The following is a 115,385-nucleotide window of genomic DNA, read 5'->3' on the forward strand; positions in this document are numbered from 1 at the left end:
CTAACCCTAGCCCTAACCCTAGCCCTAAGTCGTACCCTAACCCTAATCCTAACCCTAACCCAACCTTAACCCTAAAACTAACCTTAGCCCTTAAAACTAACCTAATAGAAACCCTAACCCTAACTCCTAACCCTAAGCCTAACCTAACCCTAACCCTAGCCGTAACCCTAACCCTAACCCTAGCCCTAACCCTAACCCTAACCCTAACCTTAGCCCTAAACTTAACCCCTAACCCCTAACCGTAACGCTAACCCTAAGCCTAACCCTTAACCCCTAACCCTAACCATAACCCTAAACCCTAACCCTAACCCTAGCCCTAACCCTAGCCCTAAGTCGTACCCTAACCCTAATCCTAACCCTAACCCAACCTTAACCCTAAAACTAACCTTAGCCCTTAAAACTAACCTAATAGAAACCCTAACCCTAACTCCTAACCCTAAGCCTAACCTAACCCTAACCCTAGCCGTAACCCTAACCCTAACCCTAGCCCTAACCCTAACCCTAACCTTAGCCCTAACCCTAACCCCTAACCCCTAACCGTAACGCTAACCCTAAGCCTAACCCCTAACCCCTAACCCTAACCATAACCCTAAACCCTAACCCTAACCCTAGCCCTAAGTCGTACCCTAACCCTAATCCTAACCCTAACCCAACCTTAACCCTAAAACTAACCTTAGCCCTTAAAACTAACCTAATAGAAACCCTAACCCTAACTCCTAACCCTAAGCCTAACCTAACCCTAACCCTAGCCGTAACCCTAACCCTAACCCTAACCTTAGCCCTAACCCTAACCCCTAACCGTAACGCTAACCCTAAGCCTAACCCCTAACCCCTAACCCTAACCATAACCCTAAACCCTAACCCTAACCCTAGCCCTAACCCTAGCCCTAAGTCGTACCCTAACCCTAATCCTAACCCTAACCCAACCTTAACCCTAAAACTAACCTTAGCCCTTAAAACTAACCTAATAGAAACCCTAACCCTAACTCCTAACCCTAAGCCTAACCTAACCCTAACCCTAACACTAGCCCTAACCCTAACCCTAACCTTAGCCCTAACCCTAACCCCTAACCCCTAACCGTAACGCTAACCCTAAGCCTAACCCCTAACCCCTAACCATAACCCTAAACCCTAACCCTAACCCTAGCCCTAACCCTAGCCCTAAGTCGTACCCTAACCCTAATCCTAACCCTAACCCAACCTTAACCCTAAAACTAACCTTAGCCCTTAAAACTAACCTAATAGAAACCCTAACCCTAACTCCTAACTCTAAGCCTAACCCTAACCCTAACCCTAGCCGTAACCCTAACCCTAACCCTAACCTTAGCCCTAACCCTAACCCCTAACCCCTAACCGTAACGCTAACCCTAAGCCTAACCCCTAACCCTAACCATAACCCTAAACCCTAACCCTAACCCTAGCCCTAAACCTAGCCCTAAGTCGTACCCTAACCCTAATCCTAACCCTAACCCAACCTTAACCCTAAAACTAACCTTAGCCCTTAAAACTAACCTAATAGAAACCCTAACCCTAACTCCTAACCCGAAGCCTAACCTAACCCTAACCCTAGCCGTAACCCTAACCCTAGCCCTAACCCTAACCCTAACCTTAGCCCTAACCCTAACCCCTAACCGTAACGCTAACCCTAAGCCTAACCCCTAACCCCTAACCCTAACCATAACCCTAAACCCTAACCCTAACCCTAACCCTAGCCCTAACCCTAGCCCTAAGTCGTACCCTAACCCTAATCCTAACCCTAAACCAACCTTAACCCTAAAACTAACCTTAGCCCTTAAAACTAACCTAATAGAAACCCTAACCCTAACTCCTAACCCTAAGCCTAACCTAACCCTAACCCTAACCCTAGCCGTAACCCTAACCCTAACCCTAGCCCTAACCCTAACCCTAACCTTAGCCCTAACCCTAACCCCTAACCCCTAACCGTAACGCTAACCCTAAGCCTAACCCCTAACCCCTAACCCTAACCATAACCCTAAACCCTAACCCTAACCCTAGCCCTAACCCTAGCCCTAAGTCATACCCTAACCCTAATCCTAACCCTAACCCAACCTTAACCCTAAAACTAACCTTAGCCCTTAAAACTAACCTAATAGAAACCCTAACCCTAACTCCTAACCCTAAGCCTAACCTAACCCTAACCCTAGCCCTAACCCTAACCTTAGCCCTAACCCTAACCCCTAACCGTAACGCTAACCCTAAGCCTAACCCCTAACCCCTAACCCTAACCATAACCCTAAACCCTAACCCTAACCCTAGCCCTAACCCTAGCCCTAAGTCGTACCCTAACCCTAATCCTAACCCTAACCCAACCTTAACCCTAAAACTAACCTTAGCCCTTAAAACTAACCTAATAGAAACCCTAACCCTAACTCCTAACCCTAAGCCTAACCTAACCCTAACCCTAGCCGTAACCCTAACCCTAACCCTAGCCCTAACCCTAACCCTAACCCTAACCTTAGCCCTAACCCTAACCCCTAACCGTAACGCTAACCCTAAGCCTAACCCCTAACCCCTAACCCTAACCATAACCCTAAACCCTAACCCTAACCCTAACCCTAGCCCTAACCCTAGCCCTAAGTCGTACCCTAACCCTAATCCTAACCCTAAACCAACCTTAACCCTAAAACTAACCTTAGCCCTTAAAACTAACCTAATAGAAACCCTAACCCTAACTCCTAACCCTAAGCCTAACCTAACCCTAACCCTAGCCGTAACCCTAACCCTAACCCTAGCCCTAACCCTAACCCTAACCTTAGCCCTAACCCTAACCCCTAACCCCTAACCGTAACGCTAACCCTAAGCCTAACCCCTAACCCCTAACCCTAACCATAACCCTAAACCCTAACCCTAACCCTAGCCCTAACCCTAGCCCTAAGTCGTACCCTAACCCTAATCCTAACCCTAACCCAACCTTAACCCTAAAACTAACCTTAGCCCTTAAAACTAACCTAATAGAAACCCTAACCCTAACTCCTAACCCTAAGCCTAACCTAACCCTAACCCTAGCCGTAACCCTAACCCTAACCCTAGCCCTAACCCTAACCCTAACCTTAGCCCTAACCCTAACCCCTAACCCCTAACCGTAACGCTAACCCTAAGCCTAACCCCTAACCCCTAACCCTAACCATAACCCTAAACCCTAACCCTAACCCTAACCCTAGCCCTAACCCTAGCCCTAAGTCGTACCCTAACCCTAATCCTAACCCTAAACCAACCTTAACCCTAAAACTAACCTTAGCCCTTAAAACTAACCTAATAGAAACCCTAACCCTAACTCCTAACCCTAAGCCTAACCTAACCCTAACCCTAACCCTAGCCGTAACCCTAACCCTAGCCCTAACCCTAACCCTAACCTTAGCCCTAACCCTAACCCCTAACCCCTAACCGTAACGCTAACCCTAAGCCTAACCCCTAACCCCTAACCCTAACGATAACCCTAAACCCTAACCCTAACCCTAGCCCTAACCCTAGCCCTAAGTCGTACCCTAACCCTAATCCTAACCCTAACCCAACCTTAACCCTAAAACTAACCTTAGCCCTTAAAACTAACCTAATAGAAACCCTAACCCTAACTCCTAACCCTAAGCCTAACCTAACCCTAACCCTAGCCGTAACCCTAACCCTAACCCTAGCCCTAACCCTAACCCTAACCTTAGCCCTAACCCTAACCCCTAACCCCTAACCGTAACGCTAACCCTAAGCCTAACCCCTAACCCCTAACCCTAACCATAACCCTAAACCCTAACCCTAACCCTAGCCCTAACCCTAGCCCTAAGTCGTACCCTAAACCTAATCCTAACCCTAACCCAACCTTAACCCTAAAACTAACCTTAGCCCTTAAAACTAACCTAATAGAAACCCTAACCCTAACTCCTAACCCTAAGCCTAACCTAACCCTAACCCTAACCCTAGCCGTAACCCTAACCCTAACCCTAGCCCTAACCCTAACCCTAACCTTAGCCCTAACCCTAACCCCTAACCCCTAACCGTAACGCTAACCCTAAGCCTAACCCCTAACCCCTAACCCTAACCATAACCCTAAACCCTAACCCTAACCCTAGCCCTAACCCTAGCCCTAAGTCGTACCCTAACCCTAATCCTAACCCTAAACCAACCTTAACCCTAAAACTAACCTTAGCCCTTAAAACTAACCTAATAGAAACCCTAACTCCTAACCCTAAGCCTAACCTAACCCTAACCCTAACCCTAGCCGTAACCCTAACCCTAACCCTAGCCCCAACCCTAACCCTAACCTTAGCCCTAACCCTAACCCCTAACCGTAACGCTAACCCTAAGCCTAACCCCTAACCCCTAACCCTAACCATAACCCTAAACCCTAACCCTAACCCTAACCCTAGCCCTAACCCTAGCCCTAAGTCGTACCCTAACCCTAATCCTAACCCTAACCCAACCTTAACCCTAAAACTAACCTTAGCCCTTAAAACTAACCTAATAGAAACCCTAACCCTAACTCCTAACCCTAAGCCTAACCTAACCCTAACCCTAACCCTAGCCGTAACCCTAACCCTAACCCTAGCCCTAACCCTAACCCTAACCTTAGCCCTAACCCTAACCCCTAACCCCTAACCGTAACGCTAACCCTAAGCCTAACCCCTAACCCTAACCATAACCCTAAACCCTAACCCTAACCCTAGCCCTAACCCTAGCCCTAAGTCATACCCTAACCCTAATCCTAACCCTAACCCAACCTTAACCCTAAAACTAACCTTAGCCCTTAAAACTAACCTAATAGAAACCCTAACCCTAACTCCTAACCCTAAGCCTAACCTAACCCTAACCCTAGCCCTAACCCTAACCTTAGCCCTAACCCTAACCCCTAACCGTAACGCTAACCCTAAGCCTAACCCCTAACCCCTAACCCTAACCATAACCCTAAACCCTAACCCTAACCCTAGCCCTAACCCTAGCCCTAAGTCGTACCCTAACCCTAATCCTAACCCTAACCCAACCTTAACCCTAAAACTAACCTTAGCCCTTAAAACTAACCTAATAGAAACCCTAACCCTAACTCCTAACCCTAAGCCTAACCTAACCCTAACCCTAGCCGTAACCCTAACCCTAACCCTAGCCCTAGCCCTAACCCTAACCCTAACCTTAGCCCTAACCCTAACCCCTAACCGTAACGCTAACCCTAAGCCTAACCCCTAACCCCTAACCCTAACCATAACCCTAAACCCTAACCCTAACCCTAACCCTAGCCCTAACCCTAGCCCTAAGTCGTACCCTAACCCTAATCCTAACCCTAAACCAACCTTAACCCTAAAACTAACCTTAGCCCTTAAAACTAACCTAATAGAAACCCTAACCCTAACTCCTAACCCTAAGCCTAACCTAACCCTAACCCTAGCCGTAACCCTAACCCTAACCCTAGCCCTAACCCTAACCCTAACCTTAGCCCTAACCCTAACCCCTAACCCCTAACCGTAACGCTAACCCTAAGCCTAACCCCTAACCCCTAACCCTAACCATAACCCTAAACCCTAACCCTAACCCTAGCCCTAACCCTAGCCCTAAGTCGTACCCTAACCCTAATCCTAACCCTAACCCAACCTTAACCCTAAAACTAACCTTAGCCCTTAAAACTAACCTAATAGAAACCCTAACCCTAACTCCTAACCCTAAGCCTAACCTAACCCTAACCCTAGCCGTAACCCTAACCCTAACCCTAGCCCTAACCCTAACCCTAACCTTAGCCCTAACCCTAACCCCTAACCCCTAACCGTAACGCTAACCCTAAGCCTAACCCCTAACCCCTAACCCTAACCATAACCCTAAACCCTAACCCTAACCCTAACCCTAGCCCTAACCCTAGCCCTAAGTCGTACCCTAACCCTAATCCTAACCCTAAACCAACCTTAACCCTAAAACTAACCTTAGCCCTTAAAACTAACCTAATAGAAACCCTAACCCTAACTCCTAACCCTAAGCCTAACCTAACCCTAACCCTAACCCTAGCCGTAACCCTAACCCTAGCCCTAACCCTAACCCTAACCTTAGCCCTAACCCTAACCCCTAACCCCTAACCGTAACGCTAACCCTAAGCCTAACCCCTAACCCCTAACCCTAACGATAACCCTAAACCCTAACCCTAACCCTAACCCTAGCCCTAACCCTAGCCCTAAGTCGTACCCTAACCCTAATCCTAACCCTAACCCAACCTTAACCCTAAAACTAACCTTAGCCCTTAAAACTAACCTAATAGAAACCCTAACCCTAACTCCTAACCCTAAGCCTAACCTAACCCTAACCCTAGCCGTAACCCTAACCCTAACCCTAGCCCTAACCCTAACCCTAACCTTAGCCCTAACCCTAACCCCTAACCCCTAACCGTAACGCTAACCCTAAGCCTAACCCCTAACCCCTAACCCTAACCATAACCCTAAACCCTAACCCTAACCCTAGCCCTAACCCTAGCCCTAAGTCGTACCCTAAACCTAATCCTAACCCTAACCCAACCTTAACCCTAAAACTAACCTTAGCCCTTAAAACTAACCTAATAGAAACCCTAACCCTAACTCCTAACCCTAAGCCTAACCTAACCCTAACCCTAACCCTAGCCGTAACCCTAACCCTAACCCTAGCCCTAACCCTAACCCTAACCTTAGCCCTAACCCTAACCCCTAACCCCTAACCGTAACGCTAACCCTAAGCCTAACCCCTAACCCCTAACCCTAACCATAACCCTAAACCCTAACCCTAACCCTAACCCTAGCCCTAACCCTAGCCCTAAGTCGTACCCTAACCCTAATCCTAACCCTAAACCAACCTTAACCCTAAAACTAACCTTAGCCCTTAAAACTAACCTAATAGAAACCCTAACTCCTAACCCTAAGCCTAACCTAACCCTAACCCTAACCCTAGCCGTAACCCTAACCCTAACCCTAGCCCCAACCCTAACCCTAACCTTAGCCCTAACCCTAACCCCTAACCGTAACGCTAACCCTAAGCCTAACCCCTAACCCCTAACCCTAACCATAACCCTAAACCCTAACCCTAACCCTAACCCTAGCCCTAACCCTAGCCCTAAGTCGTACCCTAACCCTAATCCTAACCCTAACCCAACCTTAACCCTAAAACTAACCTTAGCCCTTAAAACTAACCTAATAGAAACCCTAACCCTAACTCCTAACCCTAAGCCTAACCTAACCCTAACCCTAACCCTAGCCGTAACCCTAACCCTAACCCTAGCCCTAACCCTAACCTTAGCCCTAACCCTAACCCCTAACCGTAACGCTAACCCTAAGCCTAACCCCTATCCCCTAACCCTAACCATAACCCTAAACCCTAACCCTAACCCTAGCCCTAACCCTAGCCCTAAGTCATACCCTAACCCTAATCCTAACCCTAACCCAACCTTAACCCTAAAACTAACCTTAGCCCTTAAAACTAACCTAATAGAAACCCTAACCCTAACTCCTAACCCTAAGCCTAACCTAACCCTAACCCTAACCCTAGCCGTAACCCTAACCCTAACCCTAGCCCTAACCCTAACCCTAACCTTAGCCCTAACCCTAACCCCTAACCGTAACGCTAACCCTAAGCCTAACCCCTAACCCCTAACCCTAACCATAACCCTAAACCCTAACCCTAACCCTAGCCCTAACCCTAGCCCTAAGTCGTACCCTAACCCTAATCCTAACCCTAACCCAACCTTAACCCTAAAACTAACCTTAGCCCTTAAAACTAACCTAATAGAAACCCTAACCCTAACTCCTAACCCTAAGCCTAACCTAACCCTAACCCTAACCCTAGCCGTAACCCTAACCCTAACCCTAGCCCTAACCCTAACCCTAACCTTAGCCCTAACCCTAACCCCTAACCCCTAACCGTAATGCTAACCCTAAGCCTAACCCCTAACCCCTAACCCTAACCATAACCCTAAACCCTAACCCTAACCCTAGCCCTAACCCTAGCCCTAAGTCGTACCCTAACCCTAATCCTAACCCTAACCCAACCTTAACCCTAAAACTAACCTTAGCCCTTAAAACTAACCTAATAGAAACCCTAACCCTAACTCCTAACCCTAAGCCTAACCTAACCCTAACCCTAACCCTAGCCGTAACCCTAACCCTAACCCTAGCCCTAACCCTAACCCTAACCTTAGCCCTAACCCTAACCCCTAACCCCTAACCGTAACGCTAACCCTAAGCCTAACCCCTAACCCCTAACCCTAACCATAACCCTAAACCCTAACCCTAACCCTAGCCCTAACCCTAGCCCTAAGTCGTACCCTAACCCTAATCCTAACCCTAACCCAACCTTAACCCTAAAACTAACCTTAGCCCTTAAAACTAACCTAATAGAAACCCTAACCCTAACTCCTAACCGTAAGCCTAACCTAACCCTAACCCTAGCCGTAACCCTAACCCTAACCCTAACCTTAGCCCTAACCCTAACCCCTAACCCCTAACCGTAACGCTAACCCTAAGCCTAACCCCTAACCCCTAACCCTAACCATAACCCTAAACCCTAACCCTAACCCTAGCCCTAACCCTAGCCCTAAGTCGTACCCTAACCCTAATCCTAACCCTAACCCAACCTTAACCCTAAAACTAACCTTAGCCCTTAAAACTAACCTAATAGAAACCCTAACCCTAACTCCTAACCCTAAGCCTAACCTAACCCTAACCCTAACCCTAGCCGTAACCCTAACCCTAACCCTAGCCCTAACCCTAACCCTAACCCTAACCTTAGCCCTAACCCTAACCCCTAACCGTAACGCTAACCCTAAGCCTAACCCCTAACCCCTAACCCTAACCATAACCCTAAACCCTAACCCTAACCCTAACCCTAGCCCTAACCCTAGCCCTAAGTCGTACCCTAACCCTAATCCTAACCCTAACCCAACCTTAACCCTAAAACTAACCTTAGCCCTTAAAACTAACCTAATAGAAACCCTAACCCTAACTCCTAACCCTAAGCCTAACCTAACCCTAACCCTAACCCTAGCCGTAACCCTAACCCTAACCCTAGCCCTAACCCTAACCCTAACCTTAGCCCTAACCCTAACCCCTAACCCCTAACCGTAACGCTAACCCTAAGCCTAACCCCTAACCCCTAACCCTAACCATAACCCTAAACCCTAACCCTAACCCTAGCCCTAAGTCGTACCCTAACCCTAATCCTAACCCTAACCCAACCTTAACCCTAAAACTAACCTTAGCCCTTAAAACTAACCTAATAGAAACCCTAACCCTAACTCCTAACCCTAAGCCTAACGTAACCCTAACCCTAGCCGTAACCCTAACCCTAACCCTAACCTTAGCCCTAACCCTAACCCCTAACCGTAACGCTAACCCTAAGCCTAACCCCTAACCCCTAACCCTAACCATAACCCTAAACCCTAACCCTAACCCTAGCCCTAACCCTAGCCCTAAGTCGTACCCTAACCCTAATCCTAACCCTAACCCAACCTTAACCCTAAAACTAACCTTAGCCCTTAAAACTAACCTAATAGAAACCCTAACCCTAACTCCTAACCCTAAGCCTAACCTAACCCTAACCCTAACACTAGCCCTAACCCTAACCCTAACCTTAGCCCTAACCCTAACCCCTAACCCCTAACCGTAACGCTAACCCTAAGCCTAACCCCTAACCCCTAACCATAACCCTAAACCCTAACCCTAACCCTAGCCCTAACCCTAGCCCTAAGTCGTACCCTAACCCTAATCCTAACCCTAACCCAACCTTAACCCTAAAACTAACCTTAGCCCTTAAAACTAACCTAATAGAAACCCTAACCCTAACTCCTAACTCTAAGCCTAACCCTAACCCTAACCCTAGCCGTAACCCTAACCCTAACCCTAACCTTAGCCCTAACCCTAACCCCTAACCCCTAACCGTAACGCTAACCCTAAGCCTAACCCCTAACCCCTAACCCTAACCATAACCCTAAACCCTAACCCTAACCCTAGCCCTAAACCTAGCCCTAAGTCGTACCCTAACCCTAATCCTAACCCTAACCCAACCTTAACCCTAAAACTAACCTTAGCCCTTAAAACTAACCTAATAGAAACCCTAACCCTAACTCCTAACCCGAAGCCTAACCTAACCCTAACCCTAGCCGTAACCCTAACCCTAGCCCTAACCCTAACCCTAACCTTAGCCCTAACCCTAACCCCTAACCGTAACGCTAACCCTAAGCCTAACCCCTAACCCCTAACCCTAACCATAACCCTAAACCCTAACCCTAACCCTAGCCCTAACCCTAATCCTAACCCTAACCCAACCTTAACCCTAAAACTAACCTTAGCCCTTAAAACTAACCTAATAGAAACCCTAACCCTAACTCCTAACCCTAAGCCTAACCTAACCCTAACCCTAGCCGTAACCCTAACCCTAACCCTAGCCCTAACCCTAACCCTAACCTTAGCCCTAACCCTAACCCCTAACCGTAACGCTAACCCTAAGCCTAACCCCTAACCCCTAACCCTAACCATAACCCTAAACCCTAAACCTAACCCTAACCCTAACCCTAGCCCTAACCCTAGCCCTAAGTCGTACCCTAACCCTAATCCTAACCCTAACCCAACCTTAACCCTAAAACTAACCTTAGCCCTTAAAACTAACCTAATAGAAACCCTAACCCTAACTCCTAACCCTAAGCCTAACCTAAACCTAACCCTAGCCGTAACCCTAACCCTAACCCTAACCTTAGCCCTAACCCTAACCCCTAACCGTAACGCTAACCCTAAGCCTAACCCCTAACCCTAACCATAACCCTAAACCCTAACCTTAACCCTAGCCCTAAGTCGTACCCTAACCCTAATTCTAACCCTAACCCAACCTTAACCCTAAAACTAACCTTAGCCCTTAAAACTAACCTAATACAAACCCTAACCCTAACTCCTAACCCTAAGCCTAACCTAACCCTAACCCTAACCCTAGCCGTAACCCTAACCCTAACCCTAACCTTAGCCCTAACCCTAACCCCTAACCCCTAACCGTAACGCTAACCCTAAGCCTAACCCCTAACGCCTAACCCCTAACCCTAACCATAACCCTAAACCCTAACCCTAACACTAACCCTAGCCCTAACCCTAGCCCTAAGTCGTACCCTAACCCTAATCCTAACCCTAACCCAACCTTAACCCTAAAACTAACCTTAGCCCTTAAAACTAACCTAATAGAAACCCTAACCCTAACTCCTAACCCTAAGCCTAACCTAACCCTAACCCTAGCCGTAACCCTAACCCTAACCCTAGCCCTAACCCTAACCCTAACCTTAGCCCTAACCCTAACCCCTAACCGTAACGCTAACCCTAAGCCTAACCCCTAACCCCTAACCCTAACCATAACCCTAAACCCTAACCCTAACCCTAGCCCTAACCCTAGCCCTAAGTCGTACCCTAACCCTAATCCTAACCCTAACCCAACCTTAACCCTAAAACTAACCTTAGCCCTTAAAACTAACCTAATAGAAACCCTAACCCTAACTCCTAACCCTAAGCCTAACCTAACCCTAACCCTAGCCGTAACCCTAACCCTAACCCTAGCCCTAACCCTAACCCTAACCTTAGCCCTAACCCTAACCCCTAACCGTAACGCTAACCCTAAGCCTAATCCCTAACCCCTAACCCTAACCATAACCCTAAACCCTAACCCTAGCCCTAACCCTAATCCTAACCCTAACCCAACCTTAACCCTAAAACTAAACTTAGCCCTTAAAACTAACCTAATAGAAACCCTAACCCTAACTCCTAACCCTAAGCCTAACCTAACCCTAACCCTAGCCGTAACCCTAACCCTAACCCTAGCCCTAACCCTAACCCTAACCTTAGCCCTAACCCTAACCCCTAACCGTAACGCTAACCCTAAGCCTAACCCCTAACCCCTAACCCTAACCATAACCCTAAACCCTAAACCTAACCCTAACCCTAACCCTAGCCCTAACCCTAGCCCTAAGTCGTACCCTAACCCTAATCCTAACCCTAACCCAACCTTAACCGTAAAACTAACCTTAGCCCTTAAAACTAACCTAATAGAAACCCTAACCCTAACTCCTAACCCTAAGCCTAACCTAACCCTAACCCTAGCCGTAACCCTAACCCTAACCCTAACCTTAGCCCTAACCCTAACCCCTAACCGTAACGCTAACCCTAAGCCTAACCCCTAACCCCTAACCCTAACCATAACCCTAAACCCTAACCCTAGCCCTAAGTCGTACCCTAACCCTAATCCTAACCCTAACCCAACCTTAACCCTAAAACTAACCTTAGCCCTTAAAACTAACCTAATAGAAACCCTAACCCTAACTCCTAACCCTAAGCCTAACCTAACCCTAACCCTAGCCGTAACCCTAACCTTAGCCCTAACCCTAACCCATAACCCCTAACCGTAACGCTAACCCTAAGCGTAACCCCTAACGCCTAACCCCTAACCCTAACCATAACCCTAAACCCTAACCCTAACCCTAGCCCTAACCCTAGCCCTAAGTCGTAACCTAACCCTAATCCTAACCCTAACCCAACCTTAACCCTAAAACTAACCTTAGCCCTTAAAACTAACCTAATAGAAACCCTAACCCTAACTCCTAACCCTAAGCCTAACCTAACCCTAACCCTAGCCCTAACCCTAAACCTAACCCTAACCCTAGCCCTAACCCTAACCCTAACCTTAGCCCTAACCCTAACCCCTAACCGTAATGCTAACCCTAAGCCTAACCCCTACCCCTAACCCTAACCATAACCCTAAACCCTAACCCTAACCCTAGCCCTAACCCTAGCCCTAAGTCGTACCCTAACCCTAATCCTAACCCTAACCCAACCTTAACCCTAAAACTAACCTTAGCCCTTAAAACTAACCCAATAGAAACCCTAACCCTAACTCCTAACCCTAAGCCTAACCTAACCCTAACCCTAGCCCTAGCCGTAACCCTAACCCTAACCCTAGCCCTAACCCTAACCCTAACCCTAACCTTAGCCCTAACCCTAACCCCTAACCGTAACGCTAACGCTAAGCCTAACCAATAACCCCTAACCCTAACCATAACCCTAAACCCTAACCCTAACCCTAGCCGTAACCCTAACCCTAACCCTAGCCCTAACCCTAACCCTAACCTTAGCCCTAACCCTAACCCCTAACCGTAACGCTAACCCTAAGCCTAACCCCTAACCCCTAACCCTAACCATAACCCTAAACCCTAACCCTAACCCTAGCCCTAACCCTAGCCCTAAGTCGTACCCTAACCCTAATCCTAACCCTAACCCAACCTTAACCCTAAAACTAACCTTAGCCCTTAAAACTAACCTAATAGAAACCCTAACCCTAACTCCTAACCCTAAGCCTAACCTAACCCTAACCCTAGCCGTAACCCTAACCCTAACCCTAGCCCTAACCCTAACCTTAGCCCTAACCCTAACCCCTAACCGTAACGCTAACCCTAAGCCTAACCCCTAATCCCTAACCCTAACCATAACCCTAAACCCTAGCCCTAACCCTAGCCCTAAGTCGTACCCTAACCCTAATCCTAACCCTAACCCAACCTTAACCCTAAAACTAACCTTAGCCCTTAAAACTAACCTAATAGAAACCCTAACCCTAACTCCTAACCCTAAGCCTAACCTAACCCTAACCCTAAACCTAGCCGTAACCCTAACCCTAACCCTAACCTTAGCCCTAACCCTAACCCCTAACCCCTAACCGTAACACTAACCCTAAGCCTAACCCCTAACCCCTAACCCTAACCATAACCCTAAACCCTAACCCTAACCCTAGCCCTAACCCTAGCCCTAAGTCGTACCCTAACCCTAATCCTAACCCTAACCCAACCTTAACCCTAAAACTAACCTTAGCCCTTAAAACTAACCTAATAGAAACCCTAACCCTAACTCCTAACCCTAAGCCTAACCTAACCCTAACCCTAGCCGTAACCCTAACCCTAACCCTAGCCCTAACCCTAACCCTAACCTTAGCCCTAACCCTAACCCCTAACCTCTAACCGTAATGCTAACCCTAAGCCTAACCCCTAACCCTAACCATAACCCTAAACCCTAACCCTAACCCTAGCCCTAACCCTAGCCCTAAGTCGTACCCTAACCCTAATCCTAACCCTAACCCAACCTTAACCCTAAAACTAACCTTAGCCCTTAAAACTAACCCAATAGAAACCCTAACCCTAACTCCTAACCCTAAGCCTAACCTAACCCTAACCCTAGCCGTAACCCTAACCCTAACCCTAGCCCTAACCCTAACCCTAACCTTAGCCCTAACCCTAACCCCTAACCGTAACGCTAACCCTAAGCCTAACCCCTAACCCCTAACCCTAACCATAACCCTAAACCCTAACCCTAACCCTAACCCTAGCCCTAAGTCGTACCCTAACCCTAATCCTAACCCTAACCCAACCTTAACCCTAAAACTAACCTTAGCCCTTAAAACTAACCTAATAGAAACCCTAACCCTAACTCCTAACCCTAAGCCTAACCTAACCCTAACCGTAACCCTAACCCTAGCCCTAACCCTAACCTTAGCCCTAACCCCTAACCGTAACGCTAACCCTAAGCCTAACCCCTAACCCCTAACCCTAACCATAACCCTAAACCCTAACCCTAACCCTAGCCCTAACCCTAGCCCTAAGTCGTACCCTAACCCTAATCCTAACCCTAACCCAACCTTAACCCTAAAACTAACCTTAGCCCTTAAAACTAACCTAATAGAAACCCTAACCCTAACTCCTAACCCTAAGCCTAACCTAACCCTAACCCTAGCCGTAACCCTAACCCTAACCCTAGCCCTAACCCTAACCTTAGCCCTAACCCTAACCCCTAACCGTAACACTAACCCTAAGCCTAACCCCTAACCCCTAACCCTAACCATAACCCTAAACCCTAACCCTAACCCTAGCCCTAACCCTAGCCCTAAGTCGTACCCTAACCCTAATCCTAACCCTAACCCAACCTTAACCCTAAAACTAACCTTAGCCCTTAAAACTAACCTAATAGAAACCCTAACCCTAACTCCTAACCCTAAGCCTAACCTAACCCTAACCCTAGCCGTAACCCTAACCCTAACCCCTAACCCTAACCATAACCCTAAACCCTAACCCTAACCCTAGCCCTAACCCTAGCCCTAAGTCGTACCCTAACCCTAATCCTAACCCTAACCCAACCTTAACCCTAAAACTAACCTTAGCCCTTAAAACTAACCTAATAGAAACCCTAACCCTAACTCCTAACCCTAAGCCTAACCTAACCCTAACCCTAAACCTAGCCGTAACCCTAACCCTAACCCTAACCTTAGCCCTAACCCTAACCCCTAACCCCTAACCGTAACGCTAACCCTAAGCCTAACCCCTAACCACTAACCCTAACCATAACCCTAAACCCTAACCCTAACCCTAGCCCTAACCCTAGCCCTAAGTCGTACCCTAACCCTAATCCTAACCCTAACCCAACCTTAACCCTAAAACTAACCTTAGCCCTTAAAACTAACCTAATAGAAACCCTAACCCTAACTCCTAACCCTAAGCCTAACCTAACCCTAACCCTAGCCGTAACCCTAACCCTAACCCTAGCCCTAACCCTAACCTTAGCCCTAACCCTAACCCCTAACCTCTAACCGTAATGCTAACCCTAAGCCTAACCCCTAACCCTAACCATAACCCTAAACCCTAACCCTAACCCTAGCCCTAACCCTAGCCCTAAGTCGTACCCTAACCCTAATCCTAACCCTAACCCAACCTTAACCCTAAAACTAACCTTAGCCCTTAAAACTAACCTAATAGAAACCCTAACCCTAACTCCTAACCCTAAGCCTAACCTAACCCTAACCCTAACCGTAACCCTAACCCTAACCCTAGCCCTAACCCTAACCCTAACCTTAGCCCTAACCCTAACCCCTAACCGTAACGCTAACCCTAAGCCTAACCCCTAACCCCTAACCCTAACCATAACCCTAAACCCTAACCCTAACCCTAGCCCTAACCCTAGCCCTAAGTCGTACCCTAACCCTAATCCTAACCCTAACCCAACCTTAACCCTAAAACTAACCTTAGCCCTTAAAACTAACCTAATAGAAACCCTAACCCTAACTCCTAACCCTAACCCTAACCTAACCCTAACCCTAGCCGTAACCCTAACCCTAACCCCTAACCCTAACCATAACCCTAAACCCTAACCCTAACCCTAGCCCTAACCCTAGCCCTAAGTCGTACCCTAACCCTAATCCTAACCCTAACCCAACCTTAACCCTAAAACTAACCTTAGCCCTTAAAACTAACCTAATAGAAACCCTAACCCTAACTCCTAACCCTAAGCCTAACCTAACCCTAACCCTAGCCGTAACCCTAACCCTAGCCCTAACCCTAACCTTAGCCCTAACCCTAACCCCTAACCGTAACGCTAACCCTAAGCCTAACCCCTAATCCCTAACCCTAACCATAACCCTAAACCCTAGCCCTAGCCCTAGCCCTAAGTCGTACCCTAACCCTAATCCTAACCCTAACCCAACCTTAACCCTAAAACTAACCTTAGCCCTTAAAACTAACCTAATAGAAACCCTAACCCTAACTCCTAACCCTAAGCCTAACCTAACCCTAACCCTAAACCTAGCCGTAACCCTAACCCTAACCCTAACCTTAGCCCTAACCCTAACCCCTAACCCCTAACCGTAACGCTAACCCTAAGCCTAACCCCTAACCCCTAACCCTAACCATAACCCTAAACCCTAACCCTAACCCTAGCCCTAACCCTAGCCCTAAGTCGTACCCTAACCCTAATCCTAACCCTAACCCAACCTTAACCCTAAAACTAACCTTAGCCCTTAAAACTAACCTAATAGAAACCCTAACCCTAACTCCTAACCCTAAGCCTAACCTAACCCTAACCCTAACCCTAGCCGTAACCCTAACCCTAACCCTAGCCCTAACCCTAACCCTAACCTTAGCCCTAACCCTAACCCCTAACCTCTAACCGTAACGCTAACCCTAAGCCTAACCCCTAACCCTAACCATAACCCTAAACCCTAACCCTAACCCTAGCCCTAACCCTAGCCCTAAGTCGTACCCTAACCCTAATCCTAACCCTAACCCAACCTTAACCCTAAAACTAACCTTAGCCCTTAAAACTAACCTAATAGAAACCCTAACCCTAACTCCTAACCCTAAGCCTAACCTAACCCTAACCCTAGCCGTAACCCTAACCCTAACCCTAGCCCTAACCCTAACCTTAGCCCTAACCCTAACCCCTAACCCCTAACCGTAACACTAACCCTAAGCCTAACCCCTAACCCCTAACCCTAACCATAACCCTAAACCCTAACCCTAACCCTAACCCTAGCCCTAAGTCGTACCCTAACCCTAATCCTAACCCTAACCCAACCTTAACCCTAAAACTAACCTTAGCCCTTAAAACTAACCTAATAGAAACCCTAACCCTAACTCCTAACCCTAAGCCTAACCTAACCCTAACCCTAGCCGTAACCCTAACCCTAACCCCTAACCCTAACCATAACCCTAAACCCTAACCCTAACCCTAGCCCTAACCCTAGCCCTAAGTCGTACCCTAACCCTAATCCTAACCCTAACCCAACCTTAACCCTAAAACTAACCTTAGCCCTTAAAACTAACCTAATAGAAACCCTAACCCTAACTCCTAACCCTAAGCCTAACCTAACCCTAACCCTAAACCTAGCCGTAACCCTAACCCTAACCCTAACCTTAGCCCTAACCCTAACCCCTAACCGTAACGCTAACCCTAAGTCTAACCCCTAACCACTAACCCTAACCATAACCCTAAACCCTAACCCTAACCCTAGCCCTAACCCTAGCCCTAAGTCGTACCCTAACCCTAATCCTAACCCTAACCCAACCTTAACCCTAAAACTAACCTTAGCCCTTAAAACTAACCTAATAGAAACCCTAACCCTAACTCCTAACCCTAAGCCTAACCTAACCCTAACCCTAGCCGTAACCCTAACCCTAACCCTAGCCCTAACCCTAACCTTAGCCCTAACCCTAACCCCTAACCTCTAACCGTAATGCTAACCCTAAGCCTAACCCCTAACCCTAACCATAACCCTAAACCCTAACCCTAACCCTAGCCCTAACCCTAGCCCTAAGTCGTACCCTAACCCTAATCCTAACCCTAACCCAACCTTAACCCTAAAACTAACCTTAGCCCTTAAAACTAACCTAATAGAAACCCTAACCCTAACTCCTAACCCTAAGCCTAACCTAACCCTAACCCTAACCCTAGCCGTAACCCTAACCCTAACCCTAGCCCTAACCCTAACCTTAGCCCTAACCCTAACCCCTAACCGTAACGCTAACCCTAAGCCTAACCCCTAACCCTAACCCTAAACCCTAACCCTAACCCTAGCCCTAACCCTAGCCCTAAGTCGTACCCTAATACTAATTCTAACCCTAACCCAACCTTAACCCTAAAACTAACCTTAGCCCTTAAAACTAACCTAATAGAAACCCTAACCCTAACTCCTAACCCTAAGCCTAACCTAACCCTAACCCTAGCCGTAACCCTAACCCTAGCCCTAACCCTAACCCCTAACCGTAACGCTAACCCTAAGCCTAACCCCTAACCATAACCCTAAACCCTAACCCTAACCCTAGCCCTAAGTCGTACCCTAACCCTAATCCTAACCCTAACCCAACCTTAACCCTAAAACTAACCTTAGCCCTTAAAACTAACCTAATAGAAACCCTAACCCTAACTCCTAACCCTAAGCCTAACCTAACCCTAACCCTAGCCGTAACCCTAACCCTAGCCCTAACCCTAACCCTAACCTTAGCCCTAACCCTAACCCCTAACCGTAACGCTAACCCTAAGCCTAACCCCTAACCCTAACCATAACCCTAAACCCTAACCCTAACCCTAGCCCTAACCCTAGCCCTAAGTCGTACCCTAACCCTAATCCTAACCCTAACCCAACCTTAACCCTAAAACTAACCTTAGCCCTTAAAACTAACCTAATAGAAACCCTAACCCTAACTCCTAACCCTAAGCCTAACCTAACCCTAACCCTAGCCGTAACCCTAAACCTAACCCTAGCCCTAACCCTAACCTTAGCCCTAACCCTAACCCCTAACCCCTAACCGTAACACTAACCCTAAGCCTAACTCCTAACCCCTAACCCTAACCATAACCCTAAACCCTAACCCTAGCCCTAACCCTAGCCCTAAGTCGTACCCTAACCCTAATCCTAACCCTAACCCAACCTTAACCCTAAAACTAACCTTAGCCCTTAAAACTAACCTAATAGAAACCCTAAGCCTAACTCCTAACCCTAACCCTAACCTAACCCTAACCCTAGCCGTAACCCTAACCCTAGCCCTAACCCTAACCTTAGCCCTAACCCTAACCCCTAACCGTAACGCTAACCCTAAGCCTAACCCCTAACCCCTAACCCTAACCATAACCCTAAACCCTAACCCTAACCCTAGCCCTAACCCTAGCCCTAAGTCGTACCCTAACCCTAATCCTAACCCTAACCCAACCTTAACCCTAAAACTAACCTTAGCCCTTAAAACTAACCTAATAGAAACCCTAACCCTAACTCCTAACCCTAAGCCTAACCTAACCCTAACCCTAGCCGTAACCCTAACCCTAGCCCTAACCCTAACCTTAACCCTAACCCTAACCCCTAACCGTAACGCTAACCCTAAGCCTAACCCCTAACCCTAACCATAACCCTAAACCCTAACCCTAGCCCTAACCCTAGCCCTAAGTCGTACCCTAACCCTAATCCTAACCCTAACCCAACCTTAACCCTAAAACTAACCTTAGCCCTTAAAACTAACCTAATAGAAACCCTAACCCTAACTCCTAACCCGAAGCCTAACCTAACCCTAACCCTAGCCGTAACCCTAACCCTAGCCCTAACCCTAACCTTAGCCCTAACCCTAACCCCTAACCGTAACGCTAACCCTAAGCCTAACCCCTAACCCCTAACCCTAACCATAACCCTAAACCCTAGCCCTAACCCTAGCCCTAAGTCATACCCTAATACTAATTCTAACCCTAACCCAACCTTAACCCTAAAACTAACCTTAGCCCTTAAAACTAACCTAATAGAAACCCTAACCCTAACTCCTAACCCTAACCTAACCCTAACCCTAGCCGTAAACGTAACCCTAACCCTAAACCTAACCCTAGCCCTAAACCTAACCCTAACCTTAGCCCTAACCCCTAAACCCTAACCGTAACGCTAACCCTAAGCCTAACCCCTAACCCCTAACGCCTAACCCTAACCATAACACTAAACTCTAAGACTAACCCTAACCCTAGCCCTAACCCTAGCCCTAAGTCATACCCTAACCCTAACCCTAGCCGTAACCCTAACCCTAACCTTAGCCCTAACCCTAACCACTAACCCCTAACCGTAACACTAACCCTAACTCTAACCCCTAACCCATATCGCCTAACCCTAAGCGTAACCCTAAACCCTAGCCCTAACCCCAGCCCTAAGTCGTACCCTAACCCTAATCCTAACCCTAAACCAACCTTAACCCTAAGACTAACCTTAGCCCTTCAAACTAAACTAATAGAAACCCTAACCCTAACTCCTAACCTAACCCTAACCCAAACCCTAAACCCTAACCCCCCCTAACCCTAACCCCTAACCCTAATGTGACTAATCCTAACCCTAACCCCCTAACTCTAACCCCTAACCCTAACCCCCCTAACCCTAACGGCCCTAACCCTAACCCTAATGGCTCTAACCCTAACCCCTAACCCTAACAGCCGCTCCTCCCTAACCCTAACGGCCGCTCCCCCCTAAACGTAATGGCTAACCCTAACCCCTAACCCTACCACAACCCCTAACCCTAACGACTAACCCCTAACCTAACCCAAAACCATAACCCCAAACCCTAATGACTAACCCCTAACCCTACCACAACCCCTAACCCTAACGACTAACCCCTAAACTAAACCTAAACCATAAACCCATCCCCTAAACCTAATGACTAACCCCTAACACTACCACAACCCCTAACCCCTAACACTACCACAACCCCTAACCCCTAACCCTAATGACTAACCCCTAACCCTACCACAACCCCTAACCCTAATCACTAACCCCTAACCCTAATCCCTAACCCTACCACAAGCCCTAACCCCAAAGACTAACCCCTAAACCTAACCTAACCCTAAACCTAACCCCTAACCCTAACCTAACCCTAAACCATAACCCCTAACCTTAATGACTAACCCTAATGACTAACCCCTAAGCCTACCCCAACCCCTAACCATAAACCATAACCCTAATGACTAAGCCCTAACCTAACCCTAAACCATAACCCCAAACCCAAATGACTAACCCCTAACCCTACCACAACCCCTAACCCTAATAACTAAACCCTAACCCTACCACAACCCCTAACCCTAACACCTAACCCCTAACCCTAAAAACTAAACACTAACACAACCCTAAACCATAACCCCAACCCCTAACCCTAATGACTAACCCCTAACCCTACCACAAGCCCTAAACCTAATAACTAACCCCTAACCTAACCCTAAACCATAAGCCCAACCCCTAACCCTAATGACTAACCCCTAACCCTAATGACTAACCCCTAACCCTACCACAACCCCTGAACCTAACGACTAACCCCAAACCCTAACCCTAAAACCTAACCCCAAACCCTAACCCTAAAACCTAACCCTAAGCCTACCACAACCCCTAACCCTAAGGACTAAGCCCTAACCTAAACCTAACCCCTAACCCCTAAACCTAACCTAACCCTAAACCTAACCCCTAACCCTAACCTAAGCCTAAACCATAACCCCAAACCCTAACCCTAATGACTAACCCCTAACCCTACCCCAACCCCTAACCCTAAACCATAACCCTAATAACTAACCCCTAACCCTAAAGACTAAGCCCTGAGCTAATCCTAAACCATAACCTCTAACCCCTAATGACTAAGCCCTAACCCTACCACAACCCCTAACACTAATAACTAAGCCCTAACCTAACCCTAAACCATAACCCCAAACCCTAACCCATAACCCTAATGACTAAACCCTAACCCTACCACAACCCCTAACCCTAATAACTAACCCCTAACCTAACCATAAACCATAACCTGAATGCCTAACCCTAACCCTAATGACTAACCCTTAACCCTACAACAACCCATAACCCTAATAACTAATCCCTAACCTAACCCTAATGACTAAGGCCTAACCCTACCACAACCCCTAACCCTAATAACTAAACCCTAACCCTAACTGTACCCCAACCCCTAACTAACCCCTAACCCTACCACAATCCCTAACCCTAATGACTAACCCTAACCCTAAACCCTAACCCTAGCCCCAACCCCTAACCCTAACAACTAATCCCTAACCTAATCCTAATAAGCATAATCCTAACTCTAACTATGACTAAGCCTAACTGCTAACCCTAATCCTAACCCCCTAACCCAATAGTAACCCTAACCCAACCCTAACCTAACCCTAATAGTTACACACACAACCCTAACCCTAATGGCTACACACACGCGTGCGCCACCCTAACCCTAATGGCTACACACACACACGCGCACGACCCTAACCCTAATGGCTACACACACGCGCGCGACCCTAACAGCCCTAACCCAATACTAACCCTAACCCAACCCTAACCCTAATAAGCTACACACACGCCACCCTAACCCTAATGGCTACACACACGCATGCACGACCCTAACCCTCATAGCCCTAACCTGCTACCCTAACCCCCTAACCTAACGGCTACGCGCGCACGCGACCCTAACAGCTACACACGTGCGCACGCCCCAACCCTAATGGCTACACATGCGCGCACATGACCCTAACAGCCCTAACCTAATGCTAATAGCTACGCACATGCAACCCTAACGCTAATGGCTACACACACACATGCACGACCCTAACACTAATAGCCCTAACCTGCTACCCTAACCCCTAACCCAATACTAACCCTAACCTAACCCTAATGGCTACACACATGCACGACCCTAACCTGCTGCTCTAACCCCTAACCTAACCCTAATAGCTACACACACACACAACCCTAACGGCTACGCACACGCAACCCTAACCCTAACAGCTACACACACACGACCCTAACCCTAACGGCAACACGCACGCATGACCCTAACAGCTACACGCGCGTGCAACCCTAACCCGCTGCCCTAACCCTAAACCCCCTAACAGTCCTAACCCTCCCTCCCAACCCTAACCCCTACCCCTAATAGCTACACACACAACCCTAACCCTAATGGCCCTGACCCCAACCCCTAACGACCCTAACCCTAATAACTAACCCTAACCCCCCCTCACCCCCAACCCCCTATCCCTAACCTAAACCTAATGGCCACGCAGACACACGGCCCTAACCCCTAAACCTAACCCGCTGCCCTAACCCTAATCACTCCCTAACCCTAATGGCCATGCCCACACAACCCTAACCCGCTACCCTAACCCCTAACCCACTGCCCTAACCTAACCCCTAACCCTAAACCCTAACAACCCTCAACCTAACCTAACCCCCTAACCCTAACAGTGTAACTGACATTAATCCTAATGCTGTGACGAAGCATACCCCTAACCCTAATAGTATGACTAACTCTAACCCTAACCCAACACCCTAACCAGACACACTAACCCTAACCCCCTAACCGGACACCCTAACGCAACACCCTAAACCTAACATGACACACTAACCCAACAACCTAACACTAAACCCTTAACAGTAACCCTAACCTGACAGCCTAACCATAAGCTCACAACCTAACCTGACACCCTAACCCTAACCCGACACCCTAAGCCTAACCCTAACACCTAACCCAACACCCTAAGCCTACCTAACCCTAAACTGACAACCTAACCATAACCCGACACCCTAACCCAACACCCTGAGCCTAACCCTAAAGACTAACCCCTAACACTAACCCCTACCGCTAAGCATAACCCCGAACTCTAATCCCTAACCCTAACACGCTAACCCTAAGCCTAACCCGACACCCAAACCCTAACCATAACATGATGCCCTAAGCCTACCCTAACCTGACACCCAAGCCTAACCTGAAACCCTAACCTGACACTCTAACCCCTAACAAGACACCCTAACCCGACATCGTAACCCTAACCCCTACCTCTAACCCTAACCCTAATCCCTAACCCTAACCCAACACACTAACCCTAACATGACACAGTAACCCTAACCCCCTAACCGGACACCCTAACACTAACCCGACACACTACCCCAACAACCTGATGCTAAACTCTTACCAGTAAGCCTAACCCTAATCCGACACCCTAACCCTATCACCCTAAACCCAAGCTCACAACCTAATCTGACACCCTAACCCTAACGTGACACCATAACCCTATCCCCTAAACTGACAACCTAATCCTAAACCTTTGACCTTGAGTCCATGACCCCTGACCTCCACTTTTACCCTCAGCACTGTGACCTTTGACCCCGGACCCCAGTGACATTTCACCTTGGCCCCGAAGCCAACACCCTAACCTGTCACCCTAACCCCAAACCTAAACACTAACAGCCCTAATCCCAAACCCACATCCAGCCACCAGAGGGCGCTGTCCCACCACTCATACCACACTCTGGTGAGGCCCTGCCCACTGGGTGTAACCCTTATTAAGGTTCCTCTACAGTAGGGTTTCCAGGGAGTAGGGGTAGTGGAGCCTGGGGTTCTGCAATGCTAGGGTTAGGGGTGTTCTGGGTATGGTTAGGGCAGTCTAGGGTTAGGGGTCCCTGGGGTCTAGAGTGCCTGCAAACGCAGGGACCCCTAACTCCAGGGACCCCTAACCCTAGCCCCCCTAACCATAGCCCTGCAGAATCCTAAACACAACCCTACAGATTAGGGGGGCCTAATTGGGGGTTCCCCAGTGGGGTTAGGGTGGGGTTCTATGTCTAAGAGGTCCCCTAACTGTAGAGCACTGGGGGGTGTAATGTGGGGGTACCCCCTCAGTAGGGTTAGGGTGGGGTTCTGGGTCCCAATGCTACCCTAACCCTACCTTGAGCTAACTAAAACTGGAGGGGTGGGGCACATGGCAGCTATTACCCTAATTGATTACTATGGGGAGAGTTCTAGCTTACTCTAATTATTGCATTAGGGGGTGTGTAGAGGTGTGAAAAGTAGGGGGTGGGGGTCAGGGAGGGAGTAGGCAGTGGGGGCAGGGCTCCTAATTAGAGGGTGGGGGTTGGGGAAGGATTACCTACAGGGGGGGGCTGCTAATTAGGGGGCTGGTGCTGGGGCAGGGCCTGCTAATCCCAGGGCAGGTGCTGGGGGGAAGCTCACTAACACCAGGGGTAGGTGGTTGGGGGTGAACTTACCTCAGGAAGTGGTAGGTGGGTGGGGAAGGTGTAGATAATCTATTAAAAAAAAAATTAAGAATATGTAAGTTTGGTGCAGCAGTAGAAATTGGCTTCCTGCCCAGGAGCAAGTGTGTTCTGGTTTGCTTTTTATTAACTCTTTGCTCCCAGGAAGTCTACCAATTTCTACTGCTTTTTTTTAAAAATGTTTACTTTTGAACTTAAAATTAAGTTTAAGCGCAGCAGTACTGCAAAATCTAAACTTAAGCGCTACAGTACTGCAAAATCTGAGGTGAAGCACAGCAGTACTGCAAAGTTGCAGTAGGAAAGGGCTTCTGCCCTGGAAGTAAATTTTTTACCTTTATTTTATAACTCTTTACTCCCAGAGCCTGAGCCACCTGCTACTGCTCTTCTGTTTTAAATTTAAGTGTCACGGTAGCAACTTCCAAGTGTCACGGTAGCAACTTCCAAGTGTCACGGTAGCAACTTCCAAGTGTCACGGTAGCAACTTCCAAGTGTCACGGTAGCAACTTCCAAGTGTCACGGTAGCAACTTCCAAGTGTCACGGTAGCAACTTCCAAGTGTCACGGTAGCAACTTCCAAGTGTCACGGTAGCAACTTCCCAATATCAACTTTCAAGCTTCACAATACAGTTTCACAGAAGCAACGTTCAAGTTTCACGATACCAACTTTCAAGTTTCACAATACAGTTTCACAGAAGCAACGTTCAAGTTTCACGATACCAACTTTCAAGTTTCACAATACAGTTTCACAGAAGCAACGTTCAAGTTTCACGATACCAACTTTACATTTTTACAATACAGTTTCACAATAGCAACTTTACATTTTTACAATACAGTTTCACAATAGCAACTTTACATTTTTACAATACAGTTTCACAATAGCAACTTTACATTTTTACAATACAGTTCTAGAATACATTTGTACAACAGCAACTTCCAAAATTGCAGTACAAAATGGCTTGCAACATAATAGTAAATTTTTTATTTTTTTACTTGATTACACCCAGGGACAATGCCATATCCTACTCCTTTTTATTATTGTTTCACCGGGTATTTAAATACAGAGTTTACAGACCATGTTCTGAGTCTACAGACCATGTTCCAACCTATCAGTCTTTTCCACATTCCTCACTGCCATTATGTCCGTTGCTGCACGCCCAGAAGTTTTCCTCCCCAAGGTTATGTTACCTTCACAATCCCTGTTCTCAAGTAGAAAACGAGTTGCTCTGCTCCTCTTCACAGACTGTCCACTTCCACACCTAGGCACAAAAACAGAAATTGAAAAATATCATTACATCACAAACTACAAAGAGCACCCAAATATTTTACAAACACACCAAGGAAAAATACAGTTACACTCACACACTTCACAACCCTGGCCTACTCCATGCTGGCCATCTAGTCCAACTCCCCCCACCCTTCACCCGCAAAATCCTCAACTATCTTCCAAAGACCATCTGCTGACCAACATAATTCCCTGCGCTAATTGGCAATTACCATGTTCCAGGGGAGCGCCGTTCCCGGGAGCCTAGAAAAAAATCTCCCTGCCTGCCAAAACCCCGGCCCGAGCCTGACCCCCATCCGAACATTGGCAATGAACATCACCTCAAAGAGCAGCCAGGACTGGGGGGGGGGAACCAAAACACACCTGACTGGGGGGAAAAAAAAAATCCCCCAGCTAGGGGGTTTTTTTATTCTATTTTTTTTTTTTCAATTTTAATTCCCTAGAAAACATCTCACCTGTACAACCCGAAAGGAAAAAAACATTAAAATGTCAAAACACATAACCCTACAAGGTTACACACATTCACAACACACTACGCGTTGACATCGCATGCACACCGGCCCTCGCTCTCAACTCATCCATCCAACAGCCTGCCACCCTCAAGGGGCCGTTGCCCTAAGTCTGCAGCACCAGGGGTCTCAAAAATCACCCTGCCTGCCAAAACCCCGGCCTGAGCCGGACCCCCGTCTGAACACTGGCCATGAACATCGCCTCACAAAGCAGCCAGGACTGGGGGGGGAAAAAAAAAAAAAAAAAAAAAAATCCACTGGCTGGGGATTTTTTATTCTATTTGTATTTTATTTTTTCCTAATTGCTAACAAACATCTCTACATCCACCCTGCAACAGACCACTGAAAAGCTAAACCACATAACCCCACAAAGTTACACACATTCACAACACACCACTCATTTAGATCACATGCACACTAGCCCTCACTCTCAACTAACCCATCCCACCGCCAAAGGGTGTCAAGGGGCCATCGCCCCTTACTCACAGCACCCGGGGCCTCAAAAATCACCCTGCCTGCAAAACCCCCAGCCCCAGCCAAACCGCCTTCCAAGCTCCCCACAAACTACCCTTCCATTACAGCAACGCTTCAACACACGCCATCTGCACCATACACAGATTTTCAACCAGATACTTAGCTTTCATAGTGGCACTTGTCACAGTCCAACCTCCGTAGCAGCCACATCGCCTAAAGGCGAGGTTCCTTCAAACACCTCGTGGCCTGTGATCACCTGCAAAACCAACACACAAAACTCTTGAACACGCACTTCACCCTTGGCATAAAAAGAAATCTTCCACAGCTCCAAACACCTGCTTCTCACCGATTCCAAAAACAAAAAACTCAATACCTTAATCATTTCTAGAAGCTTACCACAAAGTGTCCACATAAACAATATTAACACCCACAACTGATTACCGCCTTACTATATTCTACCTCACAATCCACTTGCAATCCACTCCCCTACTGGCATGCAATGACTCAAAAAATCTTTTAACCCTCAATGCTAGCAATCGAGACATATCAACATTTCACCCATAGACTCTTATCGCTGTTCCACCAACCCCTGACTCTACGGCCCCGGGCAGAGCGGCTCCAAGCCAAACACACCTGTGCACAGACCAACACAAGACAGAACAGAACAGTACAGACCAGGTGATTCACACAGAAGACTCTCGGCGAGAAGAATGACTCCCGGGCGGGAGGTGCCGTCCGGCAAGATGACCTACAGGGTCCAAAACGCCGAGGCGAGGAGGCCGTACGGCAGACCCCCGAGGAGTCCAACTTAACGGCCTGTACCAAGATGGTACTGTCAAAACCGAGATGATGGATGCGCCAGAAGCCTGTCATCAAGACCTAGGAACGTCAAGATGCGGGGAAGAACTCCCGGTCCGAGAAAACGGACGGCTAGAGAGCGGAGCTGCCAAAGCGGCCCGAAAGAGCGCTGCAAAAAGAACCGACTGGAATCTGCCGAGACCGATCCGTGCTTTAGAGCTCCGAACGCAAGAAAAGAAGCACCCGATTGGCACCGGGACGATGAGCAAGAGCATTCGAGACCCTAGGGACGGCGCCTAAAGCGCGCGCCGTGCTCCCCCGGCACAAAGCGCGACGAGGACATTGAGATCTGAGGAAGGTCTAAGCCACGGAGGACAGACTACACAAACCGCGCACCACCACACACACAGGCCGGAACCGCCCTGCCCGGCACACGCTGGTCTCGTGCTGAAGAGCAACCCGCTCCCTTCGCCTGCGCAAAGGCGACTGCTTTGAGACGGTCCTCTCTCCTGCGCTAACTTTAAAACCCCTCCTGGCAATTCCCAGCTTCGTCCCTTCCTCCCAGCCGCTCCCCAGCCCGGGTCCCTCAACTTAGCTTTCAGAGGCCCAACAATACGAATCCATCCTCCGCAAAAGTCACGCGGGCCAACTGGGACGATCCGGCAGTCGCCAGGTTCCTCTTCATCATCTGCAGTGAAGACAAAAAAAAACCAACAAAAACAAAACAAAAAAAAAAAAAAACCAAGGCAACAACATCAGAAGGGGCAGCAAGTAACCCATCAGCCAACACCAACTACTTTCCTACTTTCCCACCCCCCCACTTAATCACACACACCACAGCGTTATGCTTACCTGCTCATTCCAGAGTCAGACCCTGCGGCCATCGTCGCTCACGGTACCCGAGACAGCAAGACGCACAAAATTAGCATAGCAGTCGTGAGACTCACCGGGCCCATTCTCCTCTTCCCTAATCCACGGCTCGCCTCGAACACTCATCCAGATCCAAAGGCGGCACGCGCAGCGCCTGCAACGCAAGAGATAAACGCTTAACCAAGCAACCGCGTAATATTTGATATTCAACACCGACTCGGCCCGCAGCCACCTCACCTTCTCAAACTCCTCATTGGCCTGCGGCACGGCTCCTCTGAGGCTGCGTGCGCCACCTGCAAAAACCAAAGCAGAAGACGCGTGCTGAGAGGCCGCCCGAAACCCTCGGCCTGCCCAGACCGATTCCCAACTCCCTCTCCTTTACCTTGGCCGCTCAACTACCCTGCTCTGTCATAGAGAGCTTGCCACGTCAAAGCACGCGTACTACCTGCAAAAAACAAACAAGGGACGCTTCCAACTTTGCCAACAATGCGACACCTCCAAAGGAACGGTTCCCTTAACCCAGTAGTCACGGCTCACCTTGCCCGAGACGCCTCCGGTGCCGATGGCCCGCTTCGCTCCTTGCTTCGCACCTTCCAAATAAAAGAAAAAACAGAACCCCATTAGCTAGTCATAGAGCCACCGGACGCATCTTCCCTCCGACTCCGCTCGCAGACCCACCTCCTTACGGCGCTCCGCTCCCCTCCTCCGTCGCTCTGGGGCACGCATCTTGTCTCTCCGCATCTGAAAAAAAACCCATATTGAACGAGTCAGCCTGGATGCGGAGCAAGAGCCTAACAACTCCAGAGATCTTGATTACATCTAGGAATACCAGTACTCCAGCTACAACCAGCCATTTTTTAAAAAACAAAACACAAAACCAACACAAAAAACAGGGCCAAACTTTAAGCCCATCACGTGCAAGCCTCAACACCTTAGAGGCTCAAATCCACTTCACCACCCCTCAACAGCCTCTGCCACAAGCCTACAATCATTGCCATAAAGAAATCTCAACGTTGCTGTCCACGCAGCCCACCAATGCCTACTCGATCCCAGGTGACTGTACGACCCTTGCCTAAACAATTAAGGCAAATCAACATTTCACCCATAGACTCTTATTGCTGTTCCACCTACCCCGACTCTACGGCCCCAGGCAGAGCGGCTCCAAGCCAAACACACCTGTGCACAGACCAACACAAGACAGAACAGAACAGTACAGACCAGGTGATTCAGAGAGAAGACTCTCGGCGAGAAGAATGACTCCCGGGCGGGAGGTGCCGTCCAGCAAGATGACCTACAGGGTCCAAAACGCCGAGGCGAGGAGGCCGTACGGCAGACCCCCGAGGAGTCCAACGTAACGGCCTGTACCAAGATGGTACTGTCAAAACCGAGATGATGGATGCGCCAGAAGCCTGTCATCAAGACCTAGGAACGTCAAGATGCGGGGAAGAACTCCCAGTCCGAGAAAACGGACGGCTAGAGAGCGGAGCTGCCAAAGCAGCCCAAAAGAACGCCGCAAAAAGAACCGACTGGAATCTGCTGAGACCGATCCGTGCTTTAGAGCTCCAAATGCAAGAAAAGAAGCACCCGATTGGCACTGGGCCGATGAGCAAGAGCATTCGAGACCCTAGGGACGGCGCCTAAAGCGCGTGCCGTGCTCCCCCGGCACAAAGCGCGACGAGGACATTGAGATCTGAGGAAGGTCTAAGCCACGGAGGACAGACTACACAAACCGCGCACCACCACACACACAGGCCGGAACCGCCCTGCCCGGCACATGCTGGTCTCATGCTGAAGAGCAACCCACTCCCTTCGCCTGCGCAAAGGCGACTGCTTTGAGACGGTCCTCTCTCCTGCGCTAACTGTAAAACCCCTCCCTGCAATTCCCAGCTTTGTCCCTTCCTCTCAGCCGCTCCCAGCCCGGGTCCCTCAACTTAGCTTTCAGAGGGCCGAGGGTCCGAATCCATCCTCCACAAAACCACAGGGGCTAACCAGGATGTTCTTCAAGGGGACACATTGATCTTCAACATCTGCAATGAAACAAACAAACAAACAACAAAAAAAACCCACAAATCAGAAAGGGGACTAAGCATCCCGCTGGCCAACGCCAACTACTTCCCCAACTCCCCCCTCCTCACAAGTCCCACCGTGTTCGCTTCCCCACTCATTCCAGTCTCAGGCCCTGCAGCCGTCGTCACTCGTGGTACCTAAGTACCAAGAGACACCAAGTTAGCGCGGCGCTCGCGAGAAGTCATCAGCCCCACGCTCCTTCTCACTAATCCACAGCTCACCTCAAACACTCATCCAATTCAAAGATAGCCCACACAACACCTCCAGAATGGAAGGTAAATGCTTAACCAAGCAGCCCCATAATACTTAGCTATTCAACACCAACCCGGCCGACGACCGCCTCACCTTCTCAGACCCCTCACCGGCATGCAGCTTTGCAGGAGACCTTATAGCAGACTTCACGGTACGTAAAGGGTGCCCATAAGAAACCTGCAGAGGGACTTTTTACAAGGGTGTACAGCAATAGGACAAGACAGTAACGACTTCAGTCCTAAAGAGGGTACATTTAGTTTAGGCATTAGGAAGACGTTTCTCACTGGGGATGGCGAGGCACTGGAACGCGTTGCCCAGAGAACCTGCGGATGCTCCCTCCCTGGAAGCATTCAAGGCCAGGTCAGATGGGACTTTGAGCAACCTGGTCTCACGGAAGGTGTCCCTACCCATTGCGGGGGGGGGAAAGGGGTGGAACTAGAAGATCTTTATGGTGCCTTCCAACCCAAACCATTCTACGATTCTATGACATCCAAATCCACCTGCAAAACTCTTCTGAGAAGGGCTGGTGAACCCTCCTCCCTTTCCCCAGCAGTCCCAAAACTTTAGAAACCCCTTTTCTTCTCCTCAACTGTCAGGAAAGGAACCCCACTGCTTCCTGACACCTCCTGCCTTCGATTCGCACCCTCGATTCGAACCCCCTTCAGTGGCTACTCCTCAGGAGCCGCTCTTCTGAGCCACATCCCAAATTCTGGGGGCACCTCCTAACCTACAGCTTCCCAGACACTCTGAGCTCTGCTACATGCCCACAAAATAAAGTCAAGTCCCAAGGCCTGTAATCTACAAGGGGCCTGCCATAAGCTGCAAAGATTCTAGGGACAACGTGGCATTCTGTGGGCAATGAGGAAAGGCATCCCAAACCCTGAAGGGCACTGTGCCTCATGGCCCTTCTGCTTGCTTCAGAAATACTAAAACTCCATATACAGATGCATACAAGACACTCACCCTGACCCCTGCTAAACAATGTCACCATCGGTCCCGTTAAGAGAGATATCAGCAACTTACACAGCATACAGCAGAACTGGTGAAAAAAAACAGGTTCCTTTTTCAATAAAGCTGGGAATTCCAGGAAAACACAATGCATGAAGAATTTAAAAAAAAAAAACAAACAACAAACAATGCATACTATTAAACCATCTTTCTACCCCTGAACACTCAAAACAAAATTACTGACCTGAAAAAAAGAAAGGAAAAACAAAAAAAAGCTGCATACAAGTGTTACCCACACATGCTGCTGAACCTTGACTGGTCCTGAAGCTCTTACCTCAGGCAGACTCCTCTTCCCAAACAGCTGAGCCAGCTCAAAAGCTGCAAAGGACTCAAGGAAGAGCTGAGCACCAACACCAGAGAAACCCAGGAGCACAATGAGCTCCCTCAGCAGAGGCTGTGGCTCAAATACCCCGACCCTCCACCCACCACCCTTAGCACAATCACCTGGGAAAGGGGAAGGGCAAACCACCAGAAGTTATAAGAGTCAGCTGGAGCAGCAGCAGCACTGTTCTCACCTGCCTTAAATTTACAGCAAATGAGACCCTGAACAGACAAAGTAACCCCTCCAGGAAATGACACTACTTGCTACTGTACTATAGCTACACCTATTGCATCAGCAATAGGACTGGGTAGGGAATTAAACTTAATTTTTCTGGCGTGTAGATAGAAAACAATAGATGCCCTTCTAAACTAGGTAAGAAACTAGCTCATTAAATGCAATGACAATGTTGTTATCAAAATTGATGTGCTTTAGTTTCCTATAAAAAAGCCAAAATGCTCTGGGGTTATGCTTCATTTCTAGCAAGACTGTGCATACCACCTAACTTCTACCAGAACTACTTTATGAATAGCAATAAGAAAAACATTCCTGTGTTATCAACACTGTTTTCAGCACAAAACCAAAATGTAGCCCCATACTAGCTACTGGGAAGAAAATTAACTCAATCCCACCCAAAACCAGCACAACAGGGTATGTGACAGAGACAAAAGAATTAAAACATGGGGACAGCTAATTAAACAAACAGACATAGGAAGAAAATTTAAAAGGTGATGGGCTACATGACAGACAGGAATAACTTAAAGACAGTGAATAGGTTAAAGTAGACATAGAAAGAAAAAGTAAAAAACAACGGGGTACACAATAGTGAGGAAAGAATTAAAAAACAGTGATACACAGCTTGATACAAGTAGACATAGAGGGAAAATTTAAGAAGTGATTGGGTACAGGACAAAAAAAAATTTTAAAATAGCCACAGTGAACTAAAACTGAGAAATATCAAGGAAATTTAAAAGTGACACAGGGGCACAGGACAGAGAGGAAAAAAATAAAAAATAAAGACAGTGAACTGGATAAAAGCAGACATAGAAAGCAAATTTTCAAAGCAACAGGGTACACAACAGACAGGAAATAATTAAAAAATAGCAATAGGTAGCTTCATAAAAGTAGATGTAGCATTGTTGTTTAACCCTGGCTGGCAACTAAGTACCATACAGCTGCTCGCTTACTCCACCACAGTGGGATAGGGGGAGAATCAGGAGGGTAAATGTGAGAAACTCATGGGTTGATATAAAAAGTTTAATAATTAAAAAGACTTTTTTTAAAAAAAATTGTACGAGGAAAAAAAAAACAGCAAATGAAAACAATTGCTCACCACCAACTGACCAATGCCCAGCCAGTCTCAAGCAACTGGGTACAGGACAGAGAGGGAGGAATTAAAATATAGGGTCAGGGAGACAGAGAGGGGAAGACATAGAAATTAAATTTTCAAAGTAATGGGGTACAAGGCAGTGCAGAAAAAAAATAAAAAACAGGGAGAAGCAGCTGGTTAGAGAGGGGCATATTAAAAATTTAAAAGGCAACAGGGTACTGGGCAGAGTTGACAGAAGAATAACAAGTTTTGAGGAGCCATACACATAGGTGGGCAGGCAGAGAGGGAGACAGAGGAAGGGAGGCAAGCAGACATCTAAAGAAGGGAGGCAGAGGTGGGCCAGGATGTAGAGGAGAGGACTTGCGACTCACCACAGCTCCTGGTGCTGGCAGGAGAGCTTCACCGCCCCGATGCTTCTCTCTCTGCCTCTGCCCCTTCCTCCTCCCCAGTGCCGGCTGCCTGACCCTCACCTACTCGGCAGCACGCAGCGGATGCCTCAATGCTCCTCATCCCCATCCACTTGCTTTGATACACGGTGGCTCACGCATGTAGCCAACAAAGGCTAGGGAGAGCTCAGAGGGATCCTTCCTTGCCACAGGGACTGGCCATTCCTTGCCGCAAGCCCCTACCAGCCAGACCCCCCTGCACTCCCTCCTCAGCCAGTTCCCCTGCCCAGGCAGCCCCCTTTACAGCTGGAGCCCCTTCACACAGCAGGGCCAGCCCCATCCTCAGCCTCACTGGCCACACCTGGGGCCATCCCAGACCCAGCTGGAGCCCATCAGGAATAGGGGCCATTGCCAAAGCCCCACAGCACATCATCCCTGCCCCTGCACCTACCCACATCCAGGGAGACAGAGGAGGCAGGAAAAATTTATTCATTAAGATAAGAATTCCTGGCATATAAGAAATCCTGGCAATAAGTTGGCTACAAGGCTCAGTGCCCAAAGGCAGCAGGATGGGGGGATAAAAGGGAAAAAAAAAGCAGGAGGAAGGACAGAGGGACACAGGTGTGCAAGACAGGGAGCCAGGAAATTGGATCCTGGGAACAAGAGAGGGACAAGAAGCAGGAAAACGGTGTAGAGAGAGAAGAGCAGAGAGACTGAGCAGAACAACAGGGATGGAGATGGAGGAATAAATAATAGGAAGCAGGGGAGAGAAGGGGAAGAGACTGGCAGGACAGGAAGATAAACACAGGACAAGGGACAGGGAAGCATTCTCAAGTGATACAGGAGAAGAAACAGCAAGAACTAGAAAAAAGAAACAGGGAGCCAGGTAGAGAGAAAAATTTTTAAAAGCAACAGCATACAAGAAGCATAGGCAAGAACTAACAAACAGGCACAGGGAGATGTAGAAAGAGGAAGATGTAGAAAGAAAATGTAAGAAGTGACAGCGTACAGGACAGAAAAGGAAGAGTTAAGAACTAGAGACAGGGAGATGGATAGAAGGAAACATAGAAAGAAAATTTTGAAAGCAACAGAGTACAAGAATCAAAAAGTAGGTACATGAAGCTGCATAGAGGGAGATGTTAAGAACGAAATTTGAAAAGCAACAGGGTACAAGAAACAGGCGAGAAATTAAACTAAGGTCAGGGAGACAAAGAGAGGGAAAAGTAGCAAGAAAATTTTAAAAGCAACTGGGTTTAAGAAACATGCAAGAATTTAAATAGGGATGGAGAAGCAGGAAGTTTCAAAAGTGATGATATACAAGAAACATAGGCAAGATTTACAAAACAGGGACGGGGAGCCTGATAGAAGGAAACTGTGGTGGGTTGACCTTGCCTGGCTGACAAGTGTCCACCAAGCCACTCTATCATTCCTCCTCCTCAACAAGACAGGAGGGTAGAAAATACAACAAAAAAAACTTGTGGGTCAAGATAAGGACAAAGAGATCACTCACCAATTACTATCACAGGCAAAACAGACTCAACTTGGGGAAAATACTTTGTCAGTCAAAATCAGAGTACAATAATGAGAAATATGAACAAATCTGAAAAACACCTTCCCCCCACCCCTCTCTTTTCTTCCTGGGCTCATCTTCACTCCTGACTTCTCTACCTCCTCCTACCGAGCAGCACAGGGGGAGAGGGAGCGGGGGGTTGCAATCATTCATCACAAGTTGCCTCTGCTGCTCCTTCCTTCTTCGTGTTCTTCTTCTGTTCCAGTGTGGTGTCACTCCCATGGGGCCACAGGGCCTGCCAGAAAACCTGCTCCAGTGTGGGCTCCTCTCCACAGCGTCACAGCCTCCCCTTTGGGTGCATCCGCCTGCTCTGGCGAGGGGTCCCCCATCGGCTGCAAGTGGATATCTGCTCTGCCATGGACCTCTGTGGGCTGCAGGGGGACAGCCTGTGTCACCATGGTCTTCACTGCAGGCTGCAGGGGAATCTGCTTTAGGACCTGGATCACCTCCTCCTTTTCCTTCTTCACCGACTGTGGTGTCTGCAGGACTGACAGCTTCTGCACAGCATTTTTTTAGCCCTTCTTAAATATCACAGAGGTGCTACCAGCATTGCTGGTTGGCTCAGCTTTGACCAGTAGCAGCTCCATCTTGGAGCTGGAACTGGCTGTGCCCAACATGGGGACAAGTCCTGCTGTCTTCTCACAGAACCCACCCCTGCAGCCCCTGCCCACTCCCCTGCCCCAGCTTGCCACACAAACTCACTACAACAGTGATCGGCTACAGGGCAGAGAGGAAGGATTGAAAAATAGGGAAAGGGAGACAGAGAGAGATGGGGCAGGGGGAGGGGGGTAGCAATAGGCTACAGGACTGAGAGGAGAAACTAATAAAAAGGGAGAGGGTACCAGACAGAGAGATGGAGAAAAACAAATACTAGTGATGAGCCATAGGGCAGAAGAAAGAATTAAAAAAGGGGACAGTGAGGTAGATGAGAGAGACTGAGAAATATCAAAAACACTGATGATCTAAAGGGGAGAGAGAGGGAAAATAAAGAATAGGGACAGGGAACCAGACAAAGAAAGAATCATAAAGACAACAATGGGCTATAGGACAGTGAGGGAAGAAGTTAAAACATAGGGACAGGGACCTGGAACAAGAGAATATAAGAAAGTAAAAGTGTATCCAGAATACAGGACAGAGAAAGGAATTTAAACCACAGCTCTCGCTCTTGGAGCTGCCAGAAGACCTTGCCAGTTCAGACGCTTCTTTCTCCTTCTCTCCTCCCTTCCTCTTCTGTAACTCCAGTCGCTTGGCTCTCCTCCGCATAACGGAACACGCGAGCGTCTCGCGGCTCTTACGAGATGAGGCCTCCTAGACACGTAGCCTCGCTCGCTCGCTCACTACGTGGCCGTACCACGCTGCTGGTCATGCATACAGACCCTGGCAGCCTGACCTGCTGCGGACTACGAGGAGGGATCCTCCCACACCCAGAGAGGCAGGCTCTCTCTTGCCTGCAGCGGGAGGCAGCTGCCAGCCAGATGGCCTTCCGTTTCCTCTTCTTTACTTTTCTGTGGCCTCTCCAGCTTCAGCAGCTCCCGTCCACAGCCAGTAAGCGCTCCACCTGTCCCTCTGTGCTCCCGCGCCGCAAGGAGAGGGAGGCCAGGCAGAGACAGCCCACGCGAGCCTGAGGCTGCTGCAGTCAATGGCATCCCCGCGGATGAACGGACAACCGCGCTCACAGCGTGGCCTCTGGGAGAGGGAAAGAGGCAGCAGTGACCGTTATTACTGTAGCTGGACCCTGGCCGGAGCCCCTCCTTCCGCAGGGGCTTCCGCAGACGCCGCTCGTTCCCCACGCCGCTGCTAACGGCACCCACGTTCAGGGAGACTCGAGAACATCGGAGGGCCAGCTTGCTGCCCTCACAACAGGGCTCGGGGGCTGCCTGCGGCTACAGCACAGGCTTCAGGGGAGGGGCTGGAGCTGGGGGCAGCCGCACGGGCCGAGCGGGGCCGGGGGAAGGCACCTGGGGAGCTCCGGCGACTCGGGGAGGCGCCCGCTGGCCGCGCCTGGGGGGTGCCCGCCTCCGTCCCCTCTTCCCTTCTATCGGCTCTCGGGGAACTGCCCGGCGCTGCCCTGGCCCGGCTTGCCTCCGGCAGACCGGGAGCCTGCCGCGGCGGCCGCTTCGCAGCTTCCCGTCCCGCCAGCGCCTGGCGGCCAGCAGGCACCCCCCCGCCCCTACCCCCGCCCCCGCCGGAGGGGATCGCTCGCCTCACCCGCAGTCCCGGCGCTCGCCCGCTGCCGCCGAGACCCGCACCCTGCGCGCCACCACGCTGCTCCCGGACACCGCGCATGCGCCGGAGGGGCCGGAGCCGACGAGCGAACACCGGGCTGCCCCACGCGCAGGACAGCGCATGCGCCCGGGAGGCGCGTCCGCACGGCTGGTCGGGGAGCGGGTGCAGCGAGAAGCCCGCGGAAAACCAGGCAACGCTCCTGCGTCTGACCTGGTCGGACTCCGTGGGCCGCGGCGGCAGCAAGGACTACGCTGCGCCCGAGAGCCACGCTGCCGCCCGGCCGCCGAGTCCGCGAAAACTACAGCTCCCGGCATGCCCCGGGAGGCAGCCCGCCCTGCTGCCTGACCCCGAGGGGAAGCCGCTTCCGTTTCCGCCCACCCCCACGCCGGCGCAGCCGCAGTTCCCGCCGAGCCCCCAGCGCCGCTCCGGGCAGCTCCGGCGCGCTTTCGCCGCCCGGCTCCGGCACGGCACGGCGCAGCACCCCCCGCCCGGCTCCGGCTCCGGGCAGTGGCCGCCGCCGCCGCCGCTCCGTGCGTCCCACACGGACCCCGCCGTCCTCCTCGGGGCTTTCCCCGGAACCCGCCGGCCGGCTGCGCAGCCCCGCCACGGGGCCCGGTGAGCACCCCCCCGCGCATGCACGTGGTCCCAGCTGCCCTGCGCCCCCCCGCCCCCCGCCCCCGCGCGCGCACTTGCTCCCAGCCCCCCTGTGAGCCCCCCCCACGCGCACGTGGTCTTAGCCCCCCTGTGAGCCCCCAGAGCTCCCCCCCGGCCTCTGCACCGGCGGCCCCCACCTCCCCCGGGCCACCCCCGCCTCCGACGTTCGCCGTCCGAGGGGCGCCCGGCCCCACTCACCTTCTCCCGAGGGGCAGCCGCAGCCCGGCCACCGCTCCGCTCCGCTCCTGCCTCGGCTCCCACCGGCCCCGGCCCCTCCCCCGGCAGCCCCCCCTTTCCAGGGAGGGGCGTCCCCATCAGCCTCACTGCCCGCACCTGCGGCTCCTCCAGCCCCGGCCCGCAGCTGGGGGACCGAAACCCGGAACAAAACTCCTCAACACCCATGGGAAGTTAAGCAGCAGGCACTTCCTTGATTGAATGAAAGATGTCAAGAGTCATCTCATTTGGAAGAGGTGTTAACTGGGGTCAAAATACAGATTTTAATACCCATCTTATTTTAGTTCTAAGACTTGGCGATTGCCAGGTATCATCTTTTCCATTTACCCGGGTCCACCAGCGAGGCCACAAGGGAGATTTCTTCCAGAGAGAGGAGAGAGTTATTAAGGCTGAAGTCCACGATTTGCCTTTCTCCTTCATGAAAAGGTGAGTGGATCATATATCATCACTAGTCACCCAAACAGTTAACCCTGAACTTTTCACCTGTCCTTTAATACAGTCAACTCCAAGCTAAATGTTTTCCGTTATTAAGAGGGGACCAAAGATCATGTAAAATATTATTATACTTTCTACAAACACATCCCCATCTGAGAGCTTTAGCTACTAGAGAAAGTCGTTGGAGTTTGGGGTCAGAGGAGCTGCAAGTATAAACCTTCATTCAGCTCTGTTTAGGATGTGTGATTTTTCTCTGGTTGTCTAAACCAGTCTAAATTTCCATAGATGGTCCTGACTCTGGGTGGCTCTAACAAGGATCCTGGAACTCCAGGAAATTCTAAACATCGTTTTATATTTTAAATATGATCCCAAGTTCTTTCCTGCACTTGTCTCTACGGTTTTGGCAACTGACAGCCCCAAGGGCTGCCTGTACAAGTTTCTCCCGAAGGGCGAGTAAATTAATTCTTTTGTCCATGAGGTGGATGGTTTGGTAATGTTATAATTCACAACGCTCTAATTCCTTCTTTCAAATTTAAAAAAAATAATTGCCTTTTAAATCCATCCCATTTAATTTGCTAAAATGATTCTCATTGTTCTGCATCTTTTCTCAAGTTTTGGTTAAATTCAATGTCAGTATTCTCCACGGAACTAGATTTTCATCTGACTTTAGAATCGGAAGGCAGGCTGTTACTGAGGTTCAATTTTGTGTCTTTACAAAACTTTGAATCAGTTACAAAACTAGATTTTTGGTTTTTTAAACCAAGTTACAAAAACAGTTAATATCAAGATTAACACAGCTCAAACAATAATTGTTTCATTTTGTTTATCTCATGTTTGGAACCCCTCAAAAAAAAATACATACACCCTCTAAACACACAAAAAGATTATTGCCCTCGACAATATTCCTAATAGCAACCCCAATATTATAAACTTTACACAGCTGTTTTCCCAAATAGATAATGTGAAACTTACTTATAGATTTTCAGGTTTAAAGGGCCAGTTTCTTTAGACTTCCAATTTCTTGTTGGTGCTTTCTTTATTCTTGAATAATGAAGCCAAGGTTCTTCTCCCAGACCTTTACCGCTATAAGGGTTGTTAAAATGACTCGATACGGTCCTTTCCACTTCTCAGTGATTTTACATACATTCAGTCTCCTGGTCGGAAGGGATGCGCTGCTACGTCCAATTCTAAGGGTCCAGCTGTGGAGACATACTGACAAAGTTCTTGAAAAGAATTGCTTAAAGAAATCATAACACCTTTTAAAAACATATCTCCAAAGGCACTCAAGATACTCAGAACATAGGACTCTTGATATGGTCTTTCATAAAATATTTCATAATGACTTAAATTTTCTTTCTCTTCTGGCTATACTCTGATTCTTAATAGAGCCAAGGGTAATGCTTTAACCCACGTGAGGAGTGAGGTTTCCTGACAAATTTTACTCGACTGTTGCTTAAGGGTATAGTTCATTCCCTCTCTCTCTCTCTCCCCCCCCCCTTGCTTGTGGTCTATATGGGGTGTGATAGTCTCAATCTATAGATAATACTTTGCTCAGCTTGTCTCATAATCTTTGCTATAAAATGAGGGCCATTGTCAGATGACATTCTTACAGGCACCCCACATTTTGGTATTATCTCTTTGAGCAAGACTTTGAGTACTTCCCTTGCTTTGTTGGTGCGACAAGGGAAAGCCTCGGGCCACCCAGTAAAGATATCAACTAAAACTAGGATAGATCCTTCTTTTCAAGGCAATTCTATACAGTCAATTTGCTAATATTCTCCTAAAAAATTTCCTTATTTCATAATCCCAAAGATGATCTTATTACTGATTCGGGGACATTTTTATATATAAATTTCACATCCGCTTCTAATTGTTTAAACAATCTTTGTCGTATTTCACTTTCTGTTCCCCGATATACTTTGTGATGTTCAGCTCGGGCAATTTCTCTTATTATTGTGGGTGGGACTATTATTTGACCTGTCGGTGTTACAGCCTACCCTGTTTCATTTTGTTAGCCTGCAATCTAATAATTAATTCTTCATCTTTTTCGTTATAATTTGGAGTTTCTTTAGGCAATTTTATACTTTTCTCTGGAACTAGTGCTAGGATGCCTTTTTCCGCAGCCTCTTTAGCAGCTTCATCGGCCAGTCGGTTACCTGCGTTCGGACCGGTCTTACGTAACTGATGTGCTTTACAGTGCATTATCGTGACTGCTGTTGGTTTTTGAATGGTTTCTAACAATTTCAGTATTTGTTCTGCGTGCTGAATGGTGGTTCCTTGCGCAGATAACGGTCCTCTTTCTCTCCGTATCGCTCCATGCGCGCGTACTACTCCAAAAGCATACTTTGAGTCTGTCCAAGTGTTGACTCGCTTTCCTTGACTTAGTTCCAGAGCTCGCATAAGAGCTATCAATTCAGCCTTTTGGGCAGATATCGTCGAAGGCAAAGTTGGCAACACAATTACCTCCTCAGTAGTTATTGTCTATCTTGATAAACGTTTTCCTTCACAGATGGAACCGCTTCCGTCGGCATACAGTTCCCAATCTGTTTCTTCTAGCGGCACATCTCAGAGATCCAGTCAGCTGGAGTAAACTCTTTCGATTGTCTGCAAGCAGTCACGTTCCAGTTCTCCTCCTTTATCTTGATCAGTTGTTGAAAACGCAACAGGGTTAACGGTGGTAGTAGTGTTTAGGTAAACATCATCTTGTTCCAGCCACACCACTTGGTATTTCAGCATCCTGCTAGGGGATACCCAATGCCCCCCTCTCTGTTTTAGCACAACAGTTATCATATGGGAAACGTACAGTAATCCTTTGTCCTCTAATCCTTTGTCCTCAGGTGAACTTACGAGCTTCCTGGATCAGTAGCACAGTTGCAGCGACGGCTCCCGGACGACCAGAGCATCCCAGACTCGCATTACCTAATCGCTTCGAGAAGTAGGCCACAGCTCGCCCACTTGGCCCTACATATTGGGCCAGGATACCCAGAGCTATACCTCTTCTTTCACGAGCAAAAAATTCAAGTGTCTTCTTTGTGAGATCTGGCAGGCCTAGGGCTGGCACCCCTCTTACAGCCTGTTTCAGTTCTTGGAAAGTAGCTTTCTCGGCATCGGTCCAATCCATCGTTTGAGGTTTTGAGCTGCTCCTATAAAGGTCGGGCCAGCAAGCCACAATTTATAATCTACAGGTGACACCACTCAACCATTCCCGGAAACGCTCGTCATTAATTTTTTTCGTCTTAGGTTCGGGGAGACGACAAATTGCCTCTTTTCTCTCAGTTCCCAATTGTGTCTGTCCTTTTAGGATTTTAAAACTCATTTACATAAGTTTCTTCTTTCTGGGTTATTTGGGGTTTTTTTCTTTTGACACTCGATATCCACCGATTCCCTAAAAGTTCAAAAAGTTAATAGTTAACTTTGTGCATTGTTCTTCCGTCTCAGCTACAATTAACAGATCATCCATATATTTCGGCAAGATTTCTTGATTATTTTCTTTCTTCCAAATCCCTAATTCTCGTGCCAATTGATTTCCAAAAATGGTAAGACTATTCTTAAAGCCTTGAGGCAAGACTGTCCGCGTATATTGTGTTTTTCTCCCAGTCTCAGGATTTTCCCATTCCAAAGCAAAAACCTCTTGACTACTGGGATCCAAGGGAATACGGAAAAAGGCATCTTTTCGGTCTAACACTGTGAACCATTCTTGTTTCTCCGTTAGGGTTGCTAACAAAGTATAAGGATTTGCTACTACCGGATGAATATCTTGGACTATTTGATTTATTGCTCTGAGGAGGTCTTGAACTAATCTACCATCTTTTTCATTAGCCTTTTAACAGGCAAGATCGGGGTGTTATATCTGGATTCCCATTCTATTAACAATTTGTATCTTAAAAACGTTTCTATTACCATTACTAACCCTTTCCGACTTTCCGGTCTTAGGGGGTATTGTTTAATTCTTACCGGATTCGATCCTGGCTTTAAATCAACTCTCACAGGTTCTGCTTTTTGGATTTACCAGGAACTTCCCAGTCCAGACGATTGGAATTGCAGCATTAGACTTTGACTGGTATAATCTTCTGCTGTCGGTAACCATCCTGTTAACAACAAAGCCACTGCTTCGATACGTTTAGTTTCGTTTCTGGAATTGAAGTTTTAATCTCTCCGTTTTTTAATTTAACTTCTGCCTCTAAGTTCTCAAATAGATCTCTCCTTAACAGGAGTTTAGGAGAATCTGGCACATACAAAAACTGCTGAGTGACCCATTGCTTTCCTAATTTCATTGTTAAAGATTTAAAGAAGGGTCTAGTTTCTTGTTCACTTGTTGCACCGACACCACCAATTTCTTCAAAACTTAACTCTCCCTCTAAGGTATTTAAAACTGAAAAGGTGACTCTAGTGTCAATTCAAATTCAATTTTCTGCTCTCCCGGTTTAGCTGTAACCAGAGGTTCTGCTGGGAGACTCCCCTCTGGTCCCCGTCAGATACGTTCACTTAAGAAGAACAAATCTACCTATGGCACTTTATTCCATTTACTCTCTCTCCTACAAAACAACAGTAATTGCAATATAGTATTGTAACTCAAAGTTCTGTTCGTTTACCATTTTTCCTGCAATTCACCCCAATGTGCCAATAAATGTCCCAACGGTGATGGTTTTGGTAACTTTTCATCAGCGGTTCTATTTCCTGCACTCTTATTCTTAAACAATTTTGCTAATGCCTTTATACTTATATACATTCAAATCCCAAATACCAAACAAATGCAAATGACAATTGTCCCAAATAATACACAAAGTCCAACCCAGCAATAGCTTTCGCTTATGACTTACGGGCAGACGCCTAGGCTTCCACTGCAGACGGGTACCCTCCAAGCCCCAACCCTGCGAAGCTTTCGCCGCGCCTCACGGGCAGGCTTTCCAGACAAATTCCAAAGCAGCAGCGCCTTACCTTTTTTTCCAGGGAACGCTGCGAGGAGCTTTGCGAGTCGAGGGTGACGGTTCTCCCCGAGAATACGTCGGTGCCGGCCGGAGTTCGATCGACACTCGATCTCGTCCAGTCTCACTCGCAAGGTCCCATCTGGGTCGCCAAAACCGTTCCCGAAATCCGGAATAAAACTCCTTAACACCAACCTGAAGTTAAGAAGCGGGCACTTTGTTTATCGCAGCGCTGGGGACACGGGGGATCGCTCCTCCAAAGGCGTGTCCCGCTTAGTATCAAAATCCATCAGTTTTTACAGACTTTTCCTGTCAGGTCATTGTTACCTAAGCTCCTTCCGTAAAAATGCATACTATGCTCATTCTTAAATTTAACCTTTATAATGATCGGTCCTTTGATTATATAACCTTATCAATAGTCTTATTTAAAAACAATCATTGGTCAGTTACACTTAGCTCTGCTGACTGGCATCTTCGATCCTCAAATCGAGATGGGAAGGGTAAGGGGGTTTCCAAGCAGCAAACTGGCATCCCCGACGGTTTCCTTAGTTTCCTGAAACAGAAGGTAGAAGAACCAGTAACTTCCTGGTGAGGTTTCTAGGGTTAGCTCTTTCAAACTTTAACAATATTAAGGTTCCTAGAGTCACGTGTAACACAGTTCCTAAAGTTTCTATGGCTACGTTTCAAACTTAACGATCCTATACGTTATGCTTCACAATTTTACTTCTTAATCAAACCTAACTCTTCTATGTGATTAAATTTTGATTTCTTTACCGGAATATTTGCAACAGCTGGAGCCCAGCAGGAACAGGGGGGACACGGCCCGACCCCCCCAGCGCCTCACCTCCTCCTCCCCTGGGCTCCCTCACGGCCCCTCCACTCGTGCAAAGGGAGAGCAAACGCAGCCCGGAGGGCAAAGGGGACGGGCGGCCAGCGTTTATTCAGTCAGTCGCGTGCCTATCGAGTCCTGCCAGCGAGTCTGCTCCGGGGCTCGGGGTGCCCCCCGGCGCTCCCTCTGCCCCTCGGACACCTCTGATAGCCTATTTCCATACATTCTGTATGGCACGTCTAAATATTGGGATGGTTTTAATATTTTGTACCAGCTGTGGAAGCTGGTTTGCTGCTAGGTGACTGCAAAAGTGAGATTTGGTAAATAATTATTAGAAATCTTATACTAACACTACGATTGAAACAATAGACAAAAGTATAGCCAAGCAATTAACTAGCAGAGGTAGGTACTCCTAAGTTTTGCAGTTCTTTGCTCTTATGACTAGATGTTCCTGTACGCTGGATGAGAACAATGCTGAAACTGACCACGTGTGATTGAACCTGTGTTAAGCTTCAAGGTCAAAGAACAAGGACAAGAATAAAGACTTCGAGGACAGCCAGCAAGAACTTCAAATGGGTCGGTGGTTGCAAAAGCAGCCCTTCGTCTCAAATGGATCCTTCATTGCACGTGATCGGACGTAGGCAGTACTATGATAATTGGTTGCCGTCGTTTTTATGTATATGTATACTAATCTGATTAACATGCAATTAGTTATTCTGTATAACCTGTTTGTGCTAAAGCTGTGGCATGCACGCTAGGTGGAACTATTCCCCGTGCATCCAGCGCTGCAATGAAGAATGCCTGCTTTCTAAAACTCCAAAACGAGTCTTAGGGAGTTTCTTCGACTGGCTTTTCAGTATCAGGGGTACAAGGGAGGAAAGGAAAAAAAAAAAAAAAAAAAGGCAGTGGTGTGGGAAAGAGAGGGGACCAGGGGAGGGGCAGGGAGGGACCAGAACGCGGAAGAGGGGAGACAGGGCCCCAAGGGCCCGGGGCTCACCACAGCTCTTGCCACTGCCAGGAGAATTTGCCAGTTCAGACGCTTCTTTCTGCTCCTCTCCCGCTCCCCTCCTCTTCTGTAACTCCGGCGGCGCGGCCGTCCTCCCCCTAGGAGAACACGCGTCTCATAGGTCTTGCAAGACGAGGCCTCCTAGGCACGGAGCCTCGCTCGCTCGCACACTACGTGGCCGTACCGCACCGTCGGTGCCGCATCCGGACCCTGCGGTGCACCTCGGCGGTCTGACCTGCTGCGGACTACGAAGAGGGATCCTTCCACACGCGGAGAGGCAGGCTCTCTCTTGCCTGCAGCGGGAGGCAGCTGCCGGCCGGCCAGCCTTCCATTTCTTCTTCTCTAACCTTTCTCTGGCCTCTCCAGCTTCAGCCGCAGCAGCTCCTGCCCGCAGCCGGTAAGCGCCCCGCCTGTCCCTTCGTGCTCCCGCGCCACGAGGAGAGGGAGGCCGGGCAGAGACAGCCCGTGCGAGCTTTCCTTGCCGGCGGCGTTTCCTTACCGGGAGGAAGCAACGAGCGCGGCGGCCCCTCCCGCCGGTGCCGCATTGCCGTTACCGTCGGACGGCACGGGCAGGACCGGGGCAGCCCCGCGCACTCGCAGCCTCCGAGCTGCAGTACCGAACATTGGTCGCGGGGTGGCAGCGGCGAGCGCTTGGCACAACGCGCCAGCGCGCATGGGCGGCACCCCAGCTGCAGTACCGAAGTCTGTTCAACAGGTGGCGGAAGAGAGCGCTGGCGAAACGCGCCGCCACCGCGCGTGCGCGGCTCCGCGCTGCTGTACCGCGTTTCGGTTGCTAGGCAACAGCAGGAGGACGGCAAAAGGCGCCACCGCGCATGCGCGGCTCCCGACCGCCAGGGCCGCGTTTTGGTTGCCAGGCAACAGCAGGAGCGCCGTAAACCGCGCCGCCGCGCATGCGCGGTTGCCGAGGCGCCATGTCGTGCTTTCGTTGCCTGGCAACAGCGGGGAGCGCCGTAAAAGGCGCACCGCGCATGCGCCCTTGCCGAGCTGCCGTAACGCGTTTGGGCTGCTAGGCAACAGGAGCAGGCCGTAAACCGCGCCGCCGCGCATGCGCGATAGCCGAGGCGTCGTGTCGCGCTTTGGTTGCCAGGCAACAGGGGCCAGCACCGTAAAAGCCGAACTACGCATGCGCGCTTGCCGAGCAGCCGTAAAGCGTTTTGGTTGCTAGGCAACAGCGTGACTGCCGTAAACCGCGCCGCCGCGCATGCGTGGATGCCGAGGCGCCTTGTCGCGCGTTTGTTGCCAGGCAACAGTGGTCAGTGTCGTAAACGGCGCTCCGCGCATGCGCCTTTGCCGAGCTACCGTAATGCGTTTGGGTTGCTAGGCAACAGGAGGAGCTCGTAAACCGCGCCGTCGCGCATGCGCAGTTACGGAGGCTTCTTGTCGTGCTTCGGTTGCCAGGCAACCATGGTAAGTGTCGTAAAAAGGCGCACCACGCATGCGTCCTTGCCGAGCTGCCGTGAAGCATTTTGGTTGCTAGGCAACAGCGGCAGCGCCGTAAACTGGGCCGCCGCGCATGCGCCGTTGCCGTGGCGCCTTGTCGCGCTTTGGTTGCCAGGCAACAGCGGCCAGCACCGTAAATTTCGAACCACGCATGCGCCCTTGCCGAACTGCCATAACACGTTTTGGTTGCCGAGCAACACGAGGAGCGCCGTAAACCGCGCCGCCGCGCATGCGCGGTTGCGAAGGTGCACTGTCACGCTTTGGTTGCCGGGCAACAGCGGCGAGCGCCGTAAAAGGCGCAGCGCGCATGCGCCCTTGTCGAGATGCCGTAACGCGTTCTGGTTGCCCGGCAACAGCTGGAGCCCACCGACACTCGCCACTGCGCATGCGCCCCCCCCCAACGCCACTTCCCACCTTCGGTCACCGGGCAGCAGCATCCGCATCCCCGTAACGATCCTCTTCGGAGCATCAGCTGGATGAGGGACGACTGACAGCTCAGACCAGGAGAGACCAGACACAGGCGGCAACTACTTACTGGGGGCACAGGGCTTACGTTGCCCTGCCCTTTCCCCACTCGCAGCCCGGGCAGTCATCTTCAGCGCCTCCGCTCCAAAAAGCACCCGAGTGGCTGGAGCGTTTACAGCAGTCAAGTGCAAAGAACAGACCATTCGCGTGGTCGCTTCTGCCCCTGCCCTCCCCACCCCATTATCTAGAGAGGAGAAGCAGCACAGGGAACCTGCAAATGGGGGGGAAGGGGGGGGGGTGTCCCCTGGAGCAAGCCCCAGGGACTGCTGTATCCCTCTGCATGTGGCATCAGGGTTGCGGGACTGACAGAAGCCAGCCAACAGATGCTGGCGAGAGATTTAAAAAAAAAAAATAACGCCTGGTTCCGGTGACAGCCTGAAGGCAGGCCACAAGAGACCCAAAGCTGCTCTGTGCCAGAGGGGCAGCTCTGTCCAGCAGGAAATGCCGCATCCCAGCGCACCAGATGCGAGCAGTCCACCTGCAAGCAAGCGATACCCTGGCGACCCTGGGGCTCAGTTGGGGTGGGTGCACCTTTCCTCACCTCTGTGCCATCAGAACTCTCCCAATCCTGCACGCATGTAAGGCTTCCTGTGCGGGGCTTGTCTCTTATCAAAGAGACGCTGCACGGTGTTACTTACCGCCCCGCCCTCCGGCGTGCAAAGGAATCAGCCGTGAAGCAGGGATAGCAAAGAGGCCTGTCGGGATATTAGTAGTCCTCAGCAGATGACCGTAGAGCCCTCGAGGTTCCATCTTTGCTCCCTACAGGAGCGTGGCTCCGCACTCCTTGCCGCTCCCGCTGGCAAGCGACACAATTGCCCTTTGCTGCCTGCAACACGCAGTACCTGCACGGCCCCAGTACTGCCGTTTACAGAGCGAGAGGCGCTCGCTATAAAGCGGCAATGAAGAACAAGGACGGCCCGTCAAGATGGCAGGACGAACATAGAGAGCCTCCAGCATTAGTCAGGCAGGGCTTGCAACTCACCTCGTGTCATGGTTGAAGGCCAGCCAGCAACAAAGCCCCACGCGACCGCTCACTCGCTCCCCTGCCCCCAGTGGGACGGGGAGACAATCGGAAGGGCGAAAGTGAGAAAACTCGTGGCTTGAAATGAAAACAGTTTAATCATTAAAAAGAAACAACAACAACAACAACTTGTAAGGAAAAGAAGAAAAAAAAATGACAGAGAATGGGGTGCAGGCAGCATGCCAGGGGTCTGGAGCCTGACGGATGATGGGGAGCAGGGGGTGGAATATGGAGGAGGGAAAGGACGCGGGGGGGGGACGGGGGGGATGGGACAGGAGATAGAAGAGCAGGGGATGCGGGGGGAAAAAACAACTTGCGTGGGTTAAAAACTTGAATGGGTGAAGGGGGCGGGCTAGAGCAGCAGGGGGCGTATATGGGGGAGAAACACACGCCAGGGAGAGGGTAGGTGAGGGTACAGAGGTGCATGGGGGGACACGGGTGGGTATCACCTACCCCAGGGAGTCCACCCAGGATGATCCACAGCAGATAAGTCACCTGGGATAACCCGCAACAGAGCATCCACACCAGATAATCCACACTGGGAGGACCCCCAGCAACGCCCCTCAAACTGCTTATGCTTCACCCCCAATCTTCCCCAAACTGGGGAGTTTTTTGCTTTTTAAAAATACTGTTTGGGGTGTGTTTCAGTGCTTTTCCACAACATAAAAAGGGGTGATCTTTCGGTTGTGGGTTTGTGCATGAAAATGGGGTGGGTTTTTTGCTTTCCAGCTGCACCAATCCAGGCAGATTTGGCTTTCCCAGGAGTCCCAAAGTCGTTTGTTTTTTCCCGTTGCAGACCCAGAATCAGGGGGTTTGGGGTTGTCCTGGTTTCGGCTGGAATAAAGTTCATTTTCTTCCGAGTAGCTGGTACAGGGCCGTTTTGGATTTAGGGTGAGAATAACGTTGACAACACCCCGATGCTGTAGTTGTTGCTAAGCAGTGTTTAGACTAAGTCAGGGACCTTCCATCTCCTCATACCGCCCTGCCAGCAGAGGCTGGGGGTGCACAAGAAGAGTCGCTGAGCTAAAGCAGGATTCCAGGTAAACAAGTCAGCTCGAAATACACCACCTCCTTTAAAAGTTAAGAGCGATTGGAACACTTAAAATCAGCATTTAGGCTAATCGATACCATTTTGAACACCTTCTTAGCATACAAGTAAACACTCTTGCCGGTGTTGGAAAACGTCTCCTCCCTTCCTTACAGCACTGCTGCAGGGAGATAACCCTGGGAGACTGCGGGACGAGGTCGTACGCAATCAGAATCTATGCTTACGGATCCACCACGACAGCTACAGCCCTTGCGCTGCTGCTGCTGCTTTGCATCTTGCTTGTTTGGTGAATAAAGCTGAAAGTGAAGTGGAAAACTCCAAAGAGCAAAATGAAAAATAAAGAATAAATCTCAATAATTCACTTTACACTAAAAAGGCGTGCCCATGTTTATATACGTCCAATAAAAATACTTATACTATAAAAGTATTTGATTTTCCTTTTCCATTACCTTAACTTGCACAGCTCTGAATTCATACCATTAAATTATCTCTCTCCAAAGTACACAGTTATAATGGGACTAGGGGGTTTTGTGCGTGTTACAGAACGCGGAGGGACACCTGGCCAGCTGAGCTGCCCAAGAGAGGTGCTACTGAACTGCCAGGGAAACGCGCCATTGAAAGCCAGACAGAAAGAAAGTACTTCAGAGCACTCCGTCAAAACATCAGGAAAAAAAACCCATAACATTCAGTTGCCTCTCTTTTTAAACGTTTAGAAAAATACCTAACTGCTTACATACACCTAACAAATCATATACTACAGCTATTTGGCAGTTGCAGTTTAAACAATGCAAGTCAATTTGTAAAATCCCCAGTGCTGCAATACCTCAGACTACCAAAAAGTACTGGCGGATTCCCTAATGCTTTTGGCAGTACTGAAGCAGGCAGAGCAACACGTTTTCATGTTATCTCGACTGTTACAACTGAGAAACCAAAGACCAGTGATGCCATCAACTTTAGGAAGATGGGCTGTGCTTGGGTCTTTGGAAGGAAATTGACTTTTTTTTTTTTTCTTTTTTTAAAAGAGAGTGAAAAGTCTCGTTACTGATGACTTCTACTGTCAAGTCGATCACCTCTGAAGATCCACTCTGATGGGAAGTTCCTGAAACAAAATTTCTTTGAGAGAGAAAGACTTCCCTTTTGGAAAATCTCTTTCCAACTGAAGTCAAAATTACACACTGTAGGTTAAAGGACAAAATACATTACTGAAGCAGTAACTCATCAAAAACACCTCAGGACTCACTGTCACTAGTTACAAGGCTGCTAATGCTTCCTGGGAAAGCCTGGAAAACACACAGATGTGACGCCCGTTTTGTCCTGTTTTGTCCACGTCTCTTCTTTGACCTTGATTGCTTTTAGTACAGATGCTAATTATCTCCGTAACGTTTTTGAGTACTACTATAAGATATTTAAAAAAAAATCATTGACTGTAAAAGCATAAAGGTTTTATCATGAAAACAAAGTCTGTTTCTTCTGAACAGCTGAACTCTTACGAACAGTTTCTTCCCTCTTTTAGGACAAAATTAGTTTCACAGTATCATTTACTAGCAAGCACACAGCAACAGAAGATTATGCTTTCAGGAAGAGAAAATAAACTGAGGGAAGTAAACTTTGTATAGGTGTAACATGCTCCGGAACAGAACTTATTTTTAGTATTTCTGTTAAAATATTTCATGTAAAAAAAAGTAGAAGGAGAGTTGGCACACTCTCAACGTTAAAGTCCGTATCACAAGTACCTTTGGAAAAATGCAGACACACATCGTAGGCGTACCTTGTACTTGCAGGCCACTACGGAACCTTTCCATCTGTCTCGTACCGTCACGGCAGAAGAAAGGGCAACCACGGCGAAACGGTGCCGGCTGGCATCCAGCTGAGAGAAGAAAAAAAAACATTAGCACAAAGCTGGGTAGGAATCCAAAGCTGCCCTTTTTTTTTTTTGTGAAGGTTTGTGAAGACAGTACAACTGAGCGGAGGAAAAAGTATTTTTGCGTCATCTTCGGTACAGCTGTTGACGCAGGCCACTAGAGCTTTTGCATTTTTCAGACAACCGTGCCTTTTTTTTTTCCTTTCTTTTTTGACTCATCGGCAACTTTACTTTCACTAGAACTCACTTTCCTAGATACACGCAGGTGACAGACATAGAGACCTACCTACATTTTCTCAAGCCTTAGTATAGCCGAGGCTTCATCACCCTATACGTCCCAAGTTGAGTATTTTTGCTAAAGAGCACAGCAACACATCTGTCCTTGTGAACTGCCTCATTGCAAAAAAGGAATCTTTTTTTTTCCAGGCCATTGCTCCAAACGGGCAAGATCTTTTACAACCGCAGTTGTGCCACCAAACCCGCTCAGGGTCCCTCCTAGCTTTTGACCGCCCTGAGATTTAACAGGCACACGCTCCATTCCATCTTCCAACAGCAAAAATACGCTAACGCTCTCGGACCCAGAGCGCAACCCTACGGATGTCCACGCACACAGCCTGCCGTTTTGATGAGGAGCCACACAGCATCCCTGCGAGCACAGCTGCATGCGCCAGATCGGTTTCCCCTACGCCGCGAGTTACCGGTTTCGGTGAACGTAGTTTCTGACGCTTTAAACTGAAAACCGTATCTCGACACTTTGCCACAGCAGAAACGACCCATCGCTAGAACGCTACAAAAACGCAGTAACACCAATTGCAAACCCACAGCAGCAACAGCTCCAGAAATATTTAGACCAGGAACAAGGGAGAAAAATAAAACAGCTTCATCTCATGCACAGGGGAGCGGCAGGCAGAGAAAAGGGTCGGCATTCTGAGCCCTTACAGAAAACGGGCATTCTCCTTCCGTTCCTCAGCCAGTCCGTGAAGGTCTAAATACCGCAACACTACTACGGCAACGTCGAGAGTAGGGAACAGCAGCCCTGCCGCTGGACTTGCCGCTGACCCATGCTATTTACGTAGCAGGACGTGTAAGCAGAGGGACGCGTTTTGCCACACGCAGCCCTGAACTTCCTGAAAATTTACGTTTACCAAAAAAGCCATTTGGAACATATTGCCAAACAACATTCGGCAAGAAAGCTTTGATGCGTTTGACACACGCAAGTTTTTGGTCACTTGCTATTTGCTTCCTGTTGCTGCTGCTGTTCTTCCTTCAGAAATTCTACTCGTAGCCCAGTTATTCACTACTGGTTCAAGCACTTGCCTTCCTGGTATTACCAGCACATTCACAGAGGCAAGTAACTTAATTGCTCTTCTACAGTTATCCAAACGACAATTACAGCCATGAACGAGAAGGAGAGGTCAGGCAGCAGAAGAGCTCTGCAGGCTGGCACCAGTCAATATTGCACTCTCTAAAAACAAACAACAACAAAACCGTGACCCTGTAGCCTTCTTTTTTTTTTTCTTCTTCTTCTTTCAGAGCTCATCCCTGCCTCAGCATTTTGTCTTGTCAGAGCACGAAGCGCAGGTGATCCGTACCCTGACGACTTCTGCGTGTGATGAATGCCTGTTCAGAAATAGTCCAGATCTGCAAGACTGGTGTCATTTCTATGGTTTTAATCATCATAACTCACATTTTATTTACTCACGCATTTGTGAGGAAACTAATTAACTCTTAGACACTGCCTCTCCTTTTTTTGGGGGGTGGGGGTGGAAATGTGTTAGAGACTGAAAAACATTATGGTTCAGAGCTCCCAAACACGAGGGAGTCGTGGAGAAATCAATGAAAGCAAAGACCAACAGCAGCAACATCAACTGAAAGTTGGCTTTAATTCCGATCACGTACTTAAGCGACTCTCCAAGTCTATGCCTCGGTCCTAGGAATGACTAGTCCCTTTTTGGAAGGACAAACTTTTTCACTTAAAAGTCCTAGACTGAAGACTCCGCTGAATGGAATGGGGATTGTGCCACGGGACAACATGTCGTCAACACTCTTAATGGGGAAGGAAAAAAAAAACAAACCCAAATAAAAATCAAGTTTAAGTACCAGTTCCCATCATGTTTCACTCATTACATTTCTGCTGGCATCTAGGTGCTCAAAAATGAACTACAGGGACACCACATATTCCTAAAAATTCAGTTATACATAAAAAAATAAAAGGCTATTTCCAACTTGCCCATAAAAATCAGTATGAACAGAGAGAAGAGAAACACTCGACCCTGAAGAAGCTAACAGGCAGCTCTGAATTTACCAGCCAGGAAATTTCATTCTTTCCCCTGAAACAAAAACACATCAAGGGACCAGTTCGGGAACAGGGCGCGATCTGTTAACAGCAATTTTTCCATCGTCTTTTCTGCACTAGCAGCAAATTTGCCTTCCCTGTGGGTTTAACATGGAGCATCTGTAGTGCCCTCGAACTCGCAAGTGTTCCTCTCCGCTCCCCCAGCCCGATATGTGCGATTACCTGAGCATCAAGCGGAATTAACCACGCAGGATTTTCTTCGTGTGACGCGGAAGGTGACACTGGGAGAAGAGGAGACAAAGAAATGAACCTGCTTGTCACACCCAGCCAACTGTGAAAAGACAGGGGAGGATTCTGCCGGAAGGGCTCTGCACCCCAGGAGCTCCCACCGGCCGGTTTCTCTCCCCTTTGCCCGGTACCGAGGGGACGACGACACCTCGCCCGTGCCCCCTCGCAGGGGGGTGTGCCCCAGGACAGCCGGGGGACCCCCACCTCGCTTCTGCCCGTGGGAATGGACCGGGAGAGACCCTCCACGCAGAGAGAGGAGCGTGGCGTGGATTGCATGCCCAAGGGAAGAGGCCGGGCTCCCCGCTGGCAGAAGGACAACTCGCCTCCCTGCTGCTCGGAGCTGCTTGCTGCAGACAGCCCTGCCTCCGCCCGGCCACTCTTTGGCCGTTGTCGTGGTTTAACGCCAGCCAGCAACTAAGCACCACGCAGCCGTTCACTCACTCACCCCCCATCCAGTGGGATGGGGGAGAAAAACAGGAAAAAAAGTAAAACTCGTGGGTTGAGATAAGAACGGTTTAATAGAACAGAAAAGAAGAAGCTAATAATGATCATGATAACACTAATAAAATGACAACAGTAGTAATAAAAGGATTGAAATGTACAAATGATGCGCAGGGCAATTGCTCACCACCCGCCGACCAACACCCAGCCAGTCCCCGAGCGGCAATTCCCTGCCCCCCCCTTCCCAGTTCCTAAACTAGATGGGACGTCACATGGTATGGAATACACCGTTGGCCAGTTTGGGTCAAGTGCCCTGGCTGGGCATGAGAAGCTGAAAAATCCTTGACTATAGTCTAAACACTACTGAGCAACAACTGAAAACATCAGTGTTATCAACATTCTTCACATACTGAACTCAAAACGTAGCACTGTACCAGCTACTAGGAAAACAGTTAACTCTATCCCAGCTGAAACCAGGACAGCCATGCTGGGAGCGCAGTCCGGCCGACGGACGCCCCAGCGAAAAGACGCTCCAGCTAATCACGCCTCCTGCTCGTTACAGCTGCAGGTACTTTTGCCTCTGGCTAATGCACGCTCCAGACAGCGGACACCCCGCCTCGTTCCAGCTCCCGCTTGCTACAGTTCTGGCTCCTTGAAGCCCCAGCTCCGCACTGAAGCTCCGGCTGATTTCAGCTGCTTCTCCTTACAAGCTCCAGCTACGTGCAACGGTCTGGGCTTTCCATAAGGTTGTATATCAACTGCTGTCAAAACTGGAGCATTAGGATTAAACATCAGAGTTACACGCCAAGTAAATATCCGTTAGTTTGGGCGATTAATTACTTAACAACTATTCTGAGCGGCGCAGAAAGAAGAGCTGGACTCAAAGAGGGCACGTGGGGTCTGAAAAGCGCCTTTACCCCCCACAGACCATCGCAGATGTTGAGTTCGGCCTGCTGCGTGCCGGCCTCCCGAACTTTGGCATCCGACACAACCAGACCCCCATCTCCGGGGAGGGTCCACGCACCCTGCTGTGTGGATTGTCTGTCTCATAGTTCACAAACAAGTTTCACCATGTCCAGTGCACACAGGCGACTCGTGGGGGGGTTACAAAAGTGACCCAGCCTTCGGTTGCCTTGAGGCCCTGTCTATCTGCAGAGACGACTCACAGGGAGCTGTGTAGACAGCTTAGCCCTGGGTTGTCTGATAAACCCTGAAGTAAACAGGGCAGTGGCTGCACCATTCAAAGAACCAAAACCTGAACTGAGCTTTGAAATCCCTTAACAAATAGTATGCCCGGAGTCTCAATCCAACCACTATTCAATTGCTGAGGAAGCAAGGTAAAAAAAACCCCAAAACCTGGAGGGTTTCAGCTTCAGTTTCAAATGACAACCTTGTGTATTCAGACAATCACAGACCAACAAAGGAAAGATAAGGGGAAATGCCACTCAGATATACATAATCCATTTAGGCATATATCATAATCCACTCAGACATAGTCATACACACCATTCCACAAGTCAGGGGATAAAAACTCTAAGATTCAGGTTGGAAATGGGGGAGTCACTTCTCCAACTATATAGTTGGCTTGTGAAGGAAACCTCCCCCTCCTTGATAAGGACACCAGTCAAGGTAACTTCCCTGGGACTGAAAGCCCTTACCTGGTGGGGTAAGTGAATATTGTTTATGCTTTAAGTTTCTAAACACATGTATGCTTGTGGTTGTCTGTGAATCGTTTGGTGGTTGTAATAATGTACTACGTGACTTAAAAAAAAAATTGCAATAGTGCTTTCCTCCATTGTATATGTAGAACCCGCAATAGTGGTGTGTTAAGTCTGTAAGTGAAGTTCAAATAAATCATTTGCTTGAACCTTACAGTTAAGTCCTTTTCGGTCACAGCTGCCCGCCCCCTGCTTTCCCCCACAGCCCTCAACACCCTCCCACCGACCTGCCTCTCACCCACCTGCAAAACCAACCAAGCCTGCTTCTGCTTTTGGCCCCCACACCAGCTCACTCGGGGCCCATTTGGGAGCCAAAAAACCCGGCCGCTGAGCCTGTTCTCAAGGCCCAAACACGCAGGGCCGGACCTCTGTTTCTGGGCCCAAAGCTGCGCAGCTCGGTCTGTTTCCGAGCCCCCAAATCAGCCACGTGAGCCTGTTGTCAAGCCCCAGGAACAGAAAACTTGTTCTCCATTTCTGACCCTGCAGTGCCCACGGGCGACGCCGAGCGTAGCCACCCCACAGCCCTGCACCCCCGGGGCCCCACACGTAGTTTTGGGGAGTGCTCGGGACCTGCGGAGGGCCCGGCCCCACGCCTCTGCGGGGCAGCCCCAGCACAGGCAGGGCGTTGCTTCACGATTGCCGTTTCAGGCTTTATTTCCCCGCCACCAGCGGCACGGCCAGGCCCCCACCCCAGCCCCCCCAGCCGAAGCACCCCCGCGGGTAGCCGGGCCCAGCCACCCGGAAAACAAGAAAACCAAAGAGGGAACAAGACAGAGACCGTGGGGAAAGGCAAGGAGAAGGACACAGAAACAGAGAGAGCGCGGGAGGGATAGGGAGCAGGACAGAGAGATGGAGCAAGAAAGGAAAAAAGGACGGGAGGCAGAACCAAGGGAAAGAGAGACAAGGATGGGGAACAGGACAAAGGGACGGAAAAGAAAAAAAAAAATCAGCGACGGGCTGCAGGACAGAGATGATGGGATTAAATAGACACAGGGAGCATGACAGAAGGACAGAGAGAGACAAAAGGGACAAAGAGCAGGCCAGCATCGGAGGGGAAAAAACCAACTGCGATGGGTAGTGGGAGAGAGATATGGAAAAAGAAAAAAAATACTGAGAAACAGAAAAAAGAAAGAACAGATAGCTAGCTGGACAGGGGGACGCAGTTAGAAAGGATGGGAGAGGGAACGGGGCAGAGAAAGACAGACAGAAAAGGTAGCGAAAGAAAGCAAGGCAGAGGGACAGCAAGGCAGGGCGAGGGGGAAGGGACAGGGGTCTGGACAGAGATGGAGAAATAAGCAGCAGCGACAGAGGAGACAGAAAGAGGGACAGGGAACATGGCAGAGAAGGAAAAATCAGGACAGCGGCAGGACGGAGATCAAAAACTGGGACGGTCCTCAGGACAGAGAGGAATACGAATACGAGCAGGGAGCGGGACAAAGGGATACAGCGAGAAACAACGGGACAGGAAGCAAGACAGCGCGACAGACAAGAACAATGACAACAAGAGAGAGAGAGACACTGACAGAGACAGAGATCGTGAGAAGCACAGGGGGTTGGGAAATTTAGAAAGAGAGGTATCAGGAGCCCTGCAGAGAGAGGGAGGGTGAACAAAAAAGGGGCAGGAAGCAGCACAAAGGGTCACAGAGAGTAAGAGATGAACAGGAAGGAGGACGGGGACAGTGAGATCGAGAATGACAAAAATAAACAGCCACAGTGAGCAAGACAAAGGGATAAAGAGAAAGTAGGAAGAAGAGACAGGAAGGCAGGGACACAGAACGGCATGTACAGGAGCAACAAGGAAAAGATGCCAGGGAACAGGCCAGAGAAACTGGGAGGGGGGAAGAGACGGATGCAGATCAGGACAAGGAGATGGAAAAGGAAAAAACAGCGACTGGCTGCAGGACAAAGATGGGGATGGGGGGGGAGAGGGAGAGGGAGCAGGACAAGAACGCAGAGAGAAAAAGAAAGGGGGGCAGTTGAACAAGAGAGAGAAAGGGGGAGAGGAAGAGGGAGCAGGACAGGAGAATAGACAGAAGAGGAGGGGTACAAGGGAAGCAAAAAACAAAAAAAAACCAAAAAAAACCAAGCATCACAGCAGCATGGGAAAGACAGGGGGTCAGGAGAGGGGGAGGGAGGGACTGGGACACACGAGAGGAGCGACAGGGCCCCGAGGGCCCAGGAGGACTCACCACAGCTCTCGCTCTTGGAGCTGCCAGAAGACCTTGCCAGCTCAGACGCTACTTTCTCCTTCTCTCCTCCCTTCCTCTTCTGTAACTCCAGTCACCTGGCCGTCCTCCACATAACGGAACACGTGAGTGTCTCACAGCTCTTACAAGATGAGGCCTCCTAGACACATAGCCTCGCTCATTCACTCACTATGTGGCTGTACCACGCTGCTGGTCATGCATACAGACGCTGGCGGTCTGACCTGCTGTGGTTTACAAGGAGGGATCCTTCCACACTCGGAGAGGCAGGCTCTCTCTTGCCTGCAGCGGGAGGAAGCTGCCAGCTGGATGGCCTTCTGTTTCTTCTTAACATTCTTTAGCCTCTCCAGCTTCAGCAGCTCCTGTCCACAGCCAGTAAGCGCTCCACCTGTCCCTCTGTGCTCCCACGCCGCAAGGAGAGGGAGGCCAGGCAGAGACAGCCCACGCGAGCCTGAGGCTGCTGCAGTCAACGGCATCCCCGGGGATGAACGGACAACCGCGCTCACAGCGTGGCCTCTGGGAGAGGGAAAGAGGCAGCAGTGACCGTTATTACTGTAGCTGGACCCTGGCCGGAGCCCCTCCTTCCGCAGGGGCTTCCGCAGACGCCGCTCGTTCCCCGCGCCGCTGCTAACGGCACCCACGTTCAGGGAGACTCGAGAACATCGGAGGGCCAGCTTGCTGCCCTCACGACAGGGCTCGGGGGCTGCCTGCGGCTACAGCACAGGCTTCAGGGGAGGGGCTGGAGCTGGGGGCAGCCGCACGGGCCGAGCGGGGCCGGGGGAAGGCACCGGGGGAGCTCCGGCGACTCGGGGAGGCGCCCGCTGGCCGCGCCTGGGGGGTGCCCGCCTCCGTCCCCTCTTCCCTTCTATCGGCTCTCGGGGAACTGCCCGGCGCTGCCCTGGCCCGGCTCGCCTCCGGCGGACCGGGAGCCTGCCGCGGCGGCCGCTTCGCAGCTTCCCGTCCCGCCAGCGCCCGGCGGCCAGCGGGCAGGAGGCACCCCCCGCCCCCGCTCCCGCTCCCGCTCCCGCCGGAGGGGATCGCTCGCCTCACCCGCGCTCCGGGCGCTCGCCCGCTGCCGCCGAGACCCGCGCTCTGCGCGCCGCCACACGCTGCTCCCGGACACCGCGCATGCGCCGGAGGGGCCGGAGCCGGCGCGCGAACGCCGCGCTGCAGTACCGCATTTTGACAGCCAGGTGGCAGCGGCGAGGGCGGCGCTGCTGCGCACCTGCACGGTGCTGTCGCTGCAGTACCGCATTTTGGCAGTCGTTACTGGAGCAGCAGATACAGAAAATGAAAATACAGCGATGGGGAGCAGGACAGTGGAACAGAAAGAGAAAAATAAAACAAGGGAAAAGGTCTGAGGAGCAGAGGAAGAAAGGTACAGGGAAGAGAACAGTGAGATGGAGAAACCAATAAAAAAGGGAGGAGGAGCCCTGCAGGGACATGGCAGAAGAAAAACAGGGTCAGGGGGCAGGACAGAGGGAGAGAGAGAAAATGATAAGTGGGGACCAGAACAGACAGATCGAGAGAGATTCTGAATGAGAGGGATAAAGAAGGAAGGAGATAGAAAAAAGGAGATAGGAAGAAGCCGGGGGGGGGGGGGGGAAGAGAGAAAGCTCAGGACAAAGAGATGGAGAAAGAAAAAACGGTGATCATAGAATCATAGAATAGTTTGGGTTGGACCTGACCTTGAATTTTTCCAGGGCTGGGGCTTCTACAACCTCTCTGGGCAACCTGTTCCAGTGTTTCACCACCCTCATCATAAAACATTTCTTCCTTATATCTTGTCTGAATCTACTCTCTTTTAGTTTAAAACCATCACCCCTTGTCCTATTGCAATGGGCCCTATTAAAGTCTATCCCCATCATTCTCTTAAGCCCCCTTTAAGTATTGAAAGGCCACAATAAGGTCTCCCCAGATCCTTCTGCACTCCAGGCTGAACAACCCCAAGTCTCTCAGCCTTTCCTCACAGGAAAGGTGTTCCTTCCCTCTGATCATTTTCGTGGCCCTGCTTCTGGACCCACTTCAACATGTTCATGTCTTTCCTATACTGAGGACTCCAGAGCTGAACACAGTAGTCCAGGTGGGGCCTCATGAAAGTAGAGTAGAGGGGCAGAATCACCTCCCTTGACCTGTTGGCCACATTTCTTTTTATGCATCCCAGGATATGGTTGGCTTTCTGGGCTGCAAGCACACTTTGCCAGCTCATGTCCAGCTTTTCATCTGCCAGTACCCCCAAGTCCTTCTCCACAGGGCAGCTCTCAATCCCTTCATCCCTCAGCCTGTATTGATACTGGGGGTTGCACTGACCCAGGTGCAGGAATTTGCACTTGGCCCTGTTGAACTTCATGGAGTTCACATGAGCCCACATCTTGAGCTTGTCCAGGTCCGTCTGAATGGCATTCTGTCCCTCAGGCATGTCAACCGCACCACTCAGCTTGGTGTCATCTGCAAACTTGCTGAGGGAGCACTCAATCCCACTGTCTATGTCACTGATGAAGATGCTAAACAGTACTGGTCCCAATGAGGACCCCTGAGGGACACCACTCGTCACTGAACATTCGAAAGGCGGCAGCAGGGAGCACTGTCATACTATTGCGCATGCGCAGCACTTGAGGTGCAGTACAGCATTTTAGTTGCTGGTCGGCAGCAGCGAGTGCGTGTTGCCTATTACAGGCGTAGCGACCTGGTTCAGGAACCGCGCATGCGTGGGGCCCTGGCTGCAGTACCACATTTTGGTCGGCGGGCGGCAGCAGTCAGCAAGGCCGAGCGTGCCACTGCGCATGCTCGGAGCCTGAGCTGTAGTATTGGCTTTTGGTCGCCTGGCGACAGCAGTGAGAGCGGAGTAGCGCTATCGCTCAGTACCCTGCCTGCAGTACTGTAATTTGGCCGCCGAGCGGCAGCAGAGAGCCGCCTTTGACAGGTATCATTGGGGACTGAGGGCCTGAACAGAGGCATCCTAGATGGCTCAGAGGACAAAAACAGTGCTCTGGGGCACAAAGATGGCCTCAGGAGCGATTCTCAGGGAATAACAGGGGACTAAGGGGCGTTACAGAGTTAGCAGAGGACTGCAGGGCACAAAGAAACTCCAAGGAGGCATTGCAATGGGAGAAGAGGGGTCCAGAGGGCACAGGAGAGACAAGGCTCAGGGATGCCATGAGAGCCTCAGGAGGGAATCTGAGCAGACTACAACTGTCCTCAGAGGATGAGGGCCTGAACAGAGGCATCTCAGATGGCATAGAGGAAAAAAGTGTTCTTTGGGCACAAAGATTGCAGTAGGTGAGGTTCTGAGGGAACAAGATGGGTCCAAAGTGTGCTAGAGAGCAAAAGTGTCCCGATGGGAACCTGCATGGCCTCAGGATACATCATGACAGGGAGCAGAGGGATCCTGGGGGAGCCACAGTTACAAAAGGCAGCTTGGGGACATGGTGAGGAACGTGGGAGGGGATCAGAGTAGAGTACAAATGTCCTCTGGGGACCAGGGACCAAACAGAGGCATCTGAGATGGTACAGAGGGGGAAAAGAAAAGAAAAAAAAAAAGGTGCTCTGGGGCACAAGAAAGGCTTAAGGAAGCAACTTAATGGGAGCAGAATGATCCCTAGGGGAGGGCAGGGAGATGAAAGAGGGATTAGGGTTCTCCGAGGCCTTGCAGGGGCATGGGGGGCACCCACTGCCCACTCTCCTGGGCCTTGCAGGGGCAAGAGGGATAGGTAGCCAGATAAAGACATAGGGCGCTCATGAGAAGGATGGGCAAGAGAAAGGAGGACCAAGAGTAGGACACAAAGAGTGATGCAGAGCAGCAGAGAGAGACAAAGACTAGAAGAGGAACAGGCATCTAGACTGAGTTTCACTTTTATGTGAACACATGACACCTGCATGGTGTACCAGCAGCTTGGGGATCCACAATCTCTTAGGATGGCAGCACTTTCTAGTTATACTAATTTATGGTATAGCAACTGGTGGAGAAATAAATAAGAAAACACGTCGATACCTCCTCTCCCTCAAATGCAGATAAGGACATACACATCCACACCGTCACAGATTCATTGCATCCCTTAGAATCTCATGGTGTTGAAGGCCAATTATGTCTTTTATTTACTGCCGTTTAAGCCCCTCATGAGAGGCTGTCCTGGTTTCAGCTAGGATAGAGTTAGTTGTCTTCCTAGTAGCTGGTACAGTGCTATGTTTTGAGTTCAGTATGAGAAGAATGTTGGTAACACTGATGTTTTCAGTTGTTGCTAAGTAATGTTTAGTTTAAAGTCAAGGATTTTTCAGCTTCTGATGCCCAGCCAGCGAGAAAACTGGAGGGGCACAGCAAGTTGGCACAGGACACAGCCAGGGAAGCTGACCCAAACTGGCCAACAGGGTATTCCATACCATGTGATATCACATCTAGTATATAAACTGGGGGAAGCGAGGGCAGGGGGATCGTCGCTCAGGAACTAACTGGGCATCTATCTGCAGGTGGTGAGCAATTGCACTGTGCATCATTTGTATATTCCAACCCTTTTATTATTACTGCTGTCACTTTATTAGTGTTATCATTATTAGTTTCTTCTTTTTCTATTCTATTAAACTGTTCCTATCTCAACCCACGAGTTTTACTTCTTTTCCCAATTTTCTCCCCCATCCCACTGAGGGGGGGGGGTGGGGTGGGGTGTGAGTGAACGGCTACATGGTGCTTAGTTGCTGGCTGGGGTTAAACCACAACAGAGGCATATTGCCAAAGACTCTAGACACATGAAATTAGTAGCCGTAAAGTGATTTTATTATTTTTGAAAAATGGAATGTTTCACTAACAGAAACTTTAAGTGATGTTTGACCAAGAACATGTTTATTACAAAAAAAAGAAACCAAACTGACAAGTTGACATAATATTCGGCTACAATGCAGCAGCAGTCTTGCTTTTTGTAATCACAAATTCAAGGTGACCCCAGTTAATAAAATTCACCAACATTGTCATCTGGCATTAAAAAAAAAATATATATATATGTATATATATAGTGCTTTCAGTAGCGGCGGGTAAAACGGGGTTCAGCCGGCCTGTTTGTCCGCTCCTGACCCGTAAACACTCCTTGTATTCCGCTACTCTGCATTATCTGGCTCTGGTTTCCAACTTGCGTGAACCCTCCGCGCCTAAAAACAAGACCAGACAAATTGAAAATTGCCCAGAAAAATTCATACTGCCGTGACTGAGAAAAGATGTTTACTTAGGTTTTTTTTCTACTTGCCAATCCATAGTTAAGTAGAAGCTGGAAGTATTATTTTTCACAATCGACACAGGAATTTCTTCTTTTATACAGATCAGTCAACTATTATTAAAACATTATAAGCACTCTGACAAAGCTTCTTACCCCGATATCCCTCCTCGATTCATCACATGGCCTGGTCCTGACTGACCAGGCATGCTTCTATCACCACCTAATTTAGAGAGAGAGAGAGAGAGACAGAGACAGAGAGACAGAGACAGACTTTTGTGTTTTCCTAATAAAAAAGCCACCTTGTTCCCAGAATTTTATTTGCTTTCTCAGTAATGCTGTTAAAGCTCCATAGGAATTTTAACTACCGCTAGAAGTTCAGCAGCAGTAATTCATAGAAAAAACCACGATCACACTGGTAAGCAGCAAGTGTACCTTGCCATCTCTCATGATCCCGTCCCATCATTCCTCCATCCACATTTCCCTGCCATGAACGATCTTGATGCCCCTCTAACTTTCGACCATGATCTCCCCAGTCACGTCCATCTCTTAAAAAAATAAAAGAACATCTTCTAGGTGTGTCCCTTATCCATTTAGCAGCATAGGGTAAAGCCAAACACCGTACCCCATACAGAAGCGTATTAAATTGTTAATCAAGCTGTATCTATAGCCACCCAATCATTGCAATAAAAACTGGTCAAAGAGAAACAATGAGAACCTTGCTGAACAGCATCCTTCGCACAACAAAACTCATCTTTTTCTGACCTACAGAGACATAATTAGTATTGCAATGTACTAAAATACTCAAACATGGAACAATTCATTGACCACCATTCCTCTAGTATATTAATGTAGAACTGAACATTATGAATCTGGAATATGCCTAGCTCAACTAGCTGGTCTGAAGAAAAAACACTACAATTCCAGATGAGTCTCAGTTGCCCACAATTGCAGAGATTCTGACTTGATTTCCTTAAAACCTGACTGCTAGCCACAAATGAGACTTTTGTATACATTACTGGTGCATCCGGTACAGGACTGAATCTCATCTGTAGAAAAGAAAGTTATTTACAAGGGAACCACAGTTATGAGCTGAGCTAACTGAGCAGCACTACTTTACTCACTACAATGCTCCATTCCCTTGATGCACAGGGGAGCTACACTTGTGAATTCCTTGCTTCTCCAGATGCTCGAAGAAACTATCTGGAGAGAGGATTCACACTTGTCAAACTGCTTCCGTTGTCACCCTTCAAAGGTTCATGAAGAGTTAAAAATTTTAAGAACCAACAAATCACTTCCCTTATTTCACATGCACTAACCGGGTTTGTGGAGGTATCCCTCTCCCTTCACTCATTCTTCTGTCAGACCCATAGCCACCCCAACTATCCCGGGAGTGACGATCAGGCCCTCCGTGTCGTTCATCTGGGTAATGCTGGAAGGGAAATGGTACAGAGTTATGCTAAGAATCAATACAAGATTTGAGGATTGCAAAAATTCAGCTCCTCAGAGGCTGCCTTTCTATACGCTGTCAGAAAATAAAACAGTAGCTGTCTCATTTTTTACTAGTTCCATTGTTGCTACTGTGCACAGTTCACTCTAGGCATTTATTTTATTTCACAGCACAGATTCCACTCTGCTCATTGGTGGGATGGGTTTTTCTTGTTTGGTGGGATGGGTTTTTCTTGTTTGGTGGGATGGGTTTTTCTTGTTTGGTGGGATGGGTTTTTCTTGTTTGGTGGGATGGGTTTAAGGCTTACATTCCGGCTCCAGATTTTTAATTTTTACATAGAATATCTGCCTACTTCCCACCTCTTCAGAAATGAAACGTTTTGTATACCAGTGTGGTACTGGTTTTCACGCCTGTCCTTTTACAGTCATCTGCCTTGTCCCATTATGACACCAGTTATATTCTACAAACCATTTAGATAAACATCAGAGAAGGGATCCCTTGCTAAGGTTAAGACACTACAGTAACTACCTCTTAATGCAATACAGACAGCTAAGATGGTTAACCAGAAAACTTATTGCCATGTACCAGCCTGAAAAGATGCTGTTCTGTAGCTCCCATCGCTCAGAGGTTTCCCCCCACCCCAATTGGTGGCTACTGCCCTAGCAAGCGGATAACTTAATAACTTACATTCCACACATTAACATGCAAAATCGGTTGCTGCTTGAACATCTGTTCAGTTTAAATCCAGTGGTGGTTGCATTTAAGAACTAAGCAGCATGCACACCGTGTTCTTTCCACTTTGAGGTCAGTTTATTTGGCTTTTTAACTGAAGTGGTTATTTGGGTATAACCCACCTGCCCATCTCGATCTGGTATTCCTCTCGAACTGTCTCTTCTGGAATAAAAAAAAAAGAAGTTTCAGTTGAACCAACACAGTAATCATAATTCTGATATCTGTATGAAATAGCACATGAAAATTTATCTTCATTATGCTGTAAATCTGAATCCCAATGTCTGTTCAGAGGTAAGATATTCAAATGAGTTTTTGTTTCATAGGATAGAAAGAGATAAAAATAACATCTATTGCTGTAATATGGGTATGCAAGGCATCACTGAGTCATGGTCAGGTACTCGATGGTACCAAGGGAGAATACTGAGTGAACCTACCAGTATCAGAAATGAGTCACAAGCAAAGCAGTATAGTTTTTGCCAAAGATCCTTTGAGAGCAACACAGAAGTCTCAACAGCACTATGCAGAAAGTATTTTTGCATTCTGTGGAACTAAAAGTCTGCACTAGCTAAGCTGCAAAAATCAAAGTAGGAAAAGTTTTAAAGCAAAAGGAAATGGCTCAATCTTAGGCCAATGAACAGGGATTCATAAACTAGATTTCCATACATCTCGAGAGAAGCTGCAGGATCTCCCTCAGCATCACAGCAGACTACATTAGGACTTGGCTTATAATCTTTATGCAGCCTCTTTCTGGTATATCCATAAATTATAGAAACACAGGATTGCAAGTACATAATAAAATTAGACACGAGAAAGGCACAAGGGCCATTTGTTTCGCTCTTCTCTTTTGGCACCCTTCAAGCCATCAGTAAGCTACAAAAAGACACCTAATTTCCATACAGGTATAGGAAGAAAAGACACTGTCTTGCCGACCTGTCCAAACAATGATCTTGGTATCGGCCACGATCCCTGTGGTCAAAGTCGTGGAAGCGGTCTTGACGACTAAATTCAGAATGATACCTATCATCCATTGCCATTCGCTTTGCCTCTGGCCAGTATGGGTCATCTCGCCTGCAAAGAGGTCACGATTAGTAGTAATCTCAAACCAATCTTCCTTTCCTGCTCTCTTGGTATCAGAACTCATTAAATCTAATTATCCAAACAATTATTTTTGATTTATAATTAAAAACCCTTGTGTGTTTAGGGGGCATCATGTTTCAGAGGAAGCTAGGTGTATCAACACTACAGAAAAAGCTTAATCTCAGCATGTGCTGGTGTGAGAAGAGAATGAGTATTTGTTTCCACTAGCAATCCTGCTTTAGAGTCAATATGCAGTTTCTATTCTTGGCCACTCTTCTTTGGGAAATAAGAATTTTAAACATGCTGTAATAAAATTCTGCTTGCAGGTATATGAGTATGACACTTGCTCTTTCTAAAGATCAATATTAAAGTGTTAAAAGCAACATGTAAATAGTCTTTTAGTTGTGAGCTCCCATGACTGCTTTACCAAGAGTACTCACAATTTACATAGGCTTTTAAATGCTCTATCTGTAACTGGATGGGGCCAAAGAGTTTGGAATCTCATCGCAGTTATTGTTACCTGCCGTCAGGATCATAAGGCCTTCTCATGGCAGATCGTCGTTCTTGTTCATAGCGTAGCTGTTCCTGCTGTCGTCGCAGCTCCTCCCTCTCTCGCTGGATTCGTTCCTGTTCTCGTCTCCTTTCCTGCTCTATGTGCATTCTTTCTCTCTCCAATCTCTCCCTCTCCAACCGCTCTCTGTCAAGACGCTGCCTTTGAAATTCAAGTCGTTCTCGCTCTCTCTGGAGCCTCTGTCTTTCATCCCGCTCATGAATAGCTTGAAGACGCTGTTCTCGTTCTCGTCTCTCTCTCTCTCTAATTCAAAGAGATATTGTGGTTTTGATTAAGAATCTTAAGTCTAAGCTTTATTGCTTCTTTGTTTTGGCTGGGGTTTCTTGTTTGCTTTTTCAAGTTTCTATGTTATTCCCACTACCTGCTTAAATGCAAATGATTTCTTCTCAACTAAATCACAGCCGCTTTGTTTAGGGAGGGGGAAAAAATAAAATTAAAAGTCCCTACAGATGAAAGAAGCAAGGGTAAGCATTCTGCATAACTAACACGGTATCTACTCTTAAGTCAGCTCTGGAAAAGTGTTCATAGAGCACAGCATGTCCCAAGACAGAAGTCTGACAAACAGTATTTACGAACTTCCAGGCAAAAATCAAGTATGGAAATTCAAATCTGATCTGACTAGAACATGAGACCTGAAAGCACCTACAAGAGTTATTATTCAACAAGTCTCCCCAAAATCATAGGCTTAGAGAAGATCGATTTCAGTAGTAAAAAACTTTGTAATTTGGCATTATGTCTGTTCTGTCAATAGATTAGTACGAAATTGATCTGAGATACTAATGTTCGAGGGCCAACAGGAGACTACTTTGCAGCCTGTTCAAAACACAGATAAGGGAAGTAAAACCAAATGCCATTCCACATTTAGAGCAAAACTAGGAAAACCCACCGGCGTCTTTCCGTTTCCCTGATTTCTCGCTCCCTCTGTCTCTGACGTTCACGTTCTCGCTGTTCTTTGATTTTATCAAAAGATAAAATATCTTGCTTTTCTTTGCTCTCGGATTTGCGATCCTGGCTTTTTGTACTCTGAGTTAAATCAAAATAATAAATTAGTTGAACACAGTGCATTTTTAGCTAAAATTCCTAATTAAAAGGCCTATGTTATGCCAACCTGAACAAAACAGGCTATTGTACCTTCCCAGAGGTAAACAATGCTGGAATTCCATGGAAAAGTAGGTTGGGGAAAAGTACCCTGAATTTGGGTAGAACTTCTGAAGAGTTTAAATATATATAAATACTAGGGGCACATGATCTGACTTGCACCAGTGGCAAATGATACACCACTTAAAGGTCACCGGTCACCACACTCATGCTCGAGGAAACACATCATCTTAACACCAGTTTCATATTGCAACTCAACTTCTAGGACTGCAGTGACAAAAACTATAAAGAAGGTGAAGCATAAGCATTTACCTTTGCAGCATCCTTAACACCCTAATGCTTTCTAAAAAGTGATAAAAGGATAACTTCCCAATACGCAAGGCAAAAAACTCCTTCAACTATATGCATAGAAAGCTATTTGACACCTATTTTTACACAAAGACTTCTCTGAAAGTTTTACTCACCCTCTCTTTTGATGTAGAAGTTTTCACACTAATAACTGGTTCTCCTTTAGATTTATCCATTACCACTGTCCTTTCGGTTCCTCGACTCGCTAGAAAATAAAATACATCCAAGAATAAGTAATACACAAGACATTCAAAAATTCTTGCGAGATTTAAAACAGTCAAGAAACTAAGCAGCAAAAAGTTATTTTATTGAGGTTTTTAAATAATTTATGGAAGAATACATTTATGATTTAAATAGCTTACCAAGATTTGGCCAAGTTGGGGATGGGGGCAGTAATATCACAAAATTACAGTAGTGTTTTCTGGCAGGGATGACAGTTAAAAGAAAGCAAATTTAATGTCATTCTTCTGTCTGCAAAATACATCCCTTTGCCACAGTGGAGGGGGGAAAAAAAAAAAGCACGCAGAATTGCACGCTGTGTCAGGTCTAAACCAGTGATAGTTCCACAGAATTCAGAGTCTACCATTTTGAGTATTTAAAGACCCATAATTATGAAAACTTTGTTGCTAAGTAACTAGTGTTCCATGTCAGAAAAAAAAGTTTTCAAGGTATTTTCTGGTGGTGTTTTTTGTTCACCAGGAAAACCTCAGTATTCCCAAGTACACTTCATGGTCTTTTTACTGAATTATGAATCACATCTAATAAGAACACTGAGATTTGCAGAAGCTGAAGTCTTCTAATCAGCCACGATTCTGAATGTTTATGCTTGTTCTTCCATTTCCTACTTAGCTGATAAAGGACATTTTTTTGGATATAAAGTAGCTTTGTCACAGTCACTTATACTCTTTGTACCATTTTTTAAAATTTGTTTTAAAAAACAAGTATCCTTGAAAACATTCTGAAAGGCAGCTAGAATTACCTGATTTGCTTGCCCTAGATCTATCAGAGGATCCAGCCTTTTGTTCATCTTTCTCTTTTCCTTCTTTTTCGTCTTTTCCATCTTTTTCTGATTTCTTAGCATCATCTTTTTTGTCAGTCTTCTCCTCCTTCTTAATACCAACAGACCTACAGGTAAACTTTGCTTTAATAGAGAACCTAACAAAAAGTGCTATATAACCACTCTGATCAAGCAAACCATGTCAAAAAAACCCAAAACCCCAAACCCCCCAAAAAACCCACCCACCACAAAAAAAACCCTCAAAACCCTCTGGAAAATACTCTCAAAAGCCCACTCCCAATACCTTCCATGCTGCTGTGCTGAAGCCAATGCATACTTGTATGCACGATTAAGAGTAGCAACCAATACTAAGCTAAAGCTGACTAAAAGTGAGAACCAACAGATAATACTTCTGAATATTTGGAGACTTCAAGTGCTAGAAGTCAAATCTTCTGTTCTGCCTATAAGTAAAGTTCATGCTTAGCACAGGGGGAAGAGGGCCCACCCAGGCAGAGGTCAAGCTCCACCGGAAGAGCTTTTGTACACAAATACCTTAAACATCTGATGCAAGCAGGTTAGCCTGCCAAAGCATCTCCTTTGTCAAATCCTTTAAAATTTTAAGACGAAACAAAACGTAGTAAAGCAAAATGCCTCTTTCAAAAGCAACAGACCACTTGAAAAACAAATATTGATGTATCACTCACTAACCATGTAAACAGTCTATCAAAACAACAGACAAAATCCTGGAAATATTTGCCAGTTAAAAGAGCAGGCCAAGCCAGAGTCAGATCAGAGGACGAATGATTCTGATAAAAATAATGGTTTATCCAAAAACCAGCTGGTTGGATATCTCCTGATATAAGTTTTGATACTAAACCCTGAAAAGCTCCTTATTTCTGAACGGAGGGCCAATTAAGCAGCACTTACTGCTGTAGAACACTAATTCAAAATTTTCAAGTATTACTCCTATTTCAGATGCAGTATGAAGTGGCAAATCAAGATTTATTACAGTTACTGTTCACTTTGGTCACATGGCTGCATTTCAAATGCGTGGCCTTTAAACGTAGAGAAATACCAAAAAACCACTTTACTTCTCAGATTTGGACTCTGCAGAATGGTGCCTGTCTTTTTCCTTCCTTGCTTCACCTTCCTTTTTGTCTGAAGGCTTTTTCCCAGCTGGTTCATTTTTTGCCTAGAATTTTAGCCAGAAATATTTTTATAAGAAGAGACAGACATTAAACTTGCACACTTTTATTTTCATTACACTCTCACAGAATAGCTACCACTTACCTTTTCCACAGAAATCATTTTTCCATGCAGCTCTGTTCTGTGGAGATGATTAATACACTTAGTGGCTTCCTCAGATGTTGACATTGTAACAAAGCCATAACAGCGAGCACCAGGACTGCGAGCATTTGTCACTACTTTTGCACCGACCACCTTTGGGAAAAAAATTACTCTGTTTGCAGATCTGTTGCCCAATAAATTCTAACTTAATCACCATTTGAGCAACTCTGTCTACCAGTACCACGCAGTATAGCACCAATCCACTTTTAAAAGGAAATATATATGCTCAGCACACAACATTCCATCAGCATTCTCAGAAGACAACATTCCTAGGCTCATCTGACAGGCAGCAAAGGAAGGGTTATCATTTTAACTTGACCTCTACACTGTTGGGCCAACCGTGTTCTAGAAGTGCCTCGCTAAAGACTATTTCACAGAATATGATGTGAACAGCTTTTACACCCAAGTCGACAGCAATACAAACACAGCTGAAAAGGTTCAAATTTAAGATTATTCCACGTGTGTTCCGAAGAGTATAAAACAAACACAAATTTCCATGAAACAGATAAATCTGATTGTGGAACAGATTGTTGATACAGCTCTGCTGAAAAAGAGACTGCCATAATAACCAGCTCAGAAAATTCATCTTCAATTTGCCGAGCAGGTCACTAACTTAAGGAAGACATGTATATGCAGATGTATTGGGTTTGTGCGGCAAGGTTTTGGTAGCGGAGGGGCTACAGGGGTGGCTTCTGTGAGAAGTTCCTAGAAGTTTTCCCTATGTCCAACAGAGCCAATAGCAGCCGGCTCTAAGATGGACCCACTGCTGGCCAAGACCAAGCCAAACAGCGACAGTGGTAGCGCCTATGTGATAACATATTTAAGAAGGGAAAAAATGTTACTGCAGCAGAGAAACTGCAGCCAGAGAGAGGAGTGAGAACATGTAAGAGAAACACCCCTGCAGATACCAAGGTCAGTGAAGAAGGAGAGGGAGGAGTTGTTCCAGGCACCAGAGCAGAGGTTCCCCTACAACCCATGGTAAAGGCCATAGTGAGGCAGGCTGTCCCCCTGCAGCCCATGGAGGTCCATGGTGGAGCAGATATCCACCTGCAGCCCATGGAAGACCCCATGCTGGAGCAGGTGGATGCCCAAAGAAGGCTGTGACCCCATGGGAAGCTGGCTCTGAAGCAGGGTCCTGGCAGGACCTGCAGACCCGTGGAGAGAGGAGCCCATGTTGGGGCAGGTTTTCTAGTAGGACTCGTGACCCTATGGGGGACCCATGCCCGAGCAGTGTGCTCCTGAAGGACTGCAGCTCTGTTGAAGGGACCCATGCTGGAGCAGTTCATGGAGAACTGTCTCCCGTGGGAGGGACCGCATGCTGGAGCAGGGGAAGAGTGTGAGGAGTCCTGCCCCTGAAGAGGATGGAGCAGCAGAGACGTGTGATGAACTGACCGTAACCCCCATTTCCTGTCCCCCTGTGCTGCTGGGGGTGGAGTAGGTAGACAATTTGGGAGTGAAGCTGTGCCCGGAAAGAAGGGAGGGGTGGGAGTGATGGTGTTTTAAGATTTGGTTTTATTTCTCACTACCCTACTCTGGTCTGATTGGCAATAAATTAAGTTAAATCTCCCTAAGTTGAGTCTGTTTTGCCCGTGACAGTAATTGCTGAGTGATTTCTCCCTGTCCTTATCTCGACCCACGAGCCTTTTGTTATATTCTCTCTCCCCTGTCCAGTTGAGGAGGGGGAGCAATAGAGCAGCTTTAGTGGGCACCTGATATCCAGCTAGGGTCAACCACCACAGCAGGAGGGGTGTAATAATAATTAAAAAAATCCTACCACCACTTTGTCTTTTCTTACAGGACACCTCTGCTAGTTTTTATCCACAGATGATGATCTCTGACAGCACAGAGGCACATTTATATTACATTCAGAAATTTATTAGGAGGAAGGGGAGATGGTCATGGAAAGAGTTCCCTTCCACAACTTCTGGTCTCATATCCTAGCTGGCACTGAAGAACAAATGGAAGACTGCCCTCAAAAGCTAGATTTCTCAAAGGAATACCCCTTGAAATGAAACAGTTTAATACAGCGTTAACTATCACTGGACACCCAAGAGGTATAATTAGACTATAGCGTAATAGATGACGACCCACCAGTCTCTCCTGTCGAGAATTGCCTCATTTTTACACATATCTGGACAGAGATTCTCCAAAATCCGGATTTCTGCCTGCCCACCTGCCCCCTGCCCCCCACCCCCCTCCATTGCAGCCAACCTTCTTTATGAAGTATGCTACTTTCAGGTACAGTTTCAAAAGAACACAAAGTTAAGTACTTAGCCTACCCAGTTTTTTATTAGGAAAAATAAGATCTAAATTTAAGGTCATCCTTTTAAACTGATAAAATGGTTTGTTAATTTACATATCCACTACATACCTTTCCATACTTGCTGAAAAGATTCTTCAAGTCTGTAGCTCTAGTAGAGGATGAAAGTCCACTAACCCACAAATTTCTGCCAGAACCACTACTCGCACGGCCTAAGGTACAAAAAAGCCAAACATAAAAACCTACGTAGCACAAGAATGCGACAGTGAAAAAGTAATTGCCCTATAACCCCCTTTTTTTCCTTCATAAAGTTCTTCAAATGCCATTCTACCTCTCCCTCTTTCAATTTTAATAGACATATTGCAGCCTGCAAAAATGAACTTCTGAACTCCATACTTGATGTGCACTTGAATAGTCTTAATGAGTTTTCATCTACATATTGTCTTCCAACACTTCAATCACTTATGAGAATTATACAATATTAAATGTTAATTCACAAGAGACTTTTTAAAAAAAAAAAAAAACAAAACTTCGACGGTTAATAAGGTCACAGAAGTTACATGAACTGAAATTTACAATTCATGCTTTGAAGGCCTATGTCACAACTGCATTGACGGTTCACCAAATTAACAGTCCCCACCAGAATTGCCACACAGAGTATAAAACTATAGACTTAGGCATCTGTTGAGATTTTTCAGACAAATCCTGGTCTTGCTGGTACCTATCACCATTCACAAAGCTAGTGGGACTCCAACGTAACAACTACAGTGAAGACATATGCATGCTTAGGGACTTAACAAGACACAAAAAATAAGCAAAGCAAGAAAGGTAAGTCAAAAAGTGAGCAGAACTATTACCCCAGTAACTCCTTTGAATGGTTACTTACTACAACTGACCCACAAGTAATGGTTAGATTTGACCCCGTAACATTTTTTTCCAAGTCATTTGTACAGTTTTTTGAAAAGAAACATACCTTTCTCATCCTTTGAGATTATCTTTGTATCTCTGTCCTCCTCAACAGGGCTAAAGACAAAACACCACGTTATTCAACCAATCATATGCAAAAAGAACATTAATTTTAGATTGTGCACTAAAATTGGATACCTACCAGTAAATTAGTTCTGAAATAAACTCTATCTTTGCAAATTTATAGAAGAGTGACAGGAAATATGGGATTCATATCCTTAAACAGACAATTCTGTTTTGCAGATGACAGAAATAAGAGTAATTTAAGAAAACAACCTTTGAAGGTTGAGGAAGGAAAGAAATCAAACCCTCTGTGTTTAAAAAAAAAATAAAAATATCTGCACATGGAGAAATAAAACAGACTCTTTAGCAATAGGCTACAATTTCATCAGTCTCGGTGGCCAATTGAAGGAAACAGCTTATTCGCATCACTTAAGGACCAATGAAAAAAAGATAGCATCTGGTCTATAACGGAGAAAAAACAAACCTCTTTTTCTGATCACCGCCCTCACTGGTTGAGGACTCTTTAGTAGCAGGGGATTCCTCAGAATTAGCTTTGTCTTCTGTTTTCTTGGCATCTTCTTTGCTACCTTTGGCTTCAGGACCTGCGCCTTTTTCCGCTGTTTCCCCACTAGAGGCTTCCAGGCCTTGGGAGCGTTTGCTACTCTGATCGCTTAGGGTCTCTACTACTAAAGATTCAGAGTCCGGTTTCTCTTCCTCTATCGTCTGTTCACTTGTCTCCCCTTTTGCTACAACTAAACGCTTTGCTTCCTTCCTTGCCATAGCTTGTGCCGATTTGCTGTCCAAATCTAAAGCATCTTCCTCCAACTGAGCGGCAGCAAGAGCGTCCTCTTCCTCCGCTAGCCTCTTGCCTGGCACCACGTTACTTGCTTCCTGTGCATGTGGCCGCTCCGCTTCGGAAGTTTCTTCGTTAAGTAGTTCAGATTTACAAGTTTCCCCCAAAATGTCGAGTATTTTCTCATTTTCTACGGATTTAACAGGAATAGAATGGCACAAGATTTAATCACCAGGGAAATACAGCAATCACAAATGTGGAACTGGCATGGCTGCCACACTAACACCAAGAGAACTTCTAAGCTACACAGAGATTGGAAAACCCTAGTGTACACAGTGTTAAAAGTACTACGCTAACCGCTCTCTGACAAACTACCAAATCAGCCCTAAAATGTTAACAGGGAAGAAAAATGCCCCCACAGATTTAACAAAAACCTTCTGGCTGATCCTTGATATTCTTCATGAAATCGTTCAGCTCTGTTTCTTCTCTAGTTAGCTTCCAGAGTCCGAGATGCTTAACTGAACGTATCAAGGCAGTGAGAGTTCAATTTCCAAATTTCTGTGAAGTTCTTTTAGCAGACAGTCCAACATGAGAACTGGGCATCTTCTGATGGTGCATGAGTGTGTTTGCAGTCCAGAAAGTGAATAGGATCTGTAGAAAATTCCTGTGATGACGGTGTATTCCTTCTTCAGAAGTCCAGTCACTCTTTAATTTCTGTTCTGTACCAAAGTTTTGTATTACCTACGCTCCTGTATTTATATTTATAGAACTACAGTACAGTGTGATATCACAAGATCTGTTTTCAGAACCTTTACGTCTTTAAGGCTCATTCCTTAAATCCACTGTCAGTAACAGTTCTATGGAACCATTTCATCACATTAAATACATGTTTTCAAAAAAGTAGTTATTCACAGATCTGGTGATATGACTGGGTTTCCAATCTCTATGACCCTACATGACCTGGACTGTCCACCATAATAACGTACACTACAGCAACGCATTTAAAAAAGAAAAACCAAACAAGAAACCAAAACAACCAGGGACACAAAAAGAATTAAATGAAGAATGAAACTCTTTCAATGCCCAGGACCTTTTTTTTTTTTTTTTTAATTTAAACAAAACCAAAACAAACAAAAAAAACCACACCAACAAAAACACAAGAACAATAAAACAGTACCTGGCTCCAAAGGTAACTCTTCAAGTTCCTGCAGTGAAAAAGATTAAAAAAAAGGAGAAATATCACTATTTCATAAGAAGTCAAGATGTTATTCTGAATGACACCTCTCATCCCCCCAAGATAGGAGAGAATTTAGGAAAAGAGTTACCATAATTTAGCCTATTTCAGCTTTGAAAACATTGAATTTTAAATAAATTTCTCACAAGAAGGTTTAACATTACTTTTTAATGTCTTCCAAGTTTTACAAAATGTGTAAAAACTTCAGTATTTCTCAAATTCAGACACCTGTTGAACACACAGTACACACTCACATGGGTAAATAAATCAATAAATGTAAGCAGCATAGAGCAAAGCTTATCTTCATGTTATCCTTCTCTAAAGTCTACTTCACAAAGTCTGCTTTCTGAAAACAGGATCGACAGAAACACCAGCTTCACCTGCAGCTACAAGTGTCCTTAACTTACCATGAGTGATCTGGAAACAAGGCCAGTATTTCAGGAATAGATCAGTTTCAGCTTTCTTGTCAACATACGATATGTACATCTTTAATGAAAGTTATATATAATGTAAGGCACTGAGTTGGTTTATACAACAGATAGGAAGAATCCAATCTACCACCCCAACTCAGTATGATATATACACCATATATATATATAAAAATATATATATAACCTGACAGATACATATATCTTTGTCCATATAATTAGAAAGGTATTAGCTCCTATTCTTTGCAGAATAATGCATCTACTATGTACTACATATACATATAGTGTTTCACCATACAGCTTATATGGCATATTTTATGCCTTTTTGTTTGTAAAGAAAAGTTGGTTACCATTTACCTTTATTATGGTTAAATCAGATGAAGAAGCATCTAAACTGTTTCCAACATCTTCAACCTCTACCTTTAAAAAGTAAACAGAAGACGTTTTGTTATCTACAAAAGAATGGTATTGTGAATGAAACCTGAATGAGAAATCAAAGATTTTGTTTTCACTGGCAACCAATATTAAGCAAATATACCTAGCATCCAAAACAACTAATAAGGGTAAAAACTGACCAATGATCGCCATGCCTCTTCCCAATCCCCACTGACTGAATAAGCTTTCTCATTACCTCTCAATTATGTTGGTCGGCTCACAAAAATCTTTTAAGGATGGTGATTCCAACAGCAAACTTTCTCTAACTCTTTCTTTGTTATTTACAGCAACAACATAGAGCCAAAAAGTCTACGGGACTCAATAACTGTTTCCTTTACTGATAAAAGAGGACAACAAGAGCTGACCTGGACTCCGGTAATTTAGTCACTGAAAAAACCTACTTTCTAGGTATTTCTATTTGACTTGTGTGGGGCAGGGATATGGTTGGGGATAGGGCGTTAAGCTTATTTCTGCAAGTTTCAGATTTGGGGGGGGGGGGGACGGAGGGGACGGACACGGGGACGGGACACACCACCCAACTTTAGAATCTTGTAGTCCAGACTGATGACACAATGTTGCACACACAACAAAGAGCTATACTTCCCTATCAGATGGGGCAGAAATAACTTACTTTCTTCAAATGCTTTGTTGTACCTTTCAGGAGATAAACACTTGACTTTGGGAAAAAAAAAAATTATCTTCTAGCCCAGATGGTCAGTGTCATATAAGCAGTGCAGCAGCCAAACACAGAAAGCCAACATAAAAATACTTTCGACAACTGAGTAACTGCAAGATCCTATCTTAACAAAAAAATAACCCAGAATATATTTCCCAGAATGTTGCTGTTCAGCTAAAGTAAATAAGGCTACAGCATTTGTATGCTTCACATGTCCTCCTAAACAAAGATATGAAAATGGGAATGTAAACATAAGATGAAGCAGAGACTTCAAAGCATGATTAAAACAAACGCTTTCTGGATTACTATTAATTTGTACAGTCACATGTGTAGAAACAACATCTAAGCATTTTAAAATCAAGAATGCTATTTCCACAAATATGTAAAAGAAGAAAAAGCAATGACCATGAGAACTGGTAGAGCCCAAAATTGTTTCAAATACTCTTTAGCTACTGTTTTGCTATTTAATTAAAAAAAGAAAAATTTAAAAAAGTAAAAAAGAATCTGATTCCACACACATAAGAGATGCATACCATCACTACTGGTATTTCTCTTGATTCTTCTTTAATTTCTGAAAACTGTGGGGATGCCTCCAAGTTACCTACAGCATATTCTGTAGGCTGATCTGGAAGTTCTTTCACTTCTGCATCAGCATTTTCTTTACTATCAGACAGTGAGTCAAGAATATTATCAGCACTGTACTCCTCTCCGCAATCTACCGCATTGCCATTATCTATTTCAGCTTCATCTAACACACTAATATCCATCATGTCAATATCCTGCAAGTTATCCAAACTTGCTTCAATATCCTCCTGTAAAAAGAAAAAAAGTGTATATATAATAGTCATTGTAACTTGAAAGCAATGCTATCATTACTTCGCTTCAAACACAGCCTCACATACCTGTCCATCTCCCGAATCCTCTTCCAGGCCATTATCTTCTACTCCCTCTTCATCTGGTCTACGTCCTAACAACATTATGATCGTTAGAATGAAAAGAAGGTAACAATATGTATCCTTCAAGTTTTATTTTTTCATCAGAGTTGGTATTCCATTCAGTTTAGTTATCTGCTTTTTCCTTATTTTCCACAACTGAGTGTTCATATACCATCCCAGTTCAGTAACTGAGAACCATGCTACACTCTGAGGTCTGTCATGAGTTCAGGAAGCACCACTGTGCACTCCCCAGAACAACTGGCTCAGCTGAGATTGCAGTAATTTATTATCTCAACCCTTCATTTCCTTAGACATTTACTAGAAAGAAAAAAGAAAAACAGCAACCAAACGAAAAACCCAACACAAAACAATGAAAAAAACCTGCTGTACATGTTAAGCATTACTGCAGTGCTCCACTCACCAGCTGGACACATATCAGAACTGACATTACAGAAAACAGCATGCTCATTTCAGCACCAAATAGTAACTCCTCAAACTTAGCTCTAAGTTGTTTTTTCATCTTTTATCAATGTTATTTTCCTCAAAAACTACAAGCACATTACAATAAAAAAGGGAAAAGGGGTTTAGAGCTAAGGGGAACATCTCATCTATTTCCATCCCAACACTAAAAGTCCTATAACACACGTGAGGTCTTCTTCTGAGATTTGCAAATGAACATTATTACCAAAGATCTCTCTACTTTTACCCACAGTTGTGACATTTGTTCTCTTTCCAGTTAAGATTTCACATTTTAGTTTGCAAGCAAATGTAGTATCACTCCAAATTGGGTGCAATGACAAAAATATGGGTGAAACAAATTAATTGGCAAAACATTCAAGCTTCATCTCGCAAATTTACTTTTTCTGTAAATCAAAATGAGTAATTTAATTAAAATCCTTCATCTAAACTAGTTATTCTGCTCAGCTCTAATACAAAAGTAAGTTTCAACATTATTTGATGACAAAGATCAAACTGTGCTAATTAAGTAATTTCAGAAAAAAAGCAGTTATTTTTTAAAAATAAGAAGTATGTAAGACTATGTCTCACCATAAGAAAAATGATGCATAGTGAAAGCCTTAAAAACACATCCAATTTCAGATACTGATTAAAAACTAGCCTTCTGGAGAGAAAAATGAGACTGCTATTTGCTATGAAGCATAAGCATAAGCCACTACAGAGGTTATTTTGAATTTGCTAGAAACTCTGCATTTCTACCTCAAAAAAAAACCCCTTTGCATTTCTCAAAAGTAAAGGCACAGACACGTAAAAAAACAATTATCTATTTTAAAAACACTGCTATGGCTTCAGCATTACTTAGTAATGCCTGCTACAAATTTCAGGGAACTCCGAGAACAAACCAACAGATCCTTTGAGTGGACCAATTCCTACCTTATTACGTTACATGAAGTTCTGTAAGTGACCGTTAAGTTTAATACCACACCACCCACCCCTAGAAGATTCAACTGTGCTTGATTTCTTCCAGAGAACCAGTTTTACCCGAATCTGGCTCAGACAAGTAATGTTAGCTATAGCTTTGGGACTGCAAAACATTCAGTGCAAAACAACAGTGCCAAAATTAAACCAAGCACTTTTCCAAAAGAAAAAGCAGACTTCAGAAGAAAGATTAGCAAAGTTCCATTTCACGAGTAAAAGTTGCTAGAAAACTCAAAGGGGACAGGGTGGAGATCCTCTCTAACTGCCCTGTACCTTTGCTGCTTCTTTTTGGAGTTTTCTTCATGATATTTTCTGAAACCACTGGAATTTCATCAGGATTCCCCCCTTCCTCCTCAATAGCCTATTAAGGGGAAAAGATAAAGATAGATATCAAGACAGACATAAAAATGCTGTCCGTGCATTTCTGTTGAGTTTAAGAGCTGGACAGCAGAGGCAGAAAAATACAGAAACAAGAATCTAGTGCTTTGAATTAGACAGCAGCAACTGGATATACAAACCAAAGACCACCAGATCAAACCAACAAGCACACAGTAAACAGTAACATGTTGGTGTAAAGTTTCTGGAAAGCTGTCAGCAGCGTAACCTATAGACAAAAAAAAGTCTATCCTACAGCATTTGCAACAGTGCAGATACCTGTGGCGTTGTGACAGAGTAAGAACCTCAGATCTAGGAGACAGAAAGCATCAGTTCAATGAAGGCAGTCCGCACACTACTAACATACCAAACATTCTGATGAGGATACAGTGTACAGGCTACCAGCTAGAAAGCCAGAAAAAAATCAGTATCCAGCAAAAAGCTTAACAGACAGTGTATAGAACTGTAAATCCAGGAGCTCAATGCATGGCGGAAAGCCCAGTGAGGCATGAGGCTAGAAACACTTGGGCCGAGTGCCACGGCAGACACGCTGTGCTGTGCAGGTCTAGGAAATCGGAGGGGGCTCGCTGCATCGATGGAAACGCCAGACTCCGACACATGCACCCCACCGCTACTACCCAAGACCGGAGGTCTCAGGGGCGAGCCTGGGACGGCCAAGTACGGGGCCACGGTCGCCACGCACGGAATGCTCGCACTGTGCCTGGCAGGCTCCACGGAACCACCCCCAGAGCCCGGCGCACGCCCCCTGGTCCCCGCAGCCCCACTCCCTCCGCTCTACGGCCGTTTGGCGCCATATTCCTCAACAGCGCCTGGCGGGCTAGAGTGGCGCAGGCGCCGGCTACGCCTCCCCCTCAGGTAGCCCCAGCGCGTCCCCCTGCTCACCTTCCTGAGCCGCTCCATGAGGACGCTCTTGTTTCCACTGCTGTCCAAATTGCGGCGCTTGAGTTCAGCCCTCAAGTCTATCACGCGCAGCTCGCTCAGCCGCCGCCGGTTTTCAGACTCCGAACTGGAGACTCCAGACCCACCCAGGGACGCAGATTCTCCCTGCCCGGCCGCTAACTGACTCTCCGCCATAGGGCCGTTGTTTCGACTCGCACGCACGGAGCAGGGCGGGATAAAAACCACGGCGAAAAGCCACAGCTGCACCACAAAATGGTGGCAAAAACGAGACGCGCCGAAAAGAAAAGGGGAGGGAAGGAAAGCAACCGCAGCCCGCACGCGCGTTGACCAGAAGGCCCGAAAGACCTGCGCACATGCGCAGATAGACCTCCCCGATCTGGCGCAGGCTATTGCAGGTGCGCATGCGCACTAGTTCCTTTGACTGCCTCACCGCAAATGCGCAACTGCAGTCTGTTTCGGCCCTCGGACGCATGCGCGAAGGCTCGCGAGCCGTCCTTGAATGCGGGCGACGCCGTCTGCGCCTGCGCAAAAGTTGTCATTCGAGTTTCCTTCCAGGCCCCGCCTTCCCCCTCCCCCTTGCTCGTTGTCGCCCTCCTCTCCGAGCCTGCGCGGAGCGGGCTTCCCCCCCCCCCCCCCCTCGGCGCGTCTTGGTCTCCCCACCATTTTGTGCTGCGATCGCAAGGTTAGCTGCTTGATTGTGCCTTATTCTCCCGTGCGTTCGGGCTTGAGGCGGAATATCGAAGGGGCCTTGATGGCGGAGAGTCAATCAGCGGCCGGGCTGGGGGACTTCACATCCCTTGGCGGGGCCGCGGCTCTCGGCTCGGAACCTGAAACCCGGCGGCTGAGCGAGCTGCGAGTCATCGACCTGCGGGCCGAGCTCAAGCGCCGTAACCTAGACAGCGGCGGCAACAAGAGCGTTCTTATGGAGCGGCTGAGGAAGGTGAGGCGCGGACCAGGCGGCAGAGGGGGCGGGGGAGGCGTCATCCGGGTCCTTTGTCCCCGGCCCGAGGGCGCTTGGCGCATGCGCGCTCGGGATCTAGCCCGGAGTCCCGAGCTGCTGTGCCGAGGGAGGCCTTAAGGGGAGCGCGAGCGGGGCTGCGGCGGCGGGGTTGCTGTGTCCCTCCGCTGCTTTCCAGCGCTGCGTCCCGTGGAGCGTCCTTAAGCAGCGGCTTGCTCCTTTCCACGCACTGCTGTGGAGCTGTTGCCCTTGCGGGGACTGCCAGCAGCCCCGCCGCTGTGCTGCTTCTTGCCACCGCCCCGACCCCCCCAGCGGAGACCCGCGTCGCCCGCTCGCGCTCCAGCCTGTGGGCACCCGCACCGCCGCCCGCACCGTGGTCGTTCCTTCGGAGCGCTGCTCTGATTTCTCTCCGCGGTGGCCCCAGTCTTTCCCTCGTTCCCTGTCCCTCACGTATGCGCGTCCTTCCCCGGTTTCCTGTCCTGTTCCCCCAGCATATACACGCGCTCTCCTTTCCCGTATCTCTTCTCTTGCTTCCTCTGGGCACGCTTTACCTGACTCCATCTCCCACCTCTCCGGAATGTGTTTTCACAGACTTCCGTGACACCAGAACAGCGTAGTCAGTCCTGACCCTTTTATGGGTTCTAACAGGCCTGCACGTTGAGGAAAAAATACTGTCAGATGCGCTTGAGTTCCTGTAGCGGTCGCTCTCAGTTTTATACAGTTAAAACGCTTATCGGCCGAGCAGGGAGCCTTGTTTATAGGTGAGGGGAACTTTGCTTCTCAATTATAGCTTGATTTGGTTGTGGGGTTGTTACAACACCATACTATTCAGTGTTTCTAACGGCTGATATGGCTGCCTGGCTTTATGACCTGAACTACGGTGAGACGGTAATGTTTCCATCTGACAAATCCTTAAAAATGCTGCCATGGTTTGACTGTAGTAGGCAGCTAAGCACCACGTGGCTGCTCACTTGCCCCCCCCCCCCCCCCCCGCCCCCAGTGCAGGGGGGAGAATTGGAAGGGTGAAAGTGAGAGCAAACTCGTGGATTGAGTTAAAGGCAGTTTAATAATTTTTAAAAAGGGGGAAAAAAAAACAACAGAGAGGAGGAGAAAGAAAAAAACACCCAAGAAAAGCGAGTGATGTAAAAGAAAACAATTGCTCACTGTCAACTGACTGATGCCGAGTCAGTCCCCAAGTAATAGCAGCCCCACCAACTTCCACCCCTGCCAGTTTTATTGCTGAGCATGACATCGCATGGTATGGAATATCCCTTTGGTCACTTGGGGTCAGCTGTCCCAGCTGTGTCCCCTCCCAACTTGTGCACCCCCAGCCTGCTCACTGGTGGGGCAGTGTGAGAAGCAGAAGCGGCCTTGACCTCAGTGCTAAGCACTGCTTAGCAATAACTAACACATCCCTGTGTTATCAACACTGTTCTCAGCACAAATCCAAAACATAGCCCCACATAAGCTACTGTGAAGAAATTTAGCTCTATCCCATCCAAAACCAGCACAAACGCACACCAACAAACAATACAATAGATGTCATACTGCTGTCTCCGATAGGCCATTGAGGATGAAGGAGGAGATCCTGATGAAATTCCTGTGGCCTCAGAACTGACCAACAAGAGAATGCCAAAAAGAACTATCAAAGGTACGGAGTCTAGACAAATACAGTTCCTTTGTTTCCATGTAGCTAGAACTTCGCATATGATGTTGATTTCTTTTGTTTCATTAGGTTTTTTTCTTTTTCCCTTAGGGAAAACGGTAAAACTTGGTTGCGTTAGTGAGCGATAACAAGTTTAAATGATGATTTGACACCTTGCCATACTTCTGTTAGCAAATCTTGAAACCTGTAGATGAGACCATAAGTTGCAGGTGTTTCTGTACTTGCAACCATGAGTGTAGAATTGTGTCAGGTACAGAGCAAGCAGCTACAGCCAGCGTAAGCTCCTGTGGAAAGTTCTGCCAACTTATATTAAGGTGGCTCCACAACAACCTGGGTACTAATTGCCTTGCTGTAACTATATACATTTTCCTTTTTTCATAGAAGTCCTTGAAACTCCATCATCATTGGGATACACTTTTAGATGCAAGAAATTATAGTGGGAATAATTAGAACCATTGTTGCACAAATAACAAAACGTGTTTAACTTTTGTTAGTGTCATATTTCATTTTATAACTTGTTTTGAAAATAAACTGTTCTGAAATAGCTCATTAGTGATTTAAGTATATTTTGCTTCAAAATCATTAAATATTGTGTGGGCCATGTTACATGTGGTTTATTTGAATTGCTCATAACCAGTTCCTAAAAGATACTTTCTGATTACTTTTAAGCTGCTTCCTTTAAGATAACGGGGTAAAAATAGAGAAAGAGCAGTTGTTTTTGAATAGTGATACAAGTTTGCTGGTGACAGATATGCCTAAACATGAACTGTGTCTCCAAGATCTTAAAAGTGAAGACTAATTCTAAATCAGTTTAATTATTTAAATGGTAAGAGGGATGGGTTTTTGTAACAATGATAAGGTGTTTATTTTAAATGGAACACCTTCCTAGGCAGTGTTGTCTTTTTAGGTATTGAAATGTTGTGGAATGAGAGGACCGTAGCTATTGAAATATGTAGCTGTGCTACTTCTATTTCACGCTCATGCTGTTTGCTTGTATCAAGTGGCAAATTGTCCTCTGTTACATCCAGACAGACCTGGACTTCTAAATCAGGGTCTTAATGATTATTTGTTGAAACAAACTCAGTGTTGAATAGATAATTCAGCAAAGAGTAGACATGTTATGAAATTTAGTGCTGTAACTCACTTCAGTGGTACTATATTTAGGAAGAAAACCAGAAGAAGAAGGTGTTGAAGACAATGGACTAGAAGAAAACTCTAGAGATGGGCAGGTAAGTGAAATTATGATTGCTGTTACTAAGAATATGAACCATTTAACCCACAATAAATATACATCTACCCTTTTTCTTTCTGTAGGAGGATATAGAAGCAAGTCTGGATACCTTGCAAGATATTGATATGATGGATATTAGTGTGTTAGATGAAGCTGAAATAGATAATGGCAGTGCTGTAGACTGTGGAGAAGACTATAGTCCTGATAATATTCTTGATTCTCTGTCAGATAATAAAGACAATGTCGAAGCAGAAATGAAAGAACTTCCAGATCAGCTAACAGAAAATGAGGTAAGTGAATAGAGGTCTTTGTAAATTTTCAGAAGCTATTTAATAAGTATACGGGCACATGAATGAGTTATTTCAGTGTAATAGAATATAGGACATGAATATCATATGCATTCTATTTCACATTAACAGCTTTCATGTCCTGCTCTTTAGGTGGTAAATGTTCTTGGACCTGTCGGAGGCTTGAAATGTTCACAGCAGACAGGTCACAGCCTTCTTTACCTTGCAGTAACATCTCTGGTTGCTGTGAAAGAAGCCTGGAATTGAGAGTAATGTATTAGTTTTGGTGTTCTCTCTTCCCATTTATATGTGTTTAAATGTATATATGCATATACCCAGCCATCTAGGTATTTACATACATGGAGAGAGAGAAACATGCTTTCAACTCACATAATTTGGAATTCTTTTCTGCAGAAATAATGCTTTGGTTTAAAGAATTTGTGTTGCACAGTTTTCTCATAGAGATTAATAAAACAAGAAAATCTTTATGTATTGTGTATTGCCCTGTTCTGACATTGCCAGGCTTACGACTCAGTTTTGAGAGCAATTTGCAATGTCTTCTACAGACAGCACAGTCTCCTGCTACTGAATGAAGACCGTAATCTATATGTTACATTCAGTCCCCAAATATTATCCTTCCTTGGATCTTTGTGGGTTGGTTTTTTTTTTATTTCAGGCTGTTCACTCCCAAAACTGAACATATTATTGTTCCTTGCCTCCTTATGTTTTTATTCATTTATTTATTTTAGGCCTGTGGTGTCTGTCTCAACTTTTTATCTTTTATCTTCTGAAAAGAGTCGCTGTGACAACATCCAGTTGGCCTGAAAGGCAATTTTCTGATGTTCTGTAAATTAGAGCTGTTGTGAATCATGTAACTGATGAGCTTTGGTTGAGTCTTACCATCAGCTCTTAAGGAAGGAGATAAGAATAACTTTGAAATAGACAATGTCATGTTGAAATTAAAATGAAAGGTAACTGGAGAAAGATATTTAATCATCAAGAATATTTATATGTTGCTCCTCATTCTTAGGTCACAATCTGAAGTAGCAATTGAGATCTGTCAAAAATACGGGAAAAGATTTCTCATATTATTGCTAGGGAAAATTGAATACAGCAGTATTTCTCTGTAAGGTAATGTTACTTTTTGTAAGAAATGCTATAATTCCTTTTTTACTCTTTTAGGAAGATTATGATGAAATTGAAAACAATTTAGATGCCTCTTCTTCTGATTTAATTGAAATGAAGGTAAATTGAAAATGTAGCTGTATTCCAGATTGTTATTACCAGTACTCACTCTGTGCTCATACTACAGAAAAGCAAACATGACCATAATATGAAATTGTAACAGAATCCAGGACATACATGATCTTGCTCAGAATATGGTCTGTCAGATGAGAATGCCCTATGTTTTTTCCCTACTTTTCAGTCAGCTATCAAGACTTCCTCCACTTTTGTGGCAAATGAAAATGGTCTTGTACTGGTGATTTCTTCTTTTTCCTGCTGATCATATCAAGTAGTAGCTGGGGTTTTTTTTAAACTATGCAGATGATATGGTACACAAAGATTACTTTATCAGTCTCTTTAACATTCCAAATTAGACATGACACACAATTGTGGCTGATATTTTGATTTGGCTTTAACGTGCCAGAAAAATTACCTATGTAAAATACTCAGTTCCAGTGGATGGTGAAAAAAAGTGCTAAATGTAGTAGGTGAATTTGTGTAGTTTTCAATCTTTGGATTGGGCAGGGGGTTGCTATTATTCTGTGTTACGAAATAAGTTTTATGAAATCCTCATTCTGTGTTTATTTTCCCAAACAGAAAATGGAGAAGCTACACTTGGAGCCAGGTACTGTTAAAGAAAAACATATTCCTGTCTTTTCAACTAATACTTTTTAAACCATTAACTATTAAAAAAACAAGCAAACAAACATAATTTGCATTATTTTTATGATGGACAATCCAGATCATGCAGGGTCATAGAGATTGGAAACCCAATCATATCCCCAGATCTGTGAAGTGATGCTTGTCATCTTTGAAATATTTCCAGTGAAATGAAATGGTTTAAAAACTTGTTAAACTACATAAATGGATTTAGAGAAGTTAATCACAGTTTAAAAGCTAAAGATTCTACTTGTAAACAGATCTTGTGATATCGCACACACCTTAACTCTGTTACTAAGTAGAGAGCAGTGAAAGCAGTAAAAAGATATTATAGGGCATTAAAAGGTAAAGATTAGTTGTTACTGGATACAGAAGAAAGAAGAGAGTTTCTTCATGGAAATTTCATACAGATACTTTTCACTTTCTGGACTGCAAACACACTCATGCACCATCAGAAGATGCCCAGTTCTCATGTTGGACTGTCTGCTAAAAGAATTTCACAGAAATTTAAAAATTGAACCCTCAGTGCCTTGTTACGTTCAGTTAAGCATCTCGGACTCTGGAAGCTAACTAGAGAAGAAACAGAGCTGAACGATTTCATGAAGAATATCAAGGATCAGCCAGAAGGTTTTTGTTAAATCTGTGGGGGCATTTTTCTTCCCTGTTAACATTTTAGGGCTGATTTGGTAGTTTGTCAGAGAGCGGTTAGCGTAGTACTTTTAACACTGTGTACACTAGGGTTTTCCAATCTCTGTGTAGCTTAGAAGTTCTCTTGGTGTTAGTGTGGCAGCCATGCCAGTTCCACATTTGTGATTGCTGTATTTCCCTGGTGATTAAATCTTGTGCCATTCTATTCCTGTTAAATCCGTAGAAAATGAGAAAATACTCGACATTTTGGGGGAAACTTGTAAATCTGAACTACTTAACGAAGAAACTTCCGAAGCGGAGCGGCCACATGCACAGGAAGCAAGTAACGTGGTGCCAGGCAAGAGGCTAGCGGAGGAAGAGGACGCTCTTGCTGCCGCTCAGTTGGAGGAAGATGCTTTAGATTTGGACAGCAAATCGGCACAAGCTATGGCAAGGAAGGAAGCAAAGCGTTTAGTTGTAGCAAAAGGGGAGACAAGTGAACAGACAATAGAGGAAGAGAAACCGGACTCTGAATCTTTAGTAGTAGAGACCCTAAGCGATCAGAGTAGCAAACGCTCCCAAGGCCTGGAAGCCTCTAGTGGGGAAACAGCGGAAAAAGGCGCAGGTCCTGAAGCCAAAGGTAGCAAAGAAGATGCCAAGAAAACAGAAGACAAAGCTAATTCTGAGGAATCCCCTGCTACTAAAGAGTCCTCAACCAGTGAGGGCGGTGATCAGAAAAAGAGGTTTGTTTTTTCTCCGTTATAGACCAGATGCTATCTTTTTTTCATTGGTCCTTAAGTGATGCGAATAAGCTGTTTCCTTCAATTGGCCACCGAGACTGATGAAATTGTAGCCTATTGCTAAAGAGTCTGTTTTATTTCTCCATGTGCAGATATTTTTATTTTTTTTTTTAAACACAGAGGGTTTGATTTCTTTCCTTCCTCAACCTTCAAAGGTTGTTTTCTTAAATTACTCTTACTTGTAAACGTCTTCCTAATATAAGTCTGTTTAAGAATCTGACTTCATTATTTCTTGTCAGATTTCTTAAATCAAGTATACAAAGGTGTGTTTTCATTTGCAACATATTTTCTGGTAGGTATTTAATTTTAGCATTTTTCATAATTTATATTTAGTGATTTTTCTTTCTGACTTGAACAATGTGGTGTTTTGTCTTTAGCCCTGTTGAGGAGGACAGAGATACAAAGATAATCTCAAAGGATGAGAAAGGTATGTTTCTTTTCAAAAATAGAACTTTAATGATTGCTTGGAGAAACTTGGTTTTGTACTGAATGGGGTGTTCAGTGAGAAAGCGTTGGAATCTGTGCAGTTGTTAAGTATCATAAATAATTCACCTCTCTGGATTTTTTTTTTAATCTCTTTATGCCGAAAAACTATTTTCCTTTTATGCATTTTCTAAGGACATCTGTGTCACACCCTTTTGTTTGTATCTTGATCATCAAAGGTAGACATTAATACGTGGCAAATATGTCCTTCATGGCACTGAAGACACTTACCAACAGCTGTTAGTGAGTCAAGAGCCTTTTAGCAATTGTGTTTGCTTTGCTAAATGCTTGTGATTCTTCATACTGTCTTCTGTTTTGCTGAAGTAATTTGGAATCTAGTATTCACGTATTTAAATGCCACAGAAACTTACAGCTTAACATTGTCTTCAAATTAGATTGACATTATTAAATCTTTGTCCACACAGATCCTATTTATGGTGCAAATATGCATCATAAGCAAGATGAGAATTTCTTGATCAACACTGTCAGGTGCCTGCTCCTTTTTTTCATCATACTTCTTCCTTTGAATGCATCAGGCTGCTGAGTCTTTGCAGCTCACCCCACCTCTCTATTCTCTTCTGCCTGACCAGGGCGGAAAATTTAGAACTGACTGTTAACATTCTTCTTCCGTACTGCAGGCAGGTAGTTCAGCACGGTAAGCATGGAAGTTCCAGCAATTCCTATAATAGCCAAAAAACTCCTTATGAGATCTGTCTACCAACTGGACAGGGTTTAATTGGGTTTTACAACACAGACTGAACTCATTGTCAGCTGCTTTTTCCAAGATCTGGGGTTATACATGTCTGCAAGCTACTGGACCTCACCATCAGCTCCATTAGGGTCTGTTTACCTCTTGTTTACAGTCTGTAATCTTAATGTTCTCTTATTTCAGAATATTTAAAAGAGTGTTTTTTGCATGCTGTCATTTACCCAGGGACTTGAGTGTATTTTTTTCTGTGGACTGGGAAAACTCGTCTTGAAGTTTGCATTCAAAACAGGCTTCAGGAACCTGGGTGTCTGATAACAACCTTGCCCCTGCATACTTTCCTCCAAAGGATGTGCTGTGTTCCATAACGTTTGTTTTAAATCATTTTATGGCTTAGTAAAGCAGCACTGGGGAGAGGTAGCCACTTCATTATGTAACTTTCTCTGCATACAGAGCAAAGCGGTTGACCCAGAAAAAAGGTACAGAACTACATACAAGTCAGTTCGGACTCATATGTTGCTGTTTCCACACCTGTATGAAAGGATTTTATTTAGGACAAGGAGTTTTCCATGTTCCATGCATTCATTATGAGGGCTGTATTAATAAGTGTAGAAAAATACATTTATGAGCTCATAAGTCTAGACTTGGCAGTTGATTTATGCGTAGCTGAAAGATGTCTCCAGTGTTGAGGGTTGGCTCCCAATACCCATATCGTTCTAGTTTCTAAGTTAGAGAAGATTTTATAGTACCAGTCTGTCTTTATCTTGAAAGTGCAGTACCATTGCAGGAGCACCTCTTTTAAGTCTTACGGGAGAGCAAAAACTGGAGATGTTAAGACTGATCAAAGCTTATTCAAAAAGGATATTAATGTAGTTTAAATAATCTAAAAAATCGACGGTAAAATAGAAGAAAGAAGAAAGTGCTCATATTTCTCTTTCTCCAGGATGCTGGTGCCAGTGTAACTGCAGGTGGCCATTTTAAAATTGTAGAGGAAGTGTGTGGAGTAAAAGCATCAAAGCCTATGGCTCAGCTTTTTGAAACACCAAGACAATATATCTCCCATGTGTTTGCACATGACATACCTTTGTCAATGCAGTTCTTGAGACTAGAAGATGACAGGTGTAGACTTAGTCCGCTATATACAAAAGACCTCTGTTTTTTTAAAGAGATTGGCACAAATGATTGCATGCTTCCCTAGGGAACTTGTGTAAATATTAACAATAATGTTCTCAGTGCTAAGCTCATGTTTGAGACAATGACAAAAAATATCTGGAAGTAGGAGATGGAAAGACACTCAAATAATATAGCATTTTAGAAAGGTTCTGGAAGAAATGTCTCCCCTCGATGAAAGCAGTTCTGAGAAATTCCATACATCACCAAAAAAAAAAAAAAAAAAAGGCAGATGGTTTGGAAGCAGGTAGCTGGACTGAAACCTGCTTCACTCCATTCATTGAAGCCTTGGAACTGGACACTACCAAGACTGATAAAAGGACTGTAAGGACATTTCAAAGGAGACTGTAAACACTGTATCAGCTTAAGTGCTTCGTGTTGAAATGCAAACACTAAAACTTGGAGTTCAGCTCAAACACTTTTTAAACACTAGACTTTGTGTTTTCAGACTTTACAAGTACATAAGCATTTATAAAATTATCTTTCTAGTTTAGATGCCAAATTGGATGGGTGTTCTCTAGTTCTTTCATAGTTAAAGAAAGCTAGGTCTTTTCTAACTCCTGTAACTGAAGTCACAGGCTTCATATCCCTAACTGTGGAATCTGTATGGACAGAAATAGGAGAGAAATTTTCTTGCTTTTTTTATGGTGAATGTCTTTCCTTTGAGAGGTACAGTTAATCTGCATCCCATCCTCATTCCTTTGGAGTTGAGGAGATAAGGAGGGCAAGACATGAGCATACATGGGTGCTAACACAGTTCCTGGAACTCTAGCAGATCTTCTGTCTTCTCCTGTAAGTGCAGTTAGTGGGATCTATCCAGGCACATCTCAAGAGCCACACTTACTTCAGAGATGCCCTAGTCCAGTTTCTTTCTTGAAGAATGACATAACATGCTTCTGTTGTATGTATCAAAGCTTGTAGTTCCATCTTAAAGTTTTTGGACTTGTAATACTACTTGCCTTCAGGAATGTGAATCATGGCAGGGAGAATGTTACGCATTGCATTTCATTTGCTCTATGATTTAAAAAAATAAAAGATTTGTGGAACTGCTGCTTTTTAATTCAGAAGTAGTTGTTGAAATAATTAGGATTTTGGGTATGTTTTGGTTTTGTTTTCCTAATTAGGTCGCACTGCTAGCGGTTCTGGTAGAAACTTTTGGGTGAGTGGACTGGCTTCCACTACCAGAGCTACAGATTTGAAGAATCTGTTTAGCAAATATGGGAAGGTAAGGGTTTGGTTTGGTTTGGTTTTTTTCCACTTGAAACTGTCTTAACAAGACTTCTTAAGCTCCTGTCACTGAAAATACCAGTGAAAGGAATCAAATTATCAAAAATATTGTGGGATATCAAGGAAAAAATTGCCAAAGTACACACTGAATGACTGCTTTTTTATTCTGTTGCTCACTTCCAAACAAATATAAAATTCCATTTACATTCCTTTATTTGAAACAGTCAATGACTGTTTACGTATACTTTTGTCTCCTGTGCTGTAGTAATAGTATCTTCACCCATTGGAAATTCAGTCAACAGTGAATTTAACAGTGCTTATTGAAGACTTCCTTAGGACTAAGTAAAACATGCAGTAAATGTTGAAACATAATTATTGGGGAATATCTTAAGAATTGCTTTGGTACCTGAAATTTTATTTTTGTCTAGAGTTAGCAATTGCTTTAAAGCACTTGTTTGGGTACTTTTGGTGGGGGGTTTTGGGGGTTGGTTTGGGGGGAGCGGGGGCCAGGTCCTGCAGCTGTTATTAATGATAGACAAAATGGCAAGTTAAATCTCCCTGTCGGGAAATTGAACGAGCTAGTTTAATAGAAGGCTGATGTCAGAGACCTCAGTAAGGATTTTTGTCAAACCTTTGAAGCCTATTTAAAGATGACTGTCAGCAGATTGTAGTAAAAGAAAACTGTATGTGCTAGCAATCTGCTATTGAATGTTTAACTAATGAAAATACTCTGGAACTTAAATGTGACTTTACAATAGGTGGCAAAAATGGATTAAGCGTAGCAGCTTTGAGTGTCATGAGACTAGTAAACAAAACCTTTTTAACGTTCCTCGTAGCAATAAAAACGCAATACTTTTCTTCCATTTATTTGTTCAGAATTCCATCTGGTGACCTGAAATGTTGATCATAGAGATGTGCCACAAAATTTTAAATGTAATTAAAAAATAGGCAACAGCCAACCTAGTATTTGCCTCTACTTAGACACCATGGTAACGTTTAGTCATTTAAATAAAATTACTGTTATTTTCTTTGCAGTATTAGCAGAGGCAAACTTCTAGAAGTAAATGTACATCTGCAATAAATCAATACTCAAAAATATGTTCTTTATTCAGCTGTACTTTAAAATATAACACCTCTGTGAAATATGATTGATTTCTGTAATAGAAAGTGAACTGTATTGAATATACGAGCATAAGTAAGCACCATTTATGAAAACAGGTGTTTTATGTGGGCTTTTTCAAGTTATACTTTTGAGGGAAACTTCCTGTTTCTTAAACAAGATTGTAGATAACATTGTGGGTCTGCCTCTTAGCAATGACATGAAAACATTTTTTCGAGGGGAGATGGGACTTGGCGGTTGAGCTAGCATTTGGGTGGAAATTTGCTTACAATTTTTTATTAGGTTTTTACTCCTTTATACTTAAGCAAAATGATGATGTAAAGTTAGCACTTTTTTTTTTTTTTTTTTTTTTTTTTTTTTATAAAATGGGCTTTCTTCAGAACAGAATTCAGTCTTTGGCTCCCATCTATTGATGCAGCTTTTGCAGCGTTGCATTGGCAACAGAAGCATGATTGGCTCCAAGCAATGCTTGTTTTGTATTTGTCCGTCTCTTAAAAATAGAAATTTCCTGAATGATGATGGACAGGAATAAAACAGAGTAGAAATGGAGCTTGTACTTCTTGCTGTTATATGGTGGGCACTTGTTACAGTGAGTGTAATACCTTTATTTTGGAAAGGTGGTAGGTGCAAAAGTGGTCACCAATGCTCGCAGTCCTGGTGCTCGCTGTTACGGCTTTGTTACGATGTCTACAGCTGAGGAAGCAACAAAGTGTATTACTCACCTCCACAAAACAGAGTTACATGGGAAAATAATTTCTGTAGAAAAAGTGAGTACTGATCCTCAAAGATATCCCATTACCATCAGATTGTACAAGTGATCAAGACCACATTCTCAGCTGATGATGTGCAAAATATATTTCAGGCAAAAAATGAACCTGCTGGGAAGAAGCCAAGTGAAAAAAAAGAGAACGAAGCAAAGAAAGAAACAGTCAGTGAGAGGTACTGTTGTAAAAATTCTCTGTGCAAAGGTGTTTTGCTGTTCTTCAGTCTGTGTTGATTTGTCAGGAAAAACAAAGTCACAGTAAGAATTTCTGTGACAAACATTCAAAAAGAGTGATGGATGCATTTTTCCAACTTTTACTACAAGGTAAATTTCTGTTGATGTTCAGTGCCTAACTTAACACACTTCTGTTATGTGCTTTAAGGTAGGCATTGGAAAATTGCATTTTCAAGCATACCTTTTAATTTAGCTATGTTTGGGTTTTAGTGAAGATTGTGGTGCTTTCATGTCATAAATCTATAGGAAAGACTATTCGAGAATTTTCATCAGTATGTCACTGTCTCCTTGTTAAATTTTTTTCTCATAGTAATAAGTCTTTCTCAGGTAGTTGTGGTCACAAACAGTTAAAGATCAGTTGTCCAAGATCTTGTTTCCAGAACATGTTCCTCTTCAGCAGTATGCTTTTTCTCTCTAGCATTACTGAAAGTAGCTGAAAAAGACACTAAGACAGTGAATAAGACACTAAGTCCTTTGCTTTAATTATCTTCTTGAGGTGTAACTTCTATTAAATGCTATTTGCTGAGAAGTTTTTGCCTTTATCTCACCTAGTTGCCCAACAAAAATGGTTCACATTGGCACTTCATAATTGTCATGTTGTATAAGAAACTTTGTGGGCTTTAAGCACATGGTGGTGTGAATTTTTCCTTTTGTCTCCAGTTGAGGTATCTGAATCGCAGGCAAGTTTTTATGACAACTGCACAGCATGGTCCAATTGTCTTATTTTATGGTGTAGGAAGTTGTAGAAGGAAATCTTTGGAAATCTAATTATTACTCTCTTATCACATCAGAATTCTACTTTGTTACTGTGTTTCTTTTCTCTTATTCTGTACTAGTCTAACCTATATCAATATCTATCTATAGACCTGGCAGTGTTAAAAGGGATGAGAAATCTGACCAAAAAGATGATCCTAAAAAGGCAGAAGACAAAGATGAAAAGGAAAAAAAAGATAAAGATGAACTGAAGTCTGGTTCATCAGATCAACCTAAAACTATTAAGTCGGGTAATTTGGCTATTCTTTTTTTCATAAAGTAAAAGATATGGTGAAGTATGAATAATTAATTATAGGTAGTTCTTTCCAAAGAACTGCCAATGTTCTAGAATTATTTCTGGTTCTTAGTTGGAAATCCAGAAGGTATAAAGAGGCGGCGGGGAGGGTATTTGACATTGGGTCATCCTTAACAGAAGCGCTTGGAATAGGTGTAGTGAAAAAATGATTTTTGGAGAGAGGGTTAAATGCACATTTTCGCATTTTAGAGAACATATGGCATAGCGATGAGTGGTGTGGGTTATGTAGTTTGATTGTTTTTTCCATCTCTTTCCCCTCAACCCCTGATGTATTTAGCAAGTAAAGGAACAGAGAGAACGGTAGTAATGGATAAATCTAAAGGAGAACCTGTAATTAGTGTGAAAACATCAACTGCATCAAAAGACAGAGTAAGTAATGTTTCTGCATGGGAAACATTATGTGTTGGTTTTCATTAGAAACAAATACTGAATCCTGCCAAGCTACATGTAATCCACACTTGTCTTACCAATTTGTCCAATTAGAGTTTCTATAACATGCATTTAGATCTTAATTAGTAAAATACCTTTCATATGGCTGATACCATGTTCAGCAATTAAATCCTGCCAAACATAAGTAGGAAGGCAAGTATTACTCTGTTAATATATGGTGTGTCTGTAACATTAGAAAAAGAACAGCTTTTTTTAAAAATGCGGGACAAAGCTTTGAGACATGATATGTATGAATGGAAATGTATTGTTTGTGGTAGTTGTCCTTTTATAAATGTACTCCATTAAGTGTCTCTGCTTCAATATTAAATACAGAGCATTAAGAGCCAGGATCGCAAATCAGAGAGCAGAGAGAGACAAGGCATTGTGCCATTTGACAAAATTAAAGCACAGCGAAAAATGAGGGAGGCAGAGCAGCGCCGGTAAGAGCAACAGTGAAATTGTTTGAAATCTATTTTTTTCTAGAATGAATACACTTTTATTCAAATAACTAAGAGATAAAGTGGGGTTTGATTTGTTTTTTACTTGTCATTTGTTATATGTTTGTGGGTCACATGTGTATTGAATTGGGAAAGCTCCAATTATTGACTCTGTTAATACTAAGCTTGAAAATGTGTTTGGGGAAAAAAAATTGCAGTTTGTTTTTTGTTCTTGCTCCATTTTGTGGTTTAGATTAAGTATGCTGCTCTCTTTAGCTAAGCATGCATTATAGTAGAGGTGAAATGATAATTTTAAACTTGCCACACTCAAATAAACAGGGAAGGAAAGACCAGGAGAAAAGCTGTCTTTCTCAGAATAAATGTCTTTTTTTTAGAGCATTCAAAGTCTCCATAGTGTTTGAAACAAAACAAGATTAATATTTTTGTATTTAAGTACATTGTGTCTATAGAGAAGTTGGGGGATTTTCCTGCAGCCTTTCAAAGTTTCCACATTGTATCTTTTTAGTTAAGAACCTAAGTTAGGTATTTAATTATTTTTGGTGGGGTTTTATTTCTGTTTTCATGATGTTTAACACAGGATAAAGGTGGTAGTGGCCATCTTTCAAATTCCTTGCTAAAACTGTGATCTGAATTCCATGTTAAAACATTTTCCACACATTACAAAACTTTATTAGTTACCTAAAGTAAGTTGAATTGGACAGGGGGAAAATGCTTTCATCATTCTTACTGGAGAGGAAAAGGTTTCTCTGTCATAGGTAGATTTCTGAGCCTTAGTGGAGTCATATTATCCAGGATACTGTTCTGGCTTCTTCAGAGATGTATGTTTTATTTGAGTAGAAGGAATGAGCTTGGGGCATTTGGATTCAAATTCTCCTGACCACATAGGACTATTTTCCCCCACAGATGGGATTTGTGGGAGTAATATGATCAGTCTCTAGATACAAGTAATTCATGTATACGCTGAGTGTCTTCCCTCTGTGCCCTCCCTCCCACACACCCCCCAGTATAATTTCAAGCAGCTGATTCAAGTTTGTGGTCACTGTGGTTTTAACTTTTAATACTACCTTTTCAGGTTTTTTTTCTTCCTTTTTAACTTCCTTTATTTGTTGAAGTATTAGATCTGTAACCTTTTGGGATTTTTCTGTTAAAATAGCACACGTGAGCGTCGGGAGAGACAGCAGCACCTGCAGACTATCCGGGAACGGGAAGAAAGGGAGAGGCTTGAGATTGCTCGTGAGAGACTAGAAATTGAAAGGCAGCGTCTTGAACGAGAACGGATGGAAAGAGAAAGACTGGAAAGAGAACGAATGCACATAGAGCACGAAAGGAGAAGAGAACAAGATCGCATTCAGCGAGAAAGAGAAGAGCTGCGACGCCAGCATGAGCAACTGCGCTATGAGCAAGAACGTCGGTCTGCAATGAGAAGACCATACGACATAGATGGCAGGTAAAACCAGCAAATACAAATGATGCAAGTGGAAAATGTTGCTGCCAGGTTCTGTCCCATCAGCCTGTGCTGTAAAAAGCTACCCGTATGCTCTCAACTTCCATTAATCAGCAGTTGTTGATTGCATTGAGATTATTATGTTTAATAGCCCGTCAAACTATCCTCTCTGAGGTTTTTCTATTCCCTTTTGAACTTAATTACCCTTCTTCTGGTTTGCACAGTTTGGAAGGAAGGAACAATATCAAAAGCAATTATCTTGACTATTACGTACTAAAATGAGTACGTTCTTTGTTTCAGGAGAGATGATCCATACTGGCCAGAGGCAAAACGAATGGCAATGAATGATAGGTACCATTCAGATTTCAGTCGCCAGGATCGCTTCCATGACTTTGATCACAGGGATCGTGGCCGTTATCAAGACCATTCAATAGACAGGTTGGTGTCTTACCTCCATGTGTGTTGCTGTGGCAGTACACTGAAATTGAAAGACAAAAATGTATTTAATGTCACATTTTCCTGCCTTCACTGTGTGTTTGGTTTAAGTGTGTCTTAGTGGCTGTGGACTTTTTCTTACATAACCATGAAGACATCTGTACTGTGCCATGAGTTAAACCTTCTGGCAGGCTTGTTCAGTGTCTGCTTGCAATGCTCTTTCACACATTTGTAAGATTATGAAAAATTTCTAAATAATATTGTAGGCATCTAGCATCTTAATGAGAATATCCTGGTTTATACCTTAGGACTAACTGGGTTTTCCAGGAATCCAAAATGTGTGATGGTTTCCATATGTTTCAGCTGTTTGTACCTTTTGTAGGTAATGTTGGCACAGGATTTTTCATCCATGTTGTTATGTAGATGGATTTTTATAGACTGCTGTATGTTTTACTACCACAGTCTGATTTTAATTGTCTGCTTGTAGGAGAGATGGATCGAGGACAATGATGGGAGATCGGGATGGACAAGTGAGTTGCTTTATAAAGCTACAGAAACATCTTAACTTCTTATAACCTGGTTTTCTATAGTGTGTGTCAGATTAAATTTCAGTAGTTAAGAATTAAATGGTATCTCCCAAAATATGTCTTGATAACCAGATTATCTTGTTTTCTTTAATAAGATGAAATTTACTTCAAAGACTTATTATAAAAGTTAGACATAGTTATTCTGATACAAATCAAACAAAACAAGTGAATTGTGTCAAAAAGGTAGAGTATTCCAAAAGATGGTGTAGAAAAGACAAAGGTACAAAGTATGCATAAAATTCACTCTGTGAGGTTGCATGGAAATAACAGCAAAAACTAGTAGAGATGTTTCCGTTTTTGAGGGCTGGGGGAAAGACCTTCAGGGCACACTCAAGCAGTGAGAGATTAATTTTGTGGAGTCACGGAATCCTCAAGTGCCCTTTACTGATGGCTAAGCTGTGAGACTCAGAGGGACCTGGATAGGCTGGAGAATTGGGCAGAGAGGAATATCATTAAGTTCAACACCGGGAAATGCAAAGTCCTGCTCCTGGGGAGGAATAACCCTGTGCAGCAGTACATGCTTGGGACCAACCAGATGAAAAGCAGTTTTGCAGAGAAGGACCTTGGAGTCGTGTTGGACAACAAGCTGACCGTGAGTCAGCACTGCACCCTCCTGGTAAAGAAGGTCAGTAGCATCTGCATCAGGAAGAGTGTTGCCAGAAGGTCCAGGGAGGTGGTCCGTCCTCTTTACTCGGCACTCATCTGGCGTACTGTGTCCACTGCTGGGCTCCCCAGTACAGGAAAGATAAGAGCTTACTGCAGTAAGTGTAGCCTAGGGCCACAAAGATGATTAAGGGCCTTGAGCATCTTTTGTATGAGGAGAGGCTGAGAGCTGGAACTGTTCAGCCTGGAGGAGAAGGCTCAGGGGTTATCTTATCAATGTGCATTAATACCTCATTAATACCTCACAAGAGGGAGGGTATGGAGAAGATGGAGCCAGGCTCTACTCAGTAGTGCCCACTGAAACACATGAAATTCCATCTGAAGACAAATCAAATCACCTTTAAATCACTTTTTTTTTTTTTTTAAACTGTGAAGGTGGTCAAACACTGGAACAGATTGCATGGGGAAGTTGTGAAGTCTCCAGCTGTGAAGATACTCAAAACCCAATGGGAGACTGTTCTGGACAGCCTGCCCTGGCTGACCCTACTTGAGCGGGGGGGGGGGTGGAACTAGATGATCTCAGGAGGTCCCATCCATCCTAAATGATTCTGAGATTGAGTAATTGCAGGAGACCAACTTTAAACAATGAAAGAGTCTGGTTTGGGCAGTCCTGTAAGTATTCTTTGCCTTTTAGCATTATCCAGATGAGCGCCATGGAGGACCAGACCGTCATTCACGAGACTCTCGGGAAAGCTGGGGTAGCTATGGATCTGACAGAAGAATGAGTGAAAGTAGAGGGATACCCCCACAGTCACGGTTAGTATACTTAACTGAAATTACTTTTTCTTGTGCATCTAAGGAATATTTCCATATGTCAAAGTGGGACACAGCTTTTGGAAGTACCATTCTTTTTTATCTAGCTTTCACCCCAAGTCTGTTCTCTGTTGGATGGACTACAAATGAGTAGCTCTTTCAGCTTGCCTTGTGCATCAAAACAGGCATTTTGGCATGATTTTTTTTTTTTTAATAACTTCACATCTGAAAGTCTTCATGTTTTCAATTAATTTTACCTAGCATTACTATCAAAGCTTGGTATTTTCAGGGTAGTGGTTCTTTCCCAGTTTGTAGTTGTTGGAAGCACCATCCTGTCAGTCCTTTGAAAGGAAAACAATAAAATGCTTACAGATTGGGGGGTGTGGGGGGTGTGTTTTGAGGGATTTTTTTGTTTGTTTTGATAAGTCCTGTGAATAAGCAAGCGTACCGAAAACACCAAAAATAAATTGACTGGTCAAAACAACAAGCTAGGATGTTTGGAGTAAACTGGGACATCAATGTAGCATAAACCAGATTAAGAAATCCTATTTTCTTATTTGCCATGTTAGTTGGATTGAACAGAAGACTTATTACTGAGATTTGACTTAACAGATAGCAGTACAAGATTTGCATGTGCCTTGGTAAAGCATTTGAGTTAGTTTGTGACTTAGTTGTTTTACTTGAATCTATTTTGTGTGCTCTGGCTAATGTGAGAAGGTATGAATTTCATACTTCTGCAGGGATGGACGTGACTGGGGAGATCATGGTCGAAAGTTTGAAGGACATCAAGATCGTTCATGGCAGAGCAGTGTGGATGGAGGAATGATAGGACGGGATCATGAGAGATGGCAAGGTATGCTTCTGGCACAACAGCTCATTAGTTGTGCTACATAAAACAGAAAATACAGGCATTATTATCCTTGGAGATGAAGTAAAACTATTACTTTGGATATAAAGGAAGCATTTTAACTTTTTTAGGTGGAGGTAGAGGCAGACCTGGCCATGTGATGCATCGTGGAGGCATGTCAGGGTAAGAACTTTAAAAAGAGCAAAGTGTTTATTTCCCTTTCAAGGGGCATTTCTTCGGTTTAAATTGGCCAAAGACATATTTTATGGGGGCATCAGTTAGATATCTGATTTGTTATTTAAATGTCAAGGAATAATAAAATATTGCCATGGGTTTTATGTACTGCATCTTATTGAAGACTGAAAAATCACGCAAAAAGTTTTAAAAGAATACCCATTATATCAACGTGACTACCAGAGTCACAGGAGAAAATTAAAATATCTGAATCACTTTCTAGGCGTGGAGGTTTCATGCAAGGTGGCAACCAAAGTCAGATGATGCATGGAGGAGGAATGCAAGGAGAAGGATTTGCTGGCCAGGAGAGAGCAAACAGACCTAATGATCCTCGTTTCAACCGTCGCTACTGAATGTGTTTTAATTTTTAATGCAAGGTGGCAACTGAAATTAATCTGTTACCCAGGGTTACCATTAATTGTAACTTATGGGCTACTGTAAGCGTAATTTTTTTTTTAAGCTGCTGCCATATTATGTCACTCAATCCAACGTGAACTCATTTGTTTTGTAATGTGTTGTTCATATCCCATTTAAAATGTTTGTTAATGAAGCATTCCATTTTCCATAAATAAAAGCCAGTTTACAGTTAATTGCTTTGTTTCAGCAGTCCCTGGAAAACTAATATATTCAACTGTATGTTAAACCATGTAACTTTCTTTCAAAGGTGAAGTATCAAAATGCCTTACAGGTGTTCCTTCGCACTTTCAGTAGCACACAGCTCCCAGAAATACACTAAATACTGTGTTACTTTAGATGTGTCAAAATCAACTAGCATACATGCCAGCATGAGAGAATGTTAGTAGATTGCAGTTATTGAAGTCTGAACACCCTACCACTGCAAAATTAAGTTGGGATCCTGTAGGACCTGTGGTGAAGAATTTTTTTCATCTTGTCTCATGTAATAATACTCTTGGCTTTCTGAAAAAGTCTACATACTCAGTTACCAGCACAGCTTCTGTAAGAGAAAATGCACAGGTACTTGCAAAAGAATGAGTTTCAAGTGCAAGTCAAAATAATTTTTGTTTAGCTTCTGATAGCTCCACCAATTTCAGGCCAGTAGTTTTACCTAGCAATCCATAATTTCCTTAAGTAGATTAGAAACAGCCATTGGCTGTGCTTCAGCATCATTTTAAGAATGTGTTGAGAACTAACATGATGAAGATTGGTGCAATTGATCTGTCACTTATAATTAGTCTTTGTGCAGTCATCTCTGGAGCAACATGGCCTTAGCGTTTCTCACCAAAGATGGCTTTTGTGATGCCAAGAGGAAAAAATCCTGTTACTTTCATTAGTAGGTCACTGGTTTATTTCTATCTTCAGAGATGTTTTTTTCTCAGTTACCCGAAGATTTTTCTTTTTTTTTCATTCATTTCCTACAGCCTGCATTGTTACAGAAAGTGAAACTCTACAGGTCTTTTTCATCAGGGTTGAGACTTGCCAAACTGGAGGAGGATCCCTGTGGACAAACCATCTAAATTCTAAAAAGCTTCTTTGATTGCAGTGGGGAGTTGCCTGAGGCTGTCTGGATCACATTGACATCAACCTCAGTGTGAAAGTTAGTTTTTGTTTTAATGGTGAAGCTAAGGCCCAGAAAGACTTAAGTCATTTGTTCAAGAGCACAAACTAGGGCTGCAAACAGAAAGATTTCCAGACTGCTACACGTAGTAGCAACTAACTGTAATAATTCTGTGGGTCTGGCTAGAATCCAGTGCCTCCTTGCTTTTAATCCTTTAAATGATCACCTCTGATACAGAGAAAGAAAAGAGTGGTGATATCCCAGACTTGCTCTGCTTTGTCCTTCCCAATTCAGATCATTGACCATTAACCATGAGGACAAGTGAATCACTCCCACTAGATGTAACTTATGGCTATCCCTATTACTGTATCTGGACTTCTCTGCAGGAATTGCATGGAAATGTGACGCTCTAGCACAACTGACCTGTCCCTTTGTAGCTTTAAGGAGAGCATCTTTTCTTGTCCTCAGCAGGTACGTAGCATCCCAAAAGGGATTATGAGATTTCCCCTCCAGCCAGGGCAGGCTCTATTTACAACACCACACAGTCATTTATAAGCATGAGGAACAGTGCTATCTGCTGGTCTGCTACTTAAGAAGTTTAGAGAAGTCAAGAAAGTTGTGTCTATGACCCAGACCATTGCATCAACAACCTAAAGATTGACTCAAAAGGTATTTTATCATCTGGGCAGACAGTTACTCTAACAAAAGAACCTTTTTGACCACCCGGGTAGGGGGGAACAACAACCAACCAATCAAACTGGAGCCTCTATTATCTCATTATGATGTTTACTGCATCTGAACATCATACTTTAAGAGAAGGCTTTTTTCCCACCGGGTTTTTAACTGAACTGCATTTCCTGCTAATTCCGCACCAACTACATGCATGTTTCTGATAACGGTAGCAGCCAATCACTCAAACCTTGACACCCGAGTCAGTGGCTGTGATATCTGTCCAGTCTTTATTAAATCCAATGCACGGAAATGATCGGACAAATTCTGGTTTTGGGGTTGTGGGTTTTTTTGGTTTGGTTTGGGTTTGGTTTGGGTTTGGTTTGGTTTTTGCCTGGTGCAAAGATTTCTATGGGCTATCAAAAAAAAAAAAATCCACACAGCATAGATGGAGACAAAGCTAAACAGCTGCCTTCTATTCCCCAATTCCAAATAAACTCAGGATAGAGACAATGTGACCCAACTTTAGCAGAGTCTCAGAATGTCCACTACAGCTGTAAGCAGGTTGCATCTCTGGTTAATTACTGCTGTAATCAACTGTTGTAATGTGTAAAGCCCACAGTAAAACATAAACATACTGATTAATTCAGGTTTCCATAGGACAGAAATTGGGTTTGCATAGGGTATTTTTTTTCAAACACAAATGTGATTTCCCTGATTTTAAGAAATCTTCACTCATTGAACTTTTGCAGGCTAGAGTCCTCAAGGTAGTTCTAATGAATGTCACCAAAATCATTGTTTGTTTGTTTTTTTTAAAGTCTGTTAAATGAATCAAAACCAACCAACCAACCAAGTTATTTTAATACTGCTTATGCCTGTCTTACTCATTAACCTTACTGACTCTGCAAACTTGTTGGGTATCTATCTCAGCAATGGAAGGACAATTTCCAGACCAGTCCCAGCCTTTCTGGTCCTTAAAACGAAACCAAGTGAAGCACGCAAGCTCTGCGATGAGAAAAGCAAAATAACTACATTCAGAGGAAGTGGAATAATCCTACGAACTGAGAAGCAAAAGTCAGGTGTGTTTTAGCATTCAAGGCACTATGGCAAATGGTAATCCCCCAACAATTTCAAGCTCACACATGAAACCTATACCTGGCCTGCAGACAGAGAATGTTTGATGCTAACAAGCATGCAAGCAAGATCCTGAGCATGTGCCCATTTCCAATTTAACTGTGCTCTCCAAGGAGAAAATCTAGTTACAACAGCGCAGCAGAGCGAGCTGCTTGCCCTACCATGTTTGTCCCTCAGTATTTTGGTTTAGTGTTGCTGTCATGGCCTCTCAAGTTGGCAGTTCAGGTAAGAAAGTTCTTGCTTATGTTTGTCTGATCTCTGAAAGCTATAGCAATGTGAAATGTAGCTTTCACTATGTCAGCTGCTGCTTGTTTCACAAAGGAAGATAGAGTCTACTGGGGCTAGCTAATTGAGTCACTTAACAGCTCTGTCCAAACAGGGAAAACCATCTCCAAATGTTGTGCGAGGTTTTGACCTGGTATTGCATGACTCAGAATGAGTGGTCTGTGCTGTTAGCATAGAGGAACTTTCACAGCATCTGGCTCTTAAAAGGCCAGCCTAGTGTATCTACACTAGAAGCCTAGCCTCTATCATCAGCAGAAGGAAACAGTTCCTAACTGTTTTGGAGGCTTTCACTGACTTTGGAAGTCTGGTTAACTAATCCAATGCCATAGTTAAATGGCATAAACCCTCTATAATTCACATTTACTTCATACACATACTAAAGATGCTGGTGGTGCAGGGTGTCATCTGTGCTTCTTGGGAACTGTGCTGGAATGACAATGCTGCAGGAAGTGTGAGGATGAGAAAGTACACTTCATGCCAACTCTCTTGCCTTGAGAAGGCAACTGAAGCATTTGTGCAAGCTGTCCTGGTTTCAGCTGGGATAGAGTTAACTGTTTTCCTAGTAGCTGGTACAGTGCTATGTTTTGAGTTCAGTATGTGAAGAATGTTGATAACACTGATGTTTTCAGTTGTTGCTCAGTAGTGTTTAGACTATAGTCAAGGATTTTTCAGCTTCTCATGCCCAGCCAGGGCACCTGACCCAAACTGGCCAACGGTGTATTCCATACCATGTGACGTCCCATCTAGTTTAGGAACTGGGAAGGGGGGGGCAGGGAATCGCCGCTCGGGGACTGGCTGGGTGTTGGTCGGCAGGTGGTGAGCAATTGCCCTGCGCATCATTTGTACATTTCAATCCTCTTATTACTACTGTTGTCATTTTATTAGTGTTATCATTATCATTATTAGTTTCTTCTTTTCTGTTCTATTAAATCGTTCTTATCTCAACCCACGAGTTTTACTTCTTTTCCCGATTTTCTCCCCCATCCCACTGGATGGGGGGTGAGTGAGTGAGCGGCTGCGTGGTGCTTAGTTGCTGGCTGGGGTTAAACCACGACACAAGCCAAACTAGGATGCTTACTAAGTGCTGATGTACAAAAGAACTGTATTCACTTGTACATACCTTCCTCTTCTTTTTAGTAAACTTGAATTACTTAAGATCATTCATAAAACACCACTGAGAAAGCATATTACAATGAAGAAGCTTTAGAAAGCAATCATCAAAGGGAAAAAAAGTGGTACAGAAGATCATTAAAAGCATGGAGAACTACAGTTCCAAGCATACCAGAGGTACAGTATTCTACCTATTTGTACATAGAGTGTGTACATAAACCAAGACCATACTTTGTTTAAAGTGATTACATTTTGTTTGTAGCAAAAGCTAGAGAGATGAAGACTCTCTTGATGACAGCGTCAGAATTTTCTTAGTGGTAGGTTTGGCCTGGTGGCATGGGGAAGCAGACACAGAACCATTCACTGGAGTTCTGAACCTCAACTCTACCTCTCCCCTTATGTTCCGGGACATCCAAGCTGCAGCTAAGTTTTTTCAGAAAAGACTCGAAGATAAGCACAGAGGCCATCCTGGAGACAATTCTTTTATTACTTCTGGTGGTTTGCAAAGTAAAAATTAAACACTGCTCTGGAAAATTAAGTCCTCTGTTTTACCAAAGAGCAGTGAAAGGGTAGTCAATGGTAAATTCAGCTTCCCATGCACACTGACCCTTACTCTAGTGGGAGAGAAGGGAGGTCTGTTCCAGTAAACTCTGTTCTAGTGCATCTCTAGCTGAGCTATTTGTTATGTGAGCTATGCTGCTTTTCAAAGTTGGTTGCCTAAGCTGCAGCAAGCTCGTTGGACTGTAAAACGGCAGATAGCTCCTGTCTCACCATTGGAGTTAATTTGATTATGTACTGTAATTGCCAGCATGTGCAGGAGCCAGTCTGCTGAATAGCAGCCATGCACAAGTATCTTAGCTCTGTTATTTTCTGGTGTGTGTAGCCATGACAGAAACTCCTGCTGGAAAAGCTGTGCTGCTTCAAGGGCAGTTGCCATTGGGAAGCCAAGGAAGAAACTGGGGTATTGATAGAGGTTATCGAGGCTCTAGAATAAGGTGAAGCCTCTGGCACCTGCATGACAGAAAGAACAGAAGGACGGGGGACTACTAGGTAAAGGGCTAAAAGTAAAACAAGAGTTGCCTATAGGTCTGTAGGGAAGAGCTCACAACAAAGAGGGAAACAAACAATTTATCATCCCTTAAGAGAGGATACTGACTAAATTCCCAAGCCAACGTGTGATGTTGTGCCTGTACAGCTGCAGAAAGCCTATGGTACTGGAACTAATGGAGGCAAATGTTATTGCATTGAACTGTAAGAAACTAGGAGCTAATCCCCCTTCCTCTTTTCCCCTGTGCTCTCCCCCTGCCCCCTCACTAGTAAAGCAAGCACTATATGGAATGCAGTTTTGTAAGACTGGGAGCTGATCGCAGTGCTCCAACCCCCACTCCCAACACCACTGCTGTTGTTGGTAACCTTTATATGTTACTCTTGCTATTTCCATTGTACCCTGAGATTCTGATGCGCTTGCCAATCCTACCTAACCCAGACAAAAAAGTTGAACTATATCATTCAGCAGTATATCCACAGCTGGAAAAGGTGGCATTTGTTTGGTTGGGTTTTCCCCCCGTCTTGTGTCCACTGCAATTTCAATTTGTTATTTTTTTTCTTAGATGTCCACTTCAAAACAGGTGAGCCTAGATCATTCTGCCACGGCTTCATAACAAATGGTTCTTTTGAAGGATTTAATAGCACCAAGGATGGTACATACCACGTGGAACTCTGCTAGAGTATTCAGTAGCAACGACAATTCTCCAGGTAACTTTTTTCTTCCACCATGAAAGTGACATAGGTAAGGCTCTGGTTCTTTGACAGGGTGTTGAAATGATTGACTGAAAGAAAACAATACTGAGCACTGAAGGAACACTTATCTCTTTTCTTGCGATTCAAGAGTGCTGTTTATACATTGACCTCAAGCAATTATAACTTTGAAAGCTTTAACTAGGACTCTTGTTGTTTATTAAAATGTACAGTTTTACCTTGGGGGAACTTCGCAATAGGGAAGTAAAGTGAATGACCAAAAGATGTGCACAAAGCAGTGAGAAAGGTAGGATGGAAGCCAGCAGTCTTGTCTTGCCTTGCATTTTATTCTCTGTCAGAATCTGGAATTAGAATCTAGAGGACCCAATTCCCCGCTGCTACTGCCCAAAGTATGATCCTTATGACCTTTTGTCTTATGCAGCCAAATATTGCAATTTCTCTTTGTAAAAAATTAAGCCTAGAGACTTTTGAGACTGTCCTGTGTTCCAGAAATAGAAGGTTGTTCTCTGAACCTTAAAATGATTAATCTTAGAAGAATCAATTTCAGACTGGGAACCAAGGAAAGACTCCACTAGAAGCACTGCGAACAAGGGGATCTAGGGCTCATAAAATTACTTCAGCACTTCAAAAGAATGATCATATTGTAGGACTGGGGCTCTTTTATTTTTGTTTGGACCAGCAATACTACTTTTCTTTTATAAAGACTGAGCAGAGTTAATGCTTCATGACACAAGCTGACAAACACACACAAATGTGCGTCACTCCCCTCTCCCTCATTCAGCTGGTGCACATGGTAAAAACAACTTTGAGCACATTCCAATGCTCTGAGTATCAAGGGTTGGTTGGGATCACAGTTGCTGGTTCAAGGGTCTGGCAATGCCATCGGCCCTACAGCCACATGCTTTACTTTCTTTCCTTTTGTGTTTCAGAAATTGATCATCCCATTGGTGGGCACTAAATAGTAGACCTAGGGGATGAGTGGAGAGTGACATGGGCAACAACTCCAATTCCTGCTGCTATGCTGCCAGTGAGCCAAATCAGAGCCTGTGCCACTTAACAGCAGCACAGTGCAGGTATGTTCCCTTACTAGCAGAATGAGCTGTAGTCCCCTCCCACTGCGTTGTAAAGGCAGTGCTTTATACATTCATCCAAAATTTTCCAGTAAAAGATGACTGGAATTGCATGAGAGATTAAAAGCTATGTTCTGAAAGTGAAATTTTCCTGTTAGGAGTGGGGAAAATGGGCATCATTTTTGAAAATGCAGACGAGATCAAGCAAGCAATCATGTGGCCCTGGGAAACATGTAGTTACAAGCCTGTGCTGGGATTTGAGGTTAGAGTCACAGGCCACAAGTAACATTTGTACCTGATGCTTAAGTCACTGGGTCAGACTGTCTGAGAAATGCCTTGTTCAGTTGCTTTTTTCTCAAAAACCATTCCCTGGAGGTTGCAGCTCCCTCCCAGAAACGTTCGTTCAAAAAGAACCCCCTCTCAGATACTAATCACTGCAACTGTTGTGTGTAATACCTAATTGGTTTGTGTTGAGAATAGCTCCAGTCAGCACCTCTGTTGCAGGCACAGCTGTTCTCAAACCTTAGGGGGGGAACTCTGTCAAGAGAAGATAGACTGGGCCTTTGAGAACACTAAACAGTCAAGCTGAAGAAACGCTCTGCACCAGCTCCCAAGGCCAATTATCCTTTCTGCACCATAGGGAAACAAATCTGCTTAAATAGGGTTAGTAAAAGCTGCTTGCCCTTTTCCTCTTCTCTTTTTTTTCCCTCCCTCTTCTCTTTTTTCCTCCCCACGCGTAGCCAGAGATATTAAGGGCTTGAAAAGATACCAGTAAGTTTGGAAGTGGGACAGAAGCATCCCATAATCCTGCTTAGTGCCACAGTGCTGGCAGATGTAAACTTTCTATTCTTCTGTAGGACAGGTCCACTAGAGACAGCCAGAGTCCTTGGTAACTGGTGACAGAAAAAGGTAGCCCGTGAAGGTCATTATTACAAAACATCTATGAGGCAAAAAGCTAAAAACCGGAAAGGAGGACTGGATATTTGTGCAAAAATAGAGTACACAACTACAAAATGCACTAGGGAGTTTTTAGACCTACCCACTAATGACAAGTCTTTTTGTGAGGAAACTATTCCAGAACTCTTTGGTGTAGTGGCACCAGGCCACTCTGGCAGTACCCAGTGTCACCATGTTCAGAAAGAGAAAAGATACTGGGTGAGCTGAACAAAAGAAAACAATTTTTTACAGTGAGGGTGGTCAAACACTGGTATAGGTCATCCAGAGATGTTGTGGAGTCTGCATCCTTTGAGATGTTCAAAACCTGGCTGGACATGGTCCTGGGCAACCTGGTCTAGCTGACCTTGCTTGAGCATGGAGGTTGAACTAGATTATCTTGAGGGGTCCCTTCCAAGCTCAACAATTCTGTAAGCTACAGCACAGGTACTATTTTAACAAGTCAGTTTCTACACTGCCACTGACATCAGTCTGCTCAGCAAAGGAAATCTGATTAGCACCCTGTCTTACCTACAATTATTTCTATAGGTCACAAACTAGACTTGGAAGAACATTCAACTTAAATCCAGCAATTTTGTGAAAGGATCAGTCCCTTACTGAATGTACACATTCTCTTCAAGATGTAATAAGAGAATAGATGTACTGGGTCAGATGAAAAGTCCTTCCTGCTAAGTATTCTTTCTCTTTTAGAGGCAGGTGCATAAAGAAAAATATGGTGGAACAAGGTGCATGTAGAGCAATCCTTCATCAGGTGATAAACTCCTAGTGTCTGGCACTCCAAGGTTTACTGAGCTGTAGCTTCCATCTGGACCATTAGGTTTAAGAGCCACTGATGGACCCATACCCCAGGAATTAACTTAAGCACTTTCTAAAGCTATTTATACCTTAGCCAAATCCTCTGAAATCTCTTGGCAGTAAGTTCTGTCATATAACTACTTGTTTAAAAAGGAAACAAACCCCCCACAAATCCTTCTACCTTCTTGTGTTTTAAATCTGCTTCCTAATCTGAGTAAGCACTCATCCCACTCTCCATAACTAGGCCTGCCTATTTCCTGTCCTGTAGCTGTGTCTTGGCTCATTCTGTAACTAGGACAGACTAGAACAACGTGACTGTGTTAGCACATCGGTGTGGGAGAAATGCCACCTCTGCTGCCAGGAGCGAGGACAATCTCTGTCCCTAGTTTTGGAAGCATGAGCAGCAGCTCTGGGACAAAGAGGGACCCGAGGACAGAGCCATTACAAGCTGTATATTTACAACAGCCCATCCGATATATGCGCAGATGCTTTCTGTGAAGGGGGAACAGATTCATACTGATGCTATGCCATGTCATGATGACTTCTGCAACCTCATGCCACAATCCCATTGCAAAGGGTTAAAAACACAGAATAAATCTGTAACTTCATTTTACAATACTGATACCCTCTAGGCCATCGGTGCTCCTTGTATATGCCTTGGCTGTGACTGAAAACCAACCTTGGGAAAGTTTTCATCACCATTAAAATTAGCATATGCATAGTCCACAAACTGGAGCATACTGCAAGCTAGCCAAATGTTTCATGCACATACACTTTGCTCAGTTACTTTCCCCATGCTTGTATAATCGTCCTATGACATGCATGCACATGTGCCAGCCCATCCACTTGTCTACTGGCATGCTACTACAATGCCACACAGTTCCTGTGGGCACCAGCTTCCTCCTGCAGAGGTTAAGATGGCCTGCTGTGAAAAGCTTCACATCTGCCAGGCATGTGGATGAAGATGGATCCAGAGCAAGAGTGGGCAACTCCATTTTAGATCTTACTGAGTTGGAAGACACTGCCACTTTGAAGGTGAGCATCAGTGAAGGATTTTGCTTCTCTACCTCAGACCAGCTTCAAAAATGCCAGTAGGAAGGAGAGACTAAAGCACAGTGAAGGTGCTGAGATTCAGAACTTCTTGTATACAATGCTGCCGCTGAACTGTATGAGTCTGGCAAACCACCCGTCTACTGGTATAATTCCTCTTGCTTAAACTTTACCTTAGATTCAGGAAAAAATGTAGCAGATAGCAAATCACCCAGATGTGTTCCATCATCAGTGGGTATGTACAGAAGGGCAGCTCCAAAGGTCTATGACAAAGTCTGCATCACTTGAAAGGGATTTGCAGACATGTACCTTCAAGACCTGATAGGTCCAAGCTATGCAACTCCTGGACTCCCTCTGGAGTCCAGCCTGCAGAGAACTGGCCTTTAACGTGTCTTTTTTTTTTTTTTGTCCTCTGGACATGCCGGTGGATTACGCTTCTGACAATCCTCACTTTGGCAGTGAGTCTTCCTTTTGCAAGAACCCTTCATAGCAGCAAAGGTAAGAGACAACTGCAGATAACTGATTGGCTTTTTCTGTTTCCTGCCTTTTCATGTCCTGGACATAGCTGGAGAGGTTAAAAAGTAACATGCACTAACAGCAGATGTAGTTTATGGCCTGTTCTAGGGAAACCAAACCAAACAGCTCACAATGCAGAGAATGCCACAGTGTTGTAGGAGCTGTGGAAATTGCTTCCCAGCTACTTCATTAATGCTTTGAGGCGGAGGGGTACACATGGCAGGACTGAACACATACATCAAAACTATTTTGTAATGAATTACTGTAGATGTCCTGCTAATGAGCTACTTTGACTTCTAAACCTGGCATGCTACATCCTTGTTCTCCATCCCTAGAATCACCACTCTGATAAAACACCTCTCTAGCTTTTACAGCAACCCTCATCCCTGCCTGCATGTGCCCACTAGTATTTCTACCATGAGAAAAAAGTGTTAGTACCTAATGCATCGTGATATGGACACTCATTTTGCCCATGTGAAAAAAAAATCCTCAGAAAACCGATGGCAGGAATGAGCGGCCAGGAAACCACTTTCTGCCCAGGCCTTAATTTAACTGTATATTGCACACTTCTACCAAAAAAGTGTTGAGTGCCTCTTCTACAGAGGCAAACAATTTTCTCGCTACTAACACTGGTTCTTGTCCATATGTCCCCGATACACAGTTAAATGTTCACGATGGTCCCTGCCAGAGTGAAATTTACCCTGTATCTTGTGTTGATTTGACAGCTAGTTGTTACTTTCAGCATTTTCTGGACCTACTTACATTTTGGCAGGGAACTGAGAAGTGTGCTGTAATCTTTGCTTCTCTTCCTCTTCAGAGGAGCTATCCATCTCCTGTGGAAGAGATGAATAGCAAGAGAATATTCTTGCTTTCTGGGAAACTCCCTTCCCGTCTCCCAATTTGTATTGCTTCTTATCAGCAAACAAGGTTTCTGTTTTTTAAAAAAAAAAAAAAAAAAAAAAAAAAAATCACATTTCTGGTTTTACTCATGCAAAACCTAGGAAAAAGTCTGGTAGAAAAACACAGCTTGAAGTCTCTAGGCATTCAAAAAATAAGGAAATGAAAAAACATCCACATAGATTGCGAAGTTATTCAGTGGCCAGCTCCTAGTTTAGTTCATGTTCATATATTTGTTCATACCTCAGCTGTGGAATAGCATTGTTCCTTTGCAAAGAACTTATAATACAAAACGACATAGTGGCAGTCAATGGGCTCTGTTCCTGAGGTACCTCAGCCTAATCCCTCATGAGGGCAGGTTTAGATGAAGTAGGAAATCCCTCAGCCTCATTCTGCCTTCCATGAGAACTCTGCTGTGATTGGACATCCTTCCCATTTCCATTTTCTCTCTTGCTCAGTTGACAAAAAGCTTTACACACAAAGGTGCCAGTATCTTAAAGGTACTTCCAACCCTATTTTACAGACATTTAAAGAAGCCAGCAGACAGAGTACTTTTTCGAGTCAAGACACAAACTGAGTCCACTTAGTTTTAGCCAACAGCTAGTAAAATTTAAAACCTAAACCCTTGCCTCCAAATAACCTATGCTGTGGAGCTGAGAATTCAGATACAGGTGTAAATTTGACAGTGCTACTGGTCATTGACTATGCATCCAAGGATAGTTGGATCAGATGCTGGAAAAGTTAAACAGTACTGCGATTTTGCTGTTCGAGCTCAGGTACTAGAAACACTGGCGATGCCCATAGGCTGAACAGACTGGGGGCGGGGAGTGTTAAAAGTTTCCTATGGCTTTCTAGAGTTTTGCATCACAGACTTATAAATGCCCTTCTGTTGCACCCTGTCATCAACAAG

At 45.5% G+C, this 115,385-nt stretch overlaps 2 protein-coding genes and 1 long non-coding RNA gene across 8 annotated transcripts; 1 reads left to right on the plus strand and 2 right to left on the minus strand.

The window, feature by feature from the left end:
• Positions 1 to 49,647: 49,647 nt before the first annotated feature.
• Positions 49,648 to 60,487, minus strand: LOC142035538 (uncharacterized). The gene is made up of 3 exons (XR_012651911.1): positions 60,419 to 60,487; positions 59,354 to 59,884; positions 49,648 to 52,427 (listed from the first exon to the last, which is right to left on the minus strand). It is a non-coding gene; the product is annotated as an uncharacterized LOC142035538 (long non-coding RNA).
• Positions 60,488 to 64,180: 3,693 nt separating this feature from the next.
• On the minus strand, positions 64,181 to 83,193 carry LOC142035539 (scaffold attachment factor B1-like). Of its 5 annotated transcripts, XM_075037649.1 has the most exons (21): positions 82,629 to 83,193; positions 81,624 to 81,711; positions 79,884 to 79,948; positions 79,515 to 79,793; positions 78,228 to 78,290; positions 77,386 to 77,413; positions 75,900 to 76,398; positions 75,420 to 75,469; positions 74,558 to 74,658; positions 72,130 to 72,279; positions 71,931 to 72,031; positions 70,822 to 70,967; positions 69,959 to 70,047; positions 69,283 to 69,419; positions 68,346 to 68,639; positions 67,679 to 67,816; positions 66,871 to 66,910; positions 65,886 to 65,998; positions 65,002 to 65,114; positions 64,723 to 64,789; positions 64,181 to 64,504 (listed from the first exon to the last, which is right to left on the minus strand). In XM_075037649.1, exons 1-21 carry the CDS (start codon positions 82,818 to 82,820, stop codon positions 64,378 to 64,380), a joined length of 2,880 nt encoding a protein of 959 aa, XP_074893750.1. In that variant the 5' UTR covers positions 82,821 to 83,193; the 3' UTR covers positions 64,181 to 64,377. The 5 variants fall into 5 exon arrangements, 4 of the variants coding, with proteins under 4 accessions (XP_074893750.1, XP_074893752.1, XP_074893754.1 ...); XR_012651912.1 differs by lacking the exon at positions 65,002 to 65,114 and having other exon boundaries at positions 82,629 to 83,192; XM_075037651.1 differs by lacking the exon at positions 79,515 to 79,793 and having other exon boundaries at positions 82,629 to 83,192.
• An 88-nt stretch (positions 83,194 to 83,281) lies between these two features.
• Positions 83,282 to 103,311, plus strand: LOC142035540 (scaffold attachment factor B1-like). 2 transcript variants are annotated; one of them, XM_075037654.1, is made up of 21 exons: positions 83,282 to 83,586; positions 85,168 to 85,255; positions 86,435 to 86,499; positions 86,585 to 86,791; positions 87,971 to 88,033; positions 88,610 to 88,637; positions 89,544 to 90,042; positions 90,477 to 90,526; positions 93,583 to 93,683; positions 95,423 to 95,572; positions 95,668 to 95,744; positions 96,667 to 96,806; positions 97,149 to 97,240; positions 97,634 to 97,740; positions 98,912 to 99,205; positions 99,503 to 99,640; positions 100,125 to 100,167; positions 101,522 to 101,643; positions 102,381 to 102,493; positions 102,619 to 102,670; positions 102,945 to 103,311. In XM_075037654.1, the coding sequence occupies exons 1-21, from the start codon at positions 83,398 to 83,400 to the stop codon at positions 103,072 to 103,074; spliced, it is 2,748 nt and encodes a 915-aa protein (XP_074893755.1). In that variant the 5' UTR covers positions 83,282 to 83,397; the 3' UTR covers positions 103,075 to 103,311. The 2 variants fall into 2 exon arrangements, with proteins under 2 accessions (XP_074893755.1, XP_074893756.1); XM_075037655.1 differs by lacking the exons at positions 83,282 to 83,586; positions 85,168 to 85,255; positions 86,435 to 86,499 and adding an exon at positions 86,942 to 87,057 and having other exon boundaries at positions 86,664 to 86,791.
• Positions 103,312 to 115,385: the final 12,074 nt, after the last annotated feature.

Source organism: Buteo buteo, chromosome 10, assembly GCF_964188355.1.
Source record: "Buteo buteo chromosome 10, bButBut1.hap1.1, whole genome shotgun sequence".
Classification (NCBI taxonomy): domain Eukaryota; kingdom Metazoa; phylum Chordata; class Aves; order Accipitriformes; family Accipitridae; genus Buteo; species Buteo buteo.

Excerpts from the sequence above, each read along its gene's own strand:
- LOC142035539 (XM_075037649.1), bottom strand. The coding sequence starts at position 82,820 with ATGGCGGAGAGTCAGTTAGCGGCCGGGCAGGGAGAATCTGCGTCCCTG. Across the intron at positions 81,712-82,628 it reads TCATGGAGCGGCTCAGGAAG|GCTATTGAGGAGGAAGGGGG; the intron begins GTGAGCAGGGGG and ends TCCCCTTAATAG. Across the intron at positions 78,291-79,514 it reads GAGAAATACCAGTAGTGATG|GTAGAGGTTGAAGATGTTGG; the intron begins GTATGCATCTCT and ends TACTTTTTAAAG.
- LOC142035540 (XM_075037654.1), top strand. The coding sequence starts at position 83,398 with ATGGCGGAGAGTCAATCAGCGGCCGGGCTGGGGGACTTCACATCCCTT. Across the intron at positions 86,500-86,584 it reads AAAACTCTAGAGATGGGCAG|GAGGATATAGAAGCAAGTCT; the intron begins GTAAGTGAAATT and ends TTCTTTCTGTAG. Across the intron at positions 102,671-102,944 it reads CATCGTGGAGGCATGTCAGG|GCGTGGAGGTTTCATGCAAG; the intron begins GTAAGAACTTTA and ends ATCACTTTCTAG.